Here is a 144,179-nt window from a genome sequence, read left to right as displayed (position 1 = left end):
TGCATGGCTTAAATGGACACACATTATTTTTTCACACTCCTGGAGGCTGAAGGTCCAAGATCAAGGTGCTGTCAGGGATGGTTTCTGTGAGGCCTTTCTTCTGGTTTGTAAACAGCCACCTTCTTGCTGTGGCCTCGCTTGGCTTTCCTTCTGTGCGTGCATGGAGAAGGAGAGAGAGAGGGAGGGATCTGGTGTCTCTTCTTCTTGTAGGGACACCAATCTATCAGATCAGGGTCCCAATCTTACGACCTCATTTAACCTTAATTACTTCCTTAAAACCCCTGCTCTCCAAGTCCAGTCACATTGAGGGGTAAGGGCTCAACCTAGGAATCTGGGGAAGGAATGGACAGAATTCAGGCTGTAACACTTGCTGATGCTGCTGTTGCCTCCATAGTTGCGCGGAAGTCTGATATGGGTGTGGTCCATTCTCCTCTCCCCCCTGTCGCTCCTGCTCCAGAGACATATACACCGGCACTGCACGCAGCCCCACCCCGCCCCAGTGCAACAGGTAGAGTCCTCCACAAATCCCATATCACCACACGGCAGTGCCCTGCTTCAGAAGACAACGAGGCAGTTTGAGCCTCACAAGGCCTGGGATGACAGCCCTGCCTGCACGTGTGCTGTGTGGTTCTGGTTCCTCGAGAGAGAGAGAGCAGCTTCTCAAGGACAACTGTGCAGCCCCCTCCGCTGCTCTACTAAGTCATACAGTATCCTCTAAAACTCCCCTCCACCCAGAAGCTGTGGATGTGACCTTACCCAGAAACAAGGTTCTTGCAGAGGTGATCAAGTTAAGATGGGGTCACTCTGGATGGGGGTGGGCCCTAAGTCCCATGACTGGTGTCGTTGTCAGGAGAGGGAGACACAGATACATGGAGGGAAGGCAGCCTAGAGAAGACAGAGACCAGAAGCTGGGGGTTGAAGTCACAAGCCAAGGAATGCCAAAGATTACTGGGAGCCTCCAGCTGAAGATTCCTGATGTACTTTTTTCTTCCACATAGTCCTGTCCTGTTCACAAGCTGCACTCCCATAGGGCGCTTCTAAGATGGGTCTTGAACCTGACCCCTGCTGCTGTCACTGTGGCTGCTGACCCCATTGAAGCCATGGTCAGCGTTCATTCACTGGGATGGTTCCTTCCTCTGCTTCTCTGCTCTCATGCTTGACACCTTATAATCCGTCCTGGGCAGGGTGGCCAGTGGGATTTGTAAACACTTAGGTCTGATCTCCTCCCTCCCCTTCTTAACCCCCCACAACGGTTTCCCATTGCAATCAGGATGAAACCCAATTGCTTATTCTATGACCTAGCCTCTGTCTACACTTCCACCACCAACTTACATCACCCCCCCACCTCTGCTGGCACCCACTTTCCAGCCACAGCCGCCTCCTTCTGTGTCTATGACACTGAGTTCCTCTGCCTTGGATGTTCTTTCTCTTGGGGCTTCACTTGCCTGGGGCTTCCAGCCACGCATGTGCACCTGCTTACTTGAAACCTCATTGGCTTGGAGAGACCTCTTCTGGACACACTATTTCACATAATCCCACGGTCTCGCTGTGTCACGTCGGGTCTCTCTAGGCACTTTGTCTCCATCTGACATTTTTCTCATGTGTTTGCTTGGTGGTTTTCCTCCCTTACCTGTAGTGTGATGTCCACTCCACAAGGGCAGGTCCCTTCCCTGCCTTGTTCACTGCAGGAAACCAGTGGTATGAACATGGCTTGACATGGGATAGCTGCTCAGTAAATAAATATTCGTTCCATGAATCAACAAATGAGAGGCTGAAGAAATGATTGCCATGATTGTACTCACAGAGGCTTCCAAGGATCACCAAATGACAGAGAACCCTCCTTGCTTTTTTCCTGAGAAGATCTCCTGTCATGCCGCCTGCCCCCCCGTCAACCCCGCTCCAGCTTTGCATTGTCCCAATGTCCCATGACATTGTCCAGGTTGGAAATATGCTTCTTTTATCACTCTGAGTGGTTGTTTCATTGATTTCAGCCTAAAAGCAGTAAGTCATCAAGTTTTCCTTTTCTGGGCCTGCCTCAAGGGGTATAAGAGAGTTAAAGATCTGTAGAATATGCAAGTGGTGATATGCGGTCGTTTCCATGGGCTGGGATGAAAAATGGTCCTTGACCACTCACTGATGCCTGAAATTCCTCTCATAGGCAAAGCTTTTCATTCTAAGTCAGAGATGCAGCTTAAAGATATCAGCCATGGGAGGAGACCCGGAAGGCCAGCACATACTGGCCCCTGGACAGGAGGTGGGGCCAGCCACCTGGGAGGGTGAGAGTTGACGATCAGTTCCTACGTGTGGCTTCCTTAGCGGTTTTTATCCCAGTGTCAAAGTGAAGAGCTGAGTCATAGTCAAGTCACTGACTTGCGGGCAAATGACCAGGGGGCACTCCGAGATGCATCCTTACTGCGTCGCAGCCCCTTCTTTTCCTTGTTTCGGTCAAATTTCATTCTTCTCTTGCCCATGCATATTCTTGACTTCATTTTCTCCAGATCTCCCCTTCTCCCTACAAATTTTCTGAGGCTGTTCCTTATGTGTGAAAAACACATTTCTCTTCAGCTTTTCTCGACAAAATCCATCGCTCGCAAATTTGTCTTCGGAATTATGATTCAACAAATCTTTTGAATCTAGTCCTCGAGTAAAACTCTCTCCCTAGGAGGAGAGAAACAAGATTGAAAGTCAGTAATTCCCGACCTGTGAAACCCACCTTCCTTCCTGACGCTCGTTCCTGACATGCTTATTGGGTCTGTGCCCTGACATGCTCTTCAAGCGCCCGCCCAAGGGACGATGTCTGTCCCTTCCTTCATGTTCTCAAAAGCACGCCATAAATCACAAAAGCACTGTAGTCGTTTCCTAATGTTATCGGAATTGCTTACCTTAGGCATATTTTTTCACAATGATAAATATCCATGCTGTCCTGATTCCACATCTATTTTCAAAGGAGGGACAGAGGGTTGATGGTAAGTCAGCTGTTCGGAGCACAGAGCACAAAGGCCCAGATATGGATCTAAATGTAGTCATTGTGCATCCTTACTCGGCACTTGAAATTGAAATTCAGGCCATATTTTATCAGAGAACTTCTATTTTATATGAAAGGAAAGGGGGGGAAAGGCATTGGGCTCTAAAATAAAAACAGATGTTAGTAGAATCAAGTAAGATAAGGCACATAGACTCACTTTGTAAAATATATTTTTTATACAAATACAAAGTAATACTGTATTATACAGAGAGTTGAAGGTTTTTTTCACCTTCAGACTAGATGAGTGTTTTCAATTTTTTTTTAAGATTTTATTTATTTATTTGACAGACAGAGATCACAAGTAGGCAGAGAGGCAGGCAGAGAGAGAGGAGGAAGCCGGCTCCCCACTGAGCAGAGAGCCCGATGTGGGGCTCGATCCCAGGATCCTGAGATCGTGACCTGAGCTGAAGGCAGAGGCTTTAACCCACTGAGCCACCCAGGCGCCCTTTGAGTGTTTTAATCTTTTAGAAATTCTTTCCATTTCCTACCAAGTAGAAGAGGGTGAAGGATAGTAAAAAGCAACTTCGTTTTCTTCTCTCCATGATTCTGCTCAAGGGTTTTTGCAATTTGCTGAAGAAAATTAGTAGAGAATTTACTCACTTATTTTCGTGTCTTCTGAATGTTATTTTAATATCTTTATTTCCATAAGTTATGAGTCAGAAAAGAAAGGAAATATGTCATTAACAATCAGTGTTATTGATGATAAAAACTGATGTATATTGTCAAAAGATACTCAATATTTGAATCATTTAGCGTCTTAGTTGTCTTTATCTTGGGTAAATCTCAACATCTCTGAGAAGAAAGAAAAGCAGAAGGCAGACAGGCAGACTGAGGGCCAGAGAAATTTGCCACTAGGATTACCATCAGTGATGTGCTGTTAAATGTTTAAGAACCAACTCTCCTGGGGAGGGAACCCCAAAACCCTGATTTGTAGCATTTGCCAATTCTTGTGGTATCAGTACTCCCCCCATGGCTAACTTCAGGCTCTCTATGCTGAGCCTCTGAACATGCAAATGGAAGAGATGCAGGTGGTGACTGAATTAGCGATGTCCAGGAAGTCGAAATGCCAGCCGGGAAGGCAAAGCCAAGTCCTATAAGCCTAGAAATGACAGTTTTTATAAATGGAAAGCATTGTATACCTCTGCAAATAAGGTTTGCCTGGGCTTGAAGGCAGAGATTGTCTACAAGTATTCATGAGATCAGTTACCCCCAGGGCCCGTCCACCTTCCATGGTGATCCTGATTCCAGCTCTCCTGACCTGGCGGAAGACTAGAGAATTACTCCGTGGAGACGCTGAGGCGGTGGATATCCGGGTGCCTGTCTCTCCCCAACAGGTTCTCCTGAGTCCTTGTGCCTCACTCAGCCTCCTGCTCTGTTCCCAGCTGCACAGCAGCTGCTGCCTGGGGTGGAATGCTCTAGTATGAGCTGTCTGGTACACCAGGAGGGCCTGGTCCAGGTGTGGGGAGGGTCAGGGTCAGGGTCAGGTTCCAGACCCAGGCTGGTAGTGGCAAGGCATGTTTGGTAGGGGATTCCGCAGAATTCTTGCCTACTCCTTATTCAGGAAACAGCCTGGTGGGGGGCGGGGGGGTGGGGAGGGGATTGGGGACATGTCAGTTTTAGGTTGTGTCTCATTTTTTTTTCTTATTTATTTTGTTATTATTGACTATGATTTTATTTTTCCTTGGGAATTGTGAAAAAAATGTGAAATCTGAGCTAAGGTGTGTTTCTGCAGGCAAATACCAATGCGCTTTTCAGCTCCCTGTGGCTGCCGCCCATCTATGTACCTTAAATCAGTGTTTCTCAAGGAGTGTGTTATTAGCGTCTTGGGTGGGACATTTCTTTATTATAGAGGTTTCGTGTCTGTGCTTCTACCTGAAAAATGCCTGCGGTGCTCCCAGGAGTAATGAGCACTCAAAAAACTCCCCAGACTTTTCCAGACATCTCTTCTGTTAGGTGGTATGTGCACCGGATGAAAACCCCGATTCTCAATGATTATTTGGCGTGAGGCTTTTGGGATCTCACAGGTAGTTTGATTTAGGGCTGACCTTCTCACGGGGACCAACTGGTATGTCCAAATTCCTAGGGCTTTTTTCCCCTGTGATCTGCTCATAGCCAAGTGTTGCTGTTCCCTGCAGAACCCCTGAATCCGGCATAGCATCTTGCTTTTTGGTTTTCCCCCATGTTAGGGTGTAACCCTTTGGAAACTCATCCTTTATCATCTGTTAGGACCATCATCTGTTTAGGACTTGAACTTGGGTTGACTCTTAGGACCTTATATTCTGTCTTCTGTATCCACCGAGGCTGTAGAAATGAAAGCTCTAGAGCATCTATTTGGGCAAAGGACCTGAGCACAAAGGCTGCACTGTATGTTCCTCTGACCACACCCCCCCGGCCCAAGAATTGATTTCTTGTTGTTTTGTATTTTATCCAAGATTTCTAGTCCTTTTCAGAAGCTGGAGTGGTCTAGCAATCTCACTTACTGTGTGGAAATCTTTGAAAGGAATCAGTAGTTACAAATTTTGGGGCTTGATTAGGAAAAAGGTGTTATAAAAATAAGTACCTTTTGACACAGGCAAAACTGTGGGATTCAGGAATAGCACTAATTATGTGGGTCTAACGAAAGCAGAATGTGTGCAAGCTGGACAGATTTGGGTCTGAATCCCTGCTGTACCACCTACTGTCTGTGGGGCTTGGGGTAAGTTATTAAATATTTTCAAACCTCAGTTTCTTTCTCTATAAATGGGGGGGCGGAGAATAACCCCTTTCATGGCAGTAGAGAGAATTAAAGAGATTGTATGTTTTTGGCCCTGTCTCTTCTGCTTGACTTTGTCTGTGGGGAATTTTCAAATCCTATTTACATTATTTTTCTTAAAAAAGATTCTTGCCTTTCTTTTGTCTTTGCAGCAAACCTCTCAATGAGAGCTGGATACAGCTAGATGCCAGAGGAAGTTTTAATTAAATGTGTAGAAGCTCAGTTAGGGAGCAAATTAAAGTATATCCTCCGAGATAGAACATAAAATCTCTTAAAAGAAACCCCTGTTGTAAGTGGACAGACCAATTCCCATACCCCAAACACCCAACATATTTCCTCAGATGTATACCATAGGGGATGCCATTAGCTGTGAGAAAATGGACCATGTCCTGAAAATACAACTACAGATAATGCCACCAGGACTCTCTTCTGTGTTCATTAGAACTGGAAGAAATAGACAAGTCCAGTTTGTTCTCATAGGACCGGGATACAGGGAGTTCAGAATCCAAAACAGAAATCACACTTGTAATGATCAGAAATGGGCAACTGTTGGAAGGGGGATTAGACAGATAAGCTCTTGGTTATAGTTGGTTTTGTAATAAGCTATTGAGAACAGTTAAGAAAACTTCCAGTTAGACACAGAATATGTGAGTTTAACTTCAATGAATCATTGTAGAGAGAGTGAAGGAGAGAGAGAGAGAGAGAGAGATAAGGAGGAGGATGAGGGAGAGGAGGAAGAGATGGAGGAGGAAGATAAAGAAATAGAACGTTGTGATGCTTCTGCTCACTATCCATCAAACACCATGTACCTTCAATGTGAATGAAAAGGAGGACGAATCTGTTCTTTGTCCTGGGGGCCCTGGCTCCATGATTATCTTACACTGCTGAAAATGATTCTTCTTTTGCAGATAGATGTTATTCATGCAAAGTGGGTTTACATGCAAGTCAGGAACTCCATTTGGTGCAGAACTGATGAAACAGCAGTCTGGTAATGTGAAAGCGATTTGGGGACCTTGGATTGGGAGAGAAAGAATGTCTACCTTCATTTGGGTGATTGTGTAATTTTTTTTACATGTGATTTTTGCCAAATCATGTTGACTGACTTTAGAATCTAATCTGGTAGAGTGTAACTCTACTGTGATTGAAATTTATATCCTCTACATGATAATCAATATATTATGTTAACCCTTGGATTGGTAAAAGTGAACATGTTTTATATACATTAGAAACTATAAGAAATTAAACATACTTTGGATGAAATTAGCCAACAGCTGAAGCAGTCATCCCTCAACATCATATGAAAACCCTCTTTTCTTCCCAAATCTCATTTTAGGTGTAAGATTGTTTATAATATTAAAAAAAATTCCAAGTGATAGCCACTGTAAGATAAATGTTGATGCTTATAATTTTAGTAGGTTAGGGGTAATGTTCCAAAAGATGTGAAATCTTACAAGGAGAGATTCGGAGTCAGAATTTTTCAGGACCAAGTAAACACTGTCCAGGAGGCGGACCAGGAAATTTTCTACTTTCTATAGTCCAAGACATAAATAATGCATAGGTTTGGTGAGCAGGCAACCACAGCAAAGGGAGTTAAATCATTCTGTAGGCTATTTTATCCAGGTTGTGGTAGATTGGACTCTCCAGCGATAGATCATTATCCTTCTAGGAGGTCCTGATTGAAGGTAATGAGTACCTTAGCACAAAATCCTAACAGAAACAACGCAGACTGTTAGGTGTGGACTAGATGCCAAAACTTTACAGCAATTTGTTGTTTGAAAGAATGCATTTCCTATCATTATAGAAGTTGCAACTAACCATCTGTTTTGGCATCATGGCATCATGCTGTTGGTCAGCATTGGAAAAATGAACATCTTGTTGTTTTTGATGAACACCATTTAGGTTTATCTGAGCATATGAAACACTAATGGTTATTTAATTCAACATTTCTTGTGTGTCTAGAATGTGAACAGCATCGTAGGAGAGAGGTTGTTGGGAAGATAGAATTCCTTTTTTCCAAGTGTTGGCAGGCCAGCACAAGAGACAAAGAATGGGTGTAGATTACTCTCGTAGGAAGGGGAACGGGGTTCATTGTTTTAGACTTATTTTGCACATCTACTATATGCCTGGCACTATGCTTAAAGTTGCAAATACAGACATAAGAGACATAGTCCTTGCTCTCAAGGAGGTAACAATAAGGTTGCAGGGTGGCAGCAGGAAGAGACAAGGCTATGGAAAATCACAGTATACTGTTGTACTTGCTGTAATAGAGAAAACCCGAGAATATCCTGGGTCACAAGAGAAGATGATCCCATACATCAGAGAAGGCTACCCAAAGACAGTTGGTTGAGTTCTTTAAGACTGAGCATTTATTCACTGTTCCATTCGCACTGCTCTAGGCCTATGGATCTACAGCAACAACACTACAGAGATCCCTGGCCTCGTGGAGTATATTTTCTACTGGGGAGAAAGAGAATAAGTGAGTAGATAAATAAGATAATATCAGCTGCTAAACTTGCTTTGAAACATTAGGTATTTGGAGACAAAAATGATATATTTTAACGCCAAATCATCTTAATAACAGAAAATGTCAGATATCTGAATTCTCATATTTTCATTGCTTTGCTGGGTTACAAACAAATCTAAATAAGGCAATAATCTGTTTGTGGTTGCATAATCTAACTAATATAACAATAGCCAACTAAGAAAGGGGTAAGGTAGGAGAGAGATATACCAGAAAGGAAAATAGTAATAGAGAAAATTATCATACTGGGAAGTCATAGACATGAGAGAGGATGATGTCTTCATGGACCTGTAAATATATTTAGTGTGGTCCATTTGTAAGGGGTGATGCAGCAAGAGGTCAGATGGGAAAAGTGAGCAGTGACCAGTCAGAAAGCCCTGTCTGCCAGACTGAGGAACGTGGACTTTGTTGTCAAGGGAGATCTTCATCATGTCATCCAGATGATCAAATGTTTATGTTAGAAAGATGAATTTGGCAGCTGAGTGGAGATTGGTTAAGAGAGAGGGTACAGTTGGAGATGGGAGTTTAATTTCAAGGCAGCTGCAAGTGTCCAGGGGAGAAATGATGTGGGTCTGAGCTAAGGCAAAGTCAGTGTTGATGGAAGTGAGCTAAATTAAGGAAGACAGAATCCTTAGGGTCTAGTCATTGGTAGGGTACGGTGGCTCTGTCAGATGCTCCAGTGAGAGTGGTGCAATTCCCCAAGATGGAGACCTTAGCGGGGGACATGTTTAAATACACAAATAACGAGTTTGGTCTTATATGTGAGGGACAATTAAGTGGGTATGTACAGGTGGCAGCTGAATCTGTGAGTTTAGGGTTCAGGACAGTGGTTGGGACTGGGAATCACTGAATCAGGGGCTGTCTGGGTGACTGAAGAAGCTGTGGAAGTATCTGAGAGCCTGAGAAGCAGGAAATAGTGAGAAGAGCACGTTAATGCTGATGTGTAGACAGAGAAGAGCCCCCTCAAAAAACAGACAAAGAAGGAGTAGTGGGAATAAAGAGAGCAGGGTTCTGGAAAGCCAAGGGATTTGTGAGCAGGAGGAAGTGGGCAGTTGTTGAAGACAGCATAGGTTTGTGAATTGGAGCCTGGAATAGTGAAATCCATGGCCACCTTCAGCAGACGAGTTTTAGAATGTGTTTGGGATGGGGATGAGGATGAGGATGATGGCTGTGTATAGGGATGAGGAGACAGCACATCATATCATGTTAAAGGAACGAGGGCTTAAAAAGTAGAGAAAGTAACTCAGAATGTTGACTCTGACAAGAAGGAACGTGGGTAGAACTAGAGATAGAATCAAGAAAATATCCTTCCCTTGCAAATGGCAGAGGCTTCAGGTAATTATTTAAACTGAAGCTAATGGGAGAGAGATAGCAACAGAGACAGAGAGACAGAAATATTTCAGAGGAAAAGGAATCTAGCTCCCAGAGATGGGGAAAATATGGGTCCAGAGCAGAGATCTGAGTGGCTTTCAACTAAAGACAGACAACACTTGTTCAATGAAATAGAACTAAGGAGGTAGGATGGTTCATTTTATGGGTCAACTAGAATGAGCTAAAGGGTGCCCCGGTAGCTGGTCAAAACACTGTTTCTGGGTGTGTCTGTGGGAGTGTCTCCGGAGAGATTAGCATTTGAGTCAGTAGACTGAGTAAAGAAGACTGCCTTCACTGTTTGTGGGGTGGGGGTAGGGGTGGGAGGAACATCATCCAGCCCACTGAAGACCTATCTAGAACAAAAAGGCAGAGGAAGGTCAAATTCACTCTCTTTTTGCTAGAGCTGAGACATCTATCTTTTGCTCTTGGACATTGGTACCTCTAGGTCTCAGGTTTTTGGACTCAGACTGGCACCTAACCATTGCCTGATACTCAGGCCTTTAGACTCGGGACTGGATCATACCACTGGCTTTTCTGGTGCTTCGTCTTGCAGAGGGCGGATTGTACAACTACTCAGCCTCCATTACCATGTGAGCCAATTCCTATAATAAATCTCCCCCTATCTCTAGCTATAGCTCTATCTATCTCCTGTTGGTTCTGTTTCCCTGGAGAGCCCTAATACAGAACGAATGGCTGTGTTGTTTGCATCACAGATACAGGTGTGTTTGTGGGCTCAGAAAGCTAGAAGCCAAGAGAATTCAGTGTTTGTGAGTCCTGTTTTCTCTATGAAGTAGGAGGAAAGGCTAGATACCAAATAAAGATGATAATATATATTACTTGGAGTGAAAGAAGAGGAGGAATAATATGAAAAACCATAAAAAACAGATGGAAATCATTTTGAATAATGCCATAGGACAAGGTTTTGTGGAAGAGGTGGATTGGGCCTTAAGGTGGACAAGATGGAGGTAAAGGGCGGGGAAGAAGAATAAGTTCCAGGAAGGGGTCTAGAATGAGAAGAAGAATGAAATCCAAGAGTGAAGGTCATGAATTCACAGAACAGAAAATTTCAAGGTCACGAATTCACAGAACAGAAAATATTGGATAGATAGCAGCAAATTGTACAGATGAAGGAAATTATACAGATATAACAATTATAAAATGTGTTTGTGCCTGGTTCCTGACACAAAGATGGGTCCTCAATAAATATGTGTTAAATGAGTGACAGCAACCTCATTTGCTGTACAGCAAGTTAGAAAATTAAAAGGAGCATCCAAGGCCAACTGATGGATACTAATTTCCCCTTTTTTTTTAAAAAGATTCATTTCTTTATTAGACAGAGATCACAAGTAGGCAGAGAAGCAGGCAGAGAGAGAGAGAGAGAGGAGGAAGCAGGCTCCCTGCTGAGCAGAGACCCCCCCCATGTGGAGCTTAATCCCAGGACCCCAGAGATCATGACCTGAGCCGAAGGCAGAGGCTTTAACCCAGGTGCCCCAATTTCCCTTTTTCTTAAATAGCAAAATATCATTACATTTCACTTCCAACCTATGTAGGTATTCTAGTCACTATTGCTACATAACTATCTCCAAATAGTGGGTTAAAACCGCAGCCTTTCTAAAGGTAAATGTCACAGATTCTGTAGGTGGGGCATTAGATATGGCTCAACTGGGTAATTCTTCTGTGTCTGGTGACTTTGAGATTGCTCAGTGGTCCTCAGTCAGCAGATGGGTTAGTCAGAGGATCCACAATGCTAAGTATCCTATAATGCAGAGGACAACTCCCATCCACTCTTCCTCACAAAGATCTTTCAGCCCAAAATGTTGATAGTGTTGATGTAGAGAAATTCTGTGGTAGATCCAGTGCCCAGGGAAACAGGAAGCCTCTGTAAGGCCTTCTGAAGCCACACAGAGTCACTTCTTCCCATGGTACTCTTTCCAGGACATGCACAAAGCAAGTCTAGGGAAAGGGACTAGACTCTACCTGTTGTTGGGGATTGGGAAGGTGACATCGCGCTAGAGCATGTGGACAGCATGATTTAGAAAAGTACAATTTACTTTAACAGAGATGGAAGCATAAAACAGATATGGGGGGACAGCACTGAATGCCAGAAAAGTTGGGGTCCAGAATATATATAAAATGCAGATAGGAAGTGGAATGGACCCAGTCAATGTTCTTTATAGAAAAAAAGTATGCTTTTGATAGGAAAGCTGAGGGGACAACTGCCTCTCCCCCATCTCTGGTACAATTGACAAGCTATGAATCCATGACAGGTGGGCCTATCAGGAAGAACTGGGCTTCTCCTCCTGCTAGTTCCTTGGGACACGATGGCCTAGGGTCTTTACTGATGCTGAGATCACTGAGTGAAAGCCACCAGTGTTTTCACCAGAGATACTCACTTTCTGAGCTCTTGGTCCCCACGGAGGTTATGGACAACAGCTCTTTGCCTTATGTTCATTCTTGTGTTGCCCTCCCCTTACAGCCAGGTCTCCTGTGAGGCCAACCTCTGAGCCTCCATTCTGCCTTCCATCAACATGAGTTCTCTCCCAAGAGGCTCCTTGGGCTTCTATGTAAAATCACCAACACAGTCAGATTGATTTGCAGTTGTACTTTGCTTTTTTTTTAAAAAAAAGGTTAACAAATCTTTAAAAGACACTCAAACAAGTTGTCAATATCTAAAATTTAGAAATTTCATATAAAATAAACTTACTTGCTTCTTTTGAAAGCCTGGAAGATCTAGCTACGCGGGATCCCCAATCTTGACAGCAGCAGTTGTAGGAATCAGGGAGCGTCTCCCTTAGAAGATACTATGTGGTTGAAAAAGCCTGTGTAGTACAAGGGAGAGTCCCCATTTTAGGGATTCCCATTCCATGGGGCCATATTAAACTCCCTGGCAAGCCCTGAATCACGCTGATAATAATGCTAATGATAATAATCACTGTGTAATTTTGTTTAATGCAGCATTTCTAGCAGGCAAGAAAACTTTTCCTTTTTAAAAAAATAGACTTTGAGACACGTAGAAGCAAAATGTAAGCAGGCCCTCATGAGATCCTGTGATTTGCATGAAAATGCCTGAATCTGAGATCTTTGGTACATGATATATGTGAAAAATATATATATGATATATATATATATATATATATAATTATATACATACATGTATGCATTTTTTTTTTCAAAAAATAGGTACAACAATTTTCCTCTTTATGTTCATGCCTTTGTTCAGTCACCTTTCTTAGTGACTTTGGCCTTGCTCCAGTGACTTGTTTGGGTAATAGGGGGAATAACAAATATGACACACATATAGATTTAAAATGCTTGTGTATTAGGTCTTGCCTCACTGCTGCGCTTAGAAATCTGAGACCACCCTTTGAATACACAAGCTAGCCTGCTGGGGAGGCCAGGTGGTAGAGAACTGAGGTGTCCCAGCCTACAACCCAAGCCCACTGGCAAACTTGTGAATGGAGTCTCTGGGACCAGCCAGCCTACAGACAATTTTATAACTAACTACGAGTAAACACACGAACCCAGCTGACATGGCTTGGAAGAGCTGACTGTTCCCCAGCTGATTCCTGCCCAAGTTGCCAACACTGAGAATCATGAGCAAAGAAGTGGTTGCCATTTTATGTACTAAATTTTCGGGTTGAATGGCAATGGAAGACAGACAGATAACCCCCTCTGAAATTATGTATGATGATTTGCTTAGTCACTGTCCTCTTCTCAGGATTTAGCCTTGCGAAGGCAGGAACTTTGTCTTGTTTACACCTGTGGTTGGCAAGCTTAGAACAGAGTCTGGAAGCCACCCACAGAAACCCTCAGGAAATATGTGTTGAATGAACGAAAATCTCCTGCAGGGCTCTGGTGGAGCAGCCTCAGCTTCTCCTCCTCCTCCTGGAGAGAGAGAAGAGAAGGAGGTACTGTCAGGAGAAATGAGGGGATCACACGCCTAGGTGAGCTGCAGTCAACAACAACTGACATTTTTTTAAGAGTGGAAAATTTCAATCTGCACAAAAGTAGAAAAGGTGGTTTAATATGCTACTCCTGAACTTGAACTCCTTCCTCAACAATTACAAATTTATAACCAATATTGTGTCATTTATTCAGAGTAAAACTTTTCTGAACTATCTGAGCATGGCCACCCCGTAGATACAAGATGTGTGTGTAGGTCTGCCTGTGTTTTAACTCAGTTGATTCTTGGCCTATTAGAGAGAAAAATGACTTGAAGACCTTTTAATTATTTCCTAAATACAACATTACAAATGAAGCAGCCGCACTTACTCAAAACTCCCACTGTCTCAGGTTCTTGGCACACCATTTTGAAGACTGCTCTAGATTAACTCCACATTATGAACTCAGTCCAGAAGTCTGAATAAAGAGAAAATTCCCATTTGGAATGGGAAAAAAAAAGCAATTAAATTTAACTGGTAAAGAAGAAGAAATGAAAGAAAATGCAAAATTAAGACCAAGATTTTTTTTATATGAAATCATCCACACAGGTGAAAATTATTTCAGAGGAAAGATCAAAGGCCTGATATTTTGTGAGGAACCAAGAAATGTACCATATGTGCCCTGTGGGTTCACACATATGTAGCCCTGGGCTTATATCCTCCGACTGAACAAACGCTTTTAAGATAATTGGTTCAAATTCTTTTTTTTTTTATTAAAGATTTCATTTATTTATTTGACAGAGATCACAAGTAGGCAGAGAGGCAGGCAGAGAGAGGAAGGAAAGCAGGCTCCCTGCTGAGCAGAAAGCCCAATGTGGGACTCGATCCCAGGACCCTGGGATCATGACCTGAGCTGAAGGCAGAGGCTTAAACCACTGAGCCACCCAGGTGCCCCTTGGTTCAAATTCTGAATCGAGTTCACTTTCAAAGGACCACTAGTTGAGCATCAGCCCTTATTATTCAAAACTATTTTACTATCTAATTAATTTACCGTCAAAATACGTCTCCAGACAGTGTTGCTTCCATTTTTTTTTTAATAGTATTTTTTTCAGTTTACAGAATTGCCTAAGAATCTTAGGATCAAAACCTGTGAGATTGTAAATGCCATATAATCCCTGCCTCAATTTTTACCATTAAAAATAGACAAGCAAGGGGCGCCTGGGTGGCTCAGTGGGTTAAAGCCTCTGCCTTCAGCTCAGGTCATGATCTCAGGGTCCTGGGATCGAGCCCCCAGCGTCAGGCTCTCTGCTCAGCAGGGAGCCTGCTTCCCTCTCACTCTCTGCCTGCCTCTCTGCCTACTTGTGATCTCTGTCTGTCAAATTATAAATAAATAAATCTTTAAGAAAAAAATAGACAAGCAAAACAGTGGAAAGAAAACTTGTGCATAAAACAATAAGTGATTGTATTGTGCACCGCACTAAGACCTTAATTATTGTATTTTTGAAATGATGCAAATGGACAAATATTAAATGTTACAAAGGATATAGAGTACAAAGTGGCCCTATATCTACCCTTGTTCACCTGTCCTACAGTGCTTTTTCCAAGAGTCAGCCATCTGAGTTGTTTCTTCTACCTTTGTAGAGATAGTCAATGCACACAAAACATTAGGCAGGTACCTCTCTTTTATTTCTCTCATTCAGACGATAACATGCTATAAACACTCTCCAATGCCCTGTTTTCTTTTCCCACTGTATTCAGCATATGTTGGCAATCATTCTATGTTACAGTGACCGGTACTTCCTCATTGTTTTCAAGGTTGCATATAACATACAACATATAATTATATGTTGTAATATATGATGTATTATAATTTATTTTATCATTTTCCTATTGATGGATATTTAAATTTTTTTCATCTTTAGCTGCCATAGAAAAATACCACAATTAATAGTCTACTACACTGTTTCTAGGCATACGTGTAAGTATATCTGTAAGGTAAAACACTCCAACAAAATCACTGAGATATACACGTTTTAAATTTTAATACCATATGTCAAATTTTATAGACATTATATAAAAGTTATACCACCAATAAAATGTATCATGTGCTTATTTCTCCAAACCCTTGTCTACTCAGTGTGTCACAGAATTTTGCCAATATGATAGGTAAGAAATGATGCCTTATTGTAGTTTTCATTTGCAATTTTCTTATTTTGATGTGACTGTCTTTTCATAAGAATACAAATGTTTATATTTCCTTTCTGAGAATTACCTATTCATGACATTTGCCTGTGTGCATAGGATTCTTTTTTTAAAATACATCTTTTGTTTATTGAGAGAGAGCGAGACAGAGAGAAAGAAAAAGAAAGCACAAGCAGGGCGGGGGTAGGGGTAGAGGGAGAGGAAGAGGGAGAAGCAGGCTCTCCACTGATCGTGGAGCCTGACATGGGACTTGATCCCAGGACTCTGGATCATGACCTGAGCCAAAGGCAACAAATGCTTAGCTGATGAATCACTTAGGCACTCCTTTTTCTTATCAATAATTTATAATAAATCAATAATATTTATAGTAACCATTACATATATTTATAAAATTAGGGACATTAAACTTAATGTGAATATTGCCAATTTTTTTTTTTGTAGTTTCCTATTTGTCAGTTGACGTAGACCATGTTGTGGAATTTTCTAATGTCATTAGTTTATTTTATAAGCAAATTATTCGACCTTTGAAGTTCCCTGAGAGTCAACGCTATAAAGAATATATCATATTTGTTCTGAGAATTTCGATTTAATCTAAATTTTTAAAAACTGCTAGAAGCCATGAACGTGGGCATGCTTTCTAGGTGAAACCCCAGAAGATTTTAGCAGAAACCAGTGGTCAATGATCACACTCAAGTGGAATCTGACCATAAAAGAGTTGATCTCTGAAAAGGTTCTATTTACATTTTGGATGATAAAGAGCATATAGCACTTAAGATAGAGGAAATAAGTCTCTATTTAAAAATATTTTCTGTGGGGACAGCTGGTGACTCAGACAGTTGCGTGTTGGACTCTTGGTTTTGGCTCAGGTCATGAACTGGGCTTCACACTCAGTGGGGAGTCTGCTGGAGATTCTCCCTCTCCCTCTGTTCCTCTCCCTTCTCGCATGTGTTCTCTCTCTCTCTAAAATAACTAAATCTTTTAAAAAATTACTATGAAAAACAGAGATTAATTTGGGGGAGCATTTGCTTCCATGCTCAGTAAGTGTAGGAAGTACATGAATTCTGTGAAATAAGAGACCGCTGACAAGATGAAAATCCCGGTGTTGCACGAGTTGGGATATTCCTGAGAGGTGGGTAGAAATAAAAGACAACTGGATGAGATAGAGAGCAATGAAAACAACATCAGGATAAAATTATGGAGGTAAAATTGTCCTTGGAAGATTCACCGAGACTGCAGAAAAATCATTAGGTGAAAGAGAACAAAAATATTTCGGAATACACAGGGAAAGGAAAGAAATACTACAAAAATGAGCAAAAGGAAAATGCAGAGAGAGGAGGCAAAGCAGAAGCAGAGAGCCACTGACTGGAATGAAGACACCGGAGGACATTTAATTACCAAAGATGAGGACATTCTAGCCTTCAGATTTTTTCCCTGTGAGCTAAAGAGAGTAACTCTGGGTCATTTAACTAGAGAGAAGAATTTACGTACAAATAGTGGTTAGCTCACAGTGTCTGTAAGGAAGTACCAGAATCAGGCTTGGAGTCCTGGTAACCAGGAAGGAGGCACAGCGTGAGGCAGAAGGACTGAGTGCAGGATCCGGGATGCTCCTGCTTCCTGCTGTTCTTGGTACTTGGATGTAGCTGCTCCCGTTGCTGCCCCCCAGCTTCTTCCCGCAAATGACTTTTGTTTCTAAGTCTGCAGTGGTGCATCTGAGTGGGGATCCTGTCACTGTATCCCAGACGCTGAGAAGGTGCTCAGTGTGTGGTGTCTGCCATTTCCACTCTCTGTAGAGGTGAGCACAGGCTTTTTTTCCAGACACAACTGGGGAATCTCCAAACATTGAAAAAAATAAATAAATAAAGCTTAGAATGTGGGCTAGATTTAGAGACTTGTTTCTAATACAGAGAATACAATAAAAGTGATGGGATATCCTTTCAGAAGTTAGGTTGCAAAAGACTGCCTGCTTGTTGGACTCTTGCTCTCTGGCTTTTGACACTTGCTCATTTGGTGACATAAGCCACCATGATGAGCTGCTGCATCCCAAGAAATGGAAGGCATCTCAGGCCAAAAGCTAGGGAGGAACAGAGTCTCTCTGTTCAATAACTAGTGGAAAAATGGAATCTTGCAAGCAACAACCCATGAGTGAGCTTGGAGGCAGATCCTTTCCCAGTTGAACCTTGACATGAGTTCCATCCCGGCTGACACCTTGACTGCATCCTGGCCGAACTTCTGACTCAGAGCCGCCCAGCTGAGCTGTGCCCAGATTCCTGACCCACAGAAACAGTATATGTTGTTTTAACCTACTAGGCTTTATAGACTTTGTTATGAAGCAATGGAAAACCAGTTGGAAAACAAAACAAAACAAAAAAACCCAACCTAACTACTTCTTAATGATTCTTAGGGCAAGAGTTAACCAAACTAAACTATTGATTCCAGCGGGGGCGGGCAATGACAGAAAAATCACATATCAAAATATATAGGTGAGTTTTTACTTCTGACCTCGTGGCAGATTTGTGGCTGAGTGGTACTTTGTTGAGAACAACAAAGCTGGCTGCACTGAAAAACATTCTTTCTGAAGACTTCAGAGATTGCAGAAGCCACTTGGAAGTAAGGGGCCAAGCTCTTGGAGAAAGGCCAACTTATTGACTTGGATTTCTGCCAAGGTTGGGAACTGAGGAGCTAATATCCCAGATGGAAAGAAGAAGATGGAAGCTGATAGGTAAACTATTTCCTTTTCCTTGCCCTCCCCTCCCCCAGAAAGGCCACACGGAGATGCAGGTGCAGTTGCAGAACTCTTCAGGGCAGGCTCGCAGGCACTGGGCAAGCCCACCTGCAGGCAGCCGTGCTCTCATGGACTCTCCTGACAGCCTGGCCTCACCCCCTTGGGCCTCATTCCTACTCCCCCGGAATGCTAATTCCTAATAAACTAATAGGTCTTAAGACTTCAGCCTGAGGCTTTGCTCAGTATTGAAACCAGATTAAAAATAAATGAACAGAAACTAGAATATTTTAAGACACCAACAATGGCTAATTAGGAAACATCATGGGAAAAGCACCCTATACATTTTATTAGGTTGTGTTTTCATTATCTGCTAAAAAAATTTCCTAATTGCCATTGTGATTTCTCCTTCAGAACCGTAAATTAATATATATGAAGGGCTAAAAAGGTATATAGTAAGTACTTTATAAGTGCTGGCTTTTATTATGAAAGCATAAAGATATATGCATATATTTACACATATATAAATACACACTATTATAAGTAAAAGAAAACTCACAATATATATAACAAACAAAATAACAACAGGTAGCATTTATGGCGTGTTCTAGATGTCTGTTTACGATACTATCTTGTACTTTTTTTTTAAGATTTTATTTATTTATTTGACAGAGAGAAATCACAAGTAGGCAGAGAGGCAGTCAGAGAGAGAGGAGGAAGCAGACTCCCTGCTGAGCAGAGAACCCGATGCGGGACTCGATCCCAGGACCCTGAGATCATGACCTGAGCCAAAGGCAGAGGCTTAGCCCACTGAGCCACTCAGGTGCCCCCTATCTTGTACTTTTATCCACACTTTACCAATGAGGAAATTAAGGCACCGTAATTTGTCCAGTTGGTATGCAGTTGGTAAGTGTCAGAGCCTAAATTTGAACATAGGCAAATTTCTTATATAAAGAGCATTTGAATTCTGGTCCCGTTTAGATAATGAGAGGTATAATAAAGTCTTTCTCTTTTCAAACCCTATTAAAATATAATAATAAATAATTAAACCCATACAATACTGAAAAGCGAGTGGGGGTGCTAAGGGCACAATAAAACAGGAAATTCTGGAATGTAGAAAGCAACTGGTAATAGAATGATAGTAAATGCTAACAGAGCTGAGAAACCTACAGCCTTATTATGCTGCAACTTGAGCTCCACAAAATTAGCGGGAATGGGAGAAAGCATGGGCCATGGTGGTGTGCCAGATACCAAAAAGGCAACAAATGGAGAAAAGCTCTCTTGTCCCCAACTCCACTCCTAGAGAGAAGCTGCTTCTGAAAATAATTCCCAGGGTGCGGGTGTAGTGTGGAAATTCTGGGGATGGTCTGTTGATGTGAGGCTCCTAAGCATCCCAAGAGCCAAATGCAAGGTGCCTTAGGAGCCCACGTCTCCAAGACCCTCTGAGGGACGTGGGGAATCTCACATCCACACATATGGGGAGCCAGTCTAGCTCTATGTCTGTGGGTCTGTCTCTCCTCACACATCCCTTCTCCAGCTTTCCTGTCTTCCTTCCTCCAGCCCTCACCGCATGCAACACCAAAGGCTGTGTTGAATGGAAAACATAAACTTAACAGAGATCATTCCCAACCAAATTAGGCAATAGAATGTGCTAAATAATTATTATAATTATATATTAAGCATAATATATAATGTTTATATAAATACCACATATATGCCTATTACATTAAAGGATATAAAACTTTATAAATAATATATAAATGTGTATTATATAAATATAATAATAAATAAGCTTAATAATAATCATTAGCTTGTTCAGAGAGTTTCAGTATCAAGCTAAATGAATACAAATCCAACAGACTTATTGGGGGATTTTCAGAGCTATCTTAAAAATCAGCATATCAAGTAAAGAAAGATCATCAGCAAATACATGTACCAAACAAATAAGGATATGAAATCGTCTTAAGCACTTATGAAAAAATTACAAATGTTCACCACAAGTACCAGGTTATAAAGAAAATCTTGTGTCTTCCAAAGCAGAGAAACCATTCTGGCCACGTCCTCAATCCAAAATGATGTAAAAGCAAAAATAAATGATAAAAAATATGCTCTTCTTATTAAATCATTTAAAAAGTACCATTTAAATGAAAGAAAAAATTAAAACAAATTACATTCTACTTAAAATTGAATGAAACCACTCATTGGGTTCCTGCCAAGGCAAGACTTCCAAAAATTATTTATAGTTTTCAAAATAGAGAAGAGATTTCAAAATAAAATCTTTAAAAAAAATTGCTACTAATGTGGGTACCATTAGGGATTAGTATCTAACCTATATAAAGTACCCTTATAAGGCACTTAAAAGAAAACTCAAAATTAAAAAAAAAAAACCATTTAAAAGATATAAATAGGCTATTCACAGAAAAGGGGGGGAATAAATGATAAACACATAGAAAATAACACAACCTCACTGATCATCAGGAAAAATATGCAAGTTAATACCAGAATACTAGTTACATGCTCTCTCTGTCCACATTATAATTTCATATATTCAAAAGATGGATTATATTCTGTTCTCTTGGAGGTGAAGGAAAACAGATATGTGGGAGATAAATTAATAAACCAGTTTGCAATTTGGGCAGCATCTATCAAAATTTAAACTATGCTGTCTTATCTTTTATTTTAGATTTCTACTTCTAGAGACTTTCTGCATGGAAATATTCATACAAAATGTATTAAAAGAAACATCCTATAAAAAACAAGGGACAACCTAAATTATTAAATACATTAAAGTACATTCAAAATATGAACAGCCTGACCACTTTAAAAAGAATTATATCCAAGGTATTTTGGAAGGAGACATAAATATAATTTTAGATCTCCTTTTAGAAAGCCATTTGGCAATGGTATCAAAAGTTATCTCTATAAACCTTCATATTCTTCTTGCTGCCATCTTGGGTCCGTAGTCCCCTCCCAACACTGTACCTGACACAGAGCAGCAAAGACAGGGTCAGAACAGAATCTGACGTTGGTGAATCAGTATCAGAGCTGGAGGAACAGCTTACCACACAGGCAAGCACACAGCAAGCCCAGCTGGCACCAGCCCCTGAAATGGATGAAGCCATCAGGAAAAGTGAAGCAAAGGAAGTCAGAGTGAAAAAAAGTCCGTGGAAGGCCATGTCCAAACCAAGTCCTCAACAGGTTATAGAAGTAACTAAAGTCACCATCCAGAAATCTTAGAATGTTCCCTTTGTCATCACAAGGCCATATGTCTACAAGAGCCCAGTTTTAGACACCTATCATAATTTTGGGGGAAGAAGACAAGGTGTGATAGGGGAACGATAAGATGGCTGACCAAACCAGCAAGGGAATTCCAGTCCCTGTCTCAAAGCCCTTCCAGGTTCTTCTTTCCTACCTCGTTTCCACGCGTGTGCTAAAGGTACCAAGTATGTGGAAGTAGAAGGGTATAAATCCCCCTCCCTGCTTGTGCTCGAGGCTCAGACCTTTGGAGAACAACCTCGTTTGTGCCCACCGGTGTTAAATAAACCTCTGATCCTCCAAAGTCTCCGAGTGTTGCTTGGTTCCTCCACCAGGATCCAGTCCAGGTTCCGTAACAGGTCAAGGGCCTATCTCAGCAAGCATAGCTAGCAGCTGCTGAGAAATTCAGAGTTCAAGGTGAAGCTGTCTGGAACATTCAAGAAAAAGAAAGACTCTGACTGTATCAGAGAAGAGTGAAGAGTAGGACGTTAAGGAAACAGAGGTGAACATTCAGACCATAGAACTGATCATGGCATAAACAAACGTGTCAAGTGCGCAGACAGCTAAGCCCTGCAGAACCACAGTAATGGCATCATAGATGCTATTAAGAAATTAATGCAACCGGGACGCCTGGGTGGCTCAGTGGGTTAAGCCGCTGCCTTCGGCTCAGGTCATGATCCCAGGTCCTGGGTTCGAGCCCCACATTGGGCTTTCTGCTCAGCAGGGAGCCTGCTTCCTCCTCTCTCTCTGCCTGCCTCTCTGCTTACTTGTGATTTCTCTCTGTCAAATAAATAAATAAAATCTTAAAAAAAAAAAGAAATTAATGCAACCATTGGAAAAAAGTACTCTTATTTATTTTGGTGCTTCAAAAGAGTGACTGTCACTTGGTTTTACACTTGTACTGTTTCCATCTTTAATATAAATGCGGCTTCTGTTCTAAACTGATTGGCCATTTGGTAGTCATACAGTGATTCTTCTTTAGGAAATCATCAGAAAACATGGAGAAAATTTTCTGTATTTGTGCTTACACAAATATTATTGAAATATGCAAAAACAAAATAACAATGACAAACACAGGAAAAAAGTGAAAAGAACAATAAATACTCTTAATGTTGTAGGAGAAAAAAATAAACAGGATCTCCATATAATGTAGTGTCATTTTGATGCAGGGTCGTCCAGCAGGGTCGTCGAGCGCAGTGGTGAAGAAGGAATTCTTGAGACATTTTATGGTGCAAATAGGTGGTTTTATTATAGCACGGGGACAGAACGTGTGGGCAGAAAGTGCGGCCCCGGGATTGTGAGGAGTGACTGATTATATCGGTTTTTGTATCCTGTGGAGGGGAACTTGACGTTAGGACTGCAGGAAATTGAGTCTATAGGTTCTTCCTGGAGGTCTGGCTATTATTAAGCTTGTGTTTTACCTGTAAGTCATTAAGACAGTTACAGACTGTGATGGAGTTTCATGTCCTGCAGGACCGCGATCTTCATCAGTTTACCATTTGTTTCTTCCTGGCCCTTTGTTTTGGGGCAGTCTCAAGTGCCTGAGGAATGGCGCGTATATCGCACCTTCGGTGGGGCAGGATGGTGAGTGGGGTGTCACCTTGCCTTTTGCACTCTCGTAAATCTCACCATTAAAAAATATATTTTAGAAGGATATGAGAAAATGATCAAAATACACTGTCTATAGAGTGGACTTCCTTTAGCTGAGCCATAGTGTCTGGGAGGACTAAGGGGCTTAGTTGATTCACTAGAGGGGAAATCTCTCTAAGTATACATTCCTAAAGAGTAGCCTGTGGAGAAGATTTCATATTCTCTTAAGGGTGTTCCTATTACCATAAAGGTGTTCTGGATCCCTTTGCCCCCTCCTATAGAACTCAGTCAGTCTCTCTCTGGCTCTACCCTCACCCCATAACATACCCCCATGGAAACCCCTCTTCTGTCTTTCCCAAGGGTGTTGGAGAAGGGCTCTGGTGCTTCCAGCCCTTCAGAGAGAAGCATTTATGAAACAAAAAGAAAGCATTTATTCACATACCCTACTTGGCTCTCTTAGCAGAGACCCCTCTTTGGCTCCCCCACTGCTGCATTGTTATTCCAATAAAGATTATGGCCCTTTCCCTGTTCTTACCGGAAGACCCTTCCTAGCAAGGGTTTTCTGGAATGGACAGAAAGTTCCAACACTACAAAGGCACGTTTGCTATGCCTGGGTAATAGAAGCAGCGGTCACTGTTTTTTCTGTTTTTGTTTTCTGTATCTTTCAAAATTTCAACCAATAACGTGTAGGGAAGGAAATATAAATTTCCCTCTACTCTTCTAGGTTCTTGGCTGAGAATGCCCCCCCACCCCAGCGCCAAAAAAAGATTAATAGAAAAACAAGCAGATGTTTAATCCTGTATATACATGGGAGAGACAACCCTCCCCCTGTCCCCACCCCCCAAACATCACCTTAAAGGTAAAGACCAAATGATGCCGGGGGTGGGGGGGTGGGGGGGTGGGGAGGTGGAGGGGTGGAGGGGGGTTGGGGTGGGGTGGGTGGGGTGTGTGTGTGTGACCAGGAAAAGCTCAGAAAATAAGGTGAGACTTGTTATGTAGATCTAAACTGGAGCCTTCTCCATTGTCAAGATTCTCTGGATGGGATTTAGAGGCATCTTTCCCCAGAAGGAAACACCCTTACACATGCAGATTTCCCACCTAAATGTAAATGTCCCTTAAGAGTGGGTAACCTCTTTCTTTTCCAGAGCTTTTGCTGTGGCTGATCTTTCCTAAAAATAAATAAATAAATAAATAAACTAAATTAAAATAAAATAAAAATTAAAATTAAAAAATTATTTAAAAATAAATAAAAATAAGAATCAATCAATCAATAAAAATAAATAAAAATCAATCAATCTACTCAAGATAATCTTTAGGCCAAAAATGAATATTTTGGAGTGGCATGTTTGACTCCCCTTCTTATAAAAAATCTGAAAAAGTATAATCAATGTTATTAAATTTTTTTCTTCTTGTCTTAAGAGTTATTAACATGACATCTGATGATTAGGGATTTCTTCTGAGTGTTTTAGTTTTTAAACCCACTTCATGAGGGCTATATTTTTCTCTACCAGCAGAATTTTTCCTTTTCGTTACTACCTCCTCTCCTGGAAATACAGGTGTCATTGCCATTGCTTTCATCAAAATATGTATTATTGTTTAGTACACGAATTTTGGCAGAAATTAGATAAGCATGTCCATTTTCAGAGTTTTGAAGTCTAAATTATTGTGAGTTCATAATTCTTTAAGTCTGAATTTTAGCTTCCATAAAGCTAATGTCAAAACCAAAATATTCTTTGAAATCAGTAGGAGGTTTGTTCACTAAGCACTGGAAAAGATGAAAAGTAAGCCCAAAGTGACTCTCACCTGTTTGTGAGGGGTTACCTTTCACACAGGCATCACTTTCCATCTATCTTAAATTAGCTCTTTAAGCAGGTGTTCTTGTATTATGCATTGCTGGTCCAATTAGTCTTTGGTCCCTGTCCTTCTTTCTTAATTGTTGCTATTTCTTTCAAAATTAAAAAAAAAAAAACTTTAATATTTAACTTCTCATTTTTTTACTTCTTCTGAAACTTCAGAATATCTTTCTTTGTGTAGTTTATAATTTCCTTTTCAGGGTTGCTTTTGTTGCGGAACCAGGACTAGATCCTGGTGGAGGAACCAAGCAGCACTCAGAGACTTTGGAGGATCAGAGGTTTATTTAACACCGGTGGGCACAAAAGAGGTTGTTCTCCAAAGGTCTGAGCCCCAAGCACAAGCAGGGAGGGCGATTAATACCCTTCTACTTCCACATACTTGGTACTTTTGGCACACGCAAGGAAACGGGGTAAGAAAGAAGAATCCGGAAGCGCTTTGAGACAGGGACAGGAATTCCCTTGCTGGTTTGTGTTATGCCCCAATAATGGGTCCTTGATTAAAGGAGCGAGACTGATACAAAGCGAAGGTCAAGCAAAGCTTTATTTCGCGGCAAGCATCAAGAATCTAACCGAACGTTCAGGGCCGCACCTCTTACAGAGAGGGCAACCCTTCTGTTTCACAGTCTAGCTTTTAAGGGCAAAGGCCATGCGGTAAGGCCTGGCCACGCACAGGTGCCCAATGAGATTGTAACACACATAGGAAACTCCATAGTGATGCTAGGTGACCAATTGAGTTACAATTTACCCTAGTAGACATTTGAACCAGCCTATTACACCTTGATTGGGATTGGCGCCCAAAAGGCTCCCAAAGGGTGGGGCCCATACTCCTGGGTAACCAGGGAGACAGTATGCAGCCCCCCCCCCCCCCAAAACTGATCGGATGTCTCCACCTGGCCTGACCCACCCTTGTATCTGGGCTTTGTTACCTGAAGCTGGTTTCCGGGACTTGTCTCCAAGTAAATCCCCTGGGGGAAGGGGAGCAGGGACAGTTTCTAAATAGGTCCTTACAGTTTGGTCGGCCATCTTAGAGTACAGTTTTTCCCTATCACTTTTAAATTTTTAACTTTTTCTCCTATGTTACTCCCATGAAAGCTAGTGTTTTCAGAAGAGTTTTGTAATTTTTAGGGGTGGGACCTTGGTATTGTTATGCCCCAATAATGGGTCCGTGATTAAAGGAGTGAGACTGATATAAAGCGAAGGTCAAGCAAAGCTTTATTTTGCGCCAAGCATCAAGAATCAGACCGAACGTTCAGAGACGCACCTCTTACAAGAGAGGGCAACCCTTCTGTTTCACAGACTAGCTTTTAAGGGCAAAGGCCATGCGGTCGGGCCTGGCCATGCACAGGTGGCCAATGAGATTGTAACACACACAGGAAACTCCACAGTGATGCTAGGTGACCAACTGAATTACAATTTACCCTAGTAGACATTTGAACCAGCCTATTACACCTTGATTAGGATTGGCGCCAAAAAGGCTCCCAAGGGGCGGGGGCCCATACTCCTTGGTAGCTAGGGAGATAGTATGCAACCCCCCACTGATCGGATGTCTCCACCTGGCCTGACCCACCCTTGTATCTGGGCTTTTTTACCTGGAGCTGGTTTCTGGGACTTGTTTTTAAGTGAATCCCCTGGGGGAAGGGGAGCAGGGACAGTTTAATGAGGTCCTTACAGTATTATTGACGTCTGAAAGGTTTTTTTGAGGGAGCAATTCTCTGTATGGTAGGTGATTCAGCAACACCACAGTCTCTACCCAACTCCTTTCCAGAAGTACCACCTGCTGACTGTGACACACCAGCACTTCTCTGTGGCATCTCTCCCAATTAGACAGGGGCCCCCAAATGTGGGGCGACCCAATAGGGTGGAGGCCAGCAGCGCCAATGGTGAAAGGATTCACCCAAGGCAGAACAAAGGAACTAGAAGTTTACTGAATCCATCACTAGGGGGTGGTGGGGAAGGAAGGTTAAGAGGTATGGGACACATGCAATTTTCTTTTATTCCTTCCTCCCTTCCTTCCTTCCTTCTTTCCTTTTTTTGTGACTGTGCCTGGTTGTAAGTAGTCCCTTATGGATATTTTGGGTGGGCTGCCTGATGGGCTTGTCTATATTCAGCTCAGGGGTCACTGTGGGCCCCTTTGCATTGATCAAGTTTCCATAGCTCAAGCCAGTTGCCTAAAAGCAGCCTCTACAATCTCCAGAACCGACAAATTTTCCATAGGGGTGGAAAATACAAGTGGGCAAAGTTGCTCCCAGTGGAAAACCACAGAATGAGGGTGAGTTTTAGGCTTGTATTGCCATTTTTCAATCATGATGTATAAATGAATTGTTCTCTGAAACATGAAAGTGACTAAGCCTTTTACACCTAGATATTTTTTTCAAGCAGTACACAGGTAAGAGCCTAAGAAGTATCATACTTATTCAACTCAATGACTCTTCATTTCTGTTATTTTCTCTCTGCCACTGGCATCAGAACACAATTTTGAAAGAGTATGGCCATGGTACTTCATTCTATCAATCTCAAAAATCTCCCTATCAATCTCAGGCATATAATACTCCCACCTCCCCAGCGCCCTATCCTAATACTCCCTGCTACTCAGGAGCTGAGCCCTGAAAATGTGGATGAAAGTCAAGTTTACCTCTATTAAAAACATCAGGCACCTGGGGTGCCTGGGTGGCTCAGTCATTAAGTGTCTGCCTTCAGCTAGGTCATGATCCTAGGGTCCTGGGATCGAGTCCCCCAGAGTCCCTTATTGGGCTTCCTGCTCCTTAGGAAGTCTGCTTCTCCCTCTTCCCCTGCTTGTGTTCCCTCTCTCACTATGTCTTTCTCTGTCAAATAAAATCTTTAAAAACAAAACAAAACAAAACAAAACACATCAGGCCCCAAATGGAGTCTCTTATGCTAACATAGCATCAGCAACCCAAAATTTAATTATGGTTTCTATTCTTCCAGAAATGGAATCCTAAACCTGTCAATCAGGAATCTCCTGCTCAGTAACAGTCAGGTCTTCTGCCTGATAGACCCCTGCCAGCCCCTAAGGGAAAGTTACCTTGCAATAACCAACTCGCTCTTTTGCCCGATACAACTTTCTTGCTCCTGCTCTCTTTGCCTGTCAAAATCTTTCATTCCGTACAGCTTCTCAGAGCTCCTTTCTATCGCTGGATTGGGTGCTACCAGATTACTATTGATTTTTGCTCAAACTCAACATTTTTAATATACCTCCGTGTGTCTTTTAACACTACACTCCCATGTTCACTTCAGCATTATTTATGATAGCGGAGATCTAAAAATGGATGGAGAAAATGTGATCTATATACACAATAGAATATCACTTAGCCTTAAAAAAGAAAGAAATCCTGCCATTTGCAACAATATGGATAGACCTTGAGGATATTATGCTAAGTGAAATAAATCAGACAGAGGAAGACAAATATTTTATGATCTCACTTGTATATGGAATCCAGAAATGTCCAACTCATAGAAGCAAAGGTTACCAGGGTGGTTAAACACAGGATCTTTTTTTTTTTTTTTAAAGTGGTGAAGCTGGATGGATGATCTTAGCCACTTCTAGCAACAGAATTTTTTTTGGTCTGCTATGAATTAGATAGCATGAAAGACATGTAGCGGAGTAGTTCAAGGGATGGGCTTGGGAGTCAGATGGCCTCTACAACTTACTAGCTGCCTGAATGGACACCACTCACTATCTCTGGCTTGGCTTTCCCCATCAGTAGAATGAGGATAATCACACCTGCCCCACGGCACTGCGGTGAAGATTAAATAAATTAACACATGTTCAGCACTTGGAATGGTGCCTGACCCAGTAAATGATCAATTTCAGTTATCATTGGTAAGTGCAAGAGAATTGTTCATGTAGTTAAAGGTTCATTCATTTGTGGCATAAATCTTCTTTAAAAGTGCTACAATCACTTCATTTCTCTTGTTCATTACATAAGATTTTTTTGGCTACCCATCACATACCAATGCACTTGTACCTAGCATTGGGAGCAAGTCATAAATTGCCTATGTATGTAAATGATCTGGCCTCAGTAACCTGTGATCTGCCAGTGGAGAGAGACAAGCAGAGAGTTAAGAGGGAGCGCTGTGGCCTAGGCTCAAAAGGGCCCTGCGTGATCCCCACTCCACTTGGGAAGGGGACAAAGAGGGCTGCCCAGGGAAGTCTAAGAAACCTTTTTGGGGTGCCTGGGTGGCACAGTCAATTAAGCATCTGACTCTTGTTTGGACTCAGGTCATGATCTCAGGGTATTCAGCCCAAGCCCCGTATCTGGTTCCAAGTCAGCTTCAGATTCTCTCCCCCTTTCCCTCTGCCCCTCCTCCCCACACCCTCTCAATAAAGTAAATAAATAAATCTTAAAAACAACTACTTACTCTGGTTACTTTAAGTGGCAGAAATTTTTTTTTAAGATTTTATTTATTTATTTGACAGAGAGAGAGATCACAAGTAGGCAGAGAGATGGGCAGAGAGAGGGGAAAGCATGATACCTGCTGAGGAGGGAGCCCGATGTGGTACTTGATCCCAGGACCCTGATATCATGACCTGAGCTGAAGGCAGAGGCTTAACCCACTGAGCCACCCAGGTACCCAAGTGATAGAAATTTGTAACTAACAATACTGGAAGGGAATCTTCTGAACATGTACCTCATCATTCTTTGCAGATTGCCCAAGCTGTAAACTTTTCTTACAGATTCATGCCCTTCATTACAAATACCAGTGGTTATGCAAGGCCACAAGGCTTACGCACCTCCAGCAGCTTAATAAACTGTGTATAGAGCTGTTTGCTCTTAAATGAACTCTTACTGCCATGATTTTTTAAATTTATTTTTATAATACCTTATTTAAAAAGTTGTTTATGTTTATTATTATTATTATTATTATTTAAGTAATCTCTACATCCAACGTGGGGCTAGAACTCACAACCCTGAAATCAAGAGTGACATGCTCTTCTGACTGAGCCAGCAAGGTGCCCCGCTGCTAAGGTTTTTTTTAAATTATTGGGTCTGTTTCTCTGGGAGGAGAACTGGAATGTTAGCTGTTGTTTGGTGAAGCTCCTACTCTGCTTACATTTCTAAATGTGTTATTTGTAATTCGCTGTGGATAGGGAAATAAAGCATAGGTATTAGGATTATATTTAAAATCAAATATAACAGATCTAGTGGTTTCACTTGATAGGAAAGTAAAAGCATGAGTAAATGGGACTGGGGTGGGCTGCAGTGGTCTTCTGGAGGCTGATTTGTTTATTTCATGGTTCTGGGTTGCATTTGATGGAATAGTGACTTCTTGGTAATTAAATGACCAAGAATTATCCAAATTCTTCTGTAGTGATTATTTTTCTGAGAAAAGGAGTGCTCCTCTTCCAGGATTTCAGTATGGAGTGGTTCACCTTTATCCTGCTTATCATCGCCTTTATTTCTTATGCACTTGAATTGTATCCTCAATCACCCTTCCTTGTCTCTACAGTCCTCATACTTAAGTCTGCCACAGCAGTTTCTCTAGCTTCTTGATTTTGTTAGTTGCCGAGATGGAAGGAAACCTGGCACACTGCTATCTAGCCTTCAAAGCCCAGTTCAAATGACCCACTCTGAGAAACTTTTTCTGAGGACAGTCATCCTTCTCATGCAGATTTGTTTATATCTCTACTTCCATCAGGCTTTTAATCTTTCTACTGTAACTCTTAATTTGCATAACACATTTATGTCTATGTGCCTATATTTTTATTTGGACTATGGCTCTTTTGAGGTCAGGTCCATCCCTCAAAGTCCATTACACAAAAACTTGTCACTTGGTAATTGTTGATTTACAAAATATGGTGTTTTGTGGTTTGCACTCAATCCTTTTTTGATAATGCCTGTCATTTGTGGGATCCTTCAATTCTCCCATCCTCTTATCCCCCTCCAGCAGCATATTGAACTCATGCTTATAGCATCAAAAATTATTTTTTAATTGTATTAACTTAGTTCACTTATTCAAAACTCCTCCGTATAAGAAGCCTTGTATAAAGCTGCCATTTATAACTCTTGGTTTTGCATTTCAATATGTTTTGGAGTGAAGGTTCATCTTATTGCTTTAGCTGGCAGGGTAAATTTGGGAGTTCTGTTGGACAGGAGGGAGAAGCTGACAAGTACTCTATATCGAATGGGCTAGAAGACAAATTCCAAGATGCAGGGAGGGTTGACATCTGTTTGTATCTGTCAAAAAGTCGTTTCCCTGGAAACACATTTCTCTTCTTTTGAAGAGTTGCTGTTTGGCCATACCAACCACGTCAATCTGTTGAAGTTTAGCTTTGGTGATTGATCAGCAGCTCTTGATCCAGACTGAGTCACAGTCATTTTCTGAAACTTCTAAAGTCCGGGAAAGGGGTGGGTTGGGGTAGGGTTGGAGGTGGGACATGGCATTTGTGATCTGGTGTAAACATGGAGCTGTCCCCTCCTCTTGTCTGAGTGAGGACCCTCTAAGGGGAATAAGAGCAGACCAGTACCCCTCATGCAGGCGGAGGCCCTGTAGAAGAAAGAGAGAGCTTAGGATCTTAGGATTCTATGAGTAGGGCAAGCAGGGTTCAGGTCAGTATCCAGTGGAAGCCAAGCTCCAGCATAGCATCCTTGTATGTTACTGGCTTCATGGCTCCACTCTTCTCAGAATGGTGGGAAACTGACTAGGTACCCAGGTGGTTAAGAGAAGTATCCTGGGGGCACCTGGGTGGCTCAGTGTGCTAAACCTCTGCCTTTGGCTCAGGTCATGATCTCAGGGTCCTGGGATTGAGCCCCGCATCAGGTTCTCTGCTCAGCAGGGAGCCTGCTTCCCCCACACAAACACCCTGCATTTCTGCTTACTTGTGATCTCTGTCTGTCAAATAAATAAATAAATAAAATCTTAAAAGAGAGAGAGAGAGAGAGAGAAGTATCCTGAGGGAGAGTGGGCAGGGAAAGGGAGAAGTAAAAGGAAATGTGGGTGTTTCACTGTACTTACTTCATTAATTTATTTAATTTTTAAAAAGATTTTATTTTTAAGTAATCTCTACACCCCATGTGGGGCTCGAACTCACAACCCCAAGATCAAGAGTCACATGCTTTACTGAGCCAGCCAGCTGTCCCTCACTGTACTTATTAATCTTGGATTGATCCTTCGGGACTCTGATGAAGGTATCTGTAGAAGAGTTTGTCTGTCTAGCAAACTAGTTTTCTGCTCTCTATTCAAGCATCATGGAAGCATAGCTATCTTTAAGTTATTCATGGAACTCTATCAAAAACTTTTAAAAAAGTAAATAATCTTTCTTTTGAAATAATATTTCAGTTAATATTTACTTATTTGATCCACATTTATTGAGTTCCCACTAGTATCAGCCATCATAGTACATGTTTCAGAGAAAAGGTCCATTTAAAGATTTTTTATTTATTTGACAGACAGAGGTCATAAATAGGCAGAGAGGCAGGCAGAGACAGAGAAAGAGGGAAGCAGGCTCCCTGCTGAACAGAGAGCCCAATGTGGGCCTTGATCCCAGGACCCTGGGATTATGACCTGAGCCGAAGGCAGAGGCTTTAACCCACTGAGCCACCCAGGCGCCCCAAGAAAAGGTACATTTAAACAGACAGACTTGAATTCTAGGTAGCTTACAATCTAGCACAAGAGTGAAAAAAATCCCAGTAAGTGCATACCTAACCACAATGCAAGTTATAATGTGATAATCGTCATGAAAAAAAAATCTATCTAATTTAACGTGTGAGTTTGGTATAAAAATTGATGATTTTTAGCTGAGGGGAATCAGGGCGGGCTTTATTCCAGGTCCTTTGAAAGCTTGGGTGGCCCTATTGGGTTATGCTGATTCGACTGCATTCCAGATCTTAGCCAGGTTTAGGATATTCAGCGTATGTAGTATTTCGACATATTTCTAGGTCTTCAACTTCTCTAGTAAAAATCCCTTCTGGATTACCAACTTTTAAGGTAGCACAACCAAGAGAGAAAATAATGTTTTGTTTTGTTCTGTTTTATAAGTTTTAAAATGCAATATGATTCTTTACAAATCAGATATACCCTTAGTATGTTATTTTATTGTTTTGAAGTTCTCAAAGGGAAGATATAGGAAGGGATTGGGGTAGAATTTAGGAAGCTAATTATTTCCTAGCTTTGAAGATTTTGTCTGCAGAGTTTAGGCATCTGTTGAGCGTCCAGAGAAGATACCAGGTTCTGGGAGAGCTGACAGTTCAAAGAAGGTTGGTGAAGATCAAGGCACCTACGAAGGGTAGTGAGGACTAGCCAGTCAGCTTAGATTTGGAAACCTTTAGGAATGGACGAGTCAGCAGGAACAGAGGACAATGGAGAGATGGAAGAGGCAGAGATAGAAAGACTTGAAGGAAAGTATGGTACTAAACTTATGAGTAGAATTGATGGATGCTAGAATGCAGTTTTGTGTAATATCATGTGGGGTGCATCATGAGTGATCAATTAGATTGGTTAGATATGGATACCCCTCCAACCATATTCCTTCACTTTCCTTTAAGACCAATGGCATGCATTTTCAAATTTCTGATGTCTTCATTGAATGTGAAATCAAGGTGTAGGGGAGGTGGTATTTTTCCCTTCTTCCTTTCTAGGTTCTTTTGGCTGGTCTACTAATTAAAGTAAGATAAGACAGATTAATAGGAGAAAAACAAATTTAATTAGGTAGGTATGGGAGCCCCATAAATTAAGACACCCAAAAGCAAGAGAAGCAGTTGTGGCTTACAGGCCATCTTGAGCTAAGGAATGGAATAGGAGCACGGGGCATCAGAAGAGATGAGGGCAAGTCACAGGACAATATGAAGGGAAGATGTTTTCTAATTAGATATTTTCATTGCCACCTAACTTTTAGAAAAAAGTTACCTCTGGTAATAGTTCTCTTTCTGGGCCTTTATCTAAATTCTGTAGGTAGTTAAGGGAGAGGTAAAAGTTTTTCTCGAAACTGCTGTATCATCGCTGTTGTCACCCCAAAATAATGCACATGCCAAAATGGTGTATTTTGGTGTCATATATTCTGTTCCCCATCAAAGGCCAATCAAGACTTTGATTTCACTCCTACATTGTAGCCAATGACTGACTAGTTACAAATTGCTAAGAGAACAGTATAATTTTAGTTAATTTGGTTAGGCAATGAAAAACAATGTGCTATATAGTACCGTATATCCTTCATTGTTCTACAGATTGCAATCCCACCTGGGAACTAGGGTTTAACCAGATGCGCAGCGCCTTAAAGACAGAGGCTGGTTAGTGATCACCTGGCTGATTGACTGAACTATTCATCTGTTCCATAAAATTTGGCTGAACATTTCTCTGACCAGGCACTGTTCTAGGCATTGGGAACAGAACAGTGAACAAAAGTCTCCAAAGAATCAAGTGTTTCAGTGGAAGATGTTAGATAAGAAAATAAGCAAACAAAATATACACAATATGTAAATGCAGGCATAGCTCAGAGATATCATGGGTTTGGTTCCAACCCACCAGAATAAAGCAAATATCACAATACAGTGAGCCTAATGAGGTTTTCGGTGTCCCAGTGCAGATAATAGTTATGTTCATGCTATACTGTGGTCTATTAAGCATGCAATAACATCATGTCTAAAAAAATACATAATTAAAAAACTTTATTGCTCAAAAGTGCGAGCCATCATCTGAGTTTTCAGTGAGTTGTAATCACTGATCACCATAACAAATATAATAATGATTAAACAAAGTTTAAAATACCGTGAGAATTACCAAAATGTGAGAAAAACACTAATGCTGTCGGCAAAAAGGTGCCAACAAACTTGCTCAGTGCAGGGTTGCCACAATCCTTCAGTTTGTAAAACACAGAAGATCTGTGAGGCACAATGAAATGAAGTGAATATTGAGTAGTGGAAGACCCTATTTCCCATAGGAAGGTTAAGGAAGGTCTTTTTGATGACGTGCCTCTGAGCGGCTCTCTGAGTGAAGTGAGGGAGAGAGCCATAATGACTGGGAAGAGTGAAAAGGGAGTATACTTGGGAAATTGTAAGCTTGGGAGCTCAGTGTAGTAGCACTGAATAACAGGGAGTGGGCTGGGGTGGTAGGGAAGGTATGGATGTGTCTTGGAGATGTAGCCAGAGGCTAGATTTGAAGACTTGTAGGGCACGCTAAGATTCTTGATGTTGCAAAGTATGATGGGAAGCCATTGGTGGGCAGTGTGCATGATTGGGCTTACGTTTGAATAGGATCATCCTGGCTGCCACAGGGGATGGATTCAAGAGTAAGAAGCAGAGTGATGAGAGGCTCCTTTGATCTTCCTGAAGCACCATGATGGTAGTTTGAATTGGTATGTTGGGGTGGGGAAAAGTAGTAGTAAAATTTGGATTATATTTTGAAAGTACATCTGAAAGAATTTTTTGATACCCTGATATATGATGTGAAAAATTCAAGTCAATGATGACTCCAGGGATTTGGCTTAAGTAACTGGATGAACAAACAACTAGCTTACTGGCATAAGGTAGATTGGGAAATGAGCAGGCTTGGAATGTTGTTTGCTTTTGGACTAGGTTAGTTTGAAATGACTCTGTGACATCTCAGGAGAGCAGTCAAGAAGACACTGTGATACGTGAGTCTGAGGTTCAGTGGAGAGGTTAAAATAGGAGATAGAAGTTGTGGACTGGTCGGCACACAGCACTGTGTTATAGGATACTGACAAAGTTTTAATACTAATGTACAACAAAGCTACACTCTGCATTGAATACTCATAATACACAGAATGCACTTCACTACCCTCTTTAAAAGAAATCACCCTCCCACCGATACAGCTTAACCTGATTGCTCTAGAACATAGAGTTCTTTCTTCTCGGACATTTGAAGGCACTTGAGAATTCTATGTGTTGTACTCAGTGACCACAAAGACAAATTAGTCCACCCTATCAACCAAATATTCTCTAAAACATTTTTCAAATATATGTAACCACTACCATGTGTCCCTGCATATATTTATTCATCTTTTAATCACTAAATTATTCAATATATATTATGAATATTTGCCATGAATTTATATTTACAAATATGGCATAGTCTATAGCTTAAAGAACATTTATCATCAGTTTGGAAAAGAGGAAAAATGTCACCATTAAATAATTTTGTGTAAATGCTAGACTCTTAAATTAAATGTCAGGATTTATGGCATAAATAAAAAATAAAGAAGCTAAACCCCCCCCAAAACAAATCAGTGCACCCCAAAGTTGCCAAGTGTACAATTCTGGAACACTTTGAAGAGCTTAACTTAAAAGAATTGAAAAGTAATTCTGAAGTGCTCTCCAGACTAATTCTCCTATTGCTAACCCTCCTATTGAAGGGCATATCAAGATCATCACAAATAATGTAGCTTCAAGGTCATTCTGAAACCATTCTGACCTAGTGTGGCCTGAATTGCTTTCTATCTAAAATCCCTATAGTGACCCCAGAGGACAGATTCAGGATGTGGTAACAAGGGAAGTTCAAGGAGAATTCCTAAAGATATCCACTAATATCACCAGTAACTTTTTGGGACACACTTGCCTGGGCCCTTTCCTCTCTCCTTCATTCTTGGATTCAGCTCAAGAAACTCTGGGTATCTAAGGGGTTTGCAACTTCATGAGAGACCTGTTTTGGTGAAGGGTACATTTCACTCTGTGCGTGGGTGAGGGAGGGAGACATAATAAGGGAGACGCCAAGCATTTGTTATGTTATTTATAGCTTTCTTCTCCATATAGGTTGAAGCAAGTTGGATGTCCCTTCCACTATTTACTCAAATTGATAGAATTGCCTCTCCCCTCATTCATTTTTTAGTTGGTAGATGCATTTTGGCTACTGGATGCCTGTCAGTGGCTGCTGGTTCCCTGATGTTTCCAGATGTCTGTGTCTCTATCATCTCTTTCACTTGGATGCCAGCAGCTAGAGTGGTTCATCCTTTCTGTGCTCCCCAATGCTCTATATTTCTACAGCAGAGAATGCTTTCAAAGTTACAAAGGTATTTTTCCTTGATCCATTTAAGATTCACTGAGATAACTGAAGAAGGATCACACAAACAAATTTCCCTTTTTCAGGAAAGGGTCAGCTTTGGAGGTCATAGCTGGAAAAAATAATGTTCTTATGTGGCTTCTCAGTGTATCAATGAAAATTAATTTTCTTTTACTGGAATTATTTTTCAGAAACAATCAACCAAGAGGACATATCGAGCACTGTGGCTCTTTCCTCCTTTATCCATGCTACTCTGCTGTCTGAATCGTTCCATGTTGTTTTTATACAGAATTCACAGCTTCTAGGTTATCCTTCAAATAATAATGGACTGTGTCACATTGGGTAGAAATTTACTGGATATAAATTGAATTATTTAGTTTTTTTTTAAAAAGACAATTTAGATAGTTTTAATTCAATAACTTAGGATCAAAGCTTCTATCATAAGACTGTAGCAGCATACAAACGTGGCAATGTCATTTTGACATGTGCAGATTGAAAATGAAAGCTTATCTAAAACCAACATTTCTTCAATGTGATAAGTTCCGAGGGCATTCAGGGATTATTATTTTAAAAATATGCTTGCTGCCTGCCACTCTGGTACCAAAAATAAGCTAGTCTGAGGGGGGCTAAGTGTTAGAGGACATTCCTGGGAACTATTTCATTCAGGACCATTTGTGACAAAGCATTTCTGAACTCTTTTTTACTACCGTCTTTCTCTACTTTGCAGCCAAACCAGTTTATGTCAAAAGAGCTAGGACTGTTCTTTTTGCTGTTGTTGTTGCTGCTGGTTTTTTTTTTTTTTTTTACTGGCCAAATGTGTAATGGACAAATTAATTTAAGCTGGTAGTTTGTCTCAATCGTTTCAGAGCATCTATTAATGGGAGTCAGTGCCATCAAACATACCATGTACTATAATACTGTTTCAGGAAACACGATAGAGGATTGGGGGGAAAATCATTAGGTGTTTTGAGCCAGAAAATCTGAGGTCAGGGAGCTCAGAGGTTCTTTGTTAATAGTCAGGTGACCTTGAACAAGTTACTTTGCCTATCTGATCCTGGGTCTTCAGCTATGAAATGCAGCCCAAAATGCCTGCCCAGAGAGAGCAGATTGTGCCAAAGACGTTAAATTGTTAGGACAGTGAAAATCACCACTGATTTGGGTAGGCACATTGCACTATATAAATCCAGTGCTTCATGAGTTTACACTGAACGGATTTGGAAACTACTGCATGTGCACGCTTTTCCGTTCAGTTTCATGCAGGTATGGCAGTTTATTTTCAGAAAAGAACTGAGGGGAAAGTTGCCCTGCCCATAGAGCAGTCCCAAAGAGATTTTGCGGAGTGGAGGTACGGAGGCTTTGGGATGCTTAAAATCCCGACCTGAGGACACAGCCACTTCTCCAGGAGGAGAGGTATCATTCGAATCCTTTATAAAAGGGCAAGGATGAAAGTGACCACCCGCCACACAACGTGGCACCAGAGTTCACTAGGAGGAACCATTCCAGGAAATGACCCAAGATTGTGACAATGTCACCAAGATATTTACAAATAAGCCAGGATACTCACTGCAGGTAGGAGGGGGCGAGGAGGACGCGGGGAAGATTCAGGGGCGAGACGGACAGAGGGAGAATATAGGTTCCAGAGGCTTCGGTTTTTAGGGCTCTAGTGGATCCGTGAGAGTGCCCTTGAGGGACAAGGTTCTGAGAGGGCTGGGAGCAATCGCCGGTGAGCCCAGGGCACCAGCCTGCGCCCCCCAACTCGCACGCGGGTCTCGGGTTCAACCATCCCGGCCCCACCCAGCCCGGCGCAGCTGCATCCCACTTGCCTTCCCAGCAACGGTTTCTGGACCCGTGGCCTCCGACCCCTCCCCCCTTTCCAGGCTCCCGAGAGCCGCAGTGCCGCGCCGTTAGGAGAGGGGTAATCCGCCCCGGAACCGACGTGAGCTGCCCCGGGGCGGGGTCCTCGGAGTCGGCTCGGGGATCTCCCCTCCCTGAATTCCGGCCGGAGGTCTCCGCACCCCAGCCGGGGTTCGCACCCGCCGCCTCCACATCCCCCTGCACTTCCCCGGAACGCCCCCTCCGCTCCTCCCCGTCGGCCCCGCGCCCGCTCCCTCCGCCTCCTTTCCCCGCCCACCACCCCCCCGAGGCGCCGCTCCAGTCCCCCCTCCCCCTCCCTCTCCCGACCCCCGCCCCTCCCGCGGCGCGGCTCTCACGCGCAGCCGAATTCGGCGCCGCCTCCATCAGAGCCGAGCCGGCGGCTCCGCGGAGCAGGAGCTTCTGCCGCTGCCGCCGCCGCCGCCGCCGCCGCCGGGCCCTCCGCTTCCCCTCCCCGTCCCGCCCCCCAGCCCCTGGCCCCCGGGTCCCCCTCCCCACCCTCCTCCCTCCCTCCACTCCTCCTTCTGTCCTCCCGCCCCCTCCGTTCTCCCTTCGGCTGCTGCCTGAACCCGGCCCGCCGGCTGGGCTGGCAGGAGGGCGGCGGCGGCACCACCATGAGCTTTGAGGGCGGCCTCAGCGGCAGTCTGCGCCGCGGGGCGGAGAGCGGGGACACCGAGCCGCCCCCGTCGCCTCCCCCGTCGCCTCCCCCGCCGCCGCCGCCGCCGCCGCCGGGAGAGCCGGCCTCGGTCCCCGCGCTCCCACGCTACCTGCCACCGCTGCCCGCGCCGCCTGCGTCCCCCGAGCGCGCCGCGGGACCAGACGAGCCGCCGACGGATCTGGTCCCGCGGCGCCGGGGCGCGGACGAGCTGCCGCCGCCGCCCCTGACGCCCGCCGGCCAGGAGGTGTCCGCGGCTGGCGACTTGGGGGAAGGTCCTAGGCGCCTTCCGGAGGTGGCGATCCCTGAGGCGGCGGCGGCGGTGAAGGGCGTCCCCGGGGAGCCTGAGGCCGGCGCGGGCGGGGAGGGCGAGCGGCGGGGCGCCGGCGACCAGCCCGAGACGCGCTCGGTGTGTAGCAGCCGCAGCAGCAGCAGCGGCGGTGGCGACCAGCGCGCCGGGCACCAGCACCAGCACCACCAGCCCATCTGCAAGATCTGCTTCCAGGGCGCGGAGCAGGTAAGGCTCTGGGGGACCTCAGAGCAGCTGGCAGTGGGCTCTGGTCTGGACTGGACCGGCTCCTGCCCCGGACGGTCGACCTTTCAGCACCGCGGACAGCGCTCGCCTCCGGCTTCCTCGTCAGCCCGGCTTGTCTAGTCGGACCAACTGAGCGGCTGCTACTTGTGTTCGCTTTTCCCTTTCTGCGAAGGCAGATGAAAATGTCCCGGTGGCGAATACAAGGTTTAATTTGATCTATACTTATTTTTTTCCCCCACCTGGTTTGCAGTTACGCATTCCTCAGGTGCTTTAAGGATCATGTCCTAAGTATCTTTTGTAAATTGCTAAATGGATTTTGGTTTATAGAGAAAAACAAACCTATATCCTTTTTTCTACAAATGTGTCCTGAGGCAGATAGTCTTAGAATACAAACTGGGGGTGAGGCATGCCAGAACCAAAAAGGACAGGGTCTTTACATATTGCAAATAATGTTGACTTAATCTCACTGATGTGAAGAACATGTTACAGTTTTTACAAGAGAAATAGGAATGTACTTTGACCTTGTGAAAGAAAGCCTATTTAGCTAGCAATGTATTTTGTATTTTGTTAGAAACATAAATTAAAAACTAAAATTAAAAACTCCATTAGAGGTGTGTGCAAACTTATGTGAGAGTAATCATAGAGACAAGAGGATAATTCGTCTCTTACGTGATCTGAGAATACATTAGGTTTAATATTTTTAAAAGTAAGGAAATTGCATAAGAATATGCAGGCTTTCAGGAATATAGTGCCCTAAGTCAATATTTATGATGCTACATTTAGAAAAAAATAAAAGCATAATGCTATTGCAAGCTACTTTCTGGGATGCCACGCATTTCTTCTTTAGCGATGATTAAGAATAACTGTAGAGGAAATGCATCTGACCATCCACTTAAAAGTTATTAAAGAGATTTAATAGTACAGCTTTCCCCCAAGGGTATTGGGAGCTATATCTTGCAGACATTTTGAATGTTGGTAGAACATTTATGTCATAAGTCTAAGCAATATCTTTGAAATAGTTTTAAGACTTTAGTTTCATTCCCACCAGAGATATAAAAATTTAATTGTATTTTCTAGGATAGTTTGATGCTGGTATCCTTCTGGGTAAATGGCTTTGAAAGAAAAGAAAGCAAGTGTTGTGTTGTGTTGTTTTGTTTTGCTTTGTTTTTTTTTTTTAAATTGACACACAAGTGTAAATATTCACATGAGCTGTTTTCTTTTCAGGGGGAGTTGTTAAACCCCTGCCGCTGTGATGGGTCAGTTCGATATACACATCAGCTGTGTCTGCTAAAGTGGATCAGTGAGAGGGGTTCCTGGACCTGTGAACTCTGCTGTTACAGATACCATGTCATAGCCATTAAAATGAAACAGCCTTGCCAGGTAAACATCCATGACATTTTTTTTTCCTGAAATGCTTTTGCTAAACATGTGTGCATTTGAGTTTAGTGACTACTAAGGATATTTATATATGCTACTTACAAACATTTTATGCAAATCAAAATATAAGCCAAGATTTAGAATTTGTTGAGTTGTGCTTTGAGAAATTTGTGACATTTTTATCTGAGAAACTCAAGAGACAGTTTATTCAAGTGGTTTCCTTTATTGATTTGTTGCTTTTTGGTAAAGTTATGCCCATCTTTGTTTCTAAAAGGGCAAGTTGGTAAACTGTCTTATGCTTCAATTAAATCAGTTATTAATTAGAAATATTACACAATTTATTTTAATAATATTTTTGTTAATTTAAGCATTGAAGCTCAGAATGGGCTCCATTTATGGAAAACACACGCAAGTAAAGCAGAACTTAACGAGTCTGGAAACTTCAGTGTAATCTTTTAGTTTTAATCTGAAAACTCTTTTCACTTAACTGGGCTCTTTTTCTTATGATGCTGCATTTGGAAACTTTGGCTACTTTCATTTGCTGTGTTCAACTACATAGTGGATGCAGAAATATTTCCAACAGTTACTCTCAATAATACCACTGAAATTGCATATATTCTTAAACTTTTTGTGTATAATCACATAAAACACAATACCCATAACCCTACAAATGCCCTTGGAAAAACAGGCTTTGGTTTTTTCACGGTGGAACTGATTCAGATTCTTTGAAAAGACCGGTGGGATGTAAAATTCAAAATATTAAGAATGACATATTAAATTAAAGCAGAATAGTGTGTAATTGATGAGATCTGGTAGTAACATGGGGCTGAAGTTAAGCAGACATAAAAGATTAAGTTCAAAACAGAGACCAAGGCTGCAGAAGCAGGAAGAGGGGGAAGGGGACTGAAAAGTTAGGAGGGGAAGAAAGTCATAGAATCTAGTGTTCCTTGTTTCTGTTTAACAAATGTAGTTTGCATTGAGCACTATAAAATAGGTGAAACTGTTAGTGACTGCAGAAGGAAACTGGAAGCTGAATTACTACTGCATTAATAATTTAAATTTCATAGATTTTAATTTGCACATCCTTCATATGGTTTGCAATTAATTTGCATCTCTGATAGTCATCATTTAAAGCATGATTAGCAGGCATGAGATGAAAATGTGGATTTTTTTCAAGTTGACCAAAGTCTTATAAATAGTTTGGAGAGAAGAATAACTCATGTGGAAAAGTGATACTATCATGCTGAAAATAGGCACAAACCTGACACTTGTTCCCAGAACCTCTAATTGATTGAACTACCTGGGTATCAATTTATAGATCTATCAAAGTTGTCCTGAAAAACAGATGGAATCATGTCTGGATATAAGGATAAGAGTGGTATCACTGGATCTCCAATAATTCTATGACTAGAAACATGGGGAGATGAGAAGGGGGGAGTTTGGAACTCTAGTGAAAAGTCCCATAAGAAGCGTTATGGCCAGAAGTTCAAGAGCTCAAATAGAATGCTAAGTATTTCAAAAACGTATGGCTACCATATATTAACTCATGTGGGATGATCAATTTTGAAGTCAACAGAAATAGGTCCTTGATTTAATTTTAAAATAGAGAAGAGACAAAGGGCTGGGGCAAAAAGTACTGTTTGGTAATTCTATAGCAAAATGAATTGATTTGCTATTATGTTTTCTTCATTCGTAAAACTAAATCATTCAATATCATTTTAACAAAAACATTTCCCCAAAGTGTGATGTATCATTTTAACAAAAACATTTCCCCAAAGTGCGTGTACGATATGACCAAAAAATTTAAAAAATTACTCAAACCCCCAAACTAACCCAGTGTTACTAATACACTAGAATTAATTTTATTATGACATATGCAAATACTACCCTGATCTGTAAGGTGCCCTGTTTGTTAGAGTGAATTACAAAATAATATTCAGAAACAAAGTTGATATGAGTGTGATGATGATAGCTTAGATCATGCCCAAGAAAATAACTTTCCAGGACTATGTTATATGCCTAAAAAACTCAGTACTTTTAATGAATGGAAATCAGTTATAATCAGTTATAAGGTTCCTAGAGTGTGGATTCTTCAACGTAGGAGCAATTTATTCTCCGATCAAGTTTTATTAATTGTCTGATGCTTCTCTTATGGATCACCTACAAAATGAGCATTTACTCTGATTTTTGGTTTTCTTCCTTGCTGGTGTGAGGCGTATCAGATTTAGCATTTATCACATGCACACTTTTATGACCTGGCAGAAATCCATTTCTTCATGGTGTAGGATCAAAGAGGAAGTATGTTTTGGCACCCGCCCTTCACTTTCCTTATCCTCTGTCCTAAGTATAGGGCCCTCCATGGCTGTGAGTGGGTAGTTCCTTGGATGTAGAACAGAAGAGAGAATAAATAATAATATTAACAGAGAACATTTGCTGAATACGTCCTCTGTGCGAGGCACTGTTCTAAGTGCTTTACATATGCTGATGCTGATGTTTCATCTTCATAACAAATCTATGAGGTAGGGAATAGTATAATCACTATTTTACACAGATGGAAACTGAGACAGACACAGAAAAGTTACATAATTTCTACAGGTACATATCTAGTCGAAGGCAAAGCCAGGATTCCAAATTTAGTCAGTCTGGCTCTGAGGTCCATGGTCTTAGTCTCCATGCCCCATATTAGAAGGTTATCTCAATTCTATCATGGCTTGTCCTGTGCACAGGTGAGTCACTCAGGAACGGTTTTACCCTGGGTCTCTAAGATGGTCTAGAAAGGCTTTGATTGTTTATTGTATAATAAATCACCTCAAATACTTAGTAGTCTGAACAATAATCTGTCATGATCTCTTCAAAGCCTGGGCTGATTGAGGTTAGCTGGAAGGTTCTTCTCCATATGTGGTGTCAGCTGGGAGCCATGGTCATCCAGAGGTTTGACTAGATTGGAGTATCCAGGATGGCTCACTCGTAGGACTTGTTCTTGGTGCTGGCTGTCGGCTGGAAGCCCAGCTGGGGCTGTCAACTGGTGCCTCAGTTCTCTTTCCATGTTTTCATAGTATACTGGTTAAGTTCCAAGTGCATACAGATTTCTTAAGGCCCAATCTTGGAAATGACACAGTTTCATGTATGCTGCCTTCTCTTGATTAAAGCAAGTCATAGGACCAGCCCACATTCAAGAGAAGGGAAAATAGACTTCACCTTTGGAGTCTGTCCTTCTTTTAAAGAGAATCTCTATCTTTAATTCACAACAGGAGATGGCTTCTAAAAATAGCTCTATCTACTTACCCTGGTCTCTGCTTCAAGTACTTGTTAAGCCCAGATAGGTCAACAGGAACCATGACGTACCTCCTAATGCTCAGAAATAAGGAAACTTAAAAAAAAAATGTATGGGAGGTTGACTCCATCGGTGAAGCTTGATGCATAATACCCTGAAGCACTTTCAGAAATGATTACTACCATGAGGTGTCTCCTGGTGCTCAGAGGGATATGGGGACAGAGAAGGGCAGCTAACCAAAAGTGTGTGTGTGTGTGTGCGCGCGCGCGTGTGTGTGCACGCGCACGCATCTTGTGCTGCACAGTCTAAAACTTAAGTTTTACTTGTTTTTCCCATTGAGATTAGAGTTCTTTGAGAACTTGGGTCTAAAACTCCCCATTCCTTTGGATTTTAGTGATGTTCAGCAACACGACCCAGTAGAAAACCCGATGTATCCTCTAAGCATATTTAAACCTTAATTGCTGTGTCATTAGCAGTAGGAGTTAATTAAGATATTCCAAGTAATTAACGTGCATTTACCCTCCTACCTACTTGTAGAATCTATTTCATTGGTTAACATATTCAAGATGGTGCACTAGTAATATTTTAAGAGTAAAAGCTAATTCTGCTTTGAATCTCATAGCACGGTATAAAATTAGTGGAATCTAAGAATATATCAGATCAAATTTATCTTGCGATGTTGGTGACATTAATTAACTATATTCAAGTTTATGGATGCTTTCAGTACTTTTTCAAGAAATACAGATGTTTGAAGAGATAGCGTTCATTTGGTAACATATTGTATGGGAAACTCAAGACTTCTTATGAAAGACTGAGCGCATTGCCTAAACAGAAAAACACACTGTAAATGGGAGGTGCTCCTGGTGTTACCTTGTACAACTTACTTAACTCTTTGTGCCTCATTAGCTCATTTTTTAAAAGTGATCTCTAAACCCAACCTCGGGCTGGAACGTGTGACACTGGGGTCAAGAGTCTCAGGCTCTACCAACTGGGCCAGCCAGTTAACTCATCTTTAAAAAATCATAAGGGCACCTATTTTATCTACTATTTTGAGGACTAAATATATATGTATTTATTATAACATATATATTATATATGTATATATATAATATATAATATAATGTATGTTTTGAGGACTAAATACATAATATCTGTAAACTGGTTAGAGTAGTGCCCAGCACATAGTAGGTGCCATTTTAATACTGGCTCTGATTATTATTACTTGTTTATTCAGCTAACAGATGGGGACCTTCAGTCATTCATGGGTCTCTGTCGTGTCCTTCAGTCTCTTGTCACCAACATGAATTTAAGGACTTCTCTTTTCATATCATTCTTTTTCACTAGATGTTTACTCCTCTGCTTTTTCTGGGAGAGCCCATCTCAGTGTCTGAAAAAATTTGTTTTTGTGAATAATGAATGAATCAGCATTTAAAAAACTCAGGGGTGTAATGCAATGCAATGTTCTCAGCACACAGGAGCATCTGTACTTTCCAGATACCCCTCCCCAGGGGTCCTTATTGAAGTCTGCTCATAAGCGTAGTTACGAGATGCTTCCACAGGTAGCCAAGCACACAGCGCTGCTCAGCTTCTCAGGTGTCACTTGTTTACACTGGGAAATCTCCCTGCTGGGTGGGATGTGTGTGTGCATAAGAGGAGGTTGGAGAAGCCCCCAGAGATCCCTGGAGAGCATCCCGCAGAGGCACAGACAATGGGCAGAGCATCAGTCAGGGTGAATTGTGGTGTTCATCAGCTTTCCTTCTTCCCGCCTTACTTAGAGTACTGAAGGAAAGGCCTGGGAAGGATCTTGCCTTGGACAGCATTGAAAGTTGCATGGGGCCATATATACCTTTGTGAATATTAGGCCCCTGGATGTTTTTACTAGCCTGTAACATTTTTGTCTGCATTCCCCTTACAGCTTCTCCTTTCAACACTTACAGTGTGCTGTCTGTAACAGGTGGGCTCACAGCAGTGAGAATGATGGGAAAGTCTTCAGGGAGGGAGAACGACTTGGGAGTGTTTTCATTTTTATCCATATTCTTAAAACCCTGGTGCTCATCATGACAGTTTTGAATTAGAGAGGAAGTTGGCACCAGGTAGGTTCCTCAGGGCTCATGTTCTGGGGCATATTTGTAAAGTGTTCATAGAACTTTAACTTCTTGAGGACCAGGGCTGTGTCACGAAAGGGGTGATCTACCTTCAGAAGTGATGTAATCATTCTCATGATGTAGCTGATGCACTAGGAGAAGTTGGCAAGTTATTCTAGAAAACTGACTGTGGTTTTGAAAATGTAATAAGAAAACATCAGAGCATGAACTTTAGCAGTATTGCATGCTGTCATTTGAAATGCTCCAAAGCATTTGCATTTTATGGCTTAAAAATGTCTTCATGCATACAACCTGGTTGGCGTGGTGAGCGTCTCCTTTTCTTTTCTTTTTTTTCTCTAACTGTTGCTATTACTAACATTCTCTGTAGGTTTGCTAGCAAATGGCAAGTTGAGGAGAAGCTTTTCATTACCATGCCTGAACAACCGAGAAACAACATTAAAATGTAATATTTAAATGCATATGTTGGCATATTTTATAGGTAATTAAAAATGTCAAAATAAACAAAGAACACATCATGAGGCAATTTGCTCGCCTTTGAAATTATTTTTGTTTCATTTGCTTATTAATTCTCAAAACACATGAATCTTCATTTTACTCACTAGAACAGATTAATGATTCTCTGCTGAATAAAATATGTAAATTACACTTTGTGTACTACTTATAAGCCATCTAACTTATTGTATAGGCCACATGTACTGGGATTTTACAATTTGTCTCAAAGTCAGATTGTTCTGAGATGATCGTAAAAAGAGATGGAGTCCATTTAGGCATTGTGTGTCAGCCTGGGCCTCTACCCTTTATTGAAAGAGAATTGGGGATGGTGTCGCCCAGATGGGTGAAACTCTTCAGAACTCTCTTCTACACACATTTGCTTTTCTACATTTCCTACCTCTTTTTAAGTGTTATTTCCATTTTGACATCTTCCTCTTCTTTACTCTCTGGGTCCCTCCACTGAGTTGCCTGTAGAAGAAAGAACCCCTGCCCATGACCCCCGCTGGGATGGAGCTTGGGCAGACGTTTTTTGGTCAAAGCAAGTTATGGTGGCGAGAAAATTTGGGAGTAGTTGGGTAGAGGAACCTTGCTGTAGCTCCAAAATGTCTTCGCTTGATGACATTTATCTTGTTATATAAACCAGAGTTTAGAAAATCTGTTCTATAAAGGGCCTGAGAATAAATATTTTAGGCTTTGAGGGCCTAAAATATTATAGTTACTGTCCTAACATGAAAGCAGTCATAAACATTGTATTAAGGGATGAGTGTGTCTGTGTTCCAATAAGTCTTCACTTGTAGGCCCTGAAATTTGAATTTTATGTAACCGTAATGTGTCAGGAAATCAGACCCTCCTTTTGTCTCTCCTCAACCCCAACCATTTAAAATTTAAAAACTGGGTGCCCAGGTGGCTCAGTTGTTGGGTGTCTGCCTTCAGCTCAGGTCATGATCCGGGGGTCCTGGGACTGAACCCCATATCGGGCTCCCTGCTCAGTGGGAACCTGCTTCTCCCTCTCCCGCCATCCCTGCTTGTGTTCCTGTTCTCGCTGTCTCTCTCTCTGTCACATAAATAAATAAAAAAAATCTTTAAAAAAATAAATTAAAAAACTTGTGGACAGCACAAAGAGGTGGTGAGCTGGATCGGGCCCACATAGATTTGGCAATAGTTTGCCAACCCCTGGTTTAAACAAACTGAGTATCAGTATGGACAAAGGTGTTTTCTGACCTCTTAGGAAATGAAATGTGTGAAGTGTTCCAAAATTTGTGTTTCTTTGTACTTTTGAGTGAAATCATCATAAACCTCTATCATTCAGAAAATGGTGGCACTGGGGCACCTGGGTGGCTCAGTGGGTTAAGCCTCTGCCTTCGGCTCAGGTCATGATCTCAGGGTCCTGGGATCGAGTCCCGCATTGGGCTCTCTGCTCCACGGGGAGCCTGCTTCCTTCTCTCTCTCTCTCTGCTTGCCTCTCTGCCCACTTGTGATCTCTCTCTGTCAAATAAATAAAATCTTAAAAAAAAAAAAAAAGAAAATGGTGGTACTGTAGCTCCAAAAACAAAATGCTATTAACTTTTTAATACTAAATATTAAAACGGTTGTTTCTTCCAAACCATTTTTTTTAAACATTTTATTTATTTATTTGACAGACAGAAATCACAAGTAGGCAGAGAGGCAGGCAGAGAGAGGAGGAAGCAGGCTCCCTGCTGAGCAGAGAGCCCGATGCAGGACTCGATCCCAGGACTCTGGGATCATGACCTGAGCCGAAGGCAGAGGCTTTAACCCACTGAGCCACCCAGGCGCCCATTCCAAACTATTTTTTGGTTGTGTCAGACTCAACCCTCCATTTCCAGGAGGAGCTTTAGTTAAGTTAGAAGCAGAAGGCAAGGACATCCCAGAGTAAGCCCTCAGCATCCCTGGAATAGGCCACCTTCTCATCTCCTTGAGTTGTAGAATGCATTTTAGAGAGTGTTCGCATACCATTCCTAAAACAAGTCCTTCCAGACTATCTGCAACCCAACAGATATGCTTAGAATACCACCTTTTGAATGCCTTAAAATAATATTTAGTTTGATTGGGGTTTCCAAGCTTGCCTTCTAGGAGGGCAAACTTAACAGTGAGTGGGAAGGGTTTTAGAACAAATGTAACACAACTCAACATAGTTTGGGAAAACTTCTCTTTCTTGGTCACTCTATGGTCATTCAATGAATACTTGTACAATGAATGAATGAATGAATGAATGAATGAATGCTTAAGTGAATGTCTTGAAAGGTGAACTGAACCATGGGGGTTATGTTCCTATTCCTGCAGTGAGAATGTGTCCTAAGGAAAACGAATTGCCTACTTTGCTCACACATTAGCCATCTACTGGTTGTTAGTTCTTAACTTGTTCTTAAATTGCTCTTCTAAGAATTCTGTTCTCAACGTGCTAGGGCAAAGTATGTTCAATTCTTCAGACCATAGGAAAAAACCCTTAAGGGTAATAGAGGGATCTATTTTTAAAACCTAAAATTTAAAAAAAAAAAAAAAAGGTTCCAGAGAGACATGTCTGCTCTTTTCACAAAATAAAATGTCATGAAAAGACTCCCTGTGAATGTGGAATTACCCATGTGGAACACACTTGCTTTCTTGAGGTTGTCATTGGTTGAAGGATTTAATCTAAGGTCTGTCCTGAGAATTTGAATAATTTGTTGGAAATTTTGCTGTACGATCATGGGTATAGATCGGCTGCTAAGAATGTATTCTTGGTAGAACTTTTTTGGTGTGGAATCTTTTCACCTGGCTGAAAACAAGGTGACTTTTTTTTTCTTTGACAAAAGGTCTGTACAGTTGTAAAATAACTTCAAAGGTGCTTTCCTACTGGTGATAACAATACTCCAACACAGGGAAATGTAGTAAGAGAATGGACTCTTTCTTCCTTGCTCATTTCCTGCTTGGTGTGTGGCTTTGTTGTGATGTGACTGATAAACTTGGCTTCCTTCTGTCTTTGGACCATGTAAGAGTAGAATGTGGTATGACTGCGGGCAAGGTGAGTGTGCTTTTGACCTTTTGGGACAGCAGGGAGGGGACTGACAGGAGAGGGTCACCTACAATTACCAGTAAATGGATGGTAGACTCCGAGATCTCTCCAGGAAAAACTGCACTGGGGCTTGCGCTTTCTGTATCCTTCGATATTTGACAGCATCTCCCCTGCGAGCGTAACTTATAATTCAACAGCTGTTCGACAAGATTTATGGAAACGGAAGTCCCATGTAAGTAGAGGTGGACAGCTTCAGCAGGGAGTAGTCACGTGGGAAGACATGCCAGAAACCTGGCAGCATTTCTCTATAGGCAAAGTCAGTAAGAGAATTTACTGAGGAGACATTTCTTATTCCATCCTTCCTTTTGGGTATGGTATGCTCTGGAAACTACTGAATAAAAACCATGCTCTCCCAGTTTTTATCTCTTCAAGACAGTTCACTGTGATCACAGTTGGGCAGTGTATCCTTATCGTAGTAATAAAGTGCCCTTGCCTTAATATGCCTTTCGGTTTTGTTTCTCATTTTGGTATGCTAATTCTGTGCAAGTGGCCAAAGCTTAATTTGGGCGCAGGGGGCCCTCCCATATGCATCTAGCTCTAATTACAGGAACCTTCTGGGCACTCCTTTGTTATATATGGACATGCACTTGTGCCACAAAGTTCATTTGTGTCATGATTCTGAGTTACAATATAGTTCAAATAAACAAGGAGCTATTTCAAGAAATGTATACAGGCTCCCCTTGGTTTGTTCAGCCTGTTAAAAAAAATTTTAAGAATGATAACATTTCTCACAAATATCAGGGAATTTTACTTATTTTCTTCTGAAAGAATACTCCTGAATATTCCAGGAAATACTTTTGTTCTTGTGCTCTTTTCTCTGCCCCCAATATTAACTTCTTTTCTATGTTACATTTGCAATTTTTTACATAAATATGCGTGTAAGAGGCATCTCTTTATTAGTATAAAGAAAAAGCAAAGAACTTAAAAAGTTTATAGTAGAGTAGAAAAGAGCATAGGGTTTACTAGGAATATATTTGGCATTCAATAAATATTTGTTTCACGCTCATTCCATCTTTCTCTTCCTTTTCTTGACATCTTCCCTTATTTTAGTGGGAGCAAGTAGATGGGAGATTGCCAGGGGAAGCTCCTGTCCTTTTAGAGAGGAAAGGTTATTGATCTTTACCCACACTGTATCCTCTAGGACCAAGCTCAAACCTGGAAGCTGAAAGAAAATTTTGAATATAAAATCACCTTTTCATCCCTTCTGAAACTGTTTTTCTTTCTTTTTTTTTTTATTAAATTTTTAAAATTTTTTGTAAACATATATTTTTATCCCCAAGGGTACAGGTCTGTGAATCGCTAGGTTTACACACTTCACTGCACTCACCATAGCACATACCCTCCCCAATGTCCATAACCCCACCCCCCCAACCCCCCTCCCCCCTGCAACCCTCAGTTTGTTTTGTGAGATTAAGAGTGACTTATGATTTGTCTCCCTCCCAATCCCATCTTGTTTCATTTATTCTTTTCCTACCCCCCAAACCCCCATGTTGCATCTCCACTTCCTCATATCAGGGAGATCATATGATAGTTGTCTTTCTCTGATTGACTTATTTTGCTCAGCATAAGACCCTCTAGTTCCATCCACGTCATCGCAAATGGCAAGATTTCATTTCTTTTGATGGCTGCATAGTATTCCATTGTGTATATATACCACATCTTCTTTATCCATTCGTCTGTTGATGGACTTCTAGGTTCTTTTCATAGTTTGGCTATTGTGGACATTGCTGCTATAAACATTCGGGTGCACGTGCCCCTTCAGATCACTACATTTGTATCTTTAGGGTAAATACCCAGTAGTGCAATTGCTGGGTCATAGGGCAGCTCTATTTTCAATTTTTTGAGGAACCTTCATGCTGTTTTCCAGAGTGATTGCACCAGCTTGCATTCCCACCAACAGTGTCGGAGAGTTCCCCTTTCTCCGCATCCTCGCCAGCATCTGTCATGTCCTGACTTGTTAATTTTAGCCATTGTGACCGGTGTGAGGTGGTATCTCATTGTGGTTTTGATTTGTATTTCCCTGATGCCGAGTGATGTGGAGCATTTTTTCATGTGTCTGTTGGCCATCTGGATGTCTTCTTTGCAGAAATGTCTGTTCATGTCCTCTGCCCATTTCTTGATTGGATTATTTGTTCTTTGGGTGTTGAGTTTGCTAAGCTCTTTATAGATTTTGGATACTAGCCCTTTATCTGATATGTCGTTTGCAAATATCTTCTCCCATTCTGTCAGTTGTCTTTTGGTTTTGTTAACTGTTTGCTTTGCTGTGCAAAAGCTTTTGATCTTGATGAAATCCCAATAGTTCATTGAAACTGTTTTTCTTTACTTTGATGGTGGACTCTCAGTCCTACTGCTCTAACTTCTATTAAAGCCATTTTCAGATCTAGACAAGACTTCTCAGTGATTTGAGAAGGAGTAAAAAGTGAGAAAATGCTAAGCCAACAAGATTTTAAGTAATGGTGCCAAAATTTGTTGGGTAGCTTTGGATGACATGATGGTTCTTAGACTATGGAGGGAAAGACTATTGGGTATTGAGAACTTTTTGAGTAATTGGGTGAAACAAGTAGCAGTGGGTGACTCATCTTCCTACTTCCTGCCTGGCTCTTCTCTCTTACCTGCACTCTACTGTTACAGAAAAGGAAATTTGAGATAGAAGATACTACTTTCATTTTGGAAATGATTAAGCTCTGCTACAGTAAACTTTAGGGGGAAAACACCAACCATTCCTTGAATTGCTTGTAGGGAAAATTTCAGTGCTAAGTGATGATGAATGCGTAGAGGTTATTAATACAACAGGGCATAGCAATGGATTAATATGTGTTTATTTTTGGTCTAAATGATGATTTTACTCATGTCAGGGGTTAAATTCAACATATTCCATCTTTGTTATTTCCTATTTAGGATTATATAATCAATACTTTTCTGTTGATTATGTTTTCCACACATCCAACAAATTGATCACCAGTACGTAGCAGACAGTTTTAGGCCCTAGAGCTACAGAGTTAGGTGAACCTTTGCTTCTTATTTTAAATCCTTGATGGTGAGAGATAGACCATAAAAAAGTAAGCAAATAAATTTAAAAAAGTAGGTAATTATAGATTATGTTAATACTTCTACTGTAAATAAACTGGTTAAAACAGGGCATGCTAGAGTGAGCCGCATGGTCCTGGATTAGAGTTGGAGACATCAGTATAAATTCATGGTTTGCTCAAGATAGATATAAATATTTATAGATATGTGCTTATGCATGGGTTAGTATATGTACCTCCATTTCCTAGCTCTGTCTGCTGAGAGGGCCTAATGGTTGTGACACTCCAGTAATAATAAGCTCACCTAGCACTAGATCTTGGTTTCCATTTTCCAATCAAGGGAACCGGTCACATACAAAATGGTGTTCTTACACAAGATGAGGCTGGAGTACCTCATACTAGAAAGTAAAGAAGTGCTCAAAAAACAAAAGGATGAGGAATAGCAATGCAACATAAAGGCCAACCTGAAATGGCTAAATCTGGAACACTTTGAGCAATGAAATAAATAATGTAGTATTGGATGATAACTTATACTATCATATAAACATCCATGAGTGCATATTGATATAAATAAATGATTGAATGAGTGAATGGGAGAGAAGAGACAAATCTCCCTAACTGAAGAACTCCAAATATATATATATATATATATATATTTTGCATATCGCATGATGGAGTTGTTGTTCCAGTCGTACCCTCCTGAGTATGGGATGTACTAAGTGACCTGCTTCCCAAGAGTAGATCGGTTACAAGGTATAAGGAGGCAGGAGAGTGACCTTCCAGTCGAGAAGCCTGGCAAATAATGATGTTAGCCAGGTGGTCAAGTTTAACATTACTTGTGATGAGTCCTATTCATAACATATGTTGTTGTTATGATGTGAATGAGACTACTTTACCTTTGTGGTCTTCCTCTTAAGAACATACAACCTAGTCTAATAATGAGAAAAACATCAGCCCAAACCAAATTAGGAGAGAGCCTACAAGTACCTGACCAGGGCTCTTCCACACTGCAAAGGAAAAATAAGGAAAGTCCGAGAAACTGTCACAGATAGAGATAGAAGATATCTCAAGGGATATAATGACTGAATGTACTGTTGTGGTGTCTTGGACGGAATGCTAGAACAGAAAAAAAAAAAAAAAAAAAAAAAAGGACCCTGGAGAAGAACTAGAGAAATTCTAGTAAAGTGTGGAGCTTAATTATACTGATGCACCACTGTTATTGTATTGGTTGTGACAAATGTATCCTAGTTATATAAGATGTTAATGAGGAAAACTGTGTGCAGAGTACATAGGAACTCTTTATACTAGTTTTTTAACTTTTATGTAAACCTAAAAGTATTCCCAAGTCCATTTTTTAAGGAAAAAGTTATAGGGAAGTCTAAGTCTATCTAGGTAGAAGGGGTAGGGAAAGTCTTTCTGAGGAGGCAATGTCTGAGCTTAGACCTAAAGGTTGATGATAATCCCACCTTTGAAAAACCCTTTGAAGAGCATGCTGAGAGGGAGAGATGCTGAACCAAAAACTCTAAGTAGGAAAGAGCTTGGTGTGTTGGAGGGAATAAAAAGAGGACCATGAAGGAGGAGGAGCAAGTGATGTCATTGGGGAAGCAGGAGTGTACCTCACCATATAGGCTGTCATGAGGAATTCATGTTTCCTTCTAAGAGCAAGGAGAAGACATTGGAAAGTCTGAGGTAGAGGAGTAATATAGTAGTAATAATGGTTGTCTTTGATTGCTTTGTGGAGACTGGGTTGTAGAGAGGCTGGGCTGGGGCAGGAATGCTGTTAGAAGGCTTCCTTGGTGGGTGGATAGGAGGGACTTAATAGTAGGTCATGATGACGGTAAAAACAAGGGAAAGTGGATCCATTTGGAAAATGTTTGAAAGTTGAAGCAACAGGTGTGTTTAATTTTTTTTAAAATTTATTTGAAGACAAAATATCTGAATTGACTTGAGGCTACCGGTGGTCTTTATCTAGCTATCTGTTAAGATCAATATTCATGTGTTTTGTCATAAATATATTGTATTTAGTTAATAGGATGTTGACCTAGACCTTGCTGACAATGTGGGAATGTTCCATTTATGTTGAAATGCACCATATCATATTTTAAAAATATGGACAATTTCAAATTCTGAAACGTATGTGGTCCAAAGTATTTGGGGTAAGGGATTTTGGCCTAATACACGGTCTATCCTAGAGAATGTTGCATGTACTTCTAAGAAGAATGTGTACTCTGCTGTTGTTGAATGGTGTATTCTATAAATGTGTGCTTGGTATAGTCGATTGATAGTGTTGTTCAAAGATTCTGTTTTCTGTTGATCTTCTGTCTAGTTGAAAGTGGGGTCCTTACATTTCCAACTATTATTGAAATGTCTTTTTCCCTCAATTCTGTCAGTTTTTGCCTTTTGTATTTTGGGGCTCTGTTATTAGAAGCAAATATATTTATGAGTGTTCTATCTTCTTGAGACTTTGGTTGTTTTATCATGACAAAACATCCATTGTCTCCAGTAGCAATTTTTATATTAAAGTCTGTTTTGTCTGATATCGTTGTACCAACTGCAGGGATGGTATAGCCACTCCAGCTCTCTTTTGGTTACTGTTTGGGTATATACCCTTTTTCACCCTTGTACTTTCACCCTATTTGGTCTTTGAATCTAAAGTACATCCTTGCAAACAACATATAGTTGGATTGTTGGCGGCTAAGGGAGCTTGGGCCTGCATATGGTTATTCCTGGAATAGAGCCTTCTGAAAATCAATAAATGTTGTTGAGCTAGCTTTTTTGTGAAGTTATCAATTTAGGGAGAGTCTGTGATTCTGCAATCATGGTGATTATGTGCTAAATGAGATTATGTGTTTCAAGTCCCTCATCAAATTCTTCTGTTAACCCATGTATTTGTGCAGTTGTCCTCTCCCACAATCGTGAAGGAACTGTGTGATTTTTCATTATCTTCTCTTTCCCCAATCACCTGAGACTTGGTGTGAGTAATTGAGGAATTGTGGGACTCTATGCTTTTCAAGTAAGTGGGAGATACTTAAGCCATTCATAAATATTCAAGTGCTTCTTCTAAGGTCTCCAGAGCCTCCCAAGTATGAGTATGTGGACAAATTAGCTTTTGTAACTTAAGCCCATCCTTTAAAAAAATTGTTACACATCTTCTAGAGGGATTGAGATTATACGAGGGTCAGTGTGATATAATAGAAAAAAGCATAGCCTTTAGCAATAAGCAGACCAGGATCCACATTTTAGCTCAGCCACTTACCAAGCTCTGTGACCAATAGCAATGCCATAGGTCTTAATTTCATCATGTTTTGGAAAGGTTAAATCAAGTAACAGTTTCAGAGTTCTTGGCATGTGATAGTGCTTTATTAATTCCGGACTTCTAACCTTGTTAGAACAAGAGTTGTCACACATGCAATTCTGCCAGATTTTCTATTTGTTGTTTATTCATTCTTTAAGTAATACGACAGATTTTTAATTACTAATTGATAGACACTCTTCCAGGACTACAGATGAACAAGAGAGTAAACAAAAGAAATAAAATCCCTGCCTTCAGAGGGCATATAATCCAGAGAGGGATAAATAAATAAACTCTAAATAAAATTAGTTAGTGGTAAGTGCTAAGGAAAAAAATATTGGGGAAAGAACGAGAGACATGAAATCTTGGGAAAGGATGGTTAAATTTTTAGGTAGGTTGGTCAGAGAAGGTTTACCAATCCATGATCTTTGACTTTGATTCTCAGAATTTTTAAATTTATGGCTTTCTAGAGATAGGGTATGCAAATGAATACTCACCATGACTGATTTTCCCACTGAAACACATTTGATTCTGGGTTTCAGTTTTCTATGAACTGGCAAGGTCAATATTTATTGCCTATATTTTTATGATTTGTATCAATATATTAAAAGCCTCAATAGTGACCAATCTCCTAATCCATTGTATTATCCAGGATATCATGGTAAAGATTCAGTATATTGGTTTTAGGAGCAAGGAAAAAGAGTACAATCAGATATTAAGAGAAGAAGGATAGTGAAGATTCTTCTTGAGTTATTCACTATTCCGTCTATAGAATTATCAAGAGGCTAGGATTTTAAAATAAAAACTATGATATTTGAGAAATTCAGCTATTTTGGATTATAATTATATTTTAAAGTAATCTCTATGCCCAATGTGGGGCTTGAACTCAAGACTCCACAGTCAAGAGTCGTACACTTCACCAGCTGAGCCAACCAGGCACCCCTGGATTATAATTTTTTTAATAATGATTTTTATAAGTATAGTGATAATAAAATAAGTAAAAAATGAATATTGGGTCAATTTTCTCCTGGTGTTGAAAAACATACAATTTTTGAGATGGATCATTTTAAAGAGAAGCTCCATTATCTCATTGAATGTCATCTAGGAAACTTAGCTATTCACTTAGAGTGAATGTTTGAGGCTGTGATTTTCAAGATAATATAATTGGGAGATAACTGAACATAAGTTGGCCACTATGAAAGTCTCACATTGACTTAAAGAGGGGAAATGACTTTTTATATTGCTTCTGGAGCTACGGAAACAGACATCTGGGCTCCCAAAATCCATTTGAAATAAATGGCTTCCATTCGTCAGTGCAACAGGATGCTGGGCAGCCCATCTTTTATAAAATCTCTGCCATTGACAGAGAATATGAATATAAAGGAGTTTTGAAGGGTGAACACTCCATAATATGGAGACATTTTGTTTGAGCTTGTGGTACTTAGTCAACGAAAATGGAATAATCAGTTCTGCAAATTTGATGGGAAATGCCATCTATAAGGTACAACCCTTAGCTTTCAAAGGCCATAAGCGAAGTGGGTTATTACAAATCCTTTATTCAGGAGAAAAGTGATGGTCATTTCATGGTGAGTAAGATTTGTATTTATCAACACAAGCAAGAGGTGAGATAGGTCATCCTGCGGATATGTATTATCCATGGAGTCCTTCTCTGGGTCTCCCTGAATTTGCTTGATTGCCTTTGTAGTGGATGAGTTCAGGTCATCTGTTAAAAGTTTAAAGTCTTTCAAAATAAGTCAGTTAGTGGCAGGTCTTGTCAATTTGTCTGAGCAGACATCAGAGTGTAGGTAGCCCCAGTGAGATGTCAGAAGAACTTCACTATGCAACTCCGCCCTCTAGTGTTTCCTGTTAACTCCAGTTACGTTCCTTAAATGTGTCTTAGGGTGCATAGAATTCCGTCATCTTAGAGACGTTTCTCTACTTTTTGCATCTTGTTTGAAAATACATTTGGCCCAGGTTCCATTTACTTAATTGACATCTGTTATTGGTTCACCTGATTTGTTTCAAAAAAAGGTGTCTTTTTCTATTTGATTAAATCAAATATTTGTTTTCTTTTTTTTAATACTTTGCAATTTGAGGGAATTAGATTTTACTCTGTTCAGAAATTTTGGAATAGCCACTTTTTATAAATGGTTTAAAAGTGTAAAGTATGTGAACTCAAGCAGAATGTTAAATCCATTTAAAGTGATTTTGGGGAATGCATTCACATTTTGATTGCCCGTTGACTACCTGGGCACAACAAGTTTAAACTGAAGATAATTATAGCACCTATTTGTCTCTGCCAAAATATTTGCAATATATTGATGATTAAATATTTTATAGCTACTTTTGTCAGCAAGATGCAAAAATGCTTTATTTGGGTTCATAAATAATGAAGCAGTTTTTTAAAAAGATTTTATTTATTTGACAGACAGAGATCATAAATAGGCAGAGAGGCAGGCAGAGAGAGGAGGAAGCAGGCTCCCCGCCAAGCAGAGAGCTCGATGTGGGCTCCATCCCAGGACCCTGGGATCATAACCTGAGCCGAAGGCAGAGGCTTTAACCCACTGAGCCACCTAGGCACCCCATGAAGCAGTTTTTTTTACTTGAAAAACAGTGAACTACATTTTGGCTTTTTGCGGAGGGGGTGTTGGCTTTAGTTTTTTAAAGAGGGTCTTTTTTATTTTGCTTAGGGCAACATTTTAAAAGAGAGTTAGAAGAGAAGCAATTTTCTTGATGTAAAACTTATGAACTATATTCAAAAATGAGGTTTTTAATTACTACTGATTGTTTTACTAATGGCAAGTCATCTTGCTTGAGGGAGAAAATTTTTCCAAGTAGCTTGAGTTCTTAGTTAACAACCAGAGGAACTGTAATTAAGCAGTAACTAGGCACTCACTGGCCATCTCCTGGGGTTCATCCCCGGTGGGAGGGGATGTGAAGAATGAATCTCTGGTTGTGAATCCCCAGGAAAGTCTTTGTTGCTCTGGAAATAACTGGAAACAACCAAGAAATGGAGGAAGGAAAAAAAGAGATACGTAGAGTTTTCTTTTTTCTAAATGAGAGATATAATTTCAGTTTAGAGGTATGGGTGTTTTAAGACCACTAACAGTGAACATTAGACAAATATTGTTTGTCTGGACTCACTGGCATGCCCTTTCCATATGAAGGAGGCTACAATTACTCTTGTTTTGATGCATAGAAAATATGACATATTAGTTTCTAAAAATTAACAATGCATAAATACTCAAAGAACTTGGTTTGTAACACTGTCCCTGACTCCTTCACTGAGTAACTCTTTTATCAAATAGTCCAGGAGAGCATGGCAAAAGGTATAAGGAATGTTACGTTTGGTCAGGGAAAACCATTTTAACTGTGGTTTCCAAGTGTCTTTGGTGGGACTGGGGACTGTAGGAACGTTAAGCTTCTGTTAGACAGTGATGGGGCCATAATGTTCATTAAATGTATATTAAATAGGGTTAAAGTATGGGGGATTATAAGTGAATAAATAAATAGATAAAATAAAAACAATATCTTTTACATAAAAATGTTCATACAGTTCTTCTGTCTTATCAAAAATTGAAATGTATTTCTAGGCCAAAATGAATTTTAGGGAATACTTAATAAAGCCAAAAATGATAATAATTGCATACAGTAGTGTGGTTAATTTGCAGCTCAATATCTTGGTAGCTAGTGTATATTTTAGTTTGGATGGTCAGAAAAATATTCTTCACCAGATTTTGAAACAGTAAGAAAAATGATTTGTATTGCTTATTAAGTGTCTTTTTTCTTTCAGCTGCAAACCATGGGGTACTAAATGACACACACAGTAAATTAAAATTGTTTTGCATGGTCAACAACACGTTTTCAGCAGCTAAGCCTTGAGCAAATGCTGAGCATGTGAATTTTTGTGGTAATATTACAGCAAAGGGTTGGTACAAAGTTGGGATGGTTTTCAATAAAATAGCATGAAGTTTCACTGAGAGTAAGGAGAGAAACGCTTATATTGATAATGTCTCCACAATGCACGTTCTGCATTAACATGATTTCCTAGCAGCTCCCTGCTCACAGGTCACTATTCCCATGAAGGACTAAGAGAATATTGGCTATTGTTGGAGGTCGTTTTAGTTTGTAACTTGAAGACAAGGTCCTTTATGCAGATAAGGGGCTAACTCTACATGGTACAGTCGTATGCTATGAAAAGTAATACGGAATTCCTTATCAAGTATGAGTCAGTTCTTCCAACTCTTCAGACATGAGTGAGCTCACGGCTCTTGTGTTATCAGAGTCTGATGATGGAATTGCTTCTAGATGTCTGATCAGAACCAAACCGTGGCGGCAAAGTGACTACACCATAATGAGATGATATAGTTAAATCTCTTTTAACTTTTGTATAGTCAATCCATTCAGAACTCAGTGCCCTGACTATATTGCTTTATTGACTTCCAGCTACTTAAGGATTAAAGCTGACTTGATTGCATAGCAAACAGCTATGGAGAGTGATGTAGATTAGACACATATTTACTTGAAGCAAAACTCAACATGTCATTTCCAGGACCAAAAGTATTTCTTAAGGATGGTCGAGAGTGATTTGGGGTGGGAGGTTAAGAGTATGTTTGGGTACCTCCCCATGGACACACTTCCTCAGACTGACCACCCCTGAACCTTGGATGAGCCTGGGAAACAAGCACATTTGTTACAAAGTCTGTGTCGCGCCACAATGGCTATTTTTAGAGATACTTCCTGATAATAGGAGCCGCCATTTTCTCAAGCACTTGTGCACCAGTCACTTTGCAAAGTGCTTAAGAGGCATTGGCCTTTGTCCTTCCCAGACTGCTGTAAAAATGAGTAGTCTAGAAAAATGTATCTTACTCTGAGATGCTTCAGTTTAAGTCGTGCCAAAATTGACATGATCACACTGAAATCAGTTTGGGAAAAGGGAAAGAACGCCTCCCTGTCAGTGATCAGTGAGGAAGGCTGAATACTAGTTCTTGAGCCACCACGCATCACTGTGGGATTTGGACTAAGTCTAATGATGGACTAAACTGTTTTAAACTGCACAAATAGTTCAGGAAAATGTGATATTGTTAAAATGTATTTTTTTTAAAGATTTTTATTTTTTATTTTTATTTTTTTACTTACTTGACAGAGAGATAGAGGACAAGTAGGCAGAGTGGCAGGTAGAGGGAGAGGGAGAAGCTGTCTCTCCACCAAGCAGGGAGCCTGATGCAGGTGTCGGTCCCAGGACTCTGGGATCATGACCCGAGCCAAAGGCAGACACTTAACTGACTGAGCCACCCAGGAATCCCAGTTAAAATATATGTTAAAATTTAAATAATTCAGACAGGAAAGAAACCAGCAGAATAAAAATAAATAATCCCTCCTTTGATTTACCTCCCGGGCCCCACGCCCAATCTATTACCACAATCCTGGTGATCCCTGTTATGACTTTCTGTCACCTTCTAAGACTTCTTGAAGAATGCATTTACACATGTATATTCAAGGTCTGTGTATTTATAGTATTTCTCTTTCCCTGCTACCTGCCTTGTTCTGTGATTTCTTTCACTTGACAGCGTATCAGTACATATGACCCTCTATTATTTTTTTAAACAATGAATATCTTCTTCACAATGAATCTAACAAGTTATTTAACAGTTTTCCTGTTGAGGGACATTTAGGTGGTTTATAAATTTTCACTGTAGTAAAAATGCTGCCGTGAACTCTACACACACATTGGGTCTATTACTGTAGAGTAGGGTCAGATGTAGTAATGTTGGGTTATGGAGTGTGTACCATTAGATTTTTGACAAATACTTCCAAATTGCCCACTATCAGCATGCTATGAGTATGACTTTCCATCAGCATTGTAGGACAGTGGCCATTTCCCCTGTTCTGACCAACATGGGCATTACCAGTTATAATTATTAATTATTAATGTTGCATAAAAGTGATCTCTTGTTATTTTGATTTGCATTTCTCTGATTACGAACATTGCTTTCTTTCCATGTTTACTGTCCATTGGTATTTCTCTGTGCTTGTGAATTATATGTTCATATCCTTTGTTTTTATTGAGATCAAGCTTATTCATTTTTAAAAATTTATATTTACATCATTAAGATTTCTCCCCCTCTTTTTTGGCCAGCTTGATCTTTCAATTTCTGTTATGTAACTTACAATCTAATTGGGAAATAGGAATTAACAAATCATCATGCCATTAATTTTTAAACTCATATTTATATTATATTATAATATAAATTATATTATATTATATTAGGATTATCCTTGTGTTTCTGCTTTCCAGCTTAATTGCCTTGTGTCTAGAAAACATAGATGTTATAAATTCATTCTTTCAATATTTGCTGAGACTTGAATTTTGGCCAAGTATGTGGTTAATATTTACATTTATGTTTCATGTGTGCTGGAAAAGAATGTTTTTTTTCTCTAGTTGTTGGATGTAGTTTCTCACGTTTGATTGGATTTTCCAGTAGGACGTGCTCCACCCCTTACAGACTTCTTTGAGTTCCTACCTAGGGAGAAACTAACATATTTGCAGGACATGAAGCTACACAAAACTCCTCGCGTTACTTCCTAACCATTTCAGATAAAATCTGCTTTAGATGTCAGTGGTGGGTATTCAGACTGCCTGAAACTCAGAAGAGATAGGACTTTCTTTTTTTCAAAGAAGTGTCAGATAAAATGCCCCTGGGCTCTGAAGGTGCTCCATGTGTCAGAGTCCAGGCTCTTCTTCTCTTAGTGTTCTGATACATGAGACTTCCATTCCCAAGTTCATCTTATTGTCCAGAATGGCTGCTTCACCTCACATCCACATGCCAGCTGGGAAGAAGGAAAAAGAGAGAAAAGCACATCTCTCTAGAAAGGTCTACTAATATCTAGAGGCCATTTCCCAGAAGGTTTGCACAGCACGTCAGACTATATCCCATGGGCAATGGACGTATGGGCCACTTGACTAACGATGATCACATTTAGCTTCAAGGCAAGCTAGGGGGAATGTGTGGGGTTCATTCTGGTCAGCCTGTGACCAACCGAATTTTGGGAATATTACTGAACAAGAAAGGAATGGATAGGTACTGAACAACAGCTAGCAGACTTTGCCATAACCAATTCTATCAGTGGTACATCCATCCGTTAATACCTAATTTATCGAATACAAGTGGCTTGAAGTGTAAAGAATACCACACTTCGTTTCTTGTGCAACCTTTGCTAAAATGCTTAGACTTTCACCTTTGCTACATCTTAAAACACAACTTCTTAGGAGCCTCTCTGGCAGTGCCTGGTTGCCTGCAGAGTGACATTGATGCTCCCAACATGGCGGGCAGGTCTTATGGAGCTAGCCACATCTTGGCTACCAAATGTTCACCCACTTCCAGGCTTCCGATAACCTGTGATCTTGCCAAAGAGTTATCCTTGTTTCTCCAGTACAAACCAGGCCCATCTTAGTTCCTGAGCTGAAGAAACTCCTTTCTCATCTAGAATTGCCCCTTCTCTACATGGAGAAGTTCCCTCTTGCTTTCCAAATCTAAACTAAAAGCCACTTGTCTACCAAGACATCTTCGAACACTCCACTGTGTGTGTAATCTTCTCTGCCCTGCCACGGCACTTTATATTTTCTGTGCTTCTGTGATGGCGCACACATTTTTATCTTGGCACTTGAGGGCAGGACTGGTACCCGAATTAGTGTTCTATCCTCCTTGGTGCCCAGCCGTGTGTATAACATTGGACAAACCGTCAAGACAGGAAATTAAGTGAATGATTGACTACTGGTAAGTGTGTGCATTTAGTGTCACAATATTTATTTTATACAGTCTCAATTACCATATTACATTAATATAACTTTTATGCTCTTTGTGATCCAAATGACATGGTTGCTACTTGATCACTGTAATAAGCTCAGAGGTGCGTTTACTTCAAAGACAGCCCAAGTGGCTGCTGGCGGCAGGAGGGAGCACGACGCCACTTACCGGCACATCGGAATATTTTAATAGACTTGTTCTTAGCCAAATAGAGGAAGCAGAATTTAGAAACAATGCCAGTTCCTGCCATCGGCTTCATCAGGGGCCACTTTATTCCATCAACACTGGGAGGGAGTGATGAAACTTCTTGGGCTCCATTTGTGTCTCTGACTGAGGATAAGAAACGGATCCCTGGTTTTGCTGTGAGACTGTTTGTAGGTGATCTGATCTTGTGTTCTTAAACCTATCTCTTTTCAATCGGGATTTCTTGGTATGTGACTGGATCTGGCCAGAATTTGGCTTAGTTTCTTTAAGATGAATTAACAAACAGGGCTTGATATGGTTTGTGACATGGCTCTTGATAATGCTGTTAGTATTTTTAGGCCATATATAAACTTAGAATGTGAGTTTTAACTATGTTTTTCCATGTTGGTTGAAAACTTGGAACAGGTCCCAAGTTTGGACAAACAGTGAAAAATTTCTCTGTTAGACAGGTATGCAGGTAGAAACTGTCTGACTTGCCTCACACCCATCATAAGCATATTAGTTACTGTGTATTTATCTTAATAAATACAAAATGCATTTGGTAAAAGTTATTTGTTTATAATAGAGCTGTGACTAAAATAGAAATAAAAATATAAAGCTCAACTAAAAACCTCTTCATGCTTAGGTGAGTGAGTGAGATAGTGGAAACAGAGCCAGCACACTCTTATCTGAGGTAATTCTGGAAGTGCTAACTAATGCAGTTAGGAAAGAGAACCAAAAAATGGGCATTGGCACCTTTTCTTCACGGTCAACATCAACAAAGAATACCGCTCTTTGCCTTCATCCCAAAGATGACAACAACAACAAAAACCCCCAAAAGTCACTTTTATTTTATTTGCATTCCTTTGGTTAGTGGGGAGATTAGGTATCTTTTCATGTTTTATTGGCAATGTTAAGAGTGAGATATGAAATGTTTACTTGTGGCAATAACTGGAGACATGGGAGGAAGAATTCTAATTGACACTGGCCTTCAATAGCTTCCATCTCTCTCTCTCTCTCTCTCTCTCTCACACACACACACACACACACACACAGGTTCTTAAGGCAAAGATGCAAGACTGTAAGCTGCCAGGTTTTTGTCCTTCTAGGAGACAAAATAATGAATCAGTCTCAAAGAGTGTGGGGTATGGTGGAGGAGTGATTCTGGGAAAAGGATTTGGGGCCTATAAACTGATACTGTGTTTTTAGAGAGTGGTCTAGAAATGTTTATCTGAATATAAAATAAAATATGTTCAGCTCTTTGTCTTGGCAATCATACCTCAAGAGGTTTACTCTAAGGATATAATTATACAAGTCTGAAATGATGTATGTATGAAGATATTGGTTTCAGTCTGTTTGTGACAGAGAAATATTGAAAAGGATATAAATGTACATTCGTAAGGACTGGTGAATGGTGATGCAGTGGAGTACTATGAAGCCAATGAAATGTGTTGACTTGGAGAAATTTTCACAACCTCTTGTTGAGGACAAAGAGCAGGTTACAGAACCTGTGTGTGTACTAATTCCACTTAGTAGTTGAATAGATAGGTAGACCTATAGCTATATATCTAAGCATATCTGTGAATGTATAGAGAGAGCTAGAAAAAATGCTAAAATAAGGACATTGGTAATTAAAATCCAGCTGGGAAGATACCTGTTAAAAAGAGGCTGTCGGAGAATAATGGAAGATATTTGCAATAACTCAAGGTCACAGGGTTTCAGAGCCAGGAAAGATCAGTGTAGCAAGAGAGATCAAAGAGGGGCTCGCACAGTAGGAAGCACTTGAGTTAATTCATTTATCAGAGTCAGGGTTTGACTGGCTAGAGAGGCAGGAGCAGCGTCATAGAGAAGGGTAACAGTGTTCGTCCTGCAACCTTTGTGTGAAGCGATGAGGCAGATGCCAGGAATCATGTGTAACTTAGAGCTCCCGGCTGGGAGGAGCTTATAGCCCACTGGAGAATAAAAGCAGAGAAATTACAGTTCAGTGTGGAAAACACATCTCTAAAGGCACTGTGGGGGTGTTAAAAATGGGTACCTGCCTAAGCCTTGAGTTTGATCAGGGTGAACAGGGGTAGACAGCGAGGTGCAGCATGAGGGAACTTTCTAGAAGAGATGAACATGAGTTGAAATTCAGGATGAGTTAGCTGTGTGGAGAGTAAAGAATACTAGAAGCAAACATGAACGCTTACCTCAGACTTACCGTTACACGGATGGAAAATACCGTCTCCAGCTCACGACAGGTAGTGTGTTGAACCTGTTTGGAAATAGCACTACTTTTCCACTCACGGAGTCCATGCGGGCTTCTCCGGCTTGCCCACAGAGGCCATTTAGTTTGTATGCTTAACACCACATGTCAAGTTGCTTAGGTGAATTGTTTTCTGGGTCTGGGGAGGTGGGAGACATATTTTTCTTCATCTCCATTCTCTCCAGCTTTGTGACTGCCATGGACACAGGGCAGGGTGAAGAATTGGGGCCATATGCTGTAGGAGGCACTGAGTCATGGGGCATATGTATAGACAGCTTCAGTAGAGACTACCAAGAAGTTCTCCAAGTACTTGTACAATCGACACTCCCACCGGGAATATAAGAGATCATTTCCACAACCTCATCAAGAAGCATCTGCAAGGTAAAAGGGCTCTTCTCTCATCTCAGTTTTCCATGGCTTTTTCTCCTCATTTCACTTGAATCCTAGGTCTTGAAAACAAGAAGTGCAAGTGACTTTCTGGAAAAACTCCACTTATATTTCAAAAGAAAGCCCTGGAAGTTGAGGCCAGCCTCAACTTGAGGGCTTGGGGGAGGTATGGACCAGCTCTGGGCTGGGGTAAGCGGGACACTGGGTGAGGAGATGGGAGGAGGGGCCTGCTAGCAAGGTGCCTTGGTGATGGCTGGCAAAGACTCAGTAGGGGCGTGGAGAACAGGTCCATGGAAGGATAGGACGCTTGCCCCCTCTTCCCCACACTCGCCATTGTGCGCATGTTTCTGGATGAGGGTCAATACTGATTATAGTTGGAAGTTGGTACCAGGGGTAGGGAAAGGTGGCCAAATGTTAGTGAGCATGCGTGGACCAGTGAGGAAAGAAGGAAAGCGAGGAAAATCCCATGTAGTCCCTGAATTTGGTTGATTTCCGGTAGCCATTCTTCTGTCAGGTGTATGGAAATCATACCTGAGGTTAAAAAATAGTGGTACATTTATGACGTGTTTGTAGTTTTACTCAATATATATATTCATATATATGTATCTTTTAATCCTACATGTTGGTTTTCTCTCAACAGAAACTAAATTAATGCCCTCTGTTTCCGAACAGTGCACTTGCTTCATACGCTGATTATTTATTAAATCTGCTGTTGATTGTCCCTCCCCCAATTTTTCCTTACTATTTCCTAAAGTGTGAAGTATAAAACAGGGCAGACAATGAAGAAAAACTCCCTTTATAGACTTTGCTTATGGCCAAGGGTGTACTGCGTGGCCTTGTTGGGGGGCAGAGATTTTTCTGGAATTTACAGTCTTGTAAACCACGAACAAGCTGTTCCTCCTTGGTTTCTGTGGCTTATTCCCTCCATTCACGTGTGCTCATTGAATGGGTATCATATTCAAGACATAGACAACGAACCCAAATCACAGCAAACCCACCTGCAGAGTGTTTGGAATTGCTGTGTGTGCCACACAATATTTAGGTAGCAAAAATAGATACAGCAGACTCCACTGTCTAGGACAGGCTCCTCTGAGTTAACCGGGGTGGGGGCTGCTGATTCATGGTCATTCGACACACACGTTAAAGATCTTCTAGACCAGCCCTCTTTACTGAAAGAAGAGATGAGGGAGCCAAGCTCCCCACGACAATTAGTGGCTGAGCCATGTCTAGAACCAGGATCTGCTATTTCTTCCAAGAAGTGCTAGAGACAAGAGCATGATTGAATCAGCCCATGGGTCAGGTTTCGAGTCTCCACACTTATTGGCTCTGTAATTTTGGTCCTGCTTTTTAATCTCTTGGTGCCCCAGTTTTCTCGATTGTCAAAGGGGGTTAGTAATAATAGTAGTAACTGGGCCATAGCGTTTTTGGAGGATTAAATGAGAATATGCGTGTAATGCACTTAGCAGAGTGGTGGAAGGCAGAGAAAGACCAAGTACCAATTCGAGGTGTTCTTGAAAGTCCCTCTAGACTGGCCAGTGAAAACCTGCTCTTTTGTGGCATTGCCCTACTTTAAACGCAGTCCCCTCAAACACGTGCATCTACCACGGTGTCAAGTGCAGGAGAGTTCTTTGAACTGTTCCTTCCTTTGAGAACACTGATGGAAGGACTACTGAGATGTTTCATGATTGGCACCCTGGTATACTTCAACACGGTCAGCATTGTCTCTCTTTCTGTTTCTGTGTCTGTCTGTCTCTCAGTGTTATTTAAGAAGAGCTAATCTAGGATTTCCGGTTACCTCGTCTCCTCCAGAGAACTGTGTAATGGAAGGCAAGAGTTGTGTTGCTAACAACGTGTGAGTGCTCAACCTGTGTTTCTGCATGAGCCGTACTGCTTTAAACTGTCCCAGCAGACGTGTTCCCAGCCTACATGGATGTTATTGGTTGCCCTCCGGGTGGGCTACTTGTGCCACAAACTCCAAAACTTGGGAACAGCCCACCGGGAAGCGTTTCTCCTTCTTCTCACAGTCTTTGAAATTAGGATTTGGGATTAGTTTGAGGTTTTTAGTTGTTAGGGTACCTTAGTCCTCACATACTCCAAACCCCCAGGGTCATGAAGCTGGTAGAGTGAGCCCTAAAATCCTGGCTCCTGGGATCCAGGGGCCTTTTCCTTCTCCAAGTGGTGGCGAACCAGTGAGGGTTCTCCAGTTCTGAGTTGACATCTTTCTCTCAGTGTGAATACTTGTTGTGAGACTATTTCAACAAACAGAGCTAAAGAGAAAAGGTAGAATGCTGGTCGCAAATTAAAGGTTTTGCTTAAGTGTACCTTGTTTTTTTTTTGTTGTTGTTGTTGTTTTTTCATTGTGATCTTAACTGATGTGTAGCAGGCATTAACTTCCATGAGTTGGAATGATTCGGTGGTAAATATAAAGACAGTGACTGTGAGAGGCTGTAAGGAATACTGCCTGGCCCTTTATTTTGACAAGATAGAAACAAACTGAGTCTTGACATTTAGACAGTGAAATTAACATCATTGCCTGCTCATGATTGAGGAGGTTGACCTTATGTTCCGATTCTTTTGATTATTGACAAACTCGAGCAATTTTCTGCTGTTCTTGAAAGATGGCCACATTTATGAAATTGGGGAGAATGTTCATTGAATTTAGGTAGAAGAAACTCAAAATGCTTCCATGCAGAACCCTCTTAAAGATCCAAGGCCTAAAAAAAGGTAAAATTATATATAATTATTTCCCCTGGGCAAATATGGATAAATCTTATCTAAAAATGGAAGGCCATTCATTACTAGGACACCCATCTGGGGTCATATACTGCGTGAATATTGAAATTTACAGATAGTGATTCTGTGAAAAGTAATACTTTTCACTTCATGAAGAAGAAAATATCTTCCTGCATTTATTTGGTAAATGGCATGTTCTAGAAGGGGAAAAAATGGACATGATTTATAGTTTTCCCCAAATATACTTCTGTCAATATTGACAAACTGATCTTTTCAACATACGTATCATTTTATGTTGTAATTATGTTTAGTCCTGTATTCTAAAACCACCTTTTCTTTCATAAAGAACTCTATCAGTCCGCGTGGGCTGCTGTAACCAACACACAGACTGGGGGATTTAAGCAACAGAAATGTAATTCTTATAGTTGTGGAAGCCACAAAGTGCAAGATAGGTGGCGGCTGATTCCGTTCCTGGCCTGGCTCTCTTCCCGGCTTGCAGAAGGCCACCTTCTTCCTGTGTTCTCCATGGAGGGCTATGTTCTTAAAAGGTCACAATTCTATCAGATTAGGACCCTATCTTCATGAACTTTAATCTTATTACCTTGTAAGATCTTATTTCCAAGTATGGCCTCATTGGCGATTAGGGTTTGAACAATGAATTTTGTGGGGGACGCAGTTCCGTCTGCAACGAGAACTTACGTTGGACTGAAAGTGAGCACCTACAAAACCAAAACTGTTTAGTTGTCAGTTTCTTTGGAAGTCTGGTGAGGATGCTGAGATTTATAAATTATAAACTGAGTTTATAACTTCCATCCAGATGTCTTGGTGAAGAATGAGCTCTCTCACATTCCCTGGGCATGAGGAAAAAAATCCGGAAAATCTTGCTTTGCCCACCCCCCCAAGTTTATGGGCCTTTCCCCCTTAAATTCATTTATTTGTCTTTAAACATTATTCCAGGTAGCATCATAGATTACTTCAGAGCTGTTGATACATTAACATCAACAAATGGGTCAGCTCTTCCCACAGAACAGAGAGGGGAGTTCAAGGTGGGGATCAGGAAAGAGATTGAATTTAGGGTCCTGTGAGGGACAGCTGGTTAGATAGGGATGGAGGACAGAAGGTGAAAGTGAAGCCCAAAATGGAATTTGAGGATATAGAAAATGAACAGCAGGACACAGCTTAACCTGTTTTTTTACTCCAGCCCTACAAAACATTTGTGATGAGAGCAGTTAGTTTAGTGTTTGGGACACGTGGTTGGCTCAACCAGTAGAGCACGGGACTCTCAATCTTGGGGTTATAAGTTTTAGCCCCACGTTGGGTGTAGGGGTTGCTTAAAAATAAAGCTTAAAGAAAAAGAAAGCAGTTTAGTTTTTCCAGTTGTTAGTGATCTTTGACATGTTGATCAATTTTTAATTTTAAAATAGTTTTATGTCTACAGAAGAGTTGCAGAGATGGTACAGAGAGTTCTTGTACACCGCCACATCCAACTTTCCTTGTTAACATCTTGTATTAATATGGTGCACCTGTCACAATGAAGAAAGAAACATTGATGTGTTGTTATTGACTAAGCTTCACATTTTACTAAAATTCCACTGGTTCTCCCATAATATTCTTTTTCTGTTCCAGGATCCTCTTCAGGGTACCACATGAGGTTTAGTGGTTTGTGTCTCCTTAGGCTCCTCGTGGCTGTGACTGTTTCCAGACTTCCTCTGTTGCTGATGACCTTGACAGATTGTGGATTATTGGTCAGGAGTCTTCTAGTATGTCCCTCAGTTTGGATTTGCATACTGTTCTTCTCTTAGATAGACCAAGATTGTGGGGTTTTGGGGAATGACCCCGCCCAGATGATGTCCCACTGTTATCATATCCTATCAAGGGATACGTGCTGTCAACACAACTTAGTACTGTTGATGGTGACCTTGACCGCTTGGCTTAAGGTCGTGTTTGTAAGGTTTCTCCACCATAAATTTACCCTCTCCTCTCTCCCCCTCCATAACAGACTCTTGGAAAACCAGTCCGTAGATACAGCCCACACTCAAAGGGTGGAAGATCTTGAACTTTTAAAATTGAACATATTCTTTGGTTTTCTGTTAACCTGCAACATTTAAGCACATCTCAATTCTAACTCTAACGGGAAGGTTTTGTCTAGTGATTTTCTCACAAGCTCTACATACCATCTTATTTTTTCATTTCTGGCAGCTGTCACTCTTAACTTTGCAGGTTTTCTGCTGTGTGCACATGGCATTTAAAATCTAGAGTAAGACTGAAAAAGTTAGTCAGCTATCCCCATGTTCCCACTTAATGTAAATGTTTGCCTAATAGCCTAAAAATTCAAATAATGAACTGAAAAGCATTTCTTAATCACAGTGTTTGGCATTGCTAAGTGATATACTTCCTCTGGCACGGTGAATGCCTCACTCTGCTATGAAACTAGGATATAATTCCACTGGATGTGAAGCCGTGTGACTCATCTGAGCATTCCTCTGTGTGCTCGATAAACAGATTGCAATATGTTGCTTTGATTAGGAATCAAAATGCATGCTTTAACTAAGAGCTAAAACCCCCAGATCAATCAAACAGGCTGATGGAAAAACAAGAGGTAGGATTGTAGGATAAAGAGGAGAGAAGGTCAGTGAGCACGTTTCACAGTTAATGGTAGAGAACGATGGAGAGGACGGGGCAATGTGGGGCGATGCTGTCGAGAAGCACTGTTGTGGGGAGGGCCGTGGGGACCCGCTGTTGATTGTACATGGAGGCAGATAGGACATTGGGAGAGAACGTATGATCTGGGCATTAAGGAGCAATTTGCTAAATTCTGTTTCAAAGAGCACAACCATTTTAATGCATATTTAGAAAGTATTCAAGAATACATTATCCACTTTTGTATTTACTAAACACATTTTACGGTGTTCGTTCTGAGTTTCTCTGAGAAGTAGTAACATCTACTCCTTGTTTTTTCATGTGTGAAGTGCTTTTGCACGCATTGGCCCATTAATCTCTTAGGAAGATTCCGAGGTGTTAATTTTATCATCAGTCCCATTTTGCAGATGGGTTCATTGAGATTTACAGAGGTCTTCCTTGTTCAGGGATAAAGAACTAGGAATTCCACTCTTTCAATTCAAGTCCATTGTGTCAGCAAAGGGGAGGGAGCAGCCTTCCCAGCTGAGCCTGGGGGAGTCATGCACAGGTGAATCTACTGCAGTCCATTTAAAACTGTCTCCTGAAACACACCAGTATTTTTTTTTTAATTTTTTTATTTTTTTCAGCATAACAGTATTCATTATTTTTGCACCACACCCAGTGCTCCATGCAATCCGTGCCCTCTACAATACCCACCACCTGGTGCCCCCAACCTCCCACCCCCCACCCCTTCAAAATTCTCAGATCGTTTTTCAGAGTCCATAGTCTCTCATGGTTCACCTCCCCTTCCAATTTCCCTCAACTCCCTTCTCCTCTCCATCTCCCCTTGTCCTCCATGCTATTTGTTATGCTCCACAAATAAGTGAAACCATATGATAATTGACTCTCTCTGCTTGACTTATTTCACTCAGCATAATCTCTTCCAGTCCCGTCCATGTTGCTACAAAACTTGGGGATTCATCCTTTCTTTCTTTTTTTTTTTTTTTTACAGCTTTATAAACATATATTTTTATCCCCAGGGGTACAGGTCTGCGAATCGCCAGGTTTACACACTTCACAACACTCACCATAGCACATACCTTCCCCGATATCCATAACCCCACCCCATCTCCCAACCCCCTCCCCCCATCAACCCTCAGTTTGTTTTGTGAGATTAAGAGTCACTTATGGTTTGTCTCCCTCCCAATCCCATCTTGTTTCATTTACTCTTCTCCTACCCCCTCGACCCCCCATGTTGCATCTCCTCTCCCTCATATCAGGGAGATCATATGATAGTTGTCTTTCTCTGATTGACTTATTTCACTAAGCATGATACCCTCTAGTTCCATCCACGTCGTCGCAAATGGCAAGATTTCATTTCTTTTGATGGCTGCATAGTATTCCATTGTGTATATATACCACATCTTCTTTATCCATTCGTCTGTAGATGGACATCTAGGTTCTTTCCATAGTTTGGCTATTGTAGACATTGCTGCTATAAACATTCGGGTGCATGTGCCCCTTCGGATCACTATGTTTGTATCTTTAGGGTAAATACCCAGCAGTGCAATTGCAGGGTCATAGGGTAGTTCTATTTTCAACATTTTGAGGGACCTCCATGCTGTTTTCCAGAGTGGTTGCACCAGCTTGCATTCCCACCAACAGTGTAGGAGGGTTCCCCTTTCTCCGCATCCTCGCCAGCATCTGTCATTTCCTGACTTGTTAATTTTAGCCATTCTGACTGGTGTGAGGTGATATCTCATGGTGGTTTTGATTTGTATTTCCCTGATGCCGAGTGATGTGGAGCACTTTTTCATGTGTCTGTTGGCCATCTGGATGTCTTCTTTGCAGAAGTGTCTGTTCATGTCCTCTGCCCATTTCTTGATTGGATTATTTGTTCTTTGGGTGTTGAGTTTGCTAAGTTCTTTATAGATTTTGGACACTAGCCCTTTATCTGATATGTCATTTGCAAATATCTTCTCCCATTCTGTCAGTTGTCTTTTGTTTTTTTTAACTGTTTCCTTTGCTGTGCAAAAGCTTTTGATCTTGATAAAATCCCAAAAGTTCATTTTTGCCCTTGCTTCCCTTGCCTTTGGTGATGTTCCTAGGAAGATGTTGCTGCGGCTGACGTCGAAGAGGTTGCTGCCTGTGTTCTCCTCGAGGATTTTGATGGATTCCTTTCTCACATTGAGATCCTTCATCCATTTTGAGTCTATTTTCGTGTGTGGTGTAAGGAAATGATCCAATTTCATTTTTCTGCATGTGGCTGTCCAATTTTCCCAACACCATTTATTGAAGAGGCTGTCTTTGTTCCATTGGACATTCTTTCCTGCTTTGTCGAAGATGAGTTGACCATAGAGTTGAGGGTCCATTTCTGGGCTCTCTATTCTGTTCCATTGATCTATGTGTCTGGTTTTGTGCCAGTACCATGCTGTCTTGATGATGACAGCTTTGTAATAGAGCTTGAAGTCCGGAATTGTGATGCCACCAACTTTGGCTTTCTTTTTCAATATTCCTTTGGCTATTCGAGGTCTTTTCTGGTTCCATATAAATTTTAGGATTATTTGTTCCATTTCTTTGAAAAAAATGGATGGTACTTTGATAGGAATTGCATTAAATGTGTAGATTGCTTTAGGTAGCATAGACATTTTCACAGTATTTATTCTTCCAATCCAGGAGCATGGAACATTTTTCCATTTCTTTGTGTCTTCCTCAATTTCTTTCATGAGTACTTTATAGTTTTCTGAGTATAGATTCTTAGTCTCTTTGGTTAGGTTTATTCCTAGGTATCTTATAGTTTTGGGTGCAATTGTAAATGGGATGGACTCCTTAATTTCTCTTTCTTCTGTCTTGTTGTTGGTGTAGAGAAATGCAACTGATTTCTGTGCATTGATTTTATATCCTGACACTTTACTGAATTCCTGTACAAGTTCTAGCAGTTTTTGAGTGGAGTCTTTTGGGTTTTCCACATAGAGTATCATATCATCTGCGAAGAGTGATAGTTTGACTTCTTCTTTGCCGATTTGGATGCCTTTAATTTCCTTTTGTTGTCTGATTGCTGAGGCTAGGACTTCTAGTACTATGTTGAATAGCAGTGGTGATAACGGACATCCCTGCCGTGTTCCTGACCTTAGCGGAAAAGCTTTCAGTTTTTCTCCATTGAGAATGATATTTGCGGTGGGTTTTTCATAGATGGCTTTGATAATATTGAGGTATGTGCCGTCTATCCCTACACTTTGAAGAGTTTTGATCAGGAAGGGATGCTGTACTTTGTCAAATGCTTTTTCAGCATCTATGGAGAGTATCATATGGTTCTTGTTCTTTCTTTTATTAATGTGTTGTATCACATTGATTGATTTGCGGATGTTGAACCAGCCTTGCAGCCCTGGAATAAATCCCACTTGGTCGTGGTGAATAATCCTTTTAACGTACTGTTGAATCCTATTGGCTAGTATTTTGGCGAGAATTTTTGCATCTGTGTTCATCAAGGATATTGGTCTGTAGTTCTCTTTTTTGTTGGGATCCTTGTCTGGTTTTGGGATCAAGGTGATGCTGGCCTCATAAAATGAGTTTGGAAGTTTTCCTTCTATTGCTATTTTTTGGAACAGTTTCAGGAGAATAGGAATTAGTTCTTCTTTAAATGTTTGGTAGAATTCCCCCGGGAAGCCGTCTGGCCCTGGGCTTTTGTTTGTTTGGAGATTTTTGATGACTGTTTCAATCTCCTTACTGGTTATGGGTCTGTACAGGCTTTCTATTTCTTCCTGGTTCAGTTGTGGTAGTTTATATGTCTCTAGGAATGCATCCATTTCTTCCAGATTGTCAAATTTGTTGGCGTAGAGTTGCTCATAGTATGTTCTTATAATTGTCTGTATTTCTTTGGTGTTCGTTGTGATCTCTCCTCTTTCATTCATGATTTTATTTATTTGGGTCCTTTCTCTTCTCTTTTTGATAAGTCTGGCCAGGGGTTTATCAATCTTATTAATTCTTTCAAAGAACCAGCTCCTCGTTTTGTTGATTTGTTCTATTGTTTTTTTGGTTTCTATTTCATTGATTTCTGCTCTGATCTTTATGATTTCTCTTCTCCTGCTGGGTTTAGGGTTTCTTTCTTGTTCTTTCTCCAGCTCCTTTAGGTGTAGGGTTAGGTTGTGTACCTGAGACCTTTCTTGTTTCTTGAGAAAGGCTTGTACCGCTATATATTTTCCTCTCAGGACTGCCTTTGTTGTGTCCCACAGATTCTGAACTGTTGTGTTTTCATTATCATTTGTTTCCATGAATTTTTTCAATTCTTCTTTGATTTCCTGGTTGACCCATTCATTCTTTAGAAGGATGTTGTTTAGTCTCCATGTATTTGGGTTCTTTCCAAATTTCCTCTTGTTATTGAGTTCTAGCTTTAGAGCATTGTGGTCTGAAAATATGCAGGGAATGATCCCAATCTTTTGATACCGGTTGAGACTTGATTTAGGACCAAGAATGTGATCTATTCTGGAGAATGTTCCATGTGCACTAGAGAAGAAAAACACACCAGTATTTTGAAGAGATTTTGCTATCAGGATGCTTACGCTTTTTTGGTGAAGGGGTTACTTATCCAAACCAAGGCCTGAGAATTCTGACTGCATCTCCCACTCCTTGCTCTCATTCCCCTAGATCTGAACAAAATTCTCCCAAATGCCTGCATCTCTCTCTTTGACCTTGGTCTATTGTATAATTAGTCTCTCTGGCTTAGGTAAAAAGATTAGATTATAGTTGAGGAAAAATGCCTGCGTTCCTTGGAATACTAACCAGAGCCCAGCTCTTGGGTAGGACAGTTGTCTTCTCAGGGTATAGTCTTGTAGAACTGCTGTTTGAGAGATCAACCAAGGAAGGGTTGTAAACATTCAGGGGTGTCGTGAGCCCACTCCTGGAAGATGGGGGGATGATATAGCCACATTGCCTTGGCCCAGTGGGTCAGATCTAGGTTGTTCGAGGGACAGGGAATAACTGAGAAATAGAAGCAGAGAGGGTAGGTCAAGACATGTGTCCCCATCAGCTGTCCTCTCCCACCCAACTCCTATCTCCCTGCCGGCCTCCACCTGCATGGTGTCCCGTCAGTCTTCTCCTGTCTCTGCTAAAATAGGAGTCAGACAGGGACAGAACAAAGGGAGAGGCTAGAGGAGCTGTGAATAGAATGAAGGTTCAAGGATGGATAAGAGACCCGAGGAACACAGAAAGGAAGAGAGAGGCAAAGGATGTCCTCACATCCTTTTTTTTTAGAGAGAGAGCATGAGTGAGCTGGGGGGAGGGGTGAGGAGGAACACAGAGGGGGAGGAGAGAGAAAATCTCAAAGAGGCTCTATGCCCCACGCAGAGCCCAACTTGGGGCTCAAGCTCACAACAATGAGATTATGACACGAGCGGCAACAAAGAACCGATGCTTAACCGACGGAGCCACACAGGTGCCCCTGCTTCCCCGCTTTTAAGGTCTGATGTTGGCTACCTGTATACAGTACTCGGTAGCTTGCACAGAGCGTAAGCAGTGCTTTCCTTTTGAATGGTGCTAACAAAGGAGAGGAAGGCAGGGTCCTGGAAGCAATAACGGGAACTTCCCCAGGTCCAGCAGATGGCCCAGCACACCACACTCCACAGAAGCCCTGGCGTCCACGGCTTGTAGGCTGTCTGAACCCTCAGAGCACAGTCAGGCTGCACTGTTGTACTTCATGGTATATTTTGTCTTCCCGTCAACTTTTGAGCCATCTACTTGGCTGAAGGCACTGTTGAATTCAGAGGAGGGATTTTTGAAATCTGTCCCAATTGTCCTAGTGTAGAATTGCTTTTAATGTTGATATTGTAACAAGGAAAGTGAGCTTGAGTGGAAGAGATGATGACATGGGCACACACTAGATTATGCAGAAAACCAGGATTGATTGGATGTTCTTGGATGCCTTTGCCTCTTAAAAATCTCACCTTAGAAAAGACTTACCTTTTTAAAATAGAGTACAATTTAATAATTTCCCCCCCGATTTAACTACTTGTTGATAATCATTTTGGTTTCAGAAATGGGGATGCCAACTCTTTCCAGTGAGGTTTTTAGTCATTTTGGCCTGAGTTGATACTGTGAGACTAAGATAGAACCTGCTGTTTTTCCTCTTAAAAATGATCACAGGGCTGTCTTCTAACTTTCTGGCAGTGAGTCATGTGGGAACCATAGTGTGACTCGTTTCGCCTTTTAAAATTTTTGTATTAAAGTGATTTTCCAGAAAGATGGAAAAGAGATCCCTCCAAAAATTAGGCAACATCCTGGTTGCTGAATGCCTTGAAGGGGTCCTTGTGCCATGAGGTAATGAACGTAAACTTGGGTATTGGAAAGTACTTTCCACAGCATCGTGTTTTGGAGGTCATGCTACTTTTTGTGCTCAAGATCAGAATATATTGTTCTCATGTGTTTCTTGGCTCTTGAGTTTCAACTCACATTTTCAAGGTGAATGGAAATTCAAATTTATGGTTTTTTTTTTTTTTTTTTTAAAGATTTTATTTATTTATTTGTCATAGAGAGAGAAGCGAGAGTGAGCACAGGCAGACAGAGTGGCAGGCAGAGGCAGAGGGAGAAGCAGGCTCGCCGCCAAGCAAGGAGCCCGATGTGGGACTCGATCCCAGGACGCTGGGATCATGACCTGAGCCGAAGGCAGCGGCTTAACCCACTGAGCCACCCAGGCGTCCCATCAAATTTATGGTTTTTTAAAAAGATATCATTTTTTCTCCAAAATGTTAAAGTGAACGTGCTGTGTAGACGAGTGTATCCCAAGCTCTTTCTCCTCTAAAGGATGTGTTTCTCTCACATTTCTGTTTGATGACTTTCCAAGGATATCCTTTGATTCTGCCGGTAGAACATGGGTGAGGGATTAGCAGTTTGTTCATTTCCTGATGGCCTTCATGTCCTTGTGGACACCATGGGCTCCTCAGAGAACGGCCATGTTTTTGTTTTTATTGCACTGAGTGCTTGAGATCTGGGGAGTGTTTACTACCAATAAGGAGGGTTTATGCAGCTGAATTCTCCCTGCTTTTAGATTTAGGACCAGAAAGAGAGCTGGATGAGGACAGTTTATCTGTACCACTTTAACACCTCGAGCAGCGCCTGGCACCCAGCAGGCACCCAATAAATATTTGCATGCCGAATGAATGTGTCTGCCATCTGATGTGTTACACACCCGTAATTAGATGAAGCGGGGTGTTTTATACAGTCTCCAAGGTGTCCTGTCAAGAGCGCTGAAAGAATTCTGGGAGGTAGACTTTGGATGTTTCTACTTCCATTGGTTTGGCAACTAGATGATTCCTTCAACTTTCAGAAAAAATCAAGAGTCCTGGAGTGTTGGCTCTGGCCAATGCCCCCTTCATTCCCACTGCCCTTGCCTTATCTAACCATGGCTTTAGAAAAAGGAAAAAGAACAATTTTGAATAGGTACACATCCACTTACAGCAACACCAGGCATGTAATATGCACTTTATAAATGCTCATTATATTACTCATTATATTACGTTACTCGTTATTATGATATTAGTGATATCTCCACATTTTTCTATCTTATTAAGTGTCTTAAAAAAAATAAAAAAGGGATAAATGTTAAATTTTACTAAATTTTGTCCATTATTTCCCAGTGTTAATAGAGAACATAGTTTCTTTTTAACTTACTAATATGAAGAATTACATGGACATATTTTCTAATGTTGAACATTCCTTGCATACCTGTTATGAGCTCCATTGTGCTGCATAATTCAGCTTGTGCATATTTACTTTGAGATTTTTTGCTTTGAGAACATAAGTGAAATTTGCTTGTAGTTTCTTCTCGTGTGGGTGTGTTGTCTCTTTCAGATGTTGGTGTGGATGTTATGCTGTATTTTTAGAAGAAATCAAAAGCTGCCCTTCATTTTCTATACACATGGTAAATAGCATTGAAATTATCTGTTCCTTTAAGGATTTGTAGAATTCTCGAGTGTGAAATTGATTAAAACGGGTGCATTTGGGGAGGAGTTATTTTTTGAAAACGTATTTCAGTTTCATTTGTGGTAATTGGTAATGTATGACATCATCCATTCGTTTAGGTTTTTACATTTATTATAATATTTTGGAACCCAGTACTTTTTATGATTCATATATTCCATGAAAAATTTATGGTTTTTTCTATATTCTCAATTTTTTTTCCTCTTTATTTTGGTGAACTAAAAGTTTAATCTCATATATTGGCCCGAGGTCTCTTGACTTGAAAAAAAGACTCGGTCTCTTATTTATTAATACAAGCAGTGTAATCTGTGAAATTTCTTCTGAGCACATCACAGCTATATTCCAGAGTTTCTGATCTAGAGCATTCCATCTTTGCTATTTTCTGCATAGTCCATAATTCTGGGTTTTAATTTTATCTTTGACACAAAGTTTATTTTGGAGGCTTAAAAATTTTCACATGGTAGGGTCCTTTGATTTTTCTGGTTTTGTTACAGATTTCAATTTTTATTGCATTGTGAGCAGAAGCTATTTTTTACTCCATTTCTGACTGAAGCTTTATTTTTGATTAATCAATGATCAAAATATTCCATTAATTTGGAAAGAAGTCACATCCTCTCTTTTAAGATATGGAATTCCATTTATAAATCAGAATAGCCCTGTGATTTTATTCTTATTTTTTGTTCATGTGATCATTCTTTTGCAGAAAGAGATAAATTTCAATACTTCTGTATTTCTTATACTTTGTTCTTCATATAGGTTTTGCTATATAAACAGTGATGCCATATTTATAACTGTTAGATGTTCATTGTGGATTATAGTCTCTACAGTTTTAAAGTAGCTTTTTCTTATTAGATGCAAATTGCTTTGAATTCAATGGGTCTGAAATTTAGATCAGTGTTCCAAGGTTTGGTTGGTACTCATCTGGCATGTTTTTGCCCAGAACTTTTATTTTCAGCTTTTCCAAGTCACTTTATTTTAGGTGTTTATTAAATAGAGCATGGCATCTGTTTTTTCTCTCTGAGAGCCAGTTTTGAGGGTCTTTTTGTTTTGATTTCTTAATATAGTGTAAATATGTTTGTTTATAAAATAGACATGTTTAGTCTTAATTCTGTAATCATATTTTATGTTATTCTTTTATTTCTTGACTTTTTACATATGGTCTTGGTTTCATTGTATGTTTTTTCCTCTTCCTATCTGTTTCTTCCTATCTGTTATGGCATAACTCTTTTAGTAACAACCTTATAACTATAGCTTCATAGATAGATTTAGTTAATAATATTTCTTTAGACAGTATCTATTTATGCCCCCAAGATTCATGAAGAAATAAGTATCATTCCACTTGTTTCTGTTTTCCACTCCTTCTTTCTACCACTTAATTTTAATTGATTCTATTTTTTTTTAGCTATTCTCTATTTACCTTTATATTTTTCATATACTTATTTTTTTTTCTTTTCCCTTACCAGATTTAAATGTTATGGTTTTGCTCTGGTTGTAAGGGATGAAATAATTGGTGTTCTTTGCCCCCTCTCTTTCTACCTTCTCACAGTACAGAACATTTGCATTCTGTTCTAGAGTTCTCATAGTGCTTTAACTCTCATTCCTTGTTTAAATGCAGCCAAGGATCACCACTAGTCATTCTGCTAAGGGTTTTTAGTTGCCTCTTGAGTTTCTTTGTCTGAGGACTTTGGACACCTTCTGCCGTGTCTCAATATTGAATGTTGTTAGGGAGCAGTCCAAGGTTAGCTGATGCCTTCCCCTTCGAGATAAATTTACCTCTTTCGCTTAGCTGGATGCCCAAAGGATTGTTCTTTATCACTGAAGTCTACTAACTTCATGTTTGTTGTTATATATCAGATTTATTTCTGGCATCCAATGTATACTTTCGATCTGTTTCTTCATTTCTTAAACATTTTCTTGTATTACATCACCTCTCTTCTTCCCTCCCTCCCACCTGTCCTTCCTCCCTATCTCCCTTTCTCCTTACTTTCTTTCTCTGTCCTGATTGCTCTCTTTTCTTACTCTGGGCCAAAATTTGTACAGATACAGTTTCTTTCTGTCAAACTGCTACCACTTTCTCCTTGAAATTTTTAAGAGCATATTGCTTAATTTACAGATGAGAAACGGAGGCATAGTAAGTGACAGGACTGGCTGGGATTAAAAACCACGTGTGCCTCCCTTCTCTCTTTTCCGATGAGCACCTTTCTTCCTACTTCAGATCCTTCCAAGTTTGTCCCACCTTCCTTCTTTCACTTCCTTCCTCACTCACCCCCTGACCCCTCTCTCTCTTCCTCTCACTCTGGTTTCTTTCTTCCTCTCTTCCTTCATTCTTTCTTACTGTTGATATGTTTTCCCACATCTTCACACTGGGGAACTATGTTCAATATAAAAACACCTGTTTGGGGGCAGAGGTGGTGGTGGTGAGAGGTAGGGAGATGATGTGATTATCACATGATTGACTCATGCTATCCGGGGGACATTTTTTCAGTAGACCACCTGGCCATTGCTAGCTATGTAATAATTGCTTTCCATCTATCCCAAGATTTAAATATTTTCAATGGTTTTTTTTTGGGGGGGGGGGGAAGCATGATCTTATTTCCAAAGAATACTATTATTTATGTTTTCCTTTGAATCTTAAATTGTGAATCCAAAAACTGTAGGTGATATTCATAAAAGACTATACATGACCAGTAGGGTGGGGAGGAATTAATCTCATGTTTTACTTGTCAATATAAGTTTCAGTAATGCACTTGATTTTACACACAGCTTTTTAATTCATGTTCAATTTCTAGTCTACTAACTCCTAGATCTATTTCAGGCACACCTGCACTCATTGTCTATTACATTGTGTAATTAATTTATCCTCTGTAAATGACCCAGCAGCGGTCCCTTTTGTACCTCATCCTTTTTGCTTCTGATTACCTCAGCATTTTCCCATGTCATTCTGAATTCATAAAGTTTCCAGGTTTGGTAAAAGACCCAAAGCTGTTAAGTTTAGGCACTGTCCAAAGTGTAGTCACTGATGAAAAGATTATAAAATGCACCCAGCCAGAATGACTTCTAAATTCACCCCAAATCGTAACCAGTCATTAAAAAAGTAAATTTATTGTTTGTAATAAAATTAATGTATGCTTACTATAGGGAATTTGAAAACTCTGTGTGTGTGTGTATGTGTGTGTGTGTGTGTGTGAGTTTATGTGATATATCACCCCTAATCCTGAGGGCATATGGATTACTTAGCATGATTTTATATTTCCTTTTAATCTTAAATATGCATATACACATTTAATTTTTATTAAATTATAGTCCTGCTCTGTACACCTAAAATTTGGTATCAAGTTTTTCTTTTTCTATTGCCATATTATATCATTTTGGTACATATTCTTTACATGTGGTTTTTGTAATGACTACATAGTTTTTAAATAATAAGGCTATTATAAGGCTATACCTGAATTTACTTAGTCACTCCCTCATTGTTGAAATTTTTGTGTTACCAAATGTCCATATTTATAAATATTTCATTGAGCTAAGGTCCAAGAAGTAAAGATAATGGGTGAGCATGAAGACTTCTTTGGTGCCAAGTTTTTTGGTTTGTTTTCTAAGTGTTTAATTTTAAAAAACTGCACATACAGAAATAGGACAGGAGTGTGAACATTTTTAGTCTCAAGATGTAATGTGAGACTGATGAGAATGGTTGTGCCATTTTATGTTCTCACCAGGAGAACATGTGTTCGTGTGGTTGCCTGCCCATGCCAACCTCAGCATTTATGTGAGTCTTAAATTTTGTTGTCAATTTAATACAGTAAAAATGGCATTTCTTGGCTTTAATTTGTTTATCAATGGAGTTGAGTAGATTGTTGTTTGTTAACCATATGTATTTTTTTCTGTGAATTATTTAAAGAGATCTTTGCTAAATTTCACATTACATTTTTTGTTTCCCTTTAGGTAAATCAGCTAGCTAGTGCTGTGTAACAACCCCCCCCCCCCAAAACTCGGTGGCTCACATTAATAATTCTTTCTTGTTGTTTGTTAGTTTTGGGGTAGTCTACGTATTCTTCTGGTCTTGGTTGGATTCTCTCATACCTGTGTGGTCCCCTGTAGGTAGACCTGCTTCTGCTGATTTTACCCATGATCTCTCACATTTAGGCATTTAAGGCTTTGGCAAGCTGTCCAGACTCTGATGACCTGAACTAAGCCAGTTGGGCATTCTCTCTGTCTCCAGACTAGCATGGTTTGTTCAAATGGCTGGCTTCCAAGAAAGCCTTAGAACTGGTACCCAGCTATTTCTGACACTTCTGGCACTCCTCCTCCTCCTCTTCTTCTTCTTCTTTCTTCTTCTTCTTCTTCTACTACTACTACTACTACTACTACTACTTCTTCTTCTTCTTCTTCCATCGTCGTCGTCGTCTTCTTCTTCTTCTTTCCTTTTTTTCTGACATTCTTAATGGCAAAGGTAATGCACAGAACCAGACTGATTCAAAGGATGGTGACATGGACTCTTACCTTTTCATGAGAGAAGCTGCAAAATATGCTGCGAAAGACAATGGGAGGAGTGGTTAATTGTGGCCGTTTTAGTTTTCCACAGTAGGTGAATGGTTTTTTTGTTGGTGGTGGTTTTCATTTTTATTTTTCTTCCCCTCTTTTTAGGATACTACTTCGTCCTTTTGTTTTGAAAGGATGTATTTAAGAGACATTTAAAAAAATAATTTTGCTTTTTTTTTCTTCTGTCCAGGAAGGCTTTTTTCAGCATGTGTTTGATTATTGCATCTATTCCTATTATTCTTGATCATGTCAATTTCTTACTGCAATGTGAGTTTTGATTTGTCTTTTTATGTCTTATTTCCTTGCAGTTTTTTATCTTTATCTCTATTGTAGCTGGTTGTTTCTCTCTGTTCCCACTGACTGTTCATCTGAGGACTTTGTCTCCTTGTTACTTTCTAATTCCAGCATTTTCAGGGCATACATATTTCATATTTCTTTTTCTTTTTAAATATTTTATGTATTTATTTGAGAGAGTGAGAAAGAGAGAGCCCAACTGGGGCTTGATCCCAGGAACTTGGGGTCATGACCTGAGCCAAAGGCAGACGCTTAACCAACTGAGCCACCCGGGTACCCCTTCTTTCATATTTCTGAAGCTTCTAAGAAGTCTTCTAAAATGTTCTTTGGGTTCTTTTCATAAGATATCAGCTGTCTTACTCTCAGTCTCCATCCAGGCTAGCTCATCATGCTATTAGTATCCTCTGACACTTTGAATAAAAATCACCCACATCCAAATGCAGCCCATTATTTTCATGTTATTCAGACTTTTTCCATATCCTAGTAGTTTGCTTGTAAAAAACTTTCCTAATACAACCAGCTTTCCGTGCACAACCTTTCCATCACTGACTCCTTTTGGTTCTGGCAATCCAGACACTGGAGGAAGGTTAGGGACTCCTCTAAGGAGGAAGCAGCCAAAGATGGGTGCAAAGTGAAAGGTCCTAGACAAGCAGGAAATGGAGCCCTGAGAGGTCCTAAGTGGGACAGCTAGGACACACAGGACCGGCGTGATGATTGGTGATTTCAGACCAAGAGGAACACATCCAGATGGCTGCTCCTCACACTTTGTCCCTTCTCCTTTTCAGATCTTTAATTATTTCCTCTCATTATCTTTGCTCTTGGACCATTTAAAGATCTCTTGTTACACTTGGTTCCGAATGGCAGCAAACCTGCTCTGCAGACAAGAGGAAGAGCTGCACCTGCTGCTGTCTCCCTCTTCCCCCAACCCTAAATGGTACCACGTCGCCACCAGTCAGTATCTCCCATCAGAAGTTGGAAGAAATTAGGAATTTTAGGGGAAAAAAGGACATGTATTCCCATTCCTAAGCACAAAATAAAATGAGCTTTCTATTTAAGTCGTCCTTGGTGAAATGGCATTATTCCCAGAATATGGGAGTTGACAAGGATATGATAGATCCTCAGGTTGAACCGGGGAACCTGAGCCCCAGGAAGTTGGGACTGACCCTTTCATGATTCCAGAGTGGACAGCTGAAGGACAGGATTTACACCCATGTCCCCCCAGTCTGCTGCCCTTTGTTCTTTATCTGTGCCCCCAACAGGTCTTCACACTGCTTTGCCGATAACATCACATTTTTAGATTTTTTTCTTCCCTTTCTGCTACTACAGTACACATTTTTTCACCCTTTTCCTAGTATAATTACACATTTGCCTATTTATTATATTTCAAAAGTGAAATTATTTTCAGAATCTACTTCTTGTTGTCTAGAAAATCACAAATAACAAACTGTAATTTACTATTTTCTGTTTCCTTTTCTCTATATGAGGTAATTCTGGTACGGATTATGTTACTCTGAAACAAATATTGTGTCTTCCATGATGGTTGTTCACTTTCTTCCTTACAAATTAACTAGGGTTATCACGATTAGGATTAGAATTTTGAAACTTTTTTTTTTTTAAGATTTTGTTTTTAAGTAATCTTTACGCCCAACATGGGGCTCAAACTCACAAACTCGAGATCAGGAGTCCCATGCTCGCCCGACAGCCAGCCAGGTGTCCGTAGTATTTTGAGCTTCTTAAAAAATAATTGCTTTTAGGTGTTGTAGCCCTTTCCTCAGTAGTACCTATGGATTCATGTTAATTTGCCCCATCTTCTGTTTACTTCTTTAGGCTATCCTCTGTTACCTGGAATAATCAAGGAAGGTACCGCTGGCTTTAAAATGTGTATTTAAAGACACATGTAAAGGGGCACCTGGGTGGCTCAGTTGTTGAGCATCTGCCTTCGGCTCAAGTCGTGATCCCAGGACCCTGGGATCGAGCCCCCACATCGGGCTCCCTGCTTCGTGGGAAGCCTGCTTCTACCTTTTCCTCTCCTACTCCTCTGCTTGTGTTCCCTCTCTCACTGTCTCTCTCTGTCAAATAAGTAAACAAAATCTTTAAAATAAAACGAAGGATCCATCAGATCATATTTGTATGGTAAATTAACATGAGCCTGCCTTTAGGTATATGGATTAAAATAAATTTTGCCAGATAGGAAAATGTGGTGCCACCTAAATGTATCTGGAGATAGCATCAGTTTCTGGTTCCAACTCTGGCAGTGAGCCTGGGTTGATTTGTGGCTGATGACGATTGTCTTTGACGCTAGAAACTACAAGTTAGGAGCATATTTTCAGCATCCCTGACATCCTTAATAGTGCTTTCTTGGTTGTTTCCATCTATGAAATTGTTATTGCCTTTTGCCCTTTTATGTCTGCTCCTTTCCTGAATGTCATCATCAGGAGATCTTTTTTCCTTCTTAAACCAGAACCAAGGATGTTTTCTTTTCTTTTTTTTTTTTTTTAAAGATTTTATTTATTTATTTGACAGAGAGAGATCACAAGTAGGCAGACAGGCAGGCAGAGAGAGAGGAAGGGAAGCAGGCTTCCTGCTGAGCAGCGAGCCCGATGCGGGACTCGATCCCAGGACTCTGGGATCATGACCTGAGCCAAAGGCAGCGGCTTAACCCACTGAGCCACCCAGGTGCCCCAGGATGTTTTATTTTCTAAAGAGTGATTTGTCCTCTGTTTAGGAACACCCTGCACTGATTATAGTCCATAACAGTCCACAGCACTGCAGAAGCCTGCAAAAGAGTAAAACCACTTCCAATGCCTAGTGTCCCAGGCACCACATGTTGTATCGCAGTATTCTAATTGGTGAGCGTATTCAGCAGAGCAGAAGTGTTCAAGTTCAAGGTCTGTGCACACTCATTCTTACTGAAGAGCTTATGATCTTCATTGATTAGAAACATGAGCTAATCATGGTTAATAAATGCTTAATAAAAATATGAACACACCTCTTATATGTGGGTGTTAATCCCCTAGAATTTATGGTATTTTCATCTGTACCACAGTTAATATGAGTTGTTGGCTGAGAGATAAACCAAATTTCTTAAATTGAATATGATATAATTATTAAATTTATCAACATGAGATTTTACCTGTATTTACATAATGCAATTAGATAAAATCTTAGGCTCAATAGATAATTACTTCTCATTTTCTCTGTAACTGACAAAAAATATGTCTGAAAAGGAGAAGGCATGGAAATTTAAGCCATTTTGGATTTCATAGCACAAATCTGACTGCATACTTTTTGTGGTTGTGATTTATTTTTTCTTTGGTCCTTGTCTCACTGATAAGTATTCCTCACTCTGGTAACATCCCCACTGTGCCATGTGCAGGTCAAAGGAGGTGGGGACAGGTGTCATGAAACGACCATAAACAAAAGAATTATGCAACTCATTGGAATGAATGTCAATTGGAAATCACTGTTTCCCTATTGAAATAATTGAAAACAAACTCAAGCAGGGTGCTTCAAATATCTTCTTCAATTCTACATTTAACTTTTATAAAATCTTTTCTGGAATTGCTATAACTTAGTATAAAAATAAAGTATTGCTGAACTAGCAAGTTGTTTGAGAAATAATTTACTTACAACATAATGGGAATGTGAAATAACCCTAAGATAAATATTTTAAAAGTCTTTATTTGTACATATCCATATTAAGCAAAATTAAATTTCACGGGCACCTGGTGGCTCAGTTGGTTAAGCGGCTGCTGTCGTTTCAGATAGTCAGGCTGCAGTGTGTCCGAGTCTATGAGTAGGAGGAAAACCTTACTTTCTCTGGTCATTCTTTGACAGATCGTGCTGCCTTGTGTTTTGGGGCTTACTTTTCAATAAAGATATTCGCCTTTTTAACTACATGTAGCCTGCATCAGCCCTGGTGGGAAACACATGGATACCTTAGTGGCTTTTGTGGGTGGGATGAGCCACGTTAAGGGAACCAAACAGATGGTAGGCACTGAGAAGTGAAGGGCAGGTGGAGAGCTTCCAGAGCGCCTTTGGAGCTATAGCTGTGGAAGAGGACATGAGCTGAGGATAGCAGAATGTAGCCACTGCCCTGTTCCTGATTAGGTAGGAAGGGAGCAGGGGGCGCAGACACTCTGACTTCACGTCACTTCCTCCCTTTGGCTTCCTGCGGGCCTATCCCATTGGCCTCATCCAACCAGGAGCCAGAGGACAAAGGAGCTAATATGGTTTCATAAAGAACACAGAAAAAGACAGAAAAGAGATCTGGAGGGGTAACTGTAGAGTGTTTGGCACACAGCCTTTCTTTTCCTCCCCACTATCCCATGCCACCGTAGCTTATGGTCTTAGGAGCTGGGTTGGAGCAGTAATTTTTGCATAGGAAGAGAAGGAAGAGAGAGAGAGAGAGAAAGGGACATATAAGATGACTTTCTGGCCAGGCCTGGTATGGCTGACATCCGGTCACTCACCTCCTGTTGACCACTTAGCCACATGGCTCTAAACTGAATGAGAAGAAAGGCAGGTTGTTTGAAGAGTATAACAGTCCCAACAATGAACATAACCTTGAGTGAACTGGGACTCCTTGACACAAAGTAATTGAATACTCAGCCCCCATGTCTGCATACACCCGTTAATTCCTGTTGCCTTATGAATTATCAGCATGTCCTGTGAAATGTTTGACCAGTTACTCTAGACATGTTACCTTAATTTCTAATTTTTAAATTAGATAATTTAAAAATTATCTTTAATTATTTCCACCAACTTTAATTATTTCCAACTTTAATTATTTCCACCATTCATTATTTGGAAGAACTGTGGAAGTTGCTTCTTTTCCCTTTTGATTGAGTTGAGATGATAGAAGAAGGTAGATTTATGTTATTAAAGATTTATGGTCCTTTAAAAATATTCCCCAAATATTAATTAAGGCAAATATTAATGCTTTAATCAAGATATTAATTTGACTCCTTATAAAATGTTCATGCCTATTATAAGTAGGGGCTAACCAGAAGCAGAACTTATGCAGATGCCATTACTTAAGGTTAGAACAAACAGTGAATCATATTATGGGGAATGGTTAATATGGCAAATTGATTTAATGTCAGTACTTTCAGAATCCTTACTCTGTAATTAGAATCTCAACTCTACATGTCTACTACATGAGAAATTTTGAAGCATTTGAAACCAAATATTTAGGACCAAAGAAAAATCCACAGGAAGAATATATCATTTAGCTTTCCTCGCTGTAGGAAATATAGTCCCACAATCTGATGCTATTTTTTCCATTCTTATAAGCAGCTAGTTCTTATTTATAAAATGTCTATGTAAGGCACTAAAAAAAAAAGGAGCTCTTGTAACAATAAGAATGCTATCAAATAGATTGCAATTCTTTGCAATTAAGAACTTCAAATCCAGATGCAAAGTATTATAATTTGAAATAAATTACAAAATAATTCATGTGTTAAAAATTAGTCTATCTGCCAACATTTTCTTGTAAATGCTTTAGCTGTTAATTAGCGGCATTTATATGGTACATTCTTGGCATGTGAATTCATGGAATTGGTGAGCACGGTGCAAATGAGAAAATTATTTATCTTCCTTTCTGATTTTCTTTTTATTAGATGTCAGTGTCCTTGTGTGCCCCTTCCATCCACCACCCCAACTTAAAACCGTCCCTGATTTACATTACGTTTTTCACTGATTTACATTACGTTTTTAATGATTTCTCCTCGACTGCACCAGGCTGCAACCCGTAGTGTGCACAGTAACTCTTGGTTGGAGTGATGTTATTCAAGAAATCCAAACTAACAAGTATGAAGTTAAGGGATTCATCTGAATCTTTCACGAGGAACACTCAGAATGATCATTTTCTAAAGATGTGCAAGCAGGAAGTTATGTCCACAAATCAGAATGAGGAAGTTCTCATCACGTTGGCTCAGTGGCTGCAGATTTCATGGGTGTCATGTCTTCGCTGTAACTTTCTTCTCTTGAGGAAAGTAAAAATGCTGGTTACCTCAGGCCTACTGGTGTTTATCAATGGAACCTGAAAGCGATTTGTATTAAATTTCTGCTGACTTATTTACATAGCTTTTGTCTTTCTCACAGAGCAAGTATAGCTAGATCTCCTCACAATCAGGCCGTATATTCTGGGTTTCTTGGCATGGTTCCCTTCGGTGTTGCAGTGACGCAGTGGTCAGTGCAAACTGCAGACAGCCAGGGTTCCCCAGCTACTGATACAAGCTCCCATCCCTGGATGCCAGACTTGGGACTAGAGTCTTCGTGGTCGCCCAAGCATTGCTGGACAGCGCTTCCATGCTTTAAAAACCATTTGGTAGGGGCACCTAGGTGACTCAGTCGGTTGAGTGACCAACTCTTGATTTTGGCTCAAGCCCTGATCTCAGGGCTGTAGGATCCAGCCCTGCCTCAGGCTCTGCACTAGGCCGGGAGTCTGCTTGCGGTTCTCCTTGTCTGCCCCTCCCCCTGCTTGTGCACATGCTCTCTCTCTCTCTCATGAATCTTTAAAACAAACATTTAAAAGCCACATGGCAGAGGGCCATTTCGGGGGCTCTGTACAGCACTAAGGGCTCAAGGATAGATAATACTAGGATTTACTGAACTGGAACCACATGCCGTCCTGGTTCTAAGTAGTTGCATGTATTATCCCCAATGCACACAAAAGCTTTTCCAGTTTTCAATCTACAGTTGGCATCTGTGCTGGTGCTTAGTTCCAACCTGGGACAGTCATGAGTGTGCTCTCTGCTCTGCCCCGGAGAAGGAGCTGTTGGCACCCTCTTCCACCACATGCATAGTACACTTTGGGCTAAAGAGACCTATCACGGTCATCAGGGCCCTGTGAAGCCGATAGTGCAGATTACAGTACATGCTTTAAACACCACTTGAGGGGCACCTGGGTGGCTCAGTCATTAAGCATCTGCCTTTGGCTCAGGTCATGGTCCTGGGGTCCTGGGATTGGGCCCCGCATCTGGCTCCCTGCTTGGCGGGAAACCTGCTTCTCCATCTCCCACTCCCCCTGCTTGTGTTCCATGTCTCTCTCTTTCTCTCTCTCTGTCAAATAAATACATAAAATCTTAAACAAACAAACAAAATTCCACTTGATCCTCACATAACTGGCAAGAGGCTAAAAAATATTCCTGCAAAGAAACTTTTGGTTGATGGAAATTATAATACTGAAAACCTAATCACACAATAAGAACATTTCCAAGCTGGCATTTCCAGTACTAGTGTAGTCATAGTTCTAGGGAAAAAATTATGAATTTAATCATATCTGACAAAAAGCTCAAAACCTAGAAATGAGTAAGAGGTGTTTAGGAATGTGGATTTGCATCTTCTATTACTAATTACAAATCTTTCCCCTAAGTGCATTGTCGTGTACTAGATAAAACTAATGACTGTATAAATCCCGGGCTCCGAAAAGACTTCCCAAGGGCACCAAGAGACTGTAAAATGTCAAGGAAAATACAGCGCCACCTTCCGGGCACTGGGTGAATTACTAGCATGAGGTAGCTCAGGATTTCGGATTTCAGCATTAGGTCTTGCACATTCTGTTTGATGATGTCATACATTTGCGAAGCTAGGTTTTCGGCATGTGCTATGATATAATGCAAGTGTCCCTCGACAATTCAGGTGGAACTGGGAATGGAAATGGCAGTGTCTTATTTCAGTCCCAGGTTTGGAAAGATGCGCAGGGTCACACGTCCTGTTACACATAGTTACAGTCACTTAACAGTGACACTTAACTAAATTATTTTTTCCAAATGGCTACTAAGTTAGGGAATAAATACTGATTAAGTTGTCTGGCTCCAACTACTCAACAAACAGAACTATAAGCTATTTCTTTTAGGCTAGGAGTATCGTGAGAAAATTGACCATCATACCAAAGGTTCCGTGAACCTAGAAAATCTGGGACCCTCAGCTCTAAACCCAAGATAATTACCAAGACTCTTTCAAAGTGTAATATGCAAGAGAGGGAGACAAGTCTCTTACGTTGTTCCTGCAAAGATAGTTTCAGATCACATTTGAACAGGGCAGACCAGTTTTATTCCCGTGCTTGGAAGCTTTTTGAAAGTCTTGCAGAAGGGGCGCCTGGGTGGCTCAGTGGGTTAAAGCCTCTGCCTTTAGCTCAGGTCATGATCCCAGGGTCCTGGGATCGAGCCCCGCATCGGGCTCTCTGCTCAGCGGGGAGCCTGCTTCCTCCTCTCTCTCTGCCTGCCTCTCTGCCTACTTGTGATCTCCATCTGTCAAATAAATAAATAAAATCTAAAAAAAAAAAAAAGAAACTCTTGTAGAAGCTGATGTTATTTATTCCTATGCCTACAGATTTGCATTAGGCTGATCTCAGTTCTCATTGCCCCGAATGACTGCATTTCCAAGAATCATGGCTGCCTTGGACTTTAATTGGATTAGGCAGCTAAGATGAAAGGCCGCAAGTACCCACGCACCTTTAGTTAGCACTCAAGTAACTACGCCTGAGGCTCCTTGATGCGGCACATTTCACTGTTCCCAACAGGGGTAGAAAGCTTTACTAGTAGAGCATATAAGGTCACAGGCCATGACTCTGGTTTTGGTTCCACTTCTAGAAAACATACTCTTGTCCTTCCTGCATGTCCCCTGTCATCCATTACGTGGGCTCCAGATTCAATGCTCCGTCTGTCATCTAACTTCTTGGGCAACTGTTTGCCCCCAGACTCATGGTTCTGCCCTCTCCTGGATTAATAAAGATTAACTAGGTTACTGAGACCCGCCTTTGATTAAGTCCATCATCTCTGCCACATTCCAGTAGGCGACTCCCCTTGAGCCATCCTTCCAGAGCTTTGTGTGAACTAGCCTTCCTTTTCTGTAAGAGAAATTAAGTTCCAGAAATGCCTCCATCAACCAAGGCCATCCAGTGCTCTCACCATCCTTCCTCTCTGTCCCTGCCCTTGCTGGCGCCTCCTGGGCTCCTCTGTGTGCCAAGCCGCCAGGCCCTATGTACCAAATACTCATTTTCTTTTCCCTCCTCCTTCCCCTCACAGTGTATGATTAATCCCATTCCTTAGTCCCAGGCCCTTCATCCCAGGTCATTCTATGCTCAGAAGCTCATAAAATTAGTGGTTCATTTGTGGGCAGTTTGGCTGGGCTCGGGTGGGCAGTTTTTCTGTTGGTCTTGACTAGACTCACTTACACATCTCTGGCAGCCACCAGGAAGGTGATATCTGACTGGGGCCCTCAGGCAGGATGGCTTGTGTCTGGTTCACATTGGATGCCTCTCCACGTGGCCAAGTCCCTTCTGCCACATTCTATTGGCTAAAGCAAGTCTCACAGCCAATCCCAGACTCAAAGGGTGGGGAACTCCACCTCCTGATGGGAAGAACTGTGAGGAAGCATCAGAGCCATTTTTGCAATCTCCCGTAAGGGGAGTGGCATCACACGAGGCCAGAGAGTGGTGCAGCCTCGTACGTTGTAAGTGTAAGTTTCAATTTCATTCATAATGTAAGCTGGAAAGCCACCAGAGAGTCTAGAGCAGAGCTTTAACATGATCTGACTTCGTAATTGAAAACTCTGTCTCTGGCTCGTCTGGAAAAGAAACCAGAGAGCCGCCAGGAAGCTGAATGAGCAGCTAGGAGGCTGGTGTAATCATCCTTTCAGTCTTGGCAGAAGCTTGAGCCAGAGGGGAGTGGCGAAGGGGGTGAGAAACGACCATATTCGAGATACACATTGAGTGCTTTCCCCTGCTTATTCCTTCTTTGTGTCACCTTGATTGTAAGCTCTTTGTGGGTGAGGAATGTTTTATTTTTCACTGTGTTTTCAGCACCTACCACCATGGCTGGCACATAGTAGATGTTCAATACATACTTGTTGAATGAACAGGTGAGTAAATGGATCTGCTGGACTTGTGATTTCCAAGGTCAACTTATGGAAAGAAATAGAACCCCATTCTCAGAAACTCCCTGGGACCCCAGTGGCCCTGGGCAGCCCGTGGCTGCTCATGGCGTGTTGTGCTGATGAAGGCCTCTGCTTGTTGTCCTTGGACTGGGCTGCTGGGGTGGGAGTGTCCTTGAGTTGAGCACTTAGCGGCATATGTAGGGACATAAAGCCTAGGGGAATCCATTTGTGAAGGGTTATTTAGTAGTGCATTTTAAGCTAGTTCATTTTGCTTCATTGCATTCTGCGTGTTTATTGGAATCTGTGGGTTGAGTTTTTATTACTATAAATAGAAGTAATAAAACACAGAGCCTTGGGTTTTTTGCCTTGGAGGAATAATCGGTGGGATAAACTCAGAATTTGAGCATTCTTAAATGGTGTTGTTAGCAAGTCAGTAAACATAGTTGTTTTGTTGGCTGATAAGGACTTCAGCATCCCCAAAACATATTGTGTTCATGAATAGGCATCCTTTAACGTTTTAAAAATCTCAAGGCCTCCAACTTTCATGGCTCCAGGAACTTGGAAAAATGAAAATCAATTTTTTTTTCAAGTACCTCATAGAAAGAATGTGACTGTGACGTTCCCGCAGGTTGTCTCTGCTCCTCGTACCAGAGGAAATGTCAGGCTCTTCAGGACCCATCCTTCTACTCCCGCTCCAGAGCTCAGCCCCTCTATGGGTCAAGGCTTTAGTTCTTCAGTTGTTTTTCTTCTCTGCCTGACTCTTCAGTGTCTCCTCTCCATTAGAATATCCCCAGGAGTAGTTATGTAGAATTCTGATGTCCCCCAGCCCCATTCTAAGAAACAGAACAGAAGAAAGATGGTGACAAATCCACCTTCCTTTGATTTTCTTTCCTGGACATTCCACTTAAAAATATTGACCCCCCTCACTGTTTCTGCCTCTTCCCTTCCCTGTCCTTCTTCAGCCCACTCTAAGCTGCTTCTTTGTCTGTTACTTTCCTGAAACTGTCCTTGCTGATGCCAGTCAGACCTGGAAGAGAGGTAGGTCTTCAGACATGTCTGAGGAGCACGGCGCCGCGAGAGATGCCCTCCTTTCTTGTCTTGCTCTCATGCCTCTCTCTTCCTTCCCCTTATCTTGCTTACTGCTCTGTTGCTTTTTGGTTTTTATCTTGGTTCTTCTTTCCCCTTCAGGTATGGTAAATTCTTTCATTCTCATAAATCCAACTACCTACTTAATGTTGTCACTTGAATGCTTATGGGAATTTCGATCTAAATGTCTGTAGCCGGACTCTTGGGCTTTCCCCTCAAAGCTTGCCCTCCTCAGGCTCCCCATCTCGATGTGTGGCTTCTCCATTCACCTGCTTTCTGAAGACACCATGTGGCCCAAATCACGGCCTCCTCCTATTTGGACCCGTTGGTTGACCTTCTACATGGATTTTCTGTTTCTGTCCTGCTCAGATTCATTCCCTACGGGGCGATGAAGGAAGCATCACCTGCTGCCTTAAAACTCTTCGGTGGTTGGTTCCCCAGTGATGTTGGGAGAAAACCTCAGCCTTTGAAAGGACTCGCAGGCTCTGCCTGACCCACGCGGTGCCTGAGGCTGGGAGGTCTTCTCACTTCATCTCATCTGTGCGCATGCGTGTGCCTCCAAACGCCACAGGTGCTTGGGGCTCTGCCCTCTGCCAGGCACACCTGTTCCCCTGCTCTCCTCCCAATGACTTCTTACCCGTTCCTCAGGTCTCAGGAGAAAGTGCCTTTTGATCCTAAACACCCAAACCCAAAAGAGCTCTTCCTGCTTTCCTCCTCCAGAGCCCCCTGTGTTGGCTCTCAGCGCCCTTGTCACAGTTCGTAGTTCCGTGCTGACTTACTCGGCGCCATGTTGGTCCAGGGTCTGTGCCTTCTGCTCTTCGCAGGCACCACATGAGCAGGAACTTGCCTGACTTTCCACCAACACATGCCCAGCATCAGGCACAAAGTGAGCAACGTTGCTGGGTGAACACGTGAATTTTATATCCGACTTTGTTTTGGAAGACAACCGTGTTTGAAGAAGCCAGTCATCAGTTTCTGTGGGCCTTCCCCGGCAACCAGGCAAGTCCAGGCAAGGCCCTGTTGCTTCGTGTAGAGCTCTTCTTAGATGCATGATGTTTTTTTCTGGATGCTTAACACGAAAATTCTTCAGGAGAGCAAAGAAGGAAGCTAGTCCTGAGGCATGCCTCCCCAAATAAATCAGCTTAAGAAAAGTTTGCCCCATTTTATCAGATGGCTTTAAAAGGTTAGTGAATAAACATGCCGAGTGGGTACAGTCAGGAATAAATAATTCACAGCATCCCAAATGAGCCATATTATAGCACAGCCAATCTAGCCATATTTTATTTATCTCTATATTGAAGAAAATCAATTTGAGAAAATTTCCAGAACAGTCCTGGTGCTTAGCTGATCCCCTCTGCCCCCCCACCCCCCACTCCTCCATGTGTAAACTTGGGTGATTCTTTTCAGACAGAACAGCTGCAAAACTTATGCTTTCTCTTCCTCTTATTACTTCTGGTAAGATCCCCACCGCAGTTACCACTGCAGGACTTACACATCTGTCCTTTTTAGCATGTTTCTGACTTGTTATTTTATTTATTTGTTTGTTTGTGTTTATTTATGGAAGAGAGAAAGCACGTGCTTGCACATTTGCCGGGGGTGGGGGGAACAGAGGCGGAGAAAGAGAGCATCTTAAGCAGGCTCCACAGCTTGATATCATGACCCTTGAGATCATGACCTGAGCTGAAATCAAGAATCACATGCTTCACGTACTTAGCCCCCCAGGCACCCCTCTGACTTGGAATTTGTAATTGCTCTGTGCTTCCAATTGCCAGAATGACATTGAGTTGGGGTTTGGTTCTCTTCCATGGTCTCTGTCGAACTCAGATGTCCTGGTGGGACAACCTCAGCACTCCGGGGCTTTTGTCCCTGTGCTGCCCCTGCATGAGGGGGTGGCACTGTTTCTGAGAAAACAACTTCTGTTATAAAGGTGTTCTTTGAGGGGTGCCTGGGGGACTCAGTCAGCTAAACATCTGCGTTGGGCTCAGGTCATGATGCCAGGTCCTGGGATCAAGCCCTACATCGGGCTCCCCATTCAGCCAGGAGTCTGCTGCTCCCTCTGCTTATTTCCTTCCCCCAGCTCATGCATGCTCATGCTCTCTTTCTCCCAGAAATAAATAAATAAATAAAATCTTCTATAAAAGATTAATTTCTCTAATATTGTCACAGGATCTCTTTACTCTATCAAGGTAGACAAAGTGTAATCAGTAGCTCAGCACTGTTTTTTCCCCCCCTGAAGTTCATATGGTGGCAGAAACTTTTCTGTATCCCTATAATGACAGTTCTCTGCAATTTAGGAGGTAGGAGTTAAACTGAACTAAGCCATTTGAGATATTCAGGGTTGTTTGAGGAAATCATAAGCAGGGAAAAGCAGGCAATCCCAGTTGCCTGTTAGATATCTAGGGGCACCTGTCATTTAGGTAGCACCGTGGGTGCAGGATGTTCCCTGGTGAGGGAGAATCTCAGCCCTGAGCACTGTAGTGCAGTCAGTTTGATTTCCCAGGGATAGATTTAGTTTTGAGGTTGTCATCAGAAAGCATCCTGTGATCAAAATGCTTCATTTCAGGACACTGACTTCAAGAATCCCATTCATTGGCTTGATCTACTTAGAGGGGATGATTTCCTTTGTTGCCTGCTGCTTCTCTTCTGATGGTCATGACTAAGTACGTGCATGTTCCAAAGGTTAGAGTCATGCCACACGCAACTTTTCCCCTCTTGCCCCTAGTAATTCTCAACCTCGCTAAATGTGAATCAACCTGAGCTTACAAGAGCATTTAGTTCTCAGAGTTGCCCATGCAAATCCAGTCTCAGCAAAATTGCTTAGATTAACATTTTCCTAGAAAAAATCTAGAAATGTAAATAAGACCTAGGTTTCAATATAAGTGCTATAAAATTTTTATATAAACCTTTTTATTCCCTTGCTGCTCACCCAGTGAATGAAAATACTAGATCACTGGTAACATATGTGCTTTCTGAAAATACTTCCTTAAGAAAAAGTGTTCTCCTTTCACTCTATTGCTTCTGTCCTGTTTTCTACAATCCAGGTCTCTTGATTCAGAATGATGAGCTCATTCTTTTCTCATAAACTGACAAGACTGTGACATCAAGCAGGACTTGACAGTGTTCCCCAGCCGAGGAGAAAGCCAGCTGCACACAACACGCCATTCAGGGACACACAGGAAGAGAATCTAAGTGCGAGTGTTATGATAGAAATGGATGAATTAGGGAAGGAGAGGGCACGCATAACACAATAATGGCTTAAATTAGACTCACAAATTTGATCTCAATAAGTAGATTGGCTAAATATTTCATTTTACGTTATTCTTCTTGCAAAATGCCCTTTGCAAAGTTCCACCTCAGTCTTCATTAAAAATGTTACTGCCAAGTTGAGACTAATAATCCCATTCGTGGACTTCACTGGTGACAGGAATGTATTCACTACAAAAGGGTGAAAGAACCACCACGGTGTGAACCATGGTGTGCGATTAAATGCTACAGATGAGTCTTGTCAACAAGCTGAGCTTGGTTCTCATTCCACCACACAGAAGTTTTATTCTTAAAAACAATAATCCAAATAATCAAAGTAAATTGAATCTTAGGAAAAATATGATAAATCATTTGTATTTCATTTTCATATTAATAATGAAGGCAGCCATTTCTTCTTGCTTATGAGAGAAAGACTTCTAGAGTGTCAGTCCCAGTACTCACGCCAGTCGGACCTCCCTATCTCCCAGTCGTGCAATACAGCAATTCCAGACATGAAGGAGGCGTGATCACTCTACCAAGAGTAAGGTTGCTTTCTGGGGGATAAACAAGCTGGAAGCAAGAGAAAAAGGGCACATTGGAAATGATGTGCAAACATAATTAGTACAAAAATGCAAATCTTTTTCAGATTTTAGGCTCTTTCTATGCCATTTATCTTTAGTTGTATAATCTTGGCTTTCATCTTAAAAACCAAAGTCTCTGTGACTCTGTGAAAAAGTAAGATAATGACCATCCTTGGAAACTAAAAATACTCCCTTGATACAAAATATCGGAATTAGGAGGGTGGATTATATTGTTAACAATTTCTCAAAGACAGTGTGATATTGAGATTTTAATACATGTCATTCTTTAATTATGCTCTTTTTTATCCTCACTGAAATATGTGTATTTTTTTTTTTAACTGGAGAAGATTGACTCTGATTTAAAAACTATCTTTCTAAAATTCTATCTTTTGGGGGTGCCTGGCTGGCTCAGTCCATAGAGCCTACAACTCTTGATTTCAGGTTTGTGAGTTTAAGCCCCACATTTAATGCAGAGATAACTTAAAAATAAAACTTTTAAAAAATAAATAAAATTCAGTCTTTTAAAAAATGGAGCAATATTAACATAGTGAAGTTCTTCAGTATGCTTAGGAATATTCCAAATTTTAGTCATACTTTTCATTTGATCACGAGTTAACATTAATTATGGTTGTTGCATTGAAATGGTTAATGGTATGTTAGATACAGATGAGCTCCTTTGGAATGAAAGTCTCAAATCCCCACCACCCAAAGAAAAAGAAAGCACGAGATACCTTGAATATTCCAATCCAGTATATAAAGAGCTTTCTATAAATTATGTTAAGCTACTAATAATTTTATGGAAAAAGAATACATCTGTGAGAGATTAATCTATATTAAATATATCACATATTGCCAAGGCTTTAGTTTATTGGGGATGTTGGCCATGGTGTGAGCAATTTCCTATCACAGTTACTGTAACACTCATGTTTTCTGGTTGTGTCATTCTTCAATTCCTCAGCTTTTGATATGGAATGAATTATCTTGTTGGACCTGAAGGAGTATAATAACTATTACTTCATAGGCTGGGGGTTCGTAATATAAAATCACACCATTTTCTGAGTCTGCTGGTATTAATTATAGTGATAAATTAGGTCTGCAATAAAAACAAAAAAGATCTGTAACTTTTGTTATGTGGGCCATTAACTAGCTGTGTGATCTTGGGTAAGTCACTTTACCTTTGTTCTCAGTTTATGTAAAATGGGAATTTGGACTAGATTGTTTCTAAGTACTTTTCTTTTTTAAACCTCTGATATTCTCTAGTCTAAATAAAGATCCATTTTCTACTATATTGTTTGATCATACTGTATTATAGTGTGCTTCCATATGATGCTGCTCTTTACCTACAGCTATTAGCCCCTATGTCACTGGTGGAATAATGCAGAAGTCTATGGGGTGAGTGGTCTTCTTCATTACATCTGATCCCCTCTGAGTCAGTGACATGCTTTAATGATCCATTTGTAGAAAACGATCATCTGGGGCCCCGGGGTGGCTCAGTCAGTTGAGGGTCCTACTCTTGATTTTGGTTCAGGTGATGATCTCAGGATTGTGAGTCTGAGCATTGCATTGGGCTGGGCGTGGAGCTTGCTTGGGACTCTCCCTCTCTCTCTCTCCTTCACCCCTGCCCCCCCTTAAAAAATGATCTTACAAACTGAATTATGTGAGCTTGGCCTCCCTTAGTATTCTTTGCATTATCATTTTTGTCTTTCAGAGGGGGCCTTTAAAAATTGCATATATTCTAAAATTTTCTAAATTAGTACCAAAATAAGTGAATATAATTGGCCCAGTTTTTCTAGAGAACCAGAAAGAAAACAAATTCCCCAAATGGGACTTCACTGATAAGTTACACTGATGGTCCTGGAAAAAAAGGGTCATTGCTGTTACTTGTGCATTTGATAAACCATCGCAGAGTTCAGTTGGGGCAATTCTGGGAAGTCCATCCTTTTTGCAGTTAATAGCTAGATCTCGCTCATTGGGCACTTATGTGCCAGGGATGCTGCTGATAAACATTTTATAAAAATGATCTCTTGTGATGCATTTCTACAGATTGGTATTATTATCCCTGTTTTGCAAAATGAGGCTCTGAAATGTCCAGCACATTTCCCAGGTTATACAGAAAATGGCAGTGAACACGCTCACTGAGGTCCAGCTCCACTGGGACTTCTGACGGTGACCATCATCAGGCTGGAGGACACAGCACGTGGCCGTGACTGCACACGCGCAAGCACACCCACATGCACACACTACGCAGATGCTGTCTCTATCAAGCTGTTCACATAGAGCTCCGTTTCTGTGGCTGCAGGAGAGACACTTTGTTCACAAGTCCCAGCTACCTGGAAATACACTGGCCTCATTCTGTGTTGGCCACTCTCTCACCTTCCTGGAGTTGTAATGTCAGTGGGAGCGGCTTATAGAGCTCACTGTGGACCACTGTGGTAGTGGCCCTCCCTGTTGCCCTCTCTCGCTTTGCACCTCCTTCTCTGCCCTCCTTCCCTGTCCCAGGCCACTGGGGCTTCTGCAAGTGAATGGATGTGAGCTTCTGGGCTCCTCCTTTTCTCCACCTGGAGCTTGTCCATCCCTGGGAACCCTTCTGCACCCCTGCAGGTCCCCTTTCTCTTCCGTGACTCATGTCCAGACAGGACTTTCCAAGTTCTGGACCCACTACCACAACCTGATGCCTGCCCTCTCTCTCCTGGTCTTTGCCCTAAAATGCCCAGATACAGGCTTTATTTCTTTTAGTGAGGGGCTCATTTAATGTTTTCACAGCTATTTCATAATTTATTAATTTTGTGCGATTACAAGTTGCCTTTTTTGCTATTTGCAAAACATGCTTAGTTCTGGTCGTGTGCTCCTACTTTTGGTTGTAAAACTTGTCAAAGAAGTTTGTTGAAGAATAAATTATCCTTCACCAGGGACATAACCTCCTAAAAGGCAACAATATGATAATAGGATTTCCAAAAATAGCAAGAGTGTTTCCCTCAAGCCCTCTCCTTATCTTCAAATCACTTAGTTGTTTTTTTGTTTTTGTTTTTGTTTTTTTCACTCTACATATCTTTCCGGGGAGGGAAAACTCTAGGAAATTTGCTTTCGCATCTTCTAGCAGACAAACCTTGTTCATCAGTAAAGTGGCTCCAGAGCCAGTTCGGCTGTCAGGAGGATAATTTCATACTCATTCCTTCAGCGATGCTCATTTTTTAGGATGTTTTCCAGATAGAACTTTCTCATAAGAAGTAGGGGTGAAGCTCTATGAAAACAGTCGCATGCTGCCCAGAGCTCCGGCCACGGTCGATGGTCATGGGGCAGGAGATTTCTGCCTCCATCGTAAGGAGCTGGCTGACTCTCCTGGAGTGGGAAGGCAGGATTACGAGTGAATCGTAGGCAGCCCACAGGAATGAGAAGAGCCAGCTAGGAAGAGGGAGGCTTCGGGGTACGTCTGGAGTCCTCGTAGCTGAGGACCCATGCGTGATGCTCGTGTTCCCGTTCCATTGGCCAGCTCGGTGGCCTTACCGTAGCACTCTACTCCTCTCTTCTCCTCCTTAAAATGAAGGGCTCTGAGGAGAGTTCTGTCTCCTTCCAAATGTGCTTTTATGAGGACAAGTTCTAAATTGTGTGTGTTCAGAGCTGGACTAGGCTGAATTTGGTCCCCAGGGGACACATTTTTCTTCTGTGCTCACCATCTCAGAACCAGAGTGTTTTGCCTTTCTCTCCTGTCTAAAGGGCTGTTCCTTCTACAACCCAGGAGTTTAGTCTGTAGGACAGGCTCCTCTCTCCAAGGCTTAAAAGTGGCCTGGTCCAGCTTGGTACCAGAATATTAGCAGCATTCTAATCTTTTTGCATAGCTTTCTTCCAATTCCTAATCCAAACTAGAAAAGGCCAACAGTTTCCAGTAATCTGGGTGATTACAGTGTATGGAGACACAATGTGGGAAGGCCATACGGTATTACGGATGTTATAGAGACCAAGGCCTTGGCCTTGGATGAGGGTAGCTCAGTCTATCTCTCTGTCCATCCATTCGTTCATTCATCACCCACCTTCCTTCCTACTTTCCTTCCCCTCTCCTTCGTTCCCACCCTCCCTCCCTCCCTCTCCCTCTGCTTGCTTCCTTCCTTCCTTCTTCCCTCCCTCTCTCCTTCCCTCCCTCCCTTTCTTCTCTCTATCCATTCCTATCTATCTTTCCCATGTTATAAAGAAATCTTTCCTTAAGCAACATGCCTTTCCCTCCTTCATCAATGCTTTATTGAATCATCTGTCATACATCTTAAAAATTAGCATGTTGTGCTAATATATACACGTAGTTGATTGCCTATAGAATCACAGAGAGTGTGCACTTGAGTTTAGCCGGGCACTGTGAACAGATTGGCACGTTAGTCAGCATCTGACATCATCCTCTCTGCACCATTTCTCACACATTTTCCAGACTCAGTGACCATGTAATGTGGTTTGCTGGCTGGTACGCTGACCCGTGGCACACCTTGGATGTCTCTGCTGTTCAGTTTCCCAGGAAACTAAGTGCAATTATCTTGAAGAGTCAGCCTCATTCCCTCTCGTTTCTTTTGCTTTGTGTTCAGAAGGGAAACAATTAAAACACCCAACGGTCAAAACACAGCATCTATTTTAGTCGTAAGTGTGATAGACCAGGAGAGCGTTTCATGACCTTGGCACTAGCAAACTTTTGGGCCAGATAATTTTGTATTGTGGGGGCTGACTTACAAGTTGTAGGATGTTGGACAACATCTGTGACCCCTGGCCCCTAGATGCCAACAGCACCATCTCCAGGAATGACAAGTGAAAATGCCTCCAGATATTGTCAGATGACCCCTGGGGAGTGGGCGGGGCAAAGTCATCCTTGGTTGTGAACAGCATTGGAATGAGGAAGTGAAAGTGACTTTCAGGAAGTCCCACAGGTAAAGAGATAAAGCAAAATCTGACCTCATTGTTGATTTACTGTTTCTTGAGTTCTGCCAGTGCGTCACTACAGTGCCAAGAGACATCTGTAAGGTCCAGCCCTGCCTGTAGAGAACTCACAGTGAGGTCTGTAGGGGACAGATGTGTGAACAGATAGTCACGGATAATAGGACTTACAGGGAGAAAATTAGTCATACTGGTGGATGTTACGCAGCCCAATCTCACAGACGACACTTTTCACTTCTCCAGAAAATTGTCTTTTCCAGCATTCTGCATTCTCAGTCCCTTTTTAAAAACTGTGCTGGGCAGAAACATCTTTTGCTCATTCTCCCGCCTTGGAGCCTTGCTGAGTTGCTCCTGCCTGGAAGGTTTTAGCTCAGATTTTCACACCTCCGAATTCTCCTTGCCAGCCACAAGCCAGCCGGTCTCTTCCAGGAAGCTGTTGTGTATTGCATTAGCTTGCGTCGGTGTCTATCCAGCAAACTCCACCCATGAAACTCACAATCCCTTCCGCTCAGCTTGTGGCTTCATGACATACTGTATTGTTTGTACAGCCTGTTGCCCCCTGCTTACCATCTGTGGGTCTAATCACTCAAGAGACTCTGGGCTACCTGAAGGTGGAAACCAGATGTTACACTGGATTATTCACATTAATGGCTAAGCGAGCCACTCTTTGACTGTCGTTGGCTTGCAAACTCGGTATAGGGGGAGAACTCAAAACTAGTAGGAACGGTGACTGAAAGATGAAGGTGAATCAGACCTGAAGCTAAAGAATGGCAGGTCCTTGGGTCTTCTGTCTGGCATCTTCTTTCCTGCCTAATGAACTTCTGCTGGTACTCCAAGACCCCAAAGCACATGTTACCTTCACCTCTAGGCTTTCTGTGGCTTCCGATTATGCAGTGTATCTCTGCTTTGATAGCATTGTATGCACAGATGTGATTGCTGAGGAGTCCCTGTGGTCTTGTCCAAAGTCATATAGCAACCAGGTGGAAATATCAGGCCCTGTATTCACATCTCACCCAGATTCCAAACTCTTTATCCGGATAAAGCAGAAGATAGTGGATAGCAGAATGATTTTGGGGAAATGGCCTTCTGATGGGTCCCCTCTCTGTTGGGTTGCATGGGGAATTATATGGAATTAAAAAATTAAACCCATTTCAAGTATTTTATAATAAAAGATAGTACACACTAACCAAGCAAGTAATTGCTGAAAAGATTTCACTCATTTTGCTATTTTAAGGACTTTTTGAGGTCTTAAAAAACAGTTTTATTGAGGGGCATCTGGGTGGCTCAGTCGGTTGAGCATCTGACTCTTGATTTTGGCTCAGGACCTGATGTCGGGGTCCTGGGATCAAGCACCATGTCAGACTCTGTGCTCAGTGGGAATTCTGCTTAAGATTCTCTCCATCTCCCTCTACCTCTCCTGCTAGTGCTCTCTCTCTAAAACAAATGAATATATCTTTAAATAAGTTTTATTGAGGTATAGCTTATATATAATTAAAATCACCTATTTTTTAATGCACAATTCAGTGATTTTTAGTAAATACGTTGGCTTATGCAACCATCAGCACATTCCAATTTTACATCATTTCCATTTCCCCCAAGAAATCCTTGTGCTTTTAAAGATAATTTGTCTTAGGACCCCTAGGTGATATGGGGAGAAGGAGATAGATGGAGATGAGAGTGGGAAGGTAAGGTTACATAATAGAAAGGGGTATTTGAGGAAATTACAGAGCAGAAAGGAGCTTTCCAGGTGATTTAATTGACATCTTCATTTTAAGTGAGGAAGAGAAGGGTCGAGAAGTTGAGGAACTGGAATGAGTTGGTGACGCACCAAGAGTCTGGTTTTCTGATTCTCAACCTGTTGCTCCTGCAATTACCATGATGCAAAGAATGATCAGTGAAGGGAGGGATCCCACTCATCTCTTGCTGTTGAAAAAGCTATCCCAATACTTAGTGATTTGAAACCACCATTTTCTTTTGCTCATGATTTTGTGGTCAGAAAGGGTTCAGTTGGGTGATTCTTCTGTGATCACTGTGGTATCTGCTGGGGGTCTGGGATTGGAGGAGCCACTTCCAAGATTGCTTCTCATTCACATGTCTAGTGCCTCAGTGTTCTTTGGGCTCCCTCTTCACATGATGTCGTCCCTACCCAGGGCTTCTCATGGCTTGAGATTTTTACACGATGGCAGTCTCAAGGTGGTCACACTTCTTAGAACAAATGCTGCCATGACAGTTAAGGTCTGTGCTTGGAACTGATACAGGGTCTCTTCTGCCATATTCTGCTGGTTAAAGCATACATTACTCAACACAGTGGAGAAATCAATGCTCCTTCTTGACAGGAATGGGCAAGACCACATAGCAGAAGAGCATGTGGGATGGGATACATTGTGTTCTTCTTTGGAAAACACCAGAAGCAAGAGCAGCGCCAGGCAAATAAACCCCTCGGAGACATCCTGTCATCTTCAGACCTGGTTCTTCCTTGTGATTTTTCTAATAATCATTGCCTGAGAGAATAAAGCTCAAACTCCATAACCAGTCCTGGGATCCCCTCAGGGGTTGGCTCCCACAGCTTGTCCACATGGACCCTACTCTCCAGCAACCATAAAATTTCACTGTTTTCCAGACCTCGCAGCTCCTTTGCACATGCTTCTTCCTGTCTGCCCTTCCCATCACTCCCTGTGTCTTCAGCATACTCTCCACTGAGCCGACATTCTTGCCCATCCTTTCAAACTCTGCTCCCCCCATTGCCTTGTCCTAAAGCCTTTTTGGTTTCTTTTTAATACTTAGATAGTGATTCCCATAAGAATAGGATTTTTCCCCAGCCTAGTAACTGCTGTAGTGCCTGACAGGTACCAGGCATCTGGTAAGTATATGCTGAAGGGGGGATACATTTATACACATCAAGAAATTTAAAGAAGGTGCTGTTCTATCTACACCTTTATGCTGGTGGTGTCCTCTCATGGTGAGTCTTCCCTGGCCAAGAAGCGAGGCGAAGCCCAGTTCCATGTAGTAGACACTGTGCATTCAGGACTCAGTGTGATGGGCTGTGTCCTCCCTGTTCCTGACTTCATGGTCTTATGGCCACTCGTTCAGTCCCCAGAACCCAATTAAGGAAGGGGAGCAAAACATGGAGTGTCAGTACACAATAATTCTGAGATACCATGTCAACTGTCATTTTATAGAGAACACTGGAGATCCTTATAAGAATAATTCACTTGTTATCAGAGTCAATTCACAGCTGTGTGTTTGTGCCAGCACCTTATGCTGCCTCACCACTGCTAAGAAAAAGTCACTTTGTTAAGACTCTCGATAAATTCCACAGAAGAGCTAATGCTCCTCATGGTCTGGTCTGTAATTACCCAAGAAAAAGACTATGAGAATGTACTGTTCTGACTACGAGAATATACAGTGTTTGGGTGACATGAGCTCAAGTATTTCAAACGGGAAGATAGTTGCTTTCCATGAAAATTTTGCTCCAAGATCAAGATTGAAAACAGCAGCAGTCCACTGAGAGTTTAAATAAGCTTTAGCAAAGGTAGCTTTCAACTCTTGGTGGAGAAAACATGTAAATAGGGTTATGACCACCGACTAATTACTTAGATAGAAATCTCCAGGGGAATCTGTGTTTAAACATAATTAATATCAAATATTGAGAAGGGTAATGAACTAAAAATGGATTATATACAGACACACTTTAGATTCATATGGGGAAAAATCTAGTTACTAAGACTAGCTCTATCAGACAGTTGGCACTTGGAGCAGATTTCCCTGATTTGAAATAATGGATAGCACCTGCTTTTGTTACAGAAAGAATTAACACACAGAGAGAAAAGGCAGTGTTCAATGGAACACTAAAGAACTAAAGTGTATTTTTGTCCTAACTTTTGGATAAATGTGGTTTAATACACCTTTAACAATTATGAAAATCTATAACAATCAAAACAATTGAGTAAGAGAGAACATTGAGAGATGAGGTGGGGAATAATTCTGGAAGAATGAAAAGAAAAAAAGGGGAGAATCAATATGCTTTATCTTAAGGGAAATCCAGAATCTTTGGTATTTCTCATGTGGACTATGTGTCCTATAGTTGCTAAAGTAATGCTTGTTAGTTCAAAAGTTGTTGTTTCGGCTGGCCTGTCCCTACAGTGCCAAGAGACAAAGACTCAGACATCTGTAAGGTCCAGCCCTGCCTGTAGAGAACTCGCAGTGAGGTCTGTCGGGGACAGACATAGTCATTTGAGAGATTTTTCTCAGACGAAACCTTCCAATTAATGATACTCATCTCTTATAAGAAAACTTTTCACACCTTGAGCTTCTTTGATCTACCATCATCCGGCCAATCTGGAGGCAGCCAGAGAGGATTTTCTCTAGGACTTAATCTCCTATTCCAAAAATTTGGCATCGAGATAAGAGACAGCTTTTATTCCAGGGGTTTTTCTGGACGTGGGGTGCTTTAAAAGGCTCCTCTCATGTGTGTAGTGGTGTCATGGTCCCCAGCCATTCACAGATGCCCCTCCTGTGTAGTATCCCTTCCCGCGCCACATCTCTGGGCTCCACTAGTTTTACTTCTCAGTAACCAAACCTTGATTTGATTTTAGATTCTTTTCCTTCCCTTCCCTCCCCCACCACCAGAACTAAATTTTCACACTTTGCAGACTCTCTGGTCACATCTCTGGCCTACCTAGCTCTGGATCTGTGTTCCCTTTGGTGCTCTCCGTGGCCTTGGATCAGTTTTGTCTTTGTCCCAATTCATCCAGGACTTTATTCTCCTGACCCTGAAGTCAAAGGGCAGCCTTGCCTATTCCTACATCTAGTGCAGTCAAGCCTAATTGTCATGAGGAAAACTGGGAAGAACCTCCTTACCAGAGTGAAGTCTTATAGGCCATCTTCTTCTTCTTCTTTTTTAACTAACATATAATGCATTATTTGCTTCAGGGGTACAGGTCTGTGAATCATCAGTCTTATACACTTCACAGCACTCACCATAGCACATACCCTCCCCGATGTCTATAACCTGCCACCCTAACCCTGCCCCACACCCCACCCCCATCTTCTAAGGGGCTTTATTCTGGGGAAAGAAAATCTCCTACTTCACTTAATCCTAGGTCCCAGACACATAGTCCTTGACACTCATCCCAGGATCCCCCATGGTGAACCTCACCTTGAGGTGCTCAGTTTCTTCCCATTGAGCTGCAAACCATATTGACTACAATCTCTGTAGTTAGGAGACATGGCTTGTCAAACCTCTTGAACTTCCAGGTTTCTGGAAGAAAGAATAAAATTTCATTGGTGCTGTGAGTACTGCACACTAATATGAAGTCCTCACAACATCCCCTAGTACACACAGGGAGGTGCCCTCCACTTTTCTGCTTTTTTGGTGGTCATGGGATCTAGTTCCAGGCCTCGGTGCCTCTCAGGGTATGTGTTAACGACCCGTCAAGGGAACTGTGGGAAAGTTGATTCCCTACAAGAAAGTAAGTCCAGAGGGTTTTCTGCTGAACTCTTGTGGAGATTGCTACCAACAATTTGGAGATTTGTTTTTCCTTTTAATCATTGTGAGTTAAAATTAGATTGATGATGTCAACTGATTAACGATCATTCTAAACCAGTGGTCTCTGATTTGAATCTGTAAACAGTGACAAGAAACCATTGTTTTTCTGATACTAATTTCTTCTGCTTTAAATGTAGAACCTAAATTTGGGGAGAATAATTGAACAGTAGTAAGTCTTCGTAAGTGCCATTTGTTTCGGTCTTCTTTAATTTTTTTTAGAGTGATTTGCAGATTATCTTTTAAAAATTTTAGTCCTAAGTAATTAATGTTTTATGGTATTTTTTATGTAGTATTATTTTTTGTAATTTCATTTCCCAACTTTTTGCTGTGGTATTTTATACAGTTGATCTTTGTTTATTGAACTTTTTTTTTGAGGCTTTGCTGAATTAACTTCCTAATTCTGTTAGGCTTTCTTGTAGATTCCCTAGGATTTTCTCCATAGATAATCATGTCATATATCAAATAGATATTTCTATTTGCAGATGACATGATTTTATAGTTCTTCCTTTAAAATCTTTATGCCTTTTTTTCCCCCTTGACTTATTCCATTGACTAGGAATTCTAGTTCCCTAGTGAATAGGAGTAATAAGGGTGAACATCTCTGCCCACTTCCTGATCTTAGGGAGAAAACATTGTTTCTTTCCTCCCACCATTAAGTATGATCCTAGCTTCAGTCTTTTGTAGATGCCCTTTTCAGTTTAAGAACTTTTCTTTTCATTCCTAGTTTTTATCTTGAATGAGTGTTTGTCATATAATTTTACTGCATCTTTTAAGAGGATCTTTCTCTTTCTCTTTTATTTTTTAGTTTCTTAATATCATTAACTACATTGATTAACATTTTGTTGTATTAACATTTCAACTCTAGGATAAGTCCCACTCACTCAGGATGCATTTGTCTTTTTATTTACTGCTGGATTTGATTTGTTAATATTTTGTAGATGATTACTTTTTCATTTATGCTCATAGGGAATATCAGTCTGAAATTTTTCTTAAAATTTTCTTTTCTTTTTTAGGGTTTGGTGTCAGGGTTTTGCATGACCTCATAAAATATGTTAGGGAATATTCTGTCTTCTTTTATTTTTGATAGAGTATATGTAACTTTGATTTTTTTTTTTCTGAAATGTTTGACAAAATTCTCCAGTAAAACCATCTGGTCCTTGAGGCATTTGTTCATTTATTTGTTGAAGACTTTTAATTATAAGTTCAACTATTTTGAAGAGTTAGTCATACCTTCTATTTCTTCTTGAATCAGTTTTGATAACTTATGTTTTTCAAATAATTTATTTCATCTATGTTATTGAATTAATTGGCATAAAGTTTATTATATTCCTTTACTACTCTTTTTACCTGTAGAAGCAGTCATTTTATATCTTCTCTTTTATTTCTTCATTACCTTTAGTAGAGTTTTATCAGTTTTTCTTAATTATTTTAAAGAAGCAGTTCTTTTTTTCCTATTTATTTTCTCTGAGTTGTTTAGATTTCACCTTTCTCAAAAAAAAAAAAAGAAGATTTAACCTTTCTCAGGCAAAGCAAATGTTTTTTTGTCTGATTTTAATTTCAGCTCTGATAAGTTTCTGAAGAAGTTTTTCTAGCAGAGAGGACCCATACCAAAGCAAGAAATCCTGTTTACTATGCAGCCTATAAATACAACTCTACAAAGAATGGGCATATAATTAACTGAATGTTGTATCCTCATGTCACATTGATTACACACAGAGATGTTTTCTGCCAGCATTTCAAATCCCAACTTACAGTGGTTCAATTTAAACACCATCTGAGATTATTGAAAATAGGTTTTAGCTAAATTCATTTTTCTGAAGAGGACATTTCTTAAGAGCAGGTGTTCTCTTCTGTAGTAAGTAATCCCACTGTCATACTGTGCAATATAAATCATCATACTACAAATCTATTAGCTCATGATTCATATCTGACCTGCCTTTTAAAAACAAAGGTGAAACAGTACTTGAGAATGAAGGATTTAACGCACACTGAACGAATCACTTTCTTTGAGTTCAATTTCATTCCCTCTGAGCGTTTGTGATTTTCAGGGAGGAAATTGGGTTCTAAATTGAGAAGGTGCATTAACTGTTTCAGACAATGGAAGGACAGGTACATCTTTCTAGATAGCTTCCTGAAGACCCGATGGAGTGGATGCTTTTCTCCCGTTCTTATCTCCTTGGGCTGGAAGTGATTTGAATGAGGAGATGACTTGGTCTTACCTTGGATTGGGCTCCCATCATTTCTTTAAAGAAAATTCCCAGCTTATTCTTTCATCCTTTTTTCTCTGAAGGAACTTATAAATCTCTATCAATTAGTTGCGTTTCTTTGGGAAAGGCAGCCGTTTTGCCATGGCTTTGAAGAAGTCTGTGGTAATTATTGGGGTCATTATCTAATTTCTCATGAAGAAGGCCACACTGACATGAAGCCTCACACACAGTGATACCCGATTCTGGGCCATGTACCTTGTCTGTGTCTTTTTATGACCAGTGGACTATACTTGGTACATCTCTAAACAGCTGTGTATAATGAGAATATTAAATAATTTCCACTGTGAATTTATTTCATTTGTTTTAACTTTCAGTAAAATAAAAGAGCTCTAGCTCCCTGAGTTTATCTTCTTTGTGTTAATATTCACGTAACAAACTGCAACTTTCAGACTGAAGAAGTATTCGAGAACGCCATTTAGAGAACAATCGGTCCCATTTCGTTGGCGCTCTGCCCTGCTCAACTGCCTTTTGCATATGTTGACTTTTCCCTAGCTGTACAACCACCTTTTCAAGAGGTAGAATTATGCCCAGTTTGTTTTTGTTTTCAGATGTAGGATGTGTCAGTTTATGTAGGCAAAGAGAAGGGCATTTTGGAAAGAACTTGGGCTTTGGAAATAGGTCGGAGTTTAAATTCTTGCTTCTCTACTCATTGGTGGTTTGGCTAGACCTGGGACTTGATCCCATAGGAAGGACAGAATGGATGTGCAGAGAATGAGATTGTGGACATCAGAAAGATGATGAGAACTGAAGTCAGAATACCAAGGAGCCAAGCATTTTCTGGGTGAGACTCACCTTCTGCCTTCATGAAACGTATAGTCTGTCAGATGGTAGGGAGATAATCATCTGGGATGCAAGAGAGAAATCTGCACTAAACAGAAATATAAACAGTGGATTATGGGGTCCAGACAGAGGGATTCTGCACAAGGGGAGGTGGGGACAGCTGTTTAGAAGACTTGGCATGTGAACCAGTTACAGATGGGTGAGAGATTTCTGCCCGTGAGAAAAGGGAGAAGGGCATAGCATGCTGAGAAAGGAACATGCTCAAAGGCAGAGAGGGACCAAAATGAAAAGTACATGACATTTGAGATAATACGGGGAGACAGATTAAGCAAAATTGGGGAGTGTACCCATCCCTCCTTCTCTCTCTCTCCCCTTCCCCCCTTCCCTTCCTCCCTTCCTTCCTTCCTTCCTTCTCCTTCCTTCCCTCTCTTCCTCATCATATGCCTCTATCCCTTCCTTTCATCCTTCCTGCAAGAGTTATATGCCAGGCACTGGCACAGTGCCACATATGTAGCCCTCCTTCACTGGGCTCCTTTCATTAGGAATGTAGACTTGAGGGTGCCACTCGGGATCAGGGAATGGCTCATAGCCAGCAGTCCAGCTGGAAAGCTATTTCAGGACCAAAGAACAGAGACTTGAAGCTGTTCCCAGGAAAACTGTAGTGTCACTGCAAAGATGGGATATATGTAGTTGTCATCCAGAATGGGATATATGTAGTTAATTGTCATCAGAGCTCAGAATTACTGTATAGCACAGATGACCTTTGGACGACAGGTTTCAACAGCGTGAACCCGCTTATACATGGATGTTTTCGGATAAATCCAGTACAGTACTGTAAATGTATTTTCTCTTCTTATGATTTTCTTCACATTTCCCCCCTCTAGCTTACTTTACTGTAAGAATACAGCATATAATATATAAACTTACAAAATATGAGTCCGTTTACTGTTTATGTCACTGCTAAGGTTTCTTTTCTTTTTAAGATTTATTTATTTATCTGAGTGAGCGTGCAGACACATGTGGTGGTGGGGAGGTGCAGAGGGCAAGTCTCCCCAAGCAGACTCCCTGTTGAGCATGAGCCCAAGCCCGATGCAGGTCACAACCCTGAGATCATGCCTGAGCCTTAATCAAGAGCCAGATGCTCAACTGACTGAGCCACCCAGGTGCCCTTGTCATTGCTAAGGTTTCCGGTCGACAGTAGGCTATTAGTAGTTACGTTTTGGGGGATTCAGAAGTTATACATGGGTTTTTTGGTTGTGTGTCGGGGGGTTGGCATTTCTAATCCCTGTGTTGTTCAAGGACATAGAAGTATATAATATAAATATAATATAAAAGTGTGAACCTAGGAGCCAGACTGCTTGGGTTCAATGTCAGCTTTTGTCCTTACTAGGTGTGTAACCTTGGGCAAATTGTTTGACCTCTCTCTGCCTCAGGTTACTTATCTTAAAATATTTATCTTTAAAATGAGTACCTTCCTCACAGAGTTGTTGTGGGGATTAAATGGATTAAATGAATTTAAAAAAACTCTTAGAAAAGTGCCTGGGACATGTCAGCCCTATATAAATATAGACTGTAATTATGAAATTGCTTCTATACAACAAATGAGGATGAATTTTCAGAAGAGGAACTGCTTGGTCCCATTTTTTCTAACAATACAGCTAATAGTTTGTGTAGATGTGAACGTCTTTTCAGGAATATAAAAGTCAAACATATTCAAATATTATGGAAAGATATAATAATAATTTATTTATTTTTAAAAAGATTTATTTATATATTTGACAGAGAGAGAGAGAGAGAGAGAGACAGCAAGAGAGGGAACACAAGCAGGGGGAATGGGAGAGGGAGAGAAGCAGGCTTCCTGCTGAGCAGGGAACCTGCTGCGGGGCTTGACCCTAGGACCCCGGGATCATGATGTGAGCCGAAGGCAGACGCTTAACGACTGAGCCACCAGGTGCCCAGTAACAATTATTCAGAGTCATTCTGCTTATTGGTATGGTACTTACCTTTCCAAACTTGGAAAGAAATTTAAATAAATACATACACACATACATGTATACATACATCCATACATACTAAGTTTTAGAGGTGAAAGGTATGTTCGGCAGTTGACAAATTCTGTTCAAGATTCAGAAATATCTTACAGACTGAAATCTAGGCCTTGGATACCATTGGGATAGGGAGAGAAGCCCCAAGTGACTCATCTTCTATTTTTATTGTCTAAGCTAATGGTCCATTAACACAGCTTCTTGAGTCTGAGCCCGCTCGATAATGTGTACCTCCCAGGGCAAAGATGCCAGGTGGGTGTTTCCTAGTGGTGGAAAACAGCATTATTTCTCCTAGGGGAAGAATGTGAACAATCCCACTTTTTTTGCATAATGGTAACAGTAAGAAAGAGCGTTATATAATGGGCAAAGAAATTACCAAGATGATATCAGCGTTCAAAGGGAAAATCCCTGCGTTCATAATCAGTTTAATGATTTGGGTTTCAATAATGGTTTGCCTCATTAGCTATTCAGTGGAATGGTGCTGATTTTAAGGTCCATCAGTGTATGAAGAACATCGATACACTTGCAGACACCGGCGTATTTGCATTGTTACTGGAGTGATATAAAACCAGAAATTTCAGGGAGCGTATTATAGATTTTGAGCAGTTTATCCTTCTTGAGAAAGAAGCTTCAAAAATCTCAAATTATTTCCCATCCCTTACCACAAAAAATAATTTCTCTGATAATCATAAATAAGCATCTCAGTGTACTGAAATTGAGAGTTATTTTCTTTTTTTTCCCTAGTTTTCTGGGCATAATTTTAAAACACATTAATTTCAACCTGCCAGGTATTTGAATTTTAAGCCATTTTAAATTTGATGTCCTCAGATAAGTGTGAAACATCTGTGTTTCTTTCCTGGTGGGTCTGTCCCTTCACATATTCTCCTTCCCTGCCAAGGAACAGCCTGTGCCTTGTGCATCAGAAGCTTCCAGGCCCAGTGTGGCTGGCAGTCACGTTCACTCTCAGATGGGAACCACTGTAATTTCCCGTGTCCCAGGAGATAGCTCAGCTGCATCCTTCCGTCCTGTCCAGTTCCCCAAACTCCAGAGTGGTTGGTAGGATCTCGCCACATATGCCTGTGGCCACCATGTTTTTCTAAATTGGCATGCAGGCAGTCTTGGATCAATTAATTAGTAAGCCTAACTGAAGCTAAGATGATTAATTGTACAATATTGAGCTGTCCAAATTTAACTCCACTAAAACTACAGAATGAACGTGGAACGGAAAGGATTTCTGGGAAAGGAAAGTAAATATCAGTAAGTCCATTTTTTTTTCCCTAAGATTTTTATTTATTTACTTGAGAGATAGCACGAGAGAGAAACAGGCCCCTCCTGAGCAGAGAGAGCCCTAGATGGGGCTCGATCCCAGGACCCTGAGATCATGACCTGAGCCGAAGTCAGCCACTTAACCCACTGAGCCTCCCAGGCACCCTGTACCATTCTGGATAAATCCTTACTCACTGCTGCTTACCCAAGACTCCTGTGATTCAGGCTTATGTGTTTTGAAACAAATGGCTCACCATGTGAAAATCTCATACACACACACACACACACACACACACACACACAACTTGTGTACCTTTGCCCCATAAATTTTTTTTTAAGATTTTATTTATTTATTTGACAGACAGATCACAAGTAGGCAGAGAGGGAGGCAGAAAGAGAGTAGGAAGCAGGCTCCCCGCTGAGCAGAAAGCCTGATGTAGGGCTCAATCCCAAGACCCTGGGATCATGACCTAAACTGAAGGCAGAGGCTTTAACCCACTGAGCCACCCAGGCGCCCCTGCCCCATAAATTTAAAAGTATGCTTTGTTTCATCTATCTGATGTGGTTAATAAATTGATAAAGAGTAACATAATGCATATAGACATGATAGCACCCATCTGGGGTGGACGTTAGCTGGAAGTGGTTTCCTGTGCTGTTTATCATGTTATTGTGTTTAATGCAGATTTCAGTGAGCACCGAGACAAAACAAAACCAACAAATAGTGACACTTCACACCTGTTTGGTGACACCAGATTTAAAATGGCTTTAAATTCCAATGCCTGACTGTTCGAAATGAATGTATTTAAAATTATGTCAGGAAACTAGTAAAAAAAAAAAAAAGACATCAACTTCATATACATGCTTGAAATAAATTGATTCAGTTGTATAATAATATTGACAAATTTAATTATTACTTATCTAAAATTGTAAAAGCAAAAGTCATTTTTCAGTAAATGAATCTGCACATTAAAATCGTTAGAAATACCCTTCTTGTAGATTTCCACTGAAATGTCATTTGGTTCTGAAGTTTTTAAAGGAAAAATAAATGACTTTAGAGAATTCAATATTTCAAATGCATTTTGATACTTAATTTTTAACAAATGTAGAATTTAACAATATCCATGAATATGCAAGGTAAAGGGCACATTTAAATACGATTCGTAAAGTATTTATGAAGAGAGACAACAGCAGTGAGGGAGAGAGAGAAGGGTCGTGATAGACTTGCCGTTTGGGGTGCACGTGTTCAGACTCAAAGGTAAGTAAAGAGTTTAAGGAAATATCACATTCACCCAATGGATACTGACTGTTCAAGCTTATTTGCTTTTAAAGCTTATTTAAACTGCCTTGGAATTCTTTTGACAAGCCATATGTTGCAACAGCCAGAGCTCTTTCACACAGAATGAAATTGCGCAGGTTGTTTTGAGTTTCATTGTTTACTGACAAACCATAATAGCAATTCTAGTTTTGTTTCTTCTCAATTATGCAAAAGGGAGAACATGACTAATTAATTTTTTCAAGTTGATAACACCCTTGAAAGACTTTTGATCATTTGTACTGTAAAATCCTCCCAAATACTGATACTTAGGATACCAAATTATTCTCCCCATTGACTAGTGCGGTACTTACGCAGTTTGTGAATTTCAAAAATACTCCATTCGTTTACAAATTCTAAATCTTGACAAAAATGGCTTCACAGATCACCCCTTAGATAATTAAAGTTCAGTAATATCTGAGTACATGAAATATACCAATAACAGATAATGTACAATCGTATAGTTCCCTTATAATTCTAGTGTGTTACTTTAATGACTTTTCACTGATGTTCTTACGTAACTTGTTTCTTATGCATTTTTTTTGTGTACAAACAAGAGACCCTTTTTGCAGTAGCCAAATGTGTTAAAGAGCAAAATAAGTTTCCAAATAGAGGAGTCTTCAACACATATCTTCAAAGTCTATTTAATTTTGTGCATGCGTGAAAGATAATAATGTGATCGCAGGTACTAAATATTCTTCAGCCATTCACTCTCAGAACTGTTATCTGGAATAAAACTAGATTAAATTTGCAGAATGGTGAATTACGGAAAATAATGACGCTAAGGCAATTCATTAATCTTTATCTGCTTGTCTATTTTTTATAGCCTGATGAAATGGAAAAATTCATTTGGGGGCTGATCAGATTGAAAAGGGTCTAACATGATGGAGAGAAACATGGGGCTGAAAATGTGTTCTTTTTTTTTTCTTTTTAAATTAAATGCAGCACCTTTTTCTCACATGCCTCTGTTTTTCTTTTAGTGGCAAAGCATTTCTATAACACTGGTTGAGAAAGTTCAGATGATTGCTGTAATCCTAGGATCCCTGTTCTTAATAGCGAGTGTGACCTGGCTCCTCTGGTCAGCCTTCAGCCCCTATGCAGTGTGGCAGAGGAAGGACATCCTTTTTCAAATCTGCTATGGAATGTATGGTTTTATGGATCTAGTGTGCATAGGTAAGACCATGACGTTGAACATTAACTTGTTGGTAATCCATTTCTTGCAGCTACTACGTTTTCACCAGTGGGATCTCATATAGACTATTGTGGTTCACGTGATCTCAGTTTTCCAGCTACTTAACTGTCGGGGGTGTCACAATCTGGCCACTTCCTTCAAAAAGCATAGTATCTATCTTCCCATGCTGTCTAAAAAATGAACAGGAAAATGTCCATTTAAAGGGACTTATTTTGCAATGGAAAGGAAGGACGAGTGGAGGAAATGATTGGGGTGGGCAAGAGGAGGACTGTCTTTCATTTCCAGGGAATGAGAGCACCTTAGCCCCCTCTTCAGCAAACGGGGGAAGCATTGACAGATGCCGGTGGTGGTCTGTGTGTTTAGGGAGAGGACCGACGGTCCCTGGGAGGGCTTACCTTGTGACTCAGATTCCTCAAGAACATAAGTGCTCCTTGAAGGGTTGGGGACCAGGGGTCAGTTTTTCTTTCTGTCTTGGGCTTCTTTGTTTTGCTTAATCAATTCAGTGGCTTAGAAAAGAAAAAGGATCAAACATTTCAGCTTAAACAGATCCTACCAGAAAAGGTGACTTACACGTTTCTCTTGGCTGATCTGCTATTTCCCTAGTACCATGAGAAAATGGAAGCCGGTTCAAGTGTGTGAGGTGCATGGCTCTGGCACTGTGAATGGTGTCTGGTCGGCTGTGGGGGGTGGGGACGTAGAGGGCCACAGGGTCTCAAAGAGGCTTTCTCTGCTCTGATGCAGCTTAGTAGGCTGTATAAGAAAGCTGAAAGAGGCAGCCATGGTTGACAGCAGTGGTTCTCAAAGTGTAGTCCCGCTGGGAAATGCACGTTCTCAGGCCTACCCCATCTGCCAAATCAGAAATTTCAGGGTTAGGACAAATATAGCCCCCCCCACCCCGCCCCAGCCATCTGCGCATCACAAGCCCTCTGAGATTCTCACAAACGCTCAAGCTTGGGAACCACTGGTTTCAGGGAAGGGTGTGATTTAGGATCCAGTGACTTGGTCTCCAATCTGGGCCTCCGCTGGGACAGGTCAACTCTGTTTCTCCGTGTCCTCTTTCCTCGCCCATGAAGACGGAAATAATACTCCCTAGCAGACAGGCCTAAATAAAAGAAATAATGATTCTAAACAATGATGTTATTAATTGGAAATTATAAATGAAAGGCATTTGAATAAGTCACAAATACTAAAATAGTTCAAATCACTTAAATACATGCCTCTACTAACCAGAGCCTTAATTTAACTGGAAGTTTTAATATTCTCAGTGACTTTTTTTCTAAAAGAACTCTATAAATTTTAAAATAGGATTAGCCTGAATTTCCTCTCCTTTCTTTCCTCCCTTGCCACTAGTACAAGACTAATAGGAAAGAAAACAATCACATTTCAGGCCAGGAAGGAAAAAGAATGGGAGGAGGGGGAAATGTCATGAATAATATGTAAACTGAGCAGATGTTGCCTGAATGATTGAGCTAATCATGTATACAAACAATTTGCATTAAATATGATAATGCACTTGTAAGCATTTGGAAATGCCACATCTCTATACAAATATAGTCTCCAGGATACTGCTCTAAATAAAGGAGAGTCACAGAATTGTTCTACAGACTCCTCAGTAAGTTCAGAGATAGATCGTGTTTATTTGGTCCTCTAGCATCAATGTTATGAAATGTGGTATTTCATTGATATGAAAAGGAGAGATGAAAAACAAAGGAACCATTAGGCTTCCAGTCCAACCTGGAGGGAGAGTTCAGTTGACTTTGAACTTTGATATCATAACGGTACTAATGAGGAATACACACACACACACACACACACACACACACACACACATTCTGGTTAGGAACTCACTTTCCTGGTTTTTACAGGTTACATTTAGTGCTGAGTTACTAGGTCTTAAATTTTGATTGCTAATGCCAGTCTTTTTTGGTTTTAAAAGCACATACATATGAGCTAATGATTTTTTGGCAGAATATGACATATTCAGGCTTCCTTTTGAAATTTGGGTATTTGCCCATTTTATAAAGATATGTTTCTTAGGAACGAAAGCCAGTTGATATTTTCCTGGCTTACACTTTGGACCATGAGTTTTTACTGAAGTTTTAAATACTGACAGTACCTTTCATTACATGTTGACTCATTAAATCCAAATCTCATCATGTAAGCATTTATTTGTATTTTGAAAAATGTTAAAGAATTCAGATGGAATGGCATTGTTCCTGTCACTTCATAATCACATTAATTGGTCTGTTTGGGCCCAGAGAAAAATCACATTTTTTTTTTTTTTTTTCGAGAAGTTGGGAAACTGCTACAGCCAAGTTAGCAAATACACATAGGCTATCAGTAACCAGTTGGATCGTGGCCAGTAATAGCTCCTGCTGATGTTTCAAATTAATTCAAATGTCTGTTGAATTAAATGTAGACAGTAATAAGATAGATTACACTGATTATACCTCAGATTATCCCTCACCCCAGGATTTAAGAGTCTGAGTTAGGGTGGAAAGCATGTCCAGTTTGCTGAGCTCAGATCAATAAATATTTATTGAGAACTTTCTTTGTGTCAGACTTAGGGCTAGGTGCTGGGTATACAAATCAGGGTCAGTCACTTTCCTGCCCCGGAGAGCTCCCAGCTGCAGAGGAAGACAGGCGGGTGGCTAGGTAATGAGAAGATGGTGGGATGTACTTGGTTCTGGAAGGAGGAACAGGAGTGGTAGTTGGACAAAGCGGTGAGACATGAGTGCTGGGGTGTTGTATGCGAGGTGGGGGTGGTTCCAGGTAGATTTCAAGGGGGAGTGATAGCCAAGCAGGCTGACAGATGAGTCAGCTTAGCAAATGGGGAGGTGGCCCCCTTGTCACCATTGGACAATGTCAAGTTGGCTCCCCATTCAGAGGGCCTTAAGGTAAACTTTTCAAACTGGTTTATTCCTAAATTATTATTTAAAAAATAATTCTGAAAATCCACAGAAGCTTATACCTGAATGAAAAAAATGTTATAATCCAGCCAGGGGTTGTACTGCTGAGGAAGAGATTATTTGTGGATTGTTAAATACAAAATGTAAAGATTTGTAGAAAATGTATTTACCTGGGGAAATCTGTTTACTCCTTTGTACACATAGTGAATTTGTCTTCTGCTTTGATTCATTATTATTAGTTAATACCCTTTCTGCTTTTCCAAGATTCAGTTTTTTCTTGCATTCAAGTTTTGAATTCTCCCAGGGGTCGAGGTACTCTTAGGGTTGAGATGCCTGGACTTTGGCTGTCTAGTAGAACTTACTACAGTCATAAAGATGTCTGTCTGGTGTCCAGTACCACAGACACTAGCCATGGGCCCCATTTGGCTACTGAGAACTTGAACGTGGTTTGTGAGAAAGAGAAACTGCGTTTTAAAGTCAAATTTCTTTAAATTAACTTAAATTTAAATAAATAGCCACCCGTGGCTAGTGGCTATCGTATTGGACAGCACAGATCCTAGATGATGATTCAAATTAAATGTGTAAGGGTTTGATTAGCACAGTTCCCCTCACCTGTATAAATAGGTTGTATTTCCTAAATAACAAGCTTTGTACCAAGACAGATGAAGAAAGTAAGAATGAATTGAAGAGGATTAAGAGAAAGGTGTTAAAGGTGTGGGAGGAGGCCAAGAGGTAGACAGAGCCGTGAAAGGGGGACGGGTCTTAAGGAACTCGAAGTGCAAAGAGATAACTTTATATTACACTTGGGAGGCTCTTTTAAATATTTAAACAATTGGCATTCCAACTATGATTGTATACCAGGGGAACTAATATAAAGGATTTAAATCACTGAGTTGTGTTAGCCCGGGGCAGTAATTTGGGGTGAATCACCGAATGTTGGCTCCCTCCTGAGATTTGCACAGTGGACAAAGGAAGATTAGCAAACCTGGAAATGAAGAGCAAATGCGCGGCAGGAGGCTGTGGGCTCGGGATTTGGTTCTTACCTCCATACTCCACACACTGAGAAAATAGAAGGCTGTCACTTTCACTGGTTGTGAGATTCAGAGGAAGCTTGTTCCAAAGAAGACAGTATTTAGTAATGACTAAAATGACTGGAGTCAGCCATGAGGACAGGGATTCATGTGATTAACTTGCTTCTAAAAGGTTACCAAGTCATTTCAGTGTCTGGTAGAACTTGATGAGGTGAGTCCTTTTTTCTTGTTGAAGCCACAAAATAAGACTGAAACCCCATTAGGTTAGTGGGATTCCTGAAATAGGGATAGCGGTACTTATGTCTAATCTCACTGACACTATAAATTCGTGCCAACTCCATATCTGGAAAATGTTTGGATCCTCCCTGATATACCAAGGAAAGGGACCAGATATGCTTATAAAATTTAGAAACTTGGATCACTTTTGTTCTTTTAAAAAAATTCTTAATTGTCCACATAGTATAAACATATATGTATTGAAATAAGTCCATTTTATGAATATATAAAGTTTAAAAGAAGACCGCTTCACTCATACTGCTCTTTCTGTTATGTCCTCCCCTTTACGGAAAGGTTCTCACACCCCAGTGTTTTGGTATCTGCCAGATCTTTTTTATTGGGTTTACATCCATGTGGGGATACAGACACATAGGTAATTTAATATAAGCGGGATCATATTATTCATTGTTAAAAAAATCAACATTTTCATTCAACGACATGATCTAGAGATTTTTCCCTGTGTTCTGTACAACCGTTTACTTTTCTTCTACCGACGGATATCCTGGTTGTTATCAGTCTTCGCCATTAGAAACAATGCTGCCAGTGAGTGTTTCCGTAGGCAAGGTTCCAAGAAGTACAAAGTCTGGGCTGAAGAATAAGTACCTGCCCCATTTTTTGCTCTCTAAAAAAGGCTTTACCAGTTTGCCCTACCCCCATTGTATGACAATTCCCGTTACCCCACACCTTGACCAAAATGGATATCCGTTTTTTGACATTTTCATTGGTAGTTTGAGCTTTATTTAAGTGCTTTCCTTAAAGTCTGTCTTAGAACTATTTAGGTTTCCGGGGCAATTTTGCCTTAAGAAAATAAGAACATCCACGCCAGGGCCCCTGCTCTTAGGGCAGCTCGTCCTGCCTGGCGTCTCTTGGGGTGTGGTGGGCAGGGGCCCAGACTAGCTCTGTCCTGTAAGTACTCCACTTCTTCTTCCTGAACATGAAGTCAGAAGACAGGATCAAGGTCAGAGATGACTGCCTCTCAGATACCCCGCGTTCCCCGACACGTGCAAGGAGCTCAGGACCAGTTTCTCCTAGCTCTGATACCATGAAACACTCCAGGAGTTCACTTCTCTGTCTCTTTTTTCATGTAGAAAGGGCTCCCAGAAATTGCTTTTAGGAAAATTGCCTCCCTCTGTCACTTGGGTCTGTGGCTAAAGCACTGAGGCTATTATTGCCTGTTCTCCCTCTTATTCTATTTCTCAGATTTAAACACAGGCGCACCGGATGGAGGAGACACACACACGGACCCACTGGGAACCAGAAGTCCCTCTTGGGGCTCCATTCAAATAATGCAATAAACATACTAAGATTGCTTATGTCATCCTGCCTTTGAAAACTGCAGAGATTAGGGAATTTTAAAAAATAACCTGATATATACACTTGAATGAAGATCAGATCAAAATAACTTTTCCTTCATGTGCCAATTATAGTCAGTAGTGGGGGAAAAAAACAACTCTCCTTCTGCAGAAATTTTATACCTCCAATGTCAGGTTTTATTTTCCTCTAGTCTCAATCTAATTAATTTAAAAAATTCATGTGAATTCTTATAGCTCTTAATTTTGAAAAATCTGTTTTTCATACTTGATGATCTGTCTAGCTCAAGGTTCTTGGGCACACTCAAATAAACCAGGTAGAGTTACCCGTTGGTAATATATTCACATTTCATTATAGAACTTCAGATAAATAAATACTGCATATTCCTGCAGTCTTTGATTATATGAGACGTATGTTTACATGTTGAAAACCAAGGTAATATTTTTCTCTTGCTTTCAATATTGCTTCACTCTGCTATTTTCTTCCCACCAGGCAAAGCAGATTAAAGTTACACGTGATCAAACCTTTTACTGACACGGAGCTCAAAATGCAGCTTTTCTGATTCTGTGATATTATATGAGGAAAAGTGAAGAATTTGTCCAAGAATTTAAGGATAATTCAATTCTTGGTGACCACAGATGAGTTCTTCTCACTGCAGAGGGCCAGTGGTCATGCCCGGGTTGTTTTGTTCCTAAAATGATGCTTTTAGATTGTCTTCCTTCCTGTGGCTTGCTTTCCACAAATATAAACCAATTAGCATAAGCAAAGCATGATTAAGAAAGTAAATCAACTCGGGAAAAAGAATTCTAATGCATTCCAAGCAAAATATAAATGACTTTTGGAATCTCTCTTGTTTAAAATTTTCCATGCTCTCTGGCACTTCTCAGCATGATTCAGAAGTTGACAATATTTCCTGAAGGAGTTTCATTGAAAAACAACATATTTACTTAAGGAGTTTGAAAGAAATTAACATTGGAAATTGGAAAGTGCCATAATTTAGGGCAGAAAGAAAATGGGTTTGCCGGAGACCCCAGTAGAGCCTTTGGTTCTCGCGTTGTCAGGCAGGATCATCAACCATATGGATGAGTGTGTTTAAGGAGAAATTTAGGCAAAGTTCATGAAACGTTCATAAAAAATAACCCTTGGGTTATTGCAGAGAGACAAACTATCTATGGATAGATATAAAGTCTAGCAAAAATTTCCGAGTGAAAAACGTAGTTACCACGGGAACAGTCCCCTTCCTCACGTTCTTCGGGGCCCGTGTAGACGCTGTCCTGCACAGAGGGCTTGAGGATGCCTGGTGGAACAGGAGAGCCACGACCCTAGAATCCAGAGTGACTGGGTGGGCTTCCTCTATGGGAAGTGGGGAGGACAGATGTCTGCCACCGACACCCCCACAACGTCTTCTCAGAGCCCCACCCCGTTCAAAACTGTCAGCAAGTTTGATGGCAAGACTCCAAATAGATGTAGCTTCCTTTTTTTTTTTTTTGAAATCACAGAACACTGGGAGCCCAGATCCAGTCTTTCATGGGCCTTGTACACTCTCCCACCCCAGTCACACCAGCACCAGCACCCCCAAGTCTGGGATCTGAGCTGCGGAAAGCCTTCTGTGGGCGGCACTTCAGGCTGCCCCGGAAGGAAAGCCCCCCTACAATCGTAGGAGATGGCATTGCTGGGGCTGTCCAGTGTCCTAGGAAAGGCTGATGTGGAAGCATCTGCCTGACTCCTAAGGCATGTGGAAAAGGCGGCTCCGCTTAAACAGCGGTTGGCAGAATAGCTAGGGAACTTGACTAGTCTCGTACTTCCTTTTTGAGTCTTCATATCACAGTTTTCCCTCCTGATGTAAAAGACGATCAGCCCCTTCTGCTCCAAGAAACGCTTCCATTTCCTGAGCGGTGGCTCGACGAGGCATCTGTATCCCTCCAGTGACACAGTTTGGCTACTGAGGAGAATGTGGTCCAGCCGCTAATGCAGGGAGGACAAAAGCCTCCTTCTACACTTGCCCAGAGCCTTTCTGGGATCCCCTTCAAACATGGTCCCAGGCCGAGGCTGGTCTGTCTGGGAGGGCGGCCGCTCTGCTGGGTCTAGTACCACCATGGCCATGACCGCTACCAGACTTGCGTGCTCTGCTAGCTCATTTGGAATCATTTCTTAAAAAGAGTAGAACTCCTTGGCAAGCATCGATCATTCCTTCCTGACTTCAGTGTGTCTGAGCAGGCACCATGCCCCAGGAAATGCCACGGCTTCCTTTAGACAGAGTCCGAAGCAGGAGTCGGTCCTCTGGTCCCTACATTTCTCGCTTCTGAGCACATCGAGGTCAGGCCCATCAGGGGAGGAGCAGAGTGGAGCTTTGTAACTCACAACTGTCGGAGGAAAAACAAACCTTCACCTTTTCTATGTTTTGAGAAGTAGTCCATTATTATCACTTCACTCTGGAGGTACAAATTAAAGGCTTTTCTATGCCTTAATGATACTGAAGTTTACGAATTTCTCTAAAGGTTATGATCATGGCTGATTATTAGAGACGTTGCTGCCTTTAAACCCCAGGAAATAGAATAGAAGGACTTGTTTTTGCTACTTGTCCTTCAGTGCAGCACCTGAAACGGACTCTCAAAGCAAATTAACTCTTTAGGCCTCCTCATGGGGGAGAAAACACAAGCCATTGCCTTCCTCTCCTTTGACCTTGTAAAGTTCAAGCTCTTTTGGAGAAATGTTGAATAGTTAGCAGAGCAACCGACCAAACATGCTCATATTGTTGACTTCTATTTCCTCCCGAGAAAAGGTGACCCTTTCGGCTGTCTCTCTCGACTGGGGGCAGCGGAGCCGAAGGGGCGCCAGTCATGTACGAAGCCAACATTTCCTGGGTGTTGACTGTGTTTATTGCCTGGACTTCAGGGTAGAGGTATTAATAGAACAGGGTCCACTGCCCGTTTTTGAACAGCCCATGATCTAAGCATGGTTGTTACATTTTGAAATGGTTTAAAAAATATTGAGAGAAGAATATTATTTCGTGACATATGAAAATTACATCAAATATAAATTTCAGTGCCCATAAATAACGTTTTATTGGAACGCAGACCTACCCTTTCATTTATGTGCTGTCAATGAGTAGTTACAATCTCGTCAGTGAGAGACCATAATGTTCACATAGCCTTAAGTATTTACTGTCTGGCCCTTTCCAGAAAGGGTTTGTGGAGCCTGGAATGTAACATATTCTCTCCTCTCCAGCTGCTGGCGAGAGACAGGGAAATAAGCAATTGAAATGGGAAATGGAAGGTGCTGGGAGACAAATACATGTGAGGCAGGTGTGAGGAGTTTGGTTAGACATCCTCACGGGGCAGCAGAATCTATGGGGAGGAAGCAATCTTGAGCTACACTTTAGTTTATTTGAGCTACGCTTTAAAGAAGAGCATGAAAGGGGCCAGAGAGAGGCAGCTGCCTGAGCCTGTCGACACCTGAAAAAGTGTATTTTGGAGGACTCCTAGGGAATTGGGTGTGACAAGAGCAAAAGATGCTTGCTGGGGGAGTAGCAGAGGAAATGAGGTCTGATTGTCTAGAGGGATCCTGTGGATGGGACGTGGGTGTGGGACCCAACCCAGAAAGCTCAGAGAACCCCTGGAGGGTGGTCTGCTGCACATGACTGGGCAGCGTGATGTTAAAGAAAGAGCTCTGGGGGTGGGGGTGGGGGCGGGGTCGAAGGGGGTGGCGGGCTCAGAGGACATGCTAGGAAGGCAAGAAGATAATAAGCCAGGCAAGGTTTAGGCCCATCATTAATGTAGATGGACAGCTGCTGGAATTAAAAGAGGTTGATCACAAGATAACAGTGATGAAATCAGTGGAGGCTGGGCGGAAATGGGGAGGTAAAGGAGAGGGGCCATCAGGTGTAATTCAAAGAGTCTGATTGGCAGATGGGAGGAAAAGATGATAAGTTCTGTTTGAACATTTTCTTTTTGCAGAAGTTCTGAAGAATCAAGTGGAAATGGCCAGGAAGTGGCTGGATATAGGAGTCTGGAGCACAGGGTAGAAATTTGAGCTGGAGATGGACATGTGGTAGTCGAAGCCTCAGTCTGCAGGGAAAAGTGGTCTCGGCAAGATGAACAGCAGTTTGAGGAACACAGAGAGTCAAAGAACAGGCAGTGGGCATGACTAGGGGAGAAAAAAGTGGGTCAGACAAGGTGAAGAGGAAGGAAGGAACTTTGGGGAAGGGGAGCACACATGCCAGTAGTGCCAGGTGCCAGGAGAGTCGGTGAATGAAGCCAAAATGTACTCACTGTATTTGGCAGTATGGGTGTTGGATGACTAGACACAAGGTTATGGTGGCCGAGAGTGGCTGGGACAGGCAGAAGGGGGCTTGGAATGTAGGTTCACAAATCTTGGCTGAACAAAGACATAGTCAAATAAGGGCAGAACCTGGAGTTGGGTGTGGAATTGAGAAAAGTTCCTGTTTTATTTGTTTTAATGGTAGAGCCAGCCAGGGACAAATGCTGAGAAGAAAGATCCAGAAGAAACCAGAGTAAGATTGAAGAATGAACAGCTTGTTGCCTATGTGAACTTGGAACTGGCACCCAGCACTCAGGGGAGGGGTCGACCTTGCTCAGGAGGGGCGTGGTGCCCCTGAGAAGGGCTAGAAGGCGAAGAGTGGGCACAGCGGGGCGTGGCTGACTGTGCTGCTCCTGGAGAACAAGTTGAAGGGCTTCCTGGCAGAAGACCTCCCGTTCTCAGTCAAGTTGGTAGTAGGGTCTGAGGGGAACATTCAAAATGAAAATCAATGCGGGGGGCTTTGGTCCCTGCCCTGGGCAAGATAGAGCGCCCCCTGGAGCCTGGAATGAGGGTGGCCCCAGTCTGCAAGGCCCCGTGGCTCTATTTTTCACTCACTGGGGACAAGGAGCAAGTGGAGAGAGGCGAACTTCGAGGCTGGACTGAGATCGGGTTTGTGCAGAGTTGCAGAGAGCCGAGCAGCGCTGGCGGTCTTGACTTTCATCTCCAGGGCTGGGAGAGTGATTCCGGGGTGGTGGTGGGGGGGTGTTTTCTTGACGCTGGGGAAGGAACCAAAGCCAGAAAGAAGTGGCCGATGGGGAAGGAATGTGCTGTCCAGGGGCTCGGCCTTCAGGAGGTGGAGGAGGGCGCGCAGAGATTAAGAAAGTGGGTAAGAAGCCCGGGAGGCATTGGCTGTTGGCACCCGGTGGGAGAGTCTTGCGGCTGGAGCGGTTTCTGGAAGGGAAGGGCCCAGGCGGGAGTGAAGGGGGGCGCAGCAGAGGGCGAGGGTCCTATACCTCAGGTCATGGTCGGATCATCCACAGCAGCCTGAAACACGAAGTCGTGTGTGTCAAGAGGGCCGAGGGAGGCCGGGAACCAGGGGACAGAGCACCGAGGATGGTTGAGAGCGGCCAAGGGGCCAAGAGGGGCTGCCTTCGTGGCTACCCTGGGTGCTCACGTGATCACACGTGTTTTGTGCAACTTCTTTTGCATGGCTTTACTGTTTTCTGGAAGAAGAGCTGTGGGAATTTAAATGCGTGAGGCTCCTGCACAACCAAGCAGCCTTTGAAGGATCCAAGTGTGTCCCTAGGCCTGTGGGAGACCCGGTTGGTATTGAGGCCACTGGCTCAGAACCAGAAGTTCTCCTGGGAGAAGATCAGAGTCGATTGTGTGGCAGAGGGAATCATGATATGAAAAGGCAGCTCCCGAGCCTAAAATCCTGGAGATGGTTCTTCCGAACCTGCCTCTCTCTGGATCTCCTGGCTCCAGGCTATTCTGCAGCCAAGAACTTTGTTCACCAAAGAGAATGTGAATATGATCCCTCCTCTGATGATGCGTCCGTGGGCAGTGCAGAGGCTGGGGGCCTGGGGCCAGATATGCAGGAACAAGGTTTTAAAGACCACACTGTGATAATGGCTCAGATTTTGTTTTCTAATCCGAGTACTATACAAAAGGATTTTCCTCAGATTTCCCATTTCATCTTCACAACACTCTCCTGCCAGGTGTAAGTGCTGTTGCTGTTCCTGTCTCAGAGATGAAAGCACTCCAGGCACCATTAAGGAGGACCCCCCCCCACTCCCACCCAAGGTCACACAGAGTGGAAGAGGGACTTGAGACTGGAATCCAGACCTTGTCCTCCAGAGCCTGTGTCAGAATATTTATGTGATTCAGTTAATTCAATTTATTACTTAGTAAATACCCCTTCATGTATGCTGAGCTTGAATGGTTCATTTGCAAGATGATGTTGTTTATTCAGGAAGTGAAACCACCATCAGTTGGTGTCTCAAACACCTGAGGCTAACAATGGGAACAAATACCTTTTTGAGGGAGGGGGGAGCTGAATTTAGATCAGGAATGGGGAAAAAAATTTCCTCCCAAACCCAAAGTGATGTAGCCATTTTGCGAAACCTTTACTCATGTATTCGAAATTAATAGAGCCATACAGAACATACAGAAATACTAGTAGAGAATGGGAAAGACTTAATACAGCATTCCAAGAGCAATCGCTTTCCACTGATCTGAGTGAGACAATTTCCAAATAAGAATTACATATGTAAAGAATCACATCTAAACCTTGAATTTTGTTGCTAGGTCACAGAATAGAGTATTAGGGAAAGCTGAGGTCTGAGCATTTTAATATTCAGGGTAAAAAATCCATTAATACTTTGGAATAAAGAAAACCTTACTGAGGTTGCGTGAATGAAATCAAAGAGTTAGAAATTTTATTTATGTTTAGGTGGTTGCTTCTGTTCGGAATTTTTACCCACTGCCTGTACAATTTAAAAGAAATGAAAAACAAAGCCAACAAAGATGAAGTAACCCATTGCAGTCCTAAAGATAAACAGGGTCTGGATATTTTAGTTTAGATCTTTTGAAGTATTGTTCTAGTCCTGAAAAATAGAACAGCTAATACATATATGCTTTGCGCTAGAGATGAATAAAATCATCTGTGAGTTTGCAGTAGACGGTTTGTCCATTGGAGAAGAAGGCAGATTAAATTAGCTGGGCTTCTACGTGCCACTAGGAAAAGCCCACTAACAGTCTCCTAAGAATTATGTTTGCTCGGGGGCACCTGTGTGGCTCAGTCCTTTCAGCATCTGTCTCTTGATCTCAGTTTGGAGCCTACTTAAGAAAAACAAAAGATCTGTGTTCAGTCCATATACTAGAATGTGGGGGAAAGAAATGGAAATCTATCAAAGTAGATCCCCAATTCTAAAAACTTTAATTAATACATAAAATGGACATTGATAGGGTTTTAACCCCATACTGCTATGCTGGGGTTTGCAGAGTTACTTCTATAAATTGTGAGGGTCACTGTAATCCTTCCCAGTGCTGCAGTGTACTCTTTAAGATAAAGACCAGAGGAGAACTTACAATTCATCCCGGCTTTGGGTGTTACTGAAGAGATTGTGATTCTATCTCCTTCATGGTATAATATCTCCTGGACACTAGTGTGGACTGACTTTGGCCAAGGATGGCTCTTGAGGTCTGAGACCTTGCAGAGTATAAAGCACACTGGACTAGGCATCAAAGGTCTGGCTCTGATCCTGGGCTCTAGCACTAACTGTGGACCCTTGGGCAAACCATGTCACTTCTCTGGGCCTCAGAATCCTCATGACCCAAAACAAAGGGATTAGATGAAATCATACCCAGTATTTTCTAATTTTGAAATTCAGTGACTACGTCCACTGCTGATTGCTGTGATAGATGACGTCACCCCTTTGCTGCAAGGTGTTTCATCTGCTCATGACTTGAAGGACAGACTTGAAGTTGTATTCAGCAGAAATTAAACTAGTTCTAATCCATGCTCCCAGATATAGGAGGACTCTAGGATATCTTTGTCATCTCTAAGGGCAGTGGGCTTATTCCTTCCTTTCTTTGATTGAAACAGTCATATCCATAGGTGACTTTTTTTCACAGACACTTTTGGGTAGAAACTTAGATGATATAACAATTCTTCTCTCCTGTGAATTCTCTTAATCCTTTAAAAAATGAACATATCATGTGTTTTGTAACATGTAACAAAATCTGCAGCTTTTGAGGAATGTTCTGTGACTGTGCCAGAGGTAGATTTGAAAGGCAGGGCTAGTCATTGAAAGATCAGGAATCTCCTATCTACTAAGAAAAGAAATAATTAAAATGATTGATTGACGGATTGGCTTCTTAGAACAGCAGATAGTCAGATGAATGGACAATCTCTTTTATGCTCCCTGTTTTGCATGGAAATAGCAGAGAAGAATCCATATCGACCTCTTAGGCCTTAGGCCCGAGTGTAGTCATTTTGTGACTAGCTGGGTTTGTGGATGCGGGGAGACATTTGATGACCAGGGAACAACACCATGGAGGAATCAGCTACAGTTTACTGGGACTGAAAATAAGTCTTTGAAAGGAATTGAGCTCTTCTAGCCCCTGCCAGGCCATGTGTGTGTGTGTATGTGTTTGTGTGTGTGTGTGTGTGTGTGTGTGTGTGTGTGTGTGTGTGTATGCATACATATGCTTATATATGTATGAAACATGGGCCTCGATTCCTAAGCCTTTTTTATCTCTAGTCTTAGAGTGCATGTCGCATGTCTCAGTGTCTTAGTTTGATATCTTAAGGTAGTACTTTACCATTTTAAAGAATAATACTTTAATTTAATTTTGTGTTCATGACACCGTCTTGACTAGATTTAAGTTGACCCTTGTCATCCCTTAAATCCCAGTGATGGCTACTCTTCTCTTTCTCATTCCTTCTCAGTCAGTGAAGATTTTTGAGTTTCTGCTGTGTTTCAAACATTGAAGTAGGAGTTGGACTCCTGTCCTCAGGGAGCACATGGCTGATTGAGGTCATGGGCATAGAAAAAAATTATTCTAGTACAGGTAATAAGGAAAATAGTGCAGGTATTTCCTTTGTGGTGAGGTAGAAGGTAGGAGAGAAGGATTAATTTTGAGTGGGCCAGAGAAGAAATTATGAGAGAATTTGGACCTTGAAGATGTTTAATAATGGTTCATCATGAAAATGTAGGAGAGTGGATCATTCCAGAGAAGTCTCTTTCTTACAGCTTTATCACAGGTTTGCTCAGAAGATAGAATTAGCAGAATTTAGTGCAAGAGGATTGAAGAGCCTAAGTGATTCCAAGGTTTTAGCCTAACTGACTTGGGGATGGTCAGTAACTGAAATAGGGATAGCAGGTCAAGAAACAATAAATAAATAAATAAACAACAACAACAAAAAAGAAACAAATTCAACCTTTGTCAGGACCTTTTGGAAAAGAGTGTGCTTCATTCCCTGCCAGTTAGTAAACTATTATACGCCTTATTAAAATTTGGCTTTGCCATCTTGTTCAATTGCCAGGCAATGACATCATCAACACAGAAGATCTAGCACCTGTGTGCTCTTTGCATCCAGCCTGGTGACTGGGCTTCACTGAGCAGACAGGAGGAGAGGGAGAGTGGCAGGGTCATAGGACAGACACCATCAGTTTTCTTTTGTGAACTCCGAGAGGAGCAATCACTCAGGGTCTTCACTGTTGTAATAATCTTTTCCCCACGGGTACTCTTGTGTACTCTACTTTGGGGCTGGGTGGGTCAGATCATCAGTATTCGGAAATAGCCAGCCTCTAGTTGCAGGAGTTTTTGTGCTGTGGGAAGTTTGTGAATAATTCTTATTCTTATTACATTTCTTGCACAGAAAATTTTACCAATAGTTTGAGTGTTTAAGTCCCTGGGCTTTATGCTTTCATGATTAGCCTGACATTCTCAACTTAAATCTATGAATTAATATATTCTCAGAATGACATATATATATAAAATTTATATTCAACAATGGAAAAATCAACTCATCTTTTTTAGTTGTAAGTGCATGTTATGTGTGCTATTTCTTAACATTATTTGTTCTGATATGGGCAACACCGGAAATACATTTTCACAAAAATCCCCATGTATAATCAGGACATTGTAGGTCCCAGAGACTTGACTTTTAAGATATCAGTTTATGATGGCTTTGTCTTGTGAATCCAGGGACTTCAGTGACGGTATATATTATATCGTCTTCCAGTCTTCATCTCTGTAAGTTTTATATTTTTGCACTTTTGTTTTTTTCTTTAAGATGTGCATATAGTTCAGTTCACAAAAAGCATTCAGTGTATAAAGAAAGAATCACTCATGATTATTTCTTCAAGGTTCATATTAACAAGATTCAACAATGGCAGAGTGACTTTTTTTTAAAGATTTTATTTATTTGAAAGAGAGAACAAGTGGGAAAGGAACAGAGGGATAAGCAGATTACCTGCTGAGCAGGGACCCCCCCCCCACCTCCCCACCAACTTGAGGCTTGATCCCAGGACCCTGAGATCATGACCTGAGCCTAAGATAGACACTTGACCAACTGAGCCACTCAGGTGCCCCATGGGGGAGTGACTTTTAAAGTGTTTATCTCTATAGTCACATCTAAGTCTCCATAACTGTTGAGCATTTAAATTTGGGGTATGTTGGGAAAATGCTCCAGGAAGATTAATGCATTTTATGAGATGCTAGCAAAGATCATGCAACAAAGGGTATCTTGGACCACAGTCTTATTTAGTTAATACTCTTTGAACAACCATGCTCTGGTCTTTGAGTAATGGAAATTAAGGGGTCAAACATGGGTCTACTTTATGAGATTGACTCTAAACTGTTCTTAAGTGGGATTAAATGGGACCCAAAGTCCCCGTTCTGCTTCTGCTGCACACTGACTTCTCAGGAGGACATCGGTTGTATTTTGTAGAGTATGTGTAAATTTCACTGTGTGAGGTGGGGAGAGAGGGAGAGAGACCAAAAGAAATCTTGGCAATGGACAGTGGTGAAATTTAATCTAGAAATCTTGGAATTTTCACAGTCAAGAGCCTTTTCTGGCAAAATATCTGCTGTGTGTTGCAAATTCTTCAGCTCTTGCAAAGGTCGTTTTGATTGAACAGTACACAGGGCTTTAGCCTTTATCCCTTTGTGGACCTTGCACTTCTTGGGAAAGCTCAGGGTGGATGCAGCTTCCCAGATGAGGCTCTCACCAACGTAATGTTGCCCTCAACAACTTTCTTCTTGTGGGTAGGGAGAGGAGAAAGGGGCTATTTCATTGGGCCTCTTAGAGATATAACAGTGTCGGTGACACACAAGGATATTAAAAATGGCAGCTAACTATATAACTTTGCCCAAATCACAGTCTCCAAGGCTTAATTTACTCATATTTTAAATGAGGGTGTTGTAGACCTACATGGTCTGTCTTTGTTCAAGCCTTTATAACAAAATACCACAGACTGGATGGCTGAAACAAAGGACATTTATTTTTTACAGTTCTGAAGGCTGGGAAATCCATGGTCAGGATGTCAGCATGTTCAGTGTTCAGTCGTGTCTCTCATTTTGGTTTGAGGATGGTTGTCATTCTCATGTGGCCTCACATGGCCTTTTCTTGGTGTCTCTTCCACTTTACAGAAAGGCATTAATCCTATCATGAAAGCCTCCCCCCATGACTTAAAATAGCTCTAATAACTCTCCCAAAGGTCCCACCTCGAAATACCATCACATGAAGGATTAGGGCTTCAACAGTTATTAAATCTCTCCATGTCTCAATTTCCTCAACCATGAAATTGTTCAATTACAGTATCTATCTGTAGAGTCGATGTCAAGATTAAGTGAAAATCATGCAAATAAAGCACTTAGTACAGTGCTTGGCACAAAACAGATCCTTGATAAAAATTTAAGTTTTGAAAAACAACCAAACTTATTTGAAATAGCTGAAACAGGTAACACAAGAAATGAAATTTTTTGATCGGTAGTTTGGTTGTTAATATCAAAATTTGTTTTTGACTATAAATTTGGCAAGTCTCTGTTCATCATAACACATCATTTGTTTGTATTGAAATAGACACGAACAAGTGGTGTGTATGTGCGCACACATGTCTGAGCATATACCTTGATAGTCTGTATGAGCATGTACCTTGATAGTCTCCCCCATCATTTCTTTGGGTAATTCATTTTCTACTACCATATAAGAATTTCAACCAACACACCACTTACAAATTTGGGAGATATTTTACCTATACACGAATACTGTGCTTTTATTTCAGTGAAACCAGAAACATTTAAACTTGCTCTTTTTAAAGAAGATTATTCCCTAACAAAAGTGTTCCTTTTGCACATCAATAAAATGGTGCTCCAATTAAATGTTACTGGCAGGGAAATGATAACCACACATACACACACATAATTACTGAACTCTCAAAACCCCAAATTCCTATGAATCATACCTTGTTGACATCCATGCTATTAATAATGTAGCAAGTACCCTAAAATATTTAATATTTACATTTTAGCAGAAATTATCATTGCTTTTCCTTTCACGTCTGGTGGCTCAGATGAAAAATGTACATCTAAGAATAAATCTAAGCCTATTCTTATATGACCTGAAATATCAAGGTGACAAGTTCATTTAAAGCTTAATTTGAGGTGTTGCTCAGATAGTGAAGCTACTAGAGGAAGTGAGTTTCTCAGTTGTGAAACAAGAGGAGACAAGATCGCCAGTAAGGAAGTATGGCAGCATGATTTTTAATTGTTGGATTTTCAGCCTGTGAGCTAAAGTCAAATGAATCCTTACTCTTGAATTTCAGTGATGGGAGTAGCCATATGTTCTCATTACCTCAAGTACAAAAGGCATTTGCTGCGATTCTAGAGGGTTCAGAGAAGAAAGGGGGAAATGTACCTTCCAGGGGACAACGTTGGGGGTGGAGTGCATTCTCCTGTTTCAGGAAACTTTAAGCTCCTCAAGGGCAAGGAATAATTTCGAACGCTCATGGAGGAATAAAACAAAATCTAAGCATCATTCATAACTTGAAATGCAATTAAGAAGCAGCACGTGGAGCTGGAAATTCAAGAGGACTATGGCTTCATGAAAACTTCAAGTAACTCTCTCAGTTCCGTTCAAAATGTCCTATAAAGACCTGTGGCATTTATTTGTGCACATTGGGTACATTTATGTATTTAGAAAAGGGCTACCAGGAATGCATTCCCAGAAAGTGACTGTAAGCTCTAGTAAGTGATCTGATTTCTGGCCTCTTAAAGGAAATCGATAAAAGAAGAATAGGGTCCTGTGAAATGAGTGGTTTCCTGGGGTGAGGCCATCCGCCAGAATGAACCTGTTGCAAGCTGTAATGGTTTTGTGATTAGTGTGAATGAATGTTTCTCACCACATAGATTCACTATTGACTTTTTAGTTAATAATAATGTCTTGTGTTTATAGAGCCACCATCTCGAGGAAATTTGAGTGCTTTATAATTGATGAATTTCAATTTATATTCATACTATCCTGCTGAAAGTATAGATTAGGTACTCTGATTGTATTTTAATGAGGAAAAATAGAACCAGAAACGTTAAATCATGGCCCACAGAGATTTCAGAAGGCTAATGATAGAATCATCAATTAATATCTGGTAGTCTGTCTTTTAACTCTGGCCGTTTCCCAAAAAACGTCTGATCAGTTGTGTCAGTCATTCCTTAGGAAACGAAGCTGACCAAAACACAATTTTTGCAATTGGTATGATTAACAGAAGTTTCCATTCCTTCTCATTATTTTGGTGATATTCTGCAATTATCTATTTTTATTTATTGGACCACATGCATGTTTTAGTGGCCTATGTTCACATCCTTGGAATACTTTAAAGCCACATGTATCAGAAGTTTATCTCCTGGGAAGGGAGCAATATAAAACTTAAATTCTGATATGAGACAGTTGTGATTTAAAAACAAAAACAAAAACTGGGTATCTCCATCACCTACCTGTCATTGTTTTAGCTGACCAAAAAATGAAGTAATCCTCTCAAAAAAATCCATGTTCAAAACCCTTACTTATTGTACCTATGGGAAGATAACTATCATCCTTTCAATCACCCATTTATGCAGCCTTAAAAATGTGAGACTCTGATTCTTCCTGCTTCTTACATTACTATTTCTATCATTTTTTTAAATCTGGCAAGAGTATTACTTTGTCCCTCTAGATTTTCCTTACTGTTTCCACTCTGCTCTCCACATGCAATGTGGAAACCTCCCTATTTGTCACCACTACTTTAGTTGTCTATCCCTCAATAAATCTTAGGCAAATTTTCCTAATAAATTCTCTGAATTTTTTAACATATGAATTATTCAGGCAGAAAAAAGTACACAGAATATGTTGAGCAACCACATCTCCACCCCCAAAATTAAAAAAAAAAAAAAGTGACATTAGAGATACAGTGAGAAGGCCTATTTGAAGCCTCTCCTGGACCTTGTTACTTTTCTTAGCTCCCCACCATGTCTTTCATGGTTATTATTTTTATGCATGTTTTTATACTTTTTACATAGATTCACTATTGGCTTTTTAATTAAAAATGATTTACTAACCCCATCATTTCTTTCTGAAACTTGCAGGGGTTTTTTTAATGTGACTTTGAGATTTCTGCTCAAAATCTTAAGATTTCTCCATCTTCGTGCATGTGACCTTGTTCCCTTTACTTGTGTGGCTGTGATCCAATGAGCCACATAATACAGTTGATCCATTCTTCTTAGAATGCACTTTGAGATTGTTTGGGATTTTCCCCCTCAAATGTGAACGATTATGAAATAAGCATTTTTTAAAAGATTTATTTATTTGAGAGAGAGAGAGAAGTGGGTAGGGGCAGATGGAGAGGGCAAGAGAGAATCTCAAGCGGATTCACTCCCACCCTCCCCCTCCACCCACCACCTGGTCCTGGTCCAAGCACAGAGCCTGATGCAGGGCTCAATCTCACGACCCTGAGATCAGGGCTTGAGCTGAAACCAAGAGTCAGACACTTTACCGACTGAGCCACCCAGGCGCCCCTACATAGTAAACATTTTTAGTGCACTTCCTTGTTCTCATTTGTGAGCGTTTCTCTGGGGTTCTGTACTCTAAGATCTAAATACTGGGAGGTAAATCTGCTCACTTTCAATTAAACAGTGCCTGTAGCCACCTGACGTGCTGTATTTTTTTTTTAAAGAGTTTATTTATTTGATAGACGGAGATCACAAGCAGGCAGAGAGGCAGGCAGAGGGAGAGAGGGAAGCAGGCTCCCTGCTGAGCAGAGAGCCCGACGTGGGGCTCGATCCCAGGATCCTGAGATCATGACCCTGAGATCATGAGCTAAGCCGAACGCAGAGGCTTAACCCACTGAGCCACTCAGGCGCTCCTGTCATGCCATATTTATGTGCCATCTTCCATCTAAGAAAAGACGCTTACTGATCTCTCTACCGACTTTCAGTGGAGTTTGAGCCTCATAAAGTAGAGTTCCTTCTCGCTTCTCAAATGAAGGGACCTCCCCAAGGAATTTCTTTTTGTGAGGGGTCACCAATTCAAAAGCTCTTGGACCAGGCTGAATGTAACTGAAAAATGCAAGGTGTGGCGGCATCTAGGCAGGATGGTAGAGATGGAGCCTGGTGTCCCAGTTACAGGCTGCCAGTTTACGATCCCTAACCTTGTTTATTTTCTTGAGAGTCTGTCTCAGAAATTTGTAATCATCCCGAACAAAGAGCAAGGACTCTAGAACGAGCCTGCCTGGGTTTGAAACCCCCCTCCACAGCTACTCGTTGTCTGCTCTGGAGCTCCTTCCTTGTTTGTAAAATGGGGGATGGGCTCATGGTGAAAACTCAATGAAGTGTAATATATTCGAAACTCTCAAGTAGGTGCTACATACATTTTTGTTGAATTACTGAAGAAAGTAAAAATAAGAAGAATGTGTATCATACCTCCTGTGTGTCAGACATTGTTTTAGGAACTAGGAAGATGGTAATGACTTGAATATGTATTTCTTTCCTAAATTACCAGTTGAGACCAAAGTCCCCAGTATGTTGCTTGGCCCACAGTGGGCAGTCAGAGATGATGAATGAATCAGTAAACCTAATGATTCTCTTATGGCAATGTGCGTGCCCAAGGTATGTTCTCAGCTGTAATGGGGGCAAGTTAATTATATTCATGAGACCTTTGCTCTGTGCTTGTTAGTGTCCTTATTCTTTGGAGACTGATTATTCCTGTGTAATATGGAAAGTAGCTTACCATTAGCCATAATATTTGAGAAGTCAGGATACCATGTTTTTTGATGATGATGAGTAACAGAGAATTGACTATTTTTTTTTCAATCCCTTACCTGTATATAAAGTAAGATTCTTAACTTTTTTGATCATGATGGGCCTTTTTTATTTTTCCATGAATTTTAGGTCTCATTGTCCATGAAGGAGCTGCAGTTTACAGAGTATTTAAGCGCTGGCGAGCTGTTAACTTACACTGGGATGTATTAAATTACGATAAAGCCACAGACATCGAAGAAAGTAGCCGGGGAGAGTCTTCCACAAGCAGGACTTTATGGCTGCCATTGACGGCTCTGCGGAACAGGAACTTGGTCCACCCGACGCAGTTAACCTCCCCGAGGTTCCAGTGTGGCTACGTGTTGCTGCATCTGTTCAATCGGATGAGGCCCCATGAAGATTTGTCAGAGGATAATAGCTCAGGGGAGGTTGTGATGAGAGTGACTTCTGTGTGACACAAGTGTAAGGAGGTGTGGCGCAGACCACCCTGCACATTTTGGAATGTAATTGCAATGAATGGCAAAACCATAGCACTTCTAAAAACACACATCTATGAACTTTTTAAAATTTATGCTTTTTATATGAACATTTGAATTGCAAATACATTTTTCTGAAAAAAAAAAAAAAGAGTTCTCTGGTTCTTTGTTTTCTGACTTGTCACATCTTTTATAAGTTGGTACTTGAAATCATTTTACGTATAATTTAACTCTACTTGGTTAAAAGAATGATGAAAGTTATCCTTAAGGCTGAAACTATTTTTTCTTGCTTGTTTTAAATATATTTTTGTCAAACTTTTTGCTCCATGTGTAGTTTTTCAGGCATGCTACTAGCGGGAAAGAGTTGGGAACTCTGCGGGCAGGTGCCAAAGTGCCAACTGGCGATGCGACGCTGTGTACTGGCCCTCTGTGTGCCTCGTGCTTATTGGCAAATGTGAGCGGGACTTTTTTGCTGGGTCGAAATAATCTGTCACCAGGAATGCAAATCCTAGGAATGTTGGCCTGTTTTCTAGCTTCTGAAACAGCACAGAGAGCTTATAAAAAGTTAAAGATGAGTGGAAAAAAAAAAGTTTTACTCCAGTATGTATGACATACTGTGTTACATACAAGGAGGCAGGCACTCTGGATACTCCTAGCCCTAAAACCCACCAACACATTGTGTCATTGCTCATGCATAATAATAACACTGCCTCACATTTGTATAACCTCTTACAGACCGATCATAGTCACTTGGGTTAATTATTGGTGTCTTGATTTCTGTGAGCCCTATCTTAATTAGATTTTCTTTTTGTAAAAGCTTATATACCTACTTAATCATTTAAACACTGATTCTATTACTTGGTTTAATGAAGTCCCTGGAAATATATTCACCAGCAGCGAGAAATGTTTCTCTTTCGCTAGATAAGTATTTTTAAATGAAAAGAGGAAAAGAAAAATGAGGCTATTGATTCCCCAGGAACAGTTTGCTAACTAGTGGCACCTGGAGATTTTCCACCTTTTAATCCTCCTAATGGAGGGAAATGGCACAGTTTAATGAGCAATGACAGGATAAATGAAGAGGCAGGCAGTCATGCTTTCCTTAGAAACAGTAGTTGAACACGTAAGTCATTTGAAGTAATTGATGATTAGATTTTAAAGCATACGAAATAAAATGCTTTACATTCTATTTTCTAAAAATGACCTCTGAACGATTAATGATAGAACAGTTAATGTGAATAGGTAACACTGTGATTCCAACATAACAAATCCCACCAGTACTTGAAATAATATTTTCCCAGTTAAACTGTCACAAAGGAGTTAAGGATGTGATCATTTTGCAGAAATGGGAAGGAATCCAGAAGTCACAGAAGAAAGAAAACAACTACTGTTCAGGGGCAGATGTAGGAAGAAAGAGTGTTACACATGCTCATTCTTTATGTTGTTTGTGTGTTTTCTTTTTAAGATTTATTTATTTTAGAGAGAGACAGAATGCATGAGTGGGGGAGGGGCAGAAGGAAAGGATCTTCAAGCAGACTCCCCACTGGTCTTGTGCGGAACACTACAGAGCCCAACACGGGGCTCTATCCCACGACCCATGAGATCATGACCTGAGTGGAAACCAAGAGCCAGACGCTTAACCTACTGAGCCACCCAGGCGCCCCTCTATGTCATTTGTTTTAACCGATATTAATGAGCACAATCCTGGGTGAGGCACTGGGTATAAATTTGGTCCCTGTCTCTCAGAATGTGGCCACCTGCGATCAGAGCAGATCATGGAATAGAGACACCAGGAATGCTAATCTGTTTTCAAAGAAGCAATCCATTATTTGGACCCCACACGTGTTCATGTTTGTCCTGGACTGTTCAATCACCAGGAGGAGTCTTCGACAACACCATGTTTAATGGAGAATCATTGTAGGCACTGTTCAGAGCCTCTCATTAAAAATACTAGACAAGGGGACTTAGACACAGACTAGACGATCACTGCTCTGTATTTAGCAAGTCTGCCCTCCTAATTAGCATACACTTTTGTATTCACATCAACTCACTAGAAACAAAAAGGGGTAATGGATGAGAAACCCCTCGCTGTAGCATTAGGTGGGTGCAGGAAGTGGAGAGGTCACTTTGAGAGTACAGAGTGGGTTTGTCAGCCTGGAAGGAGTATGCGCCCCTAGGCTCTCCTGCTTTCCAGCACCTTGCCCTTTGGATATACATTTTGTCTACACCTGCCATTTCCCCTCTTCACCTTCACAAACCCCACCTCCTAACACACCCACACATAGTCATGTGCCCACATGTGACCAAGTCAAGGTTCAAATGGGATCTGGTAGAACCACCACTCAATGAAACGTACCATCAGTGAAATTATTACATAGAAACTTAAAAGAAGCGCTC

The 144,179-nt window shown here is 41.1% G+C and overlaps 1 protein-coding gene across 1 annotated transcript; it reads left to right on the top strand.

The window, feature by feature from the left end:
• The first annotated feature begins 39,500 nt into the window (after window positions 1-39,500).
• On the top strand, window positions 39,501-141,958 carry MARCHF11 (membrane associated ring-CH-type finger 11). Its single transcript, XM_047730526.1, has 4 exons — window positions 39,501-40,183; window positions 41,426-41,581; window positions 119,515-119,707; window positions 141,442-141,958. Exons 1-4 carry the CDS (start codon window positions 39,626-39,628, stop codon window positions 141,762-141,764), a joined length of 1,230 nt encoding a protein of 409 aa, XP_047586482.1. The 5' UTR covers window positions 39,501-39,625; the 3' UTR covers window positions 141,765-141,958.
• Window positions 141,959-144,179: the final 2,221 nt, after the last annotated feature.

This window comes from Lutra lutra, chromosome 5 (genome assembly GCF_902655055.1).
Source record: "Lutra lutra chromosome 5, mLutLut1.2, whole genome shotgun sequence".
NCBI classification, from domain to species: Eukaryota; Metazoa; Chordata; class Mammalia; order Carnivora; family Mustelidae; genus Lutra; species Lutra lutra.
This window is presented reverse-complemented; position numbering and strand designations above follow the sequence as displayed.

What these genes read in the sequence shown, in the direction of transcription:
- MARCHF11 (XM_047730526.1), top strand. Translation starts at nt 39,626, where the DNA reads ATGAGCTTTGAGGGCGGCCTCAGCGGCAGTCTGCGCCGCGGGGCGGAG. An exon ending in GCTTCCAGGGCGCGGAGCAG is followed by an intron (nt 40,184 to 41,425) that starts GTAAGGCTCTGG and finishes TTTTCTTTTCAG; the next exon opens with GGGGAGTTGTTAAACCCCTG. An exon ending in AAATGAAACAGCCTTGCCAG is followed by an intron (nt 41,582 to 119,514) that starts GTAAACATCCAT and finishes TTTTTCTTTTAG; the next exon opens with TGGCAAAGCATTTCTATAAC.